Consider the following 101,766-nt stretch of genomic DNA (forward strand, 5'->3'; position numbering starts at 1 on the left):
CAAATAAAATTTAATTCATCAAAATTAGTTAGACATTGTGGAAATTGTGATTTTTTTACTCAAGAAAGAAATTTCATTTTATTGGGATAGTGAAAGAAATGAAAAATTAATTTCTCTGTTCATAATAGAGGTAGACATTTTTTTATGGTCTTAATTTTTAGAAAAAATGTTATTCTTTGTAACTACGTTTAAAAAATTTTGATATCGATTTTGGTTGCTCAGATATATATTTTAAATACTGTTCATTTTTTTCTTGCACATGATAAAACAAGCCCAAAAAAAAGTGCCAATACTTTTGACCGTACTTGCCTATCTTTATGTATTTTGGCGTGCTGAATCCGAATCTGAAGTCAATTTTGCCCAAACACCCTCAAAATTTTGATAAAATTTCAAAAAACCATGAAAACTGGAGTTTTTTGCAATAAATTGAAATTTCTTTCTCGAGTAAAAAACCATAACTTCCACAATTTCTAACTGTTTTTAATCAGTAAAAGCTTTATTAATTCAGCATAAATAGAACAATAAAACTGTTCATTAAAAAAAAATGTTTCCAAAACACAAAATGTAGCTTAAAACGGTCTCCAAACTCTAAAAAACAGGGATAAAATGTTGTTCTTTGAGATTCAGCCCATAAAATCTACACCCAATTTGGTGCTTGAGCACCATAAAAAAAGAACAAGTACTCCTCTGTTTAGAACTGTAAAAAAATGGCTAAGTAAAAAACCGTTGAAATCTGAAAACATTGAAAACCGGTTTTTTGACGATAACTTGAAATTTTGAGAGTCTACGAAAAATTTCATGTCCCGAAATATGATGTACTCAGTAATACCTACAACCTCTGCTAGGTCATTTAAAAAGTAATTGACATGATTTTTATTTTGTAATTGTATGCAATCTAAGGAATATTTTTGTTGTTTTGAATTTATTCAAACATTTAAAAATATTTAATTTTTAATAATTTGTTCAAGCCTTTTAAGTGGAGTTAACTGTTTTGAACTCCAAGTCGACGATATTGTTTGACGTAGTTTACTTAAAAAATGTTGTCGCCAGTAAAACGTGAAAATAATGAATTATTTTATGAAAATGAAATGCATTAGAATGACAATGACTGGTAGAAATATCCAAGTCATTTCTAATCAATTTAATTTACTTATTATACAGGGTTATTTGCATTTGATGTATTTAAAAGCTGAAGCATGAAAACGGTAATTTTTCCGTCCAAAATTCATAAAAATCATGTCTGATTTACAATATTGAGAATTCGAAACGTAGTAATTTACCCAATTTATTTGAATCACTACGTTTCATTTTTACATGTATATGTGGTGCCTAAAATAAACCATTTGAAAAAAAATGTGACATTTTCAAATGGGTAGATATTTCATAAAAAAAAAAGTGCGCATACACCACCGTGTACCACAGATTCTTCTTCCAAACATTAAACAAATAAAACAATGTATATGTTAATTTTAGAAGCGATTTGTTAACATCTCTTTTTTCAATACCTAATTTTGTAATTTTGTTGAGTTTTCTGTCCTTTAGACTGCAGCCACATAATGTCTCAACAACAAACAACTTAAACCAGTTTCAAAGCAATGTCCGGTGCCCAAAGAAATACAACCAATAACGTAAATAGTTAACTATATAAACTAACTTAAAACCATGCATTTTTTTTTTTTTTCTCTAAGGAAAACAACTGTAACAAAGAAAACTACAGGTTTTCAAACTTTAGCTCTCTTTTGAGACTTATTATAAGCTTAATAGAAAAATTTTATATTCAGAAGTCTTTCTGGTCAAAGCTAGATAGAATAGAAATATTTTAACTTGAATTCCTGAATGATCGTTTAACTAAGTTAACTAAATCATTAGTAGTTTTAATGTATCAGTTTTATCCTTAGTTTTATACTTAATTTCAGGATAGAAACCAACCTGTGGTCTTGGTACGTACTTATAATCATCTTTTGATACAAAAGTGAAAATTTCTTTAAATTAGTAGCCCCTAAATTACATACAAGAACATAAAGGCTTGACCACACCGGAGGGTATGCGGTATAGCGGTAACGATATTTGTACTAAAAAAATTCCACACCTGAGCGTTGATGTGTCAGTTTGGAATTTTTTTCATACAAGTACCCTCACCGCTTCCCGTACCGCTACCGCATACCCTCCAGTGTGGCCAAGCCTTAAATCGGTATTTTTAAATTATTCGAATTTTTATTGATCCTACTAAAATGATATATTGTTTTCAATCGTTGAGGTTTTACATCATCACGTTGCTTTTTTTGCAAAAACAAACATTTGTTCAACAATTATCACTTCCATGATTTTATTTTCTACTAAAACAGTTTTTGAGTACTTAAAATTCAAATATTTGAAACTTTCGTTTTAAGCAGAAGTTATCAATTATACAATTCCACGACGATAATTTTAGACATTAACGTATTTTTTTGCTGAGAATAACGAGTTCTTTTTCCATTTTTTTTTTTTGGTTGAACAGAAGACCAATAAAAAAAATAAAATATTACTAAACAAAACAATATTTACCACTTTTTACACCGACTTCAAATTTTACCTCACACACTTCGAGAGGTGAAAACTGATGGGTGAAATTGTTTAGAGCCATTTGCTCAAAAGAAACTTAAGAATATAAAGTTCTGTAAAAGTTTATGCAGAGGAAAAAGCAGAGGATATGAATGTTTGTTTAACTTAAATATTTAAGTTTCATTTCAGCAAATGCACCTTAATATTAAAGAACTGCTTACCCTCACTTTATGATTTAATTTTGTTTATGATATGAATGTAAAAATGGATGATAAACGTTTATTTTCATTTTAGTTAGGTCCTTGCTTGAGTATGGATTTTCAGTTTTTGTAGTTTCTTTTTTCACCGTTGTCAAAGGAATGTCGTCTGTCCTGTAGTATTTCGTCCACTCCTGGATCTACACGAGCTGTTTCACACTTTTTTTTAATGTAATGTAAATCATAAATAAAAAGGGAACAAATTTGTAAAATAAAATATTTATGTTTTATTTTCCCTTTAACTTGTTTTTCTTTTGTGTGGTGTATATATATATAATACCAATTATTTACTATTTTTTTGTTTGTATGTACATATGAGATTATGTTTTAATGAACTGTACTTAAGCCTAGCTTAAAAGAGTTTGTAATAATAATTTTTTGTTTTTTTTTTCATTCACCTAGATCCTTAAAAATTCAAGTTGTATCATAAAAAATATTTATATAGCTATCAATGAGTTTAAAAATAATATTTCGACATTTTGTTTCATTCACAGAGTTGTAGGATAAATGCCGCTGCTCGTGATGGAAGAGTCGTGGGTGGCTCCATTTTCTGATTCTTTTTCTAAACGCACTCGGTTATTTAAGGCCGAATTCGTTGCATTCATTTTTTGATGGGATAACGGAAACAGCTAATGACAATGTTCTGTCACATCGACAATAACAGATTTTTTCCAGCAAAACAAGAAGTAACCGACAGCGGCCCCAAGAACAACTGAAATGGCCAGCCAAACGTTGTAAGTCATAAAAACCAGCATAAGTAAAAATGATAAAGTGACTTGAATCACATGCAGGAGAGTTTGGTACAAATGGTTAATGGAGAGCATTGATGGCCTGGAATAAAAATAAAAATAATAGATTCGGTTTAAGGTAATATTTTTAAGAAGCTTTGTTTTTCGTAAATAAACATGCCACAAAATCAAACTGCTTTATATAGGGTTTTATAATTTAATTTTAAACTTATAAACGTATCAGTAAAAAGTTTTTATTATGTATGAAAACTCGTAGTTTTTACCTCAATGGTGAAGACTCGTTTCAATTTAGCTTGTTATATCTGAAATCAGCCTTATCGTAAAATAAAATTGCAACGATTCCAAACAATGGAAACATATTCCGGACAAAAAAATATTTTTGTGAGATGGTCATTATTTTATTTTTAAAAAGCTGGCTGCATGATCGAGTTAGAGCTGCTTTTTCTCTTTTTTTAGCAACGACGGTGAAACTAAACCAAACCGTTGAGTCACGGGGAAAGGTATCGACTTTAACGGATGCATAAGTCGAGCACTGCTCGAAAAACAACACCTGGAAACGTTAAATTAGAAAGTCCTGCCCCATCAAAAAATAGCTTCATTCGTGTATACCTACATATATAGCATCAAAATATTAACACTTTTGGAAATTGAAAAAAAAAACAAGTTAAAATTTTTAAATTTTATATGCAAACAAATCAACGATCATCAGTATAGGGGCAGAGAAGATGCACCGAATTAGAAAAATATTTAATTTATAACGGAATTCCGCAGCGTATATTTGTTTAACCCCGAACAGGTGATTTTATTTATTGGATTAAATAAATTTAAAGCTAAATGATAATTCTGATTTGTTTAATATATCATAATGTGACTAAATACACATCGCTTTAACTGAATAGGTGCAAATTTGTATTTTTTGCTGTTAACTGTTTATTAAAGCTGCTTGGAAAAGCAAAGAATATGGTAATTAGCGCGACTATTGTTTTTCTGGCATCTGGCATCAGTCGAAAAGATAAAAACATAGAAATTAAATAATAATAACAAAATTACGTGAAACCTAAAATCAATCTAATAAATAACTTTATTTATATAATTTGGTAATAGGTAATGCTTTTTTTATCAATACAAAACTTCACATATTCAGTGTAGCATTGAATCGAATGGTCTCTTATTTCAACATATAACATTTTTTTTAGGGATATTGTATGCTTGTTTTTCTTAATACTTATGTATTTTTATTAAGACGGTTGAATAAGGTACTTTTTTTTATATTTCGACAAGATTCAATATTGGAGTACTTTCAAAGCATGTCGCGAGAGTAAGGACGAATCGAAGTACAGTATTCAGTTATGATACCTAAGATGGAAAAAGCAAATGTTAAAGCCATTAGGGATATCAAAATTAATCAAAATAAAATGCACGACTGGGCCTCAAGAACTTGCTCTTAGAGTTCAATTTCCTTAAATTTTTAAGACTTTTTATATAGAAATTTGGAAAATGTAGGTACAAAAAAAATTAAAAAAATAAAATTCGTTTAAAAAAAAAATAAAACAAAATCTGAAATGAAATGAAATTGCCCTCCAAAACAAGTATGCAGTTTTGATTGATATATTAAGATGCATTTAAAAAAAAAAATTTCAAAATCGTTAGACCCGTTTTTTAAGGGTTGGGGTCGAAATTCTGTATGTTGCAAAATTCTGTATTCAAAATACTGTATGCCAAAATACTGTATTTCAAAATTCTGTACATCAAAATTCTGTATTTCAAAATTCTGTACAGAATTTTGAAATACAGATATATTTAAAAGAGGGTTTACTATGAATTTCTAAGAGATCAACTTAATAAAGAGGCAAGCTTCTAATGCTGATTAATCTAGGTACTTTATTAGGAGCTACGGAAAAAAGAGAGAGAAAACAAAACTACACTTATTTAAAAAAAACAATCTGAATTAAACCACGTTGCATACCTGAAACGGATTGAAAAAAAAAAATTAAATTTATTTGATTTTGAAATTTTTTTTTGTAAAATGTATTTTGTATGTTTAAGAAGAGTTTGATTTGTGTTCCTAGAATTGATTTACTTTTTTACTTTAATAATTATGTTTGTATAAAATTACAACTTTACTGTCAATAATTATATTTAAAGCTACTATTTCGTGTTTTTTTATCAAAGGAAATTTCTTTAAAAATACTGTATTGAAAATACAGTATTACAGTATTACAGTATTACTGTATTGAAAATACAGTATTTTGCCGTACAGAATTTTGCAAAACAGAATTTTGCAAGTCAGTATTTTGTTCATACAGTATTTTGACGTACAGAATTTTGTATTTACAGTATAATGACGTACAGAATTATGGTCTTACAGTATTTTGACCCTACAGAATTTTGTCGTACAGAATTTTGACAAGCAGAATTATGACCCGCTCCCGTTTTTTAAAAAAACTAATTTTATAATAAAATTTTTTTTTTAAATAAAATTAGTATGCCATTTTGTAGAAATCACTAATCAACATCTTCAAACAAAATTTCAAAAAATTCCATATCCCGTTTTCCAAAATTTGATTTTTCAAAACAAAAATTTCAAAATTTTTTTAAAAATCCATAAATTATTTTTTTTGAAATTTTGTTTTTGACTTATATTAAAATTATATAAATGCTTCTTCACAAAAAGTTTCGTTGAAATTGAATCAGCACTTTCGGAAATAATCAGATTTGAAAAAAGGTTCTATGGCAGGTACCTTAATAATGATTTAAAAAAAAAAAAAATATTAGAAGATAGGCCTTGTCTTAAAACTTACATTTGAATTTTTTTAAACAAAATCGTTGGAGCCGTTTTTGAGCAATTTCAATTTTACTAAAATCGGTATATGACAAGTACCGTTATTTTTGGTCCAAAATTAATTCCAAAAACCTCTTTGGAGAGTTGCCAAATAATGCTACATACCAAGTTTGACATCAATAGGTCCATCCGTTTAGGCTATAGCTTCGTTTACAGACTGGCAGACTTGCAGACTGACAGACGGACAAGACGGACAGACAGACGGACTTCCTGACTTCATGGAAAATGCTATCTCAACTTTTTTTTTGTACTAATGCATAACTTGATATATAGTACCTATATCGGAAGTAAAAATACTATATGTATTAAAGGAAGTTAATAAAAATTCGGCATTAATTGAATTTGCATTGCTTTTCTCAACATCTTACATAAAACAAAAAATGAATAATGGCAGACTTGCAGACTGACAGACGGACAGACAGAAGGACTTCCTGACTTCATGGAAAATGCTATCTCAACTTTTTTTTTTTACTAATGCATAACTTGATATAAAGTACCTATATCGGAAGTAAAAATACTATATGTAATAAAGGAAGTTAATAAAAATTCGGCATTAATTGAATTTGCATTGCTTTTCTCAACATCTTACATAAAACAAAAAATGAATAATGAACCTCTAAAAATTTAGTACCTTATCAGTTGCAGTGAAGTGTTGATTGTGTAAGCAAAACGTATTTGCAAATAAAGGTGTTTTTTTTTTTTTTTTTTTTTTGTTAAGTCAGCCTTGACTTTTAAAAATGAAGGTCACATTTCGGATGATTTAATTTAATTAATTAAAAGGTAGTACTTACGGTTTCTTGTGTATAACTTCTCCCACATAGCTGTAATGAAAAAAAAAAACGAAATCATGTATTAAGTATTCAGTAATAATTTAAAAAAACTTAAATCAAAAGTAGAAGGAATTTTTCTGAAAGTTAAATTAATTAACTTTGTTCAACTTGTCTAAAAACTAAATAAAATTTTGTGCTACGACTACTTCAAGAAGGGGAATTGACAATTCTCAACCGAGTCCGAACGGCTAAGGTGAGATTCACTTCTTGTTGTTCTTGTTGTAGGTGCCGCTAAAAAAATGCCTAGGTGATGGAGGTTGGATTTGAATCGAGAAATTCTAGCGTGACAGTCAAATGCACTTCCCATTGCTCCACGGGGTACTACAGCTCTATTACTAAATAATTCTTCAAGAATAAAGATCTAGTAACTTAGACTCTGAACAATTCATGGGAGCATGTAGTTTATAGTCCGCTTAAAATGAGGACTTTTTTTGTGACAGAGAGTTGTTTTGAGTTTTTATTCATTCATTCATAGCAAAAGGAATTGCAAAAACTGTGTCCCCTGAAAATGTGAAGCCTATGTTATGTTTTATGTTTTCATAAAAATTCTTCAGCACAAATTTTAATTATTTTCCACATCAATTGGGGAGAAGAGGGTATTGGCCGAAGACGGTGACTTAGGACTAACTACGTCATTCTGTCAACTTGTACATAAACCAAATCACATATATACATTTATGTGAAAGCAAGTAAGAATTAAAAAATAAGAGAAGAAGTCAAAATGCCTTTGCCATTTGGATTATCAGATATTTACTTTCAGCAGTCAACTATTACCTTAGCCGATACCATTTCTGATTTTCAAACTATAAGCAATGTATTTACATCGATATTTCATAATAACTTACTGTATTGTAGGTGCCGGACTTTGTTCTTCAGGTCCCTTTTCCGGCATTGAAACAGGTCGGTATTCAAGTAAATTATAGGTTTTCCAAAACAAATACTCTCTGTAGTACTTTAAACCTTCATATAAAGTTGCCATTATAAATATTGCAATCATAGAACCAATCAATCCAAAAACAGTTTCAATTTTCCACCCAGAGAAAAGTATGGTTTCATTACATCCAAAATGAAACTGCAGGTCATAAGAAAAATTAATGATTAGTGAGATATATTTAAATTTATTATTCATAAGTACATACAGCCATTGACATCATATGGTCCATAGCAACCCCAGCTACACCGCCATGATGATGATGTTGGTGCATAGAATGATCGCTAACATCGATATTTTCCGGACTACCCGTTGTTGACACTGGCAAATCATTTATTATGTCACCTTGAGTGGTAGCTGTATGGTGCATATGATCTATTACACATTGGATAGGGAAAATTTGCATGAATTATATTTAAAAAAATTTCCTTAAAATAATAGTTAATAAATGTTAAGAATGTTTTTAAGTTTTTGAACTTACCATGGTTACCAATACTGTGCTGGGAATGATCCATGTTGAAGCTTTGTAGCAGATCTTTTTTAGGAAAACCTGAAATACAATACCGAAGGAAAAATGTGTTAAATATAAATGTACCTACATTATGTTGTTAAATAATTTGTTTTGCAGATAAAAATTTATTTAATTAGCACTAAGCATATGAATGTACCACGTTAGAACTGTTTACTTTTCAATTTGAGTTGTAGTTGTTGTAGGTTTCCAAACCTAAGATACCAAAAAAATTGTTATACTAATGATAATGTGTAAAGAATAGCACAGGCAATAGAGAAAGGGACTTCCTGGATTATCTAAGAGATGCCTATGTTAGAAACTAAAACTTTGTGAAAAACTACAAAATACATTATGAGGTGAATCTACTCATTTAGCTGTTCTCAGAATCTACTCATTTTGGTGTTCTCAGGTCGAGAACAGCTAAAGGTACAGCTGCAAGCGTTTTTGGACCTAATATCAAACTCCCCGTACCAATGAACCAATCCCTCAAGTATTTTTGAGGCTGAAGTAAGCAGCATTGTAAAATGCGCAGGAGAACTCAAATTAAAACACCGAAACAAAAACATTTTCATTATGTCTGACAGTGAAGCTGCCCTAAAAACACTCAATTCTTACACAATCAACTATAGGATAGTATTTGAGTGCAATGATAACGCACTTGGTAATGCATATAAACAAAGTCACTCCCTATTGGGTACCTGGGCTCGTTGGTTTCCAGGGGAATGAGGAAGCGGGAACAATTTTTTTCTTTAATGGGACCGGAACCGGAAAAAAAATAAAAAAGACGAAGAGACCAGAAGAGCATCATACTGGGTAAAACTACCAAAACTGAGACACGGCTAAATGCATCTCGTGAACTACAACCAAGAGCGTTTCAAATCCTGTATCAGCTGGAATAGGAATTACCTCATGATAGATACAGGTTTTCTAATAGACCACTGCAAGCTAAGATTTCATCTTAGCATTTTGGCCTAATATACTGTACAACATGTAGGTTCTGCAATTACCACAAAGAAATATCAGACCACTCTGGGCAAATGCAATGCAGTAATACAACACGAAACATTCTAACACCTGGGCTGTCACCAGGCCCAAGAAGAAAAACTACACTCTATGAAAACACGCCAAATAATCAATTTTCTGAAAGGAACTAAGTTAGAGGAGGAGTTGTTATATGAAGAACCAACTCAGCTAGCTTTTAAAGGGGGCACAATGGATACTAAAGGTCGTAGTGGATCTTATACCCCAATTTATCAATCGATAAATCCTTATACCAAGAAGCTGGTTATTTTAAGTTTATATAATCAGTTTTTTTACAATATGCAATCAGAATATCTTACCGACTAAGAGAATATCGGGAAAGGAAGATACTACCTCGAATTCCCTCTAAATCAAATTTATCTCTAACTCGAGTTCAAAACTTTCAACAAATTTTGTGTTTGAAAAAAAAAAAAAATGATTTCTCTACCTGGAAATGCTTTCACTTGAACCAATTTTGACATTCCGTGATAATTTGACTCAGAGAGAGTCGACCGATTAAAAAAAAAACACCAATTGTGTTTGCATTGTCTCAAATAGCTTACATATTGTACCTATATCTCAATTAAAAATAGATCATTATTTTAGTGAGTTGCTATTGTTTGTTTTCTTATTTAAATAAACACGCGACGTAACCTTAGACTTCATTATTAACAGATTCAAATTCAGAAGAAATCAATTCTAAACAAAATACCACATTTGTTCGTCAATAAACAATAGAAACTAAAGATAACCTTGTATATACTTTTTGAAAGTCCTTTACTAGGCGGAGATCAGACAGACACGTATCTATTGGTTTCACTTATGTGATTCATTTGGGTTAGTTGTAAAGTTGGTTAACAATTCAAAACGAAACAATACCTGAATTTGAACGGTGGGCAAATCCAAACATGTAAATGAATAATTTGGTCCAAGGAATTGTTGCTTTCATTTGACCGCAATTCTTTAAATGCAACAACTGGGATTGTATTGGAATAGAAGGTGAATAACAAGGGTATAATTTCGTATTTCGTCTTATTAAGTTTGTAATCAACAAATCACATCCTCATTATATAACATTTTAAAACAAATAAACCACTTCACAAGAATTGATCGTGATTAACCTTGAGACAGAAACAGAGCTTATTTTGTTGTTGTCTATCTAAGCGCAACTATTGCGATCGTATTATACTTGCACTCAATCAAAAACAGACTTGAATGATCAAAAAATTTGCCTGTACCTACATAACAACTTGTAATTAGGTTATAATATTGGAAAAATTCCAGATAAAAGGAATGTACGAAGTTAAACACAAAAGTGAAAGGTTCAATTGTTTTGTTTTCTTGTATAGATCTCGATTACAATAGAAAGTAGAAAGTCAGATTGGATAAACCTTTAATAGATCATTAAATTGTCTTTAACTGAATCTGATTAGGAAATTTTCACCAGAAATCCCAATCAAAAAAGTACCTACACTTTTTCCGTGTTTTCTATTTTTTGTCTATTTTGTATAACCGTCCTTCGTTTTGTAAGCCCTTTAAGCCAACTCTATAAAATTATATTATTTAATCTTTTAACTCCATTACATAATTGCAAACAATTTTATTGAATTGCAATATAGATATGTGCAATAAAGACAAAACCCAAAAAAAACTAGTTTACAAAGAAATGCAAAAAAATAAATATTGAAGCAACTCCTCATTTCCGTATTCAATTGACCACGATAAAAAAATTAACTATAGGTCAAGTTTAAAAGTATTTGTTATTTAAATTTTAAAAATTATTATTCTACAATAGATCAAATTGATGTTGTAATAGAATTTGTTATGCTATCTTACTTTGATTAATTAAAATTTAAAAAAAAAGTTAAATTAAAGACCAGCAACTCTGTCAGTTCAATTGTAAAACTATTTTTTTCAATTCGTCCGCTGTCAAATGTCAGTTATGACAAATTAATTTTTACATGACAACATGTAAATTACTGAAAGATTAGACACTTTACTTTTGAGGAAATTGTTTTGGAATTTTTTTTTACTTTTACACAGACAGAAATTAGCACAGGGAACACTTTTTTTCACCAACGATTTGGGAAATTTACTGTTTTTAGTTGCAATAATAGATGTGTTCAAATCCATGTCTGGTGAAAGATGGGTAATTCCGTTTCTTTCATACATCCTCAAAGTAGACTTTGTTGGTGGTTGTGTTTTCCCCTAAACTACTGAGGTTTGGTTTGCAGGGAGGTGTTATTGTCTTTACTATTAGCCCTGTTCCATTGGAGGTGGTAGTTTACTAATAGTAGATGTTTTGGTTAATCTAGTACTATTATCTACTCATGCTCTTCTTCCCGAGTAGATACGATTTGTATAGAATTCGTTGAAAGTGCGTTACGTTACATTAATCTTGAAAGCAAGATTATTGCTCTTGATATTTCAAAGGCATTTGATAGAGTTTGGCATCAAGCTCTCTTATCGAAAATGCATGCATTCGGTATCGATGATTCTCTTCTTCATTGGATTAGAAATAACCTTTCGGGCCGTTCAATACAAGTCGTATTGGATGGTTTCAGGTCTGAAACCCACAAAATAAACGCTGGTGTGCCCCAGGGCTCCGTTTTGTCTCCGACTCTCTTTCTCATTTTCATTAATGATTTGCTCTCTGAAACTTCTAATATATTAAATTGTTTCGCAGATGATAGTACCCTCAGCTTTTCATATTCGTTTGAAGATTCACACCCATGTCCTTCGGATGTGGAACTTTAACTACAAAATATGATAAGCTCATTAAATTCTGATCTTGACAGCATTGTTCAATGGGCAATAAGAAATCGTGTAGAATTTAATGCATCAAAAACACAATGCTGCTTACTATCATTAAAACGGAACCTTCCACCCATGCCACTATCAATGAGTGGCACTTGCATAGAGGAAACTGAGAAACTTTCCATTCTCGGTATGAGTGTAACAAACCACCTTCTGTGGAACGAACACATATTCGATGTCGCCAACAACGCTGCGAAATGTTTAGGTTTTCTCCGAAGATGCAAGAAATTCTTCTCATCTTCTGATCTAGCTGTAATCTATAAAGCTTACATTCGACCAAAACTTGAATACAATTGTCACATCTGGGCAGTTGCTCCGATAACGTTTTTTGAGTTTCTTGGACAGAATACAAAAACGTGCTTTCAAAATGATAGATGATAGATCGATAACTGAGACAATTGCGTCCCTAGACTACCGACGTAATGTGTCATGTCTCTCCTTGTTTTATCGCTATTTCTATAAACAATGTTCAGATGAAATAGCTAGTTGCATTCCTCCCCTGAAAAAATTTAACCGTAATACTCGCGCTTCTACCGGACGTACCGTCAAATACAGAGATTCTTTCTTTAGCCGCACCACACGAATGTGGAATATATTACCCGCCTCTGTTTTTCCCTGCCATTTTGATGTCCAGAGCTTTAAAACTAATGTGCATCGGTTTCTCCTTTTAAATCCCTCCCTATTTTCCTGAAGCTCGCACTGTGTTTAACATATTAAGGGTATTTAACTCCCTTTAGTGCGCGTTAATTATAAAAAAAGGGGGTATTCACGATCTGGTGCAACAGGCATAGTAAAAATGTAAAATTTTATTTTTTTACAATAGATCGTGAACGCCCCTTTTCTTCCCAACTAACATTTCAGCTTCGGTTAAGGTATTACAAAAGCTACATTTCAGCTTCTTTTAAACTTTAGTAAGGTTGTTGGGCATGGAAAAAGGAGAACATTATACAAGTTTGACCCTCTATAAGGATCTTAAACGAAGCTTTACCGAAGCTCTACCGAGCCTTGAGATTTGACAGATAGCTTCGGAAGAGCTTGTATAGCTCTTTAATACATGTCTTATCGAAATTAAAAAAACAACTACAAAAACAAAAAAGAATTCTTTTTTAACTGGTTTTAAATCATGAATTTTATCTTTTGATCTGATATTATATATAACATTCCATTAGTTTTTAGTATATCTATTAATAATAATTTTAAAAGTATATCATTTTTTTACCACACCCAGGAATCGAACTTCGTATCTTCTTGGTCGTAGTCCACCACTCTACTCACTCGGCCATCCTTGTATATTCATTAATGAAATCAAAAACTTAATCAGTTCAAATAGCAAAAAAATGTCCATGCTAAATTATTCAATGTCAAAACCAAAAAGTGTCCGAGCTAGATTATTTAATATCAAAACCAAAAATCAAATACAAAACTTCGTAATTTCTGTAAAGCTTCTATAAACTCATTAAACAGGCTTATCCGAAAAACAAGCTTTCTTCGTTTAAGTTTCTTTAATAGTATTTAAACAACTTATTACAAGTTTTTAAACAAGTCAGAACTTCTATAAGCAGTTAAATTCTGAAGCAAGTTCAATACAAGCTGTATAAAAAGTAGATCCTGTGAGATTTCAATTTACAGAAGCTGTTGTGCTAGTTGGGTTATCTATAGTAAATATTGAAGCATGAATGAAATCCATGATGTTTTTTTTTTAACAGGGTTGTTCCTTAAAATTTTTTATAATTTAATTCTTTGTTTTGTTCGGTCTAGGGTATATCAAAAGTGCAAGACTGTTGTAAAATTTTAATCCGTATATTTTGCTGTTGTAGTGTTGTAAGATTTTACACTTTTGCACTTTTGCAATGATACAAGACCAGTTGCATCGGATCGTGAATACCCCTTTTGAAAATCGCTATAGTAAACTACTTGTAGTACTTTAGTCAGCTATTACATGAAGCCTCAAGAGGCTTGACTCTTTTTTCTAATTTTCTTTTGATAATCATTCTGTGAGGCGCGTACTATTACACGATGCCTCTTGAGTCAAAGACTCAAATTTGACATTTCTCTTTTAATTTAAGTATTGTTGTTGTTGTATTCCACCAAGAAGCATAAAGAAATGAAAGAGAATGTTGAAAAAAGGAAAAGTGGAAAAAGAAACGTCAAAAAAGAGTCTCAGAATTCCCACCCACGACTCTCTGGTCGGATAATTTTTTGTTTCATCTTTTTTCTCTTTTGCACTCATTACGTTTGAAAAGAGGCGCGCCTCTTGAGGCTTCATGTAATAGCTGACTTACCACCTCCCAAAGGAAAAGGGCTATTGTATGTACTTTAGTGCAGGGAAATTAATTTATTTGAGATCCATTTGGAGCTAGAAACTATAAAAATATTTGTTGCTATATATTTATATTAGGGGTATTCATGAAAAGGTGTAAACTTTTAATAAACCTGCTAAACGTAGTGAAGTGGTAAATGTGTCAAAATTTTACATGGGTTTGACCTGTTGTTTACCATATTTACCATTTTATCAGGTTTACCAAGAGTTTACACCGTTTCATGAATACCCCTGCTATTTCATGAATACCCCTAATAGCCTGTTTTCACTAGAGCTGAAATGAGATAATTTCGCAAACGAGGTCCGTTCAGATTTCAAATAGAATTTGACATTCGGAATGAGATAATTTGCGTAATTATCTCATTTCGGATCTAGGCTTTAATGCATACTGTGGGTGGAGTAAAGGCAGAACTATAATTCAGGCAAATGTGAACTCTGTCTTATGATTTTTGTTTGGAAAACAACATTAATGAATGCACCTAACGAGAAACTCCCTAAAATATCAATTGAACGCGCCCATTATCTATTTGTCAAAACGCACATGTTTTTATTACGGGCGAATGTTGAGCACAAAATAAATAAAAACTTTTACTGAAATTAATACCTAATTCCCATGGTATAAAAAATTCCTTCCTAAAATAAAATGGGAGCTGTTAAATTTGATAAAAACAAAATTGCTAAACTTCTTAAATCAGAAAATGATTATATTCTCGATGTGTTAACAAATTTCAATGTTCCTGATGTCGGAGAAGGTATGCCAATTAAGAAACTATCGAAAGTTGATACAAAAATTATAAATATTTCAGATGGAGATATGAACAATTATCTTCTTGATAGCAAAGGAAAAGGTGCAAAAACTCAAGCTAATTCCGCAAATTCTGTAACAGATCTTGAAGAACGATTAACTTCTATTAAAAACAAATTAAAGACCAAAAAGCGAAAAGTATCGGAAAAGAAAGCAAAAAAACAAGGCATGAAGAAATTAAACAAAAATAAAGAATTTAAAAAGGTATTACTTACCGCCAATAAAACAATAAAGAAGGAACAAGGAGGTGCCTCGGGAGGCTTGTCCGATTTAAAGGATGTGAAGAAAATGGTCAAACCTATTTTCAATGCTGAAGGCAAAATAGTTTTTTCTAAATTCGATTTTGCTGCACATCCTGGTTCTAAATCTAAGAAGAAGTCGAGTTCTGAAAAAGTGGTCAAGAATCCACAACAAGTACTCAGTACAATGAAAGATATGAAAACTAAATTAATGGAACTTGAAGATCAGGGTGATAAGGAAAAAGCTAAAGAAATGAAAACAGATTTGGCTTGGAAGAAGGCATTCGATAAAATTGAAGGCAAAAAGGTGAAGGATGACGAGCGGCTGTTGAATAAATCAATCAAACGGAAGCAAGATAAAAAGAAGAAATCAAAGGAACAATGGATAGAAAGGAAAAATAAAGTTGAACAAAAAATACAGAACAAACAGAAGAAACGGAATGAGAATATTAACAAGAAACTCAAGGAAAAGAAAAACAATAAACTTAAGAGAGCATCTAAGAAAGGGCGAGTCATACCGGGTTTTTAATTTTTTAAATAAAGACAAAAAAACATTTAATTTTTTAGATTTTTATTTAAATATTCCTTCTTACGTGACCTTTTTAGTAAAATGAATTATAGCCCACAAACCTTAGTATAATTGATTATTATTATTTAATCTAAAAATTTTGTCGTAGACAAGAATGTTCCCCTGAATATCGCTCATACTTTTTTTTTTATAGATTTGAAAAGGTCCAATCAATGATTAGAGTATGCAAGCAACTTTTAGTTGGTTTCTTCATATTTTGAAAGGGGACAGTACCTACAACGTTGTAATTAGTAGCGACTTATTACTTTACGTAAGAAAGAATGTACTCAGGCCAATTAAGTAAGTCCTCAGATTAGCTTAAAAAGGAGCAATCTGTTTTACTAGCAGCTCTTAACAAAAACTTCATAACTGAGTTTTTACTTCCGGGAGAGTTGTTGATCGGCGATTTTGGGCGACCCCTGGGGTCGAATTACGGCATACGTTCGTTAACGAATGGTTGCTATGTGTCCCTATCATTTTCTAATAATTAAATAGAGACAGAAATAGTCAATACGTTATCGTATGATCGTAATCGTGTGCTGTAATTCGACCCCCAGGACTGCAGCGGTGCTACAAAAAAGAATTGATAATATTGTTATAATTGCGAGTGAATTTTGACTTATTAAGTAGGTACTCCTTCTTAGAAACAAATACAAATAGTTCTGATACGTAAGATAAATTTTTCAATAGACAGTCCTTGACCGAAGTTCTATTTTGCAGAGCTGCTGCAGTCCTGCATTAATGAACTCGCCCTTCATCATTCACGGTAGATATTTTTTTGGCAACTTATATGGAAACAGTATTAAGTACCATTCTTAAAGTATTATCAATACTTCAGCGATATTGATAAAAAGAACCTTGAATTATCTGCTGTATTAAGGCTTTGAAACCAAAACAAAAAATTGCGATAATTGAAATCTAAAACCGTTTTTGCCGGTCTTATGATTTCCAAAATAATATTTTTCAAATTCATATTTCAATACAAACAATTTTTAATTTTTTTTAACGGACAAAAAAACTTGATTAAAAAAATGGTCCATTTTTATACAAATTCCGATATTGGAAAAATTTTTATGCAGGACGTTGCGAGGGTTCCTGTTAAAATCTGTTATACCTTCATTTTTGCAAAATTATGTAGGTATTTATGTTTTATGCAAAGTATGCTTAAGACCCGATTTTTCAATCTTCTAATAAACAGTCAGTTAACTATCTGATGAATAAAGATATTAAGCTCATAAACAATCAGATAAAAACATTGAATATTTAAATCAAGAAATATTACTCAGCTATTACAGAATAACAAAAAAAAATGCCAAACTCAAAAATATTCAAAATTTCTTTCAAAACAGCTAAAGATTTAATATAACGTATTTAATTCTGAATACAAATTTTCTGAGAAAAAAAGCAACTCTTTCGGTGGAAGTACATATGTAATTGTTTTTCTCTGGTTGTGCAATAAGCTTGGTAGTACAAACAGAGTACAACTCATTTGGATACCTGGTCACAGCGGTCACGTATGAAATGAAATAGCAGACACACTAGCCATAAAAGGCTCCGCATCTCCATTGGCTAATCGTTACTGGACGCATACGGAAGGTAACAGACAAGCCAAAAAATTTATACCAAACATCTCCCACGCCAGAACGAAACAACTCATCACACTCACCAGGAGTCAGATTCGCATAACCACAGGCTTCCTTACTGGACACTGCTCAGTAAAAAAACACCTCAAGACCATGGGCATTGCACAAGGCGATACCTGTGATACGAAGACGAAGAAACAGCAGAACACATACTGTGTCACTGTAATTGCTTGATCAATACACGTCGACGTCACCTCGGAGAGTATTATCTCGAAGCGGAAGCATCGCCGCTAGTTCACCCAAAAACACACAAAGTATTCTAAACTCAGGATTTCTACGTGAACTTTAAAAAAAGAGGAAATCACAATAGGCCCATCAGAGGTCGCAGTGATAAGGCGTACTATTCCCACCTCTCTCACCCTAATCTTAAACTTAATCTCCAATAAGCTAATCAATCGCAACAAATTCCTTCGGTCTTCGCTGAAAACTAGGTTTCGAAAACGGTTTTTTTTTTTACTTTGCAAACTATTCCGCTTGTATTGTTTAAAAAGTCAAAATTTAATCGATATAAATATAAGGCCGTGTGTGAATCGCGTTAAATAGTTAACACCGTGTAAAATTTTTGACACTATTGAGGTTAATAAAAAAATTTCAGCTGTATGGATTATTGTTTAAAATTTTTCCTGCCTTTTTTCTGCCATGAAACTCCTTTTTAATAAAAAAAAAAAAACAAAACCATCTGCAAAAAAAATTTAACTCAGATTTAACCAGGTCCCAGAGCCCAATAAATTTTTAACAGCTGAAAATTTTGTATTCACCTCAATAGTGTTGTTGGTTCTCCTTTGCTAAGAAGGCTTCGCTTAGCTGAATCTAGCCATTGGATCAAACATGTTTAACTTCTTCAGATGGTGGTAGCTGCTTGCAATAAAAAGTTAGATGAACTGCACGTTTTTCTACTAATTTTAGTATTGATGAATATCTAATTAGCTCCCAAACAATAAAATTTTAATATATTTAATAACAAAGAAAAGGTATAAAAATATAACTAAATATTTTATTTTTATATACAAACATTCCAACATTAAAAAAAATAGCCAAGGAACAGTACTCATTATTAGACTACTTTGACACCAAGTGCACAATTGCTCGAATAATCTTTTGGCCATTTTCATGATGCATCAAATTCAAACAAGGATCCTTAATTTTCTCTTCCAACAGCTTAAACAGCTCAATACGTAAGCATTGAATCATTTCGGCAATTTCATGATTTTGTGCTTTCAAGATTATCCAACCCTCTTCGAGCAATACCAAAAATTCCCCACTATGTAATTCAATACGTAAGTCACTGCCGGAAAATAGTACCAATGGAAACATTGGCACCATTGAACACTCCCTGATGAAGATTTTAGATGTTTTTACCTTTTCATGAAATACCAAAAATGGTGATTGGAAATTTCCCACGTCCGAATTAACTGAGCTCGGATGAATTGATACATAACCATCTAAGCAAGTTTTGAAACGGAGATCTCTTGAATTTGAAGTTTTGGGCATAGCTCCAGCTGCTGTTTGAATGAAAGTTTTTTCAGGCGTAAGTATTTTTACAATATTCGGGTATAGAGCCGCAGAAAGAAGTGAAATTAATAATCTATTATTTTCTCCATTGATGTTCAACGCATGACCTGTAATATATATAGGTTTGATGTTTATTAATTTTTTTTTTTTTTTTTTTGTAAAACTAAAAGAAAGGGTTACCAGTAAGGTCGAGAATAGTGTCTTCGGCGTTTTTTCGTCTCCGTGGCACATTGATCGGCACGAAACCGATAGATACAAGGAGCTCTAAGAACTGATACTTTAATTCAGCTATTGTCTGTAAGCAATTCATAGAGAGAAAGTTTTCTTCAACAAAGTTTCGACCAGCATGTCGACTTCTTGTTGATATTTCTAGCCATTTCTGAAATGATTTATAAATTGAAAGGGAATTTATATCAACATCCAAAACTTTTGGAAATATGTTACCTTATAAGCTTGTAAACAAGTCAAGTGATCACTATTACAAATAGCTAAACCTAGTTTTTTTTTGTTTGCCTCATTCCTCTTTTCAAAAGGTGACACAAATGGCGACTTGTGACTCAAACAAGCAGCTATAGTGAGCACACTATCCAAACACTGAAATATAACACCGAAAAGCATGAGTTTTCCAATTCTAACATCAACAGGCAGTGCCGACAAATGATGACCTAATGCAGTCAACATTTGATCTTCATCAAGTGCCCCAACATTCTGAAGACGTGTCACAGCCGATATTATATTTTCTTCAGTTGGTGGCTCTAAAGTTTGACCTATTCAATAAAATAAAAGAAGATATAAGATTTTACAAAATATTTCATAAAGAAAAAAATCTAAATTACCAAGAACATCTAAAACTTTAATGCCATCAAATTGAGGTAGAATTTTTGTTCGCAATACAAGTTGCTCCAGCGGTATTCGATGTATTTCAGGCACAGGTTGTTTCAGAAAATTATTCGCAAACCGATGACCGGTAAATAAATGTATGCACACCCCAGGCATTACACGTCCAGCGCGTCCTTTTCTCTGCATAGCATTTGCCCGAGACTCCCAAACCATATCTAATGATTCCATATTTCGATTCGAATCGAAACGTTTTTCCTTCATTGTTCCACAATCCACAACAAAAACACAATCATCAATTGTAACCGATGTCTCAGCAATATTTGTACTGAGAACAATTTTCCGCTTACCCAACGGTGCTGGACGGAACACTAAAGCTTGCTCTTCACTCGTAAGAGTTGAATGAAGGGGCACTAGCAAAAATTGGCCACTTCTGTTGTAAATATTCTTATTAGAAATAAAGTAAAAATTTACAGAATAAATTCTTACTTGGGGCCAAACATTGCATTCGTAGATAAAGCCTCATGTACAATTTGAATTTCTTGCAGTCCAGGAAGGAATATCAAAATCGCACCTTCTCTTGGCCAGTCGTGATCCCCTGAAACTATGAACTTCAAAACAGCTTCTATTAATTCTGGATTAATCTTCATAGGTTCAGAGAGATAAATCGTTTTGCATGTTTTTTTAGAGTAATCTGAAATAATTAATCAATTAATTGGATACTTTGTATATTTCAACAAAAATACAAACTTGAATATCGAGCATATATCGCGCTCAAGTTAAGATTTTCATCTTTAATATTCTTTGGTGGTGGTTCGGATAACGCCTGTACATCAAAATTCTCCAATTCTCGCATAATTTCGGCTTCTTCTTTCTTTTTTATTTTTCGACAGTATTGTGAGTCAAATTCCATTACATAATCACTTATTTCCAAAATATCCTCAAGAAACAATTGTTCAACATTAAAAGTTCTACCAGGAATAGATAGAACTGGAGCTCCACCAAAATAGTCCGAAAACAAGTTAGCATTCAAAGTGGCCGACATAAGAATCACCTTCAAGTCTTTTCGTTTTCTTAGAGATCGCTTGAGAATAAGAAGAAGAAAATCTGATTCTTCACTTCTCTCATGCACTTCGTCAACTATGACGTGGCTAACAGAGGAAAGGTGAGGATCTGAGGCGAGTCGTCTGAGTAAAATTCCAGTTGTACAAAAGAGTAACCGCGTCGCTGATGACATTTTGTTTTCCATTCGAATTTGATATCCCACTGACTGACCTACTCTTTCAGCTCTTTCATTTGCCACACGCTCAGCCACTCCTATTGCTGATAGACGTCTAGGTTGGGTGCAGACTATCTCCACGTGTGGTGGATTTTCACCACGTTCCAGTTTTGAAGACTCATACAACCAATTGTCCAGAATGAACTGAGGTACTTGTGTACTTTTACCACATCCAGTTTCCCCAGATATCACCAGAACTTGACTTGATGCAATTTCGGTTAGAATATCTGTCATCTTGGCAAAGGCTGGAAGATTCTTTCTGGCAGTCAACATTTTTTTGTATTTATCATTTGTTTGCTTCTCAATAAATTTACTAATCAACTCCTTGTCTTCGCGAAGAACTTGTTGTGCGGAATAATTAGATCCATCGGATTTACCAGTTTGACCTTTTTCATAGTGTGTTGGCAGTGGTTTTGAAGGACCTCGTAAGGTCTCATTTTCAACCTCGTTTTCAGTGGCAAATAGGGATTTTTCTGGATTGGGAAATGGTTTATGGTCGTCTTTTATACTTTGTGATATATTTTCATCCAAAAGCATTTCAGAAATGGTATAAACACATGGTATACCATCAGAAGTGATAGCTTTAGCCTCTTCGTATAATTTGCGGGATATTTTTAATAGAATTTGTCGAGGAATATCGTGAAGGGTTGTTTTCAAAAATATAAAAGGTGCTTCATTAGGATAGTTGCTGTTTTTAGGAAATCTAAATTCAAGAAAGAACCATTTTTCCTCAGAATCTGAAGAAGCATTTGTTCTTCCATCTTTCCCACTTGTGTCCCCGTCAAGTACATGGGAAAACCTGCATTTGGATTCAAACTTACAGTATCCTCTGGCAAAGTTTTTGCATTTCGGTTTGGCTTTATTTTCCTTACCCCGTAAAAGTTGAGCTTCATTTGCTTTTTTTAACTTTCTTTCTTCGGAGGGACTATGTACTAGGAGATGATTGATTTCAAACTTTAAATTCCAAATCTGATTCTTTTCTTTTTCTTGAAAGGCATTATCATAAATTGACTCTAGAACAAGTTTCTCATCTTCTAACGTCTCTAATAATAGTTCTCTAGACGTTTCTGAAGCGGAATCGTTTTCTTTACTATTCGCGATTCCCATGTATTTGGTATAAAGCAGAATTAAAGCTTCATCACTATTCCATTCACAATGTTCTAAAGCCTCAATACAATGTGACTCGGGAAAGCCGTAGTTTTCAAGTTTAACAATGGCAAATCTTTGCAATCGATCTAAAGGATCTTCAAGTTTGCCATTCTGTGCGGAAAAGTTAGAAATACTCTGTACCACTAAAGAGCCGCGGTCTTCCCAATAACTCTTTTTCATTTTTGATCCTCGATCTTTGTAATTCGAAGAATCATTTAATTTGAAGTCATCACCATAAATGGAACGTAGTGTTTCCATTATGAGTTTTTGTGAATCATCGCCAAGTCGTAGGACTTGTAATTCAGTCTTCATAACTGTTTTGGAAGGATGAGGTTCTTCCACTGTGTTCCTAAGGTAAAAATAATGATACAAATAGATACAATTATTGAGAGCGAGATGATTTCGGGAAAACCTTAAGAATCACATCAAACCATTTCAAGTTTGATGAAGTGGCTGATCAGTTTTTACACTGAATTCATCCCACGGTCAAATGGAATTTAAAACTTACGATGTCCTGACATCAGATATTGGCCGAAGGAAGCAATCTTCAATGAGTCTTTGCGATGAATCATCCATTGCAGTTTTTTGTGTGTTGTTTTTATAAAGCAAATAAATGAAAAGCAAGAAGATTTTTGCACAAAACCACCGAAAATAAAGAGAAGAATTGTTGTCAATTGTGAAATAAATTTTTATTGACAGTGCACTGAAAGTGACAGTTCACTTGTTGACTGTTGCAGAACGATAAACAATTCAAATAAAGATGGTTCACAATCGTTGCAGACATGCATGGTATACCATGGCAGACATGAACCATAACTAGGTTAAGAAAGATAAAGTACATTGAGGGAAATTTTATGGGTAGGCAACAAAAGCATTTTGTTGGTGAAATTGGTGATAAATATAATTTTTTTTGTTTAAAAGGGTTTTGGGAACATTTATCTACTGCTTAGCCCGTGTGTGAATTGCGTTAAATAGTTAAATCCGTGTTAAAAATTTGACACTATTGAGGAGAATAAAAAATTTTCAGCTGTTAAAAATTTATTGGGCTCTGGGACCTGGTTAAATTTGAGTTAATTTTTTATTGCAGATGGTTTCGTTTTGTTTTTTTTTTTATTTGGCCGTGTGTGAATTGCGTTAAATAGTTAACACCGTGTAAAATTTTTGACACTATTGGGGTGAATAAAAAATTTTCAGCTGTTAAAAATTTATTGGGCTCTGTTCAAGGTCCATGTATGTTAAAATAGCCAAATCCATCCTTGAGCCAAAGTTGAACCACAGCTAATCCACCAAAATTGGCTAGTTATAGCTTGTTTTCATTAGAGTCCAAAAATGAAAATTATATCACTTCGAATATCAAATCGTATAGGAAAAAACTTTAATTTGAAATTTGAACTGGCCTAATTTGAGAATTATCTCATTTGGGCTTTAGTGAAAACAGGCTATTCAATTTCTGAACCAAGCCTGAACTACGTTTTCACAAAACTGGTCCTGAAGGGCCAAAATTATAGAATCCGTCGCATCCGTTACATTGACAGCTCGATAAAATACACACGTTATTTCTTATGAGAACGCGATCCATAAAACGCATCTGTTGAGCCCGTCATTTATGGGTCGGGTTCTCATAAGAACGTGTGTATTTTACCGGGCTGTCAGTTGAAAACTCCGACGTAACGCACGCGACGGATTCTATGGGTTGGTATCTTGAATGTTTACAAAATTCTACTTTTTTTAGCGTGATCTGCGTACTAGAAGGACAAAAATAGAATTGTAAAATGCAAAGCGGATCGATTTCGCATGTCACTTTCTTTACCTTAACTAAAATTTTGGACATCTTGAAAACGCATTTCCACTTAACCAACACCTATTTTTGTACACAAAAAATTGTATCTTATTGCTCCGAACATAACAACTTCATTGAACACTACTTTTAACAAAAATTGACAGATAACACATAATTCCCTTCAAGCAAACAGGTCCGACCTCGGTCCGAATCCGCTCCGCCTGAGGCGGAGCTGAGTCCGACTTCGGATCAGAAACTGGTCCGAAGGCGGCTCAAATTAGTATGGAAATTATAATCACCGCGAAGTCGATTGCATATGTATTGGTGTGGTGAAAATCTCCATTCCGAGAAAACGGAGGCGAAGGCGGACCTGAGACGGAGCAGCGAAAACCTACCAGAAGGAGGAATAAAAACCAAAAAAAGAACAAGATTTATTTTTTTTTTCACTGAAACTGTTTTATTTTTTAATTTTATTTTGGCAAACGAAATTTTCACAATAAATACAATATAAAATACAATACATTTTATTCATTTTATTTCATTTGATGCTGCTGCTGTTGTTGGTGTTTTTTTTTTAGATACCTAATCGCATGTTTCACCTTCTGGATTTTTCTTCATCATTAGAGATTACATCTACAACACAAGCAGAAACAACACTTTAATCCAAACACTTTGACCGATATATACAACATACCTTTTTTGTTTTCCATATTGTTTATAAATTTAATATAATTGTTTATAGTTAATAATCTAACATTATACAAACAACGACAAGAGACACGACGCGACCAAACACTTCAACAAAAAATAACAAAATGACGCTTTGGCTCTTGTTGGCCTTGTCTTTCTTTTCCTTTTCTCATTTTCACCACGATTCTCGTTCGACTTTTGTGTTCACCCTTCAAGCAAACAGGTCCGACCTCGGTCCGAATCGGATCAGAAACTGGTCCGAAGGCGGCTCAAATTAGTATGGAAATTATAATCACCGCGAAGTCGATTGCATATGTATTGGTGTGGTGAAAATCTCCATTCCGAGAAAACGGAGCCGAAGGCGGACCTGAGCCGGAGCAGCGAAAACCTACCAGAAAGAGGAATAAGAAAGGGATGACATTTCGCATTTGCGACCAAAAAAAGAACAAGATTTATTTTTTTTTCACTGAAACTGTTTTATTTTTTATTTTATTTAGGCAAACGAAATTTTTACAATAAATACAATATAAAATACAATACATTTTTTTTTCATTTGATGCTGCTGCTGTTGTTGGTGTTTGGTGTTTTTTTAGATACCCAATCGCATGTTTCACCTTCTAGATTTTTCTTCATCATTAGAGATTACATCTACATAACAAGAAGAAATAACATTTTAACCCAAACACTTTGAGCGATATATACAACATACCTTTTTTTGTTTCCATATTGTTTATAATTTGATATTGTTTATAATTATACTAATATTATAATAACAACGACACGAGACACGACGCGACGCGACTATACACTTCAACGAAACATAACAAAATGACGCTTTTGCTCTTGTTGGCTATGTCTGTTTCACTTTTTTTTTCCATTTCTCACTTTCCACCACGATTCTCGTTCGACTTTGTGTTCATACACAAAAAGTTGCAAGTGTGTGAGTGCAACCCCGCTTTTCTCGGTCGGAGGTCGGACTGTCTTTTCTGGACTCCGTTTTCTTGCTTGAAGGGCATACACAAAAAGTTGCAAGTGTGTGAGTGCAACCCCGATTTTCGCGGTCTGAGGTCGGAGTTTCTTTGTTGAACTCAGTTTTCTTGCTTGAAGGGTTGTTGCGATCTCAAACATACGAACATGTCTATTTATTAATTTTTTGGCAAACATACAAATAAAAATGAATATACATATAAGAAAAATCATAAAACTATTTTTGTTTTGACAAAATAAAATAAAAATAAGCCGCATTTGAATTTCGCAACACATACAATTTATTTAATTTAATTAATTTTTCAAGTTACCTTCAATATGATTTCACTGCGTTGTATAGGTCCAAAAAGGACTATCCTCGACTACAAACGCTTCCAAATCCAACAATTATATGTACTCATCCACTTAGACTCCACAAATCAAGTCTCCACTGTATTCAGAAAACGTAAGTTCCGCCCAATCCAACCAGAGTTTAATGCTGCCCAAACTGTCCCCAAACAAGCCAGAGTTGTTATCTGTGGTGGGGGCATAACGGGAGCATCTGTTGCATATCATTTAGCCTTAAATGGCTGGGGACAAGAAACACTACTAATCGAACAAGCCGAAACTGGTGGCGGTAGCAAATGGAGCGATATCGGCTTAGCAGGAAGATTCGAACCTACATACAATGCATTAAAGTTAGCCGAGTATTCTATAGACTTGGTTAAAGACTTGACTGAGAAGGGTCACTCAACGGGATGGAAACAAGTTGGGTCATTGAGTTTGGCCAGGACATTCGATCGAATGACTTCCTATAACAGAATGAAATCTCAAGGTTCCGCTTGGGGAATTCCTTGTGAAATAGTTACTCCAGAACAATGTAAAGAATTATGTCCAATAATGGAAGTGGGAGATTTAGCTGGTGGATTATGGATATCAGCGGATGGAATCTGTGATCCACGTTTAGTATGCGACACTTTTATAAATGAAGCAAAGCGAATGGGTGCCACAGTCATTGAACACTGTGCTTTGAAAAAGGTCAGACAGGAGGAAAATAAAGTAATTCGTGTTGAAACCACCTCCGGCAACATAGACTGTGAAGTTTTTGTCAATTGCAGTGGATTCTGGGCCAGAGAAGTTGGTACTTTATCTTCACCAATTGTAAAAATTCCTCTTCAGCCGGTAGAACAACATTTTCTTCACACAAAACCCATTGAAGGACTCGATTCTAATACACCTTTTGTTAGGGATTGTGACGGTGGAGTCTACTTTCGGGAAAAAAATGGAGGTATTATAGCTGGAGGGTTTGAAGCCGAAGCCAAATGTGCTTATGAAGATGGTGGAGTTCCTTTGTCGCAAGATGAACGTGAACTCTTACCAAACTGGGATCACTTCCATCCTCTGCTGGATGAGCTTCTTTTACGTGTTCCTAATTTGAAAAATGCCAAACTTGAGCGTCTTTGCAATGCTCCGGAAGCTTTTTCTCCTGATTGTAATTGGATCCTAGGAGAATCGCCTGAAATTCAAAATTATTTCATCTCTGCTGGAATGAAGACAATGGGTGTGTCTGGTGCTGGTGGAATGGGAAAATCGCTGGCCGATTTAATTACAAAAGGATACACTGAATTAGATTTACATAAAGTAGATATCAAGAGGTTTTTGGGAGTTCATAGCAATAGGAAATTTTTAAGGGACCGAGCCAAGGAGGTACCTGGAAAGTACTTCAAGATTAACTATCCATATCATGAGTTTAAAACGGGGAGAAATCTTCGAATGTCGCCTATTTTCCCAGCACTTAGAGAAGCTGGTGCAGTTTTTGGGCAGTTAATGGGCTACGAGAGGCCGAATTACTTTGAACAAAAAAATAAGCTTGGTAAGTCTAAAAAAATCGTGAATCTTAATTTCTATAAACCATAAATTTTCATTCACCTCAGTTGAGATTATTTCACTTCGAAATATAGCCGTAATATAATCTTAAGAAAACAAATTTGCTTGTACTGAACACATTAAAAAAAGAAAGTAGGAAGATTGAGTAGGTACTTTCCCTTCTAAAATAAATTTCTTATACTATTTTTCTTCAACATTAAAAGAAATTTTTTAATTTTAATCTACCTTAAAAACCAAATTTTCGAAAGCCTCTTCAAAAATCTCTCCTAAAATCTGGCAGTTTTGAGAGACTGTAAATGTACATTTATTCACTTTTATTTTCAAACTTTTTTTTCAAAGGACTACGATTGGGCAAGTGTTTCCCTATCAACGAAAATGAATTATTGAAAATACACTACTCTTTTCAAATTCAATCAGGGACTAAAAATAGTCGAACAAATAATTTTTGTAACTAATGGCGACATCAATCCAAGACTTCCCGAAAACATTGAACTGAATAACTTCTGCAATTTTAAATCGGGTCTACTCGTTTCTGCTCAAGTAGAGAGTTCTTTCAGCTCATTTACTAAAACTTTAAAAAACTGTTGGAAGTTCAATACTTTCATAATTAAATATAACGCTCTTTTTATTTAATAAATGCGTTTTTTGCCTTTTATTTGATTTTAATTTGCCTTTTTTTAATTTCTTATGTCATAAAAATCATTTCCCTGATAAATAAGTTTTGTAAAAGATTTTATTTTATTTTTTTTCTAATTTTAGATGAACATGGTATTCCTCGTTTTCGCGTCGCACAAACGTGTACCTTTGGTAAACCACCATGGTTCGACTATGTTATGGCTGAATATAATGCTTGCAGAGAGAGAATCGGTCTGGCGGACTATAGTTCATTTACGAAATATGATATTAAATCAAAGGGACGAGAGGTGGTAGACCTTTTACAGTATTTGTGCTCTAACGATGTTGATGTGCCGATTGGATCTATAATTCATACGGGAATGCAAAATGATTGGGGAGGTTACGAGAATGATTGCTCATTAGTGAGAATCACTGAAAATCAGTAAGTTTTCGTTTTTTTTTGATAAACTTTTTGTATCACTTCGAATAACTCGGAATTTAGAGATCCACAAATGGTGTTGTCGAAAATCGAACTAAGAAACTACGTTTTCGTAAATAATGCTTTTGCTTGAAAATTTTATTTGCGTTTTCGAAAAGTTGACTTTTTTATTTTTCGTCTAAAAACATTTTGTGGTTGCATTTTTGATGGGAAATGACATTTTTGAAAGTTGTCATAGGAGGACAATCATAAATTCATAGGATTTTAGATTTTTCTCCTAAACTTTTAAAAGCTGTTGGATTCTCCTAAGAAACAAACATTGCAGTTGATGATAACGAAGGCAAGGTGATAAGTTCTCAGACTAAAAATGAAAGACAAAAAAAATTGATTTTTTTTTCGACATAATCTCTTTTGAACTCAACACACTTTCTCGAACAACAGAATTCCTTGCCGGATCGGAGAGTCTGAAAGGCTTTCAAAATATTCATATAAGGCCCTTATTGGTTTGTAGCGTTTTGTGGAGACTCTGAAGATGGGTTTTGAAATCAATTATTTTTTGGAAAAGTTTAGTATTCTGGAAAACTGTTCCAAAAATTTTGTTAAAAAAAATTTAAGTTTTAGTTTTTAAACAAGTTCTATCTCTCAGTAATTTTTTTTTTTCAAAATTATTATTAATTGCACCTTTTTTCCCAACTTCTCCCAAACGACTAATTAAATTTCAACGAAATTGTTTATATTAAAACTTTTTTTTTTTAAATATACATGTCTTGGAGGTCAATTTCAATTGAAAGCGATTTTTTATGTTTTTTATCATATTTATACATTTACCAAATTTAAGTTTTAAAAATTTTAGAATCTTAAATTCAAAAAGCAAATTCGTGCCTCCCAGTAGTGCAATTTATTTTTCATCATTTACTTTGAGATTTGAAATCTCGAAAACACTGTATCAAAGAGAAGAGTTCCAGATTAGAATACTGAAAACCTTGTGAAATTTTAAGCTTTAGGAACATTTATTTAATGTTACCGCAAGTATGACAGATCGAACTTCTTTTTAACATTGGGGTATCAGAAAATACAATTTTTCTATCAGTGTTTCCTTTGTTCCAAAAATGGGAACGAAAATGATTATGAAAAAGTTTGCCTCGAAATTTCTTGGTATCGGCAATCAATTTTACAGGGAAATTTAGCTGTAATTAAATACGATTTTTTTGTTTATCTGAAAATAATTTCCGACGGAGATTCACGATCGCAAAATAAATTCCGGGAAAAAACTATTCTGAAGAAGACAACATTTTGGAGATACACGATAGGGGTTATTATATTTTAGATATGTATCTTCAAAATTAGACCCTCCTATACCATTTAAAACAACACAAAATTAATATGTAATTTATTAAATTGGTGTTATAGTTTTATTTTGTGCCACCTTAAACATACATAACAATAAATATGTACGTTTATTTCTTGCATTTTTTTTTTTATTTTCTCTTAAAAATTTCAATACCTATCGATCTTTTTTTTAGTTTTATGATGATAGCACCAACTGTTCAACAAACTAGATCAATGGCCTGGATAAACAAACATATACTTCCGGGAGCAGGAGTAAATATATCTGATGTAACATCTATGTACACTGCAATTTGTGTGCTCGGACCTTACAGCAGAATATTGCTCTCTGAACTGACTGATACGGATCTTTCGCAAAAGAATTTCCCATTCTTTACATATAGGGCTAGTTTTATTTGATTTATTTTCCTATGATATCAGCTTCATTTTGTTGTTTTAGGAATTAGACGTGGGCTTAGCCAATGGTGTACGAGCTATGAACATAACTCACACAGGAGAATTAGGTTATGTTCTTTATATACCCAACGAATTCGCATTGCATGTGTATGGAAGACTTGTAGAAGCTGGCCAGAGGTATGGCATTCAGCATGCAGGTGAGTTTGGTAGTTGATTGTTCCTTAACATATTCAAAAATTGCTCCTTAGGCTATTATGCAACCCGAGCTTTAAGAATAGAGAAATTTTACGCTTTTTGGGGACAAGATTTGGACACATTTACAACTCCCTTGGAATGTGGTCGTAGTTGGCGTGTTAAATTCAATGTAAGACACACAATATGATAAACAAAACACAAGGTAATATATTTCGAGATATTCTTTCCAAACATAATATTTTGTTTTCCTTCTGAGTTAAAATTAATTTTCATTTCATCTAGTTGAGATGATCATAATTAGGCTTTCACTTTGCTTTATACACTTTCTACAAGTGCGCACCTTTTTTTAGATAAAATATTAAAACCATCTAATCTCGGAAGATATTTAATAACGTGAATTCACGAAATGTATTACCTTATATTTTTTGGCTTGCGTAGGGCATATTACACAAAATATTTTTTGTTTTGTTCTTTGAAAGCAGTAGTTGTATCACTAGTTTGAGCACTATAATACTCCTTCTGTAAATAAAATCAATAAGTACAATTTTAAGCTTAATGTACATAAGCTATCATTAGTAATTTTTTTTATTTTAAAAAGTAACAATGCATACTTTATTACAGAAACCTATTGACTTTATTGGCCGTAAGGCACTAGAAAAACAGCGAAAAGAAGGTGTACATCGTATGTACGTTCAACTTCTTCTAAACGATCATGATCACGAAGTTGATCTTTGGTGCTGGGGAGGAGAACCCATCTATCGTAACGGTGCCTACTGTGGTATGACCACTACAACTGGCTATGGATTTACTCTTAAGAAGCAAGTATGCCTTGGATTTGTCCGACATATAGATGAAAATGGACACGAAAAACCAGTCACGAATGATTATATCTTATCTGGTCACTATGAAGTCGAAATTGCTGGAATTCGATATGAAGCTAGGGTAAATCTACATTCTCCTAACTTACCAACAAAGTTCCCTGATCGGGAGCGAGAAGCTTATCAAGCGACTCGTGATAAACCAGATCAGACTGATTTGCTTTACTATGAAACAAAACCTTAGAATTATTTAATTCAAAGATAAATGTATTAAGTGTCCTTTGTCAAAAAGTTCAATTTTTCATTAATAAAAATTGATTTGTTGATAATTGTGTGGGTCTTAATAAAGAACTGTCGGCGATACGAAAGGATTCAACAATTTGGGAATCAGGGTGAATAAAATTCGTCATCAGAAATAGTTCCCTAAAATATTTTTTTTAAATCATTCATCACATTGACTCCCTCATTCTACCATTCAAAGTAAATTGAACTGTTTATGTTAAGACTGCTTGATATTGTGCATTGTAAAAGATTATATGATCGTCTACTTAAAAATCTGTCTGAACTATAAATCCGAGACGATACCCCGATAAATAAAGTGCAAATTTTCTTACGATACTTTTTTATGTATATTCGTTTAGAAGGTAGAAGTGTACTTGAATTAAGTTCGTCATTGTGCATTAAATAAAAAACACATTTAATTAAACTTTCGAAATCAAACATTTATAAAAGTGGGTATTCATATCTAAATCACATCAAAAAGATAATTTTAAAAATAATATTAATAACAAAACATGTCAATTAATGATTACATCATATTTTTTTGTTTAATAACTTTTAACTAACAAATTTCGTTCGGAAGCCTATTGTGTATATTTATGTATGTATGTAATTATGAAAATTTTTAGACATATCCAAAAATACAGCTGTTAAAATATTATTTCTTATAATTTAAATACTTAATACTAGTAAATTCAATGAGATTTTGTTTTATAAAATTGTTTTTTTTTTTTTTCTTTTTTTGTTCGTTTAATATTACACTTTAGTTGAAAATTGCTTGGCAGTGTGTTATCATTGCGGAGAGCATAAATATCTCTTCCGATAGATTGGTCATGTGCTGTGGTGTAGCTATCAATGTTGGTGCAAAAACCGTAGCAAGATTGTGTTCGTTCATTTTGTTAACAGCATAGTGTGATGCAACTCTGAAAGAAAATTGAAAACCATTCAAAAGTATGTATTAAAAATGGGTTCAGATGTGTTTATGTGTCAGATGTGTATATTAATTGAAATCTTAATAAGTGAGTCCAAATGATGTTGTGCATTTGTTTATTCCATGAGTCCCTTTTGAGTTCTTTTAGTTAAGATAAAACTTTTATGATAGTTAAGAGCCCCCATTACAAACTTCCTATTGGCTGATTTTTTTTTTTTTTTTGAAGACAATGGAGTTGCACAACAAACCTGTTATCGAACGTGCAAACTGTCCGATACTTAATCGTTGTAGATAGTGTGGGCACTTTCATACTGATTCAGACGGACAAACGTAGCGGCCGATAGAAAGTCTGCAGTGTACTGGGGCTCTAAAATTTCCACCAACACGATAAAAATGATTTGGAAGACCAAATGAGGTACCTAAGTTATGTCCGATCAAGTAGACGCCTCTACGAAAGCCAGACTTTAAGGGTTTGAATCCGTATCATTGCCATGAAAAAATAAAAACTTCCTTTTTTTGTGAACTAATAACGCGCTCACTATAATAGCTTCGAGTATGTGTCCGCATGCCTTAACTTTTTAGAGCTACTACTACACAAACGAGATCCGAATAAATACGGGAATAACTGAGTGTTTTCCAGTACTGAAAGGGAGCAGAACAAAATTATAGGGCCGTTGGTATTTCTATCCATCCGTATCTAGAAAATTCTCTTATGACTAAATAATATGCACTCTTTATCTGATTATTTTGGAGATGAAAAGCATCTGTTTGTAGATTTCAGATGCAATAAAAATGAGCCTAAGCTCCTATCTCACTTTTCAGTACATTTTCTTGATATCTATGTATCTCATTTTCTTGGGATACATTTCGGGAAATTGTACTGAAAAGTGAGATATAGCTAAATCCCATCCTTTTTGCATATGAGCCATTGTGTTTTTATTACATTTTAAGGGTATTCAAATTGGATTTGGTGAATCAGAATTTCGGTCATAGATAAATGGTAACTAGTTGATTAATGCCAAGAAATTTGTTTACGGAAATTGATACAAGAAAATGACCAAAAATATTGACCAATTTAAACAGAAAAGATGAGAAATTATGTTTTCTCCAAAAAATGTCAAACAGGAAATTGAAAGGGATGACTAAGTGTCCGCCACATTATTCATTATAAGAGCTAGAGTTTATTTTTGTATAGTAGAATTCAAACATGCATAACGTTGTTCCATTACCTATTCTCTAAACTGTACAGCATTCTAAATTATTTGATTGAAAATAATCTGATTGAAATGCCTTTTTACAACCACTGGTATCAGTCGCCAGTGCTGTTAAGTGTCTGTACTGCATACTTTTATGTGCGTTGTGCTATGTTAATAATAAATAATAATAATACCTTTTTAAATGCTCCGCCATGAACTTCAAACAATTAAAATGCGCTGGTGGAAGTTCCTTTATAGCATCTTTCATCATTTGGATTTGCTCCTTCAAATCCTTGTGCCGTGCAGATCTCATAAATGTAGGATATGATCGATATGTAATCAGTGGAACTGGCAATAATCGCAAATACAACTTTAATGTTCCAGCAATAACATTTATGTTTCCATAAGCCATTTCTGACATATCAGTTTTCTCCCCATCACGATCTAGAGCCAATTTGAGGGCTTCGATTTCATCTGCAAACCCTGATACCCTGTATATTCCTTCTTGCAACATTCCACGACACTCAACTTCTTCCACACATCTCCTTATAACAAACGGAATTGTGCAAACGTGAGCCGTAACCAAAGTTGTTAGATCTGTTCCAAAAACACCTCTTATTCTCTTCAGATCTGGAACACACTTGGCTGGAACAAGCTCAGAACATTTATTATGAGCTATAAACCCACAATCCTCGCATTTAACACCTTGAGCAGTAAACCCCCACAGAAAGTTCGCACAAAATTCACACCAATTGAGACCCTTAAAAGTGTGAACTTTAAATTTGTGATTTTTTTCATACACAACTGGCAATACATCAGCCTCAAAAGCAACTTTTTCCGATATGACTTCGGCCGATACTTTCTCTTTCATCGAATTTCTTATATCATTCGAAAGTGCTCTTAGTTTTCGACGATTCAGTGTCATGTAGGGACTATTGTTGTAGCAGTTTTTGGTCTGTTGCATCATACCTTGAATTATAGGGGCAGCATGCAATGCCATGTAAAAATTAACTAGTCCATCGGCTACCAAATCGTGTATTGTGTCATAGCTTTTGGAAGTCTCTTGCAGATAATGACCCTTTCCAGGTTTATTATAAACTTTATAGTGTTTGGTTTTGTTATTAAACCTCACACTTAGAGTATAATAGTCTTCTGCTTTGGGACTTTTTCGTATCAAATAAGTCCCATCGACACTATTCTCTAAAAGCTTTTCAACTTCCTGGTGTCCCATTAAACCATGGTACTCTTGCCCATAAAATGAGGGAGTGCCTTGAAGTTCACGATTTCTTAACAAAGGCTTTGGAGTAGGAGCTTCAAGTTGAATTTTGTAAACTAGAGGAAGTTAGTTGAGTAATGAATATTGATTTCTTTAAACAACTAATGGAAAACTTACGCTCTGGTTTCCAAACTTTGTTCTGGGAAGAACTAGTTTCTGAAAACTTTTGGTTTAGAGACATCTTGAACTGAGTATCATACCAGGAAAATTTATTTAATTATTTTGTCATTAAGATTGAAAGTAATTATTTCTGGGTTCTGGCCAATTTGCAAAATGCAGAACAACAAACCATAGAAATAAATTCATTCAGAAGAAGAACTTTACAACTCCCACCCCAACTAAAAATCTCATTTGTCTGTCATTCATATTCTTTTCATCAGAAAAAAAAACAAAAAGAAACTTTTCTTTTTTGTAAGAAGAAAGTGCAAAGGAGAAATTAAACTCACTTCTACACACAACAGATCACACGCTGCGACACCATGTCTACATGACTTAACGCGACATGTCATGCCACAAGACATGCTCTATACGGATAACAAATTGCTGTATTGCAGAATTTTTCGTTTACGATTTCGTGGTGCAAGTTTTGTATGGGAATTTTCGTTTCGCATCAGCAGCGTGCTAGGCTTTTTGAGCAGTAGATAAATGTTCCCAAAGGAATACAGCTTATGAGCTTGAAGGCAGTTTCAAGAACCAAAGTAAACACCTCACAAAATCAAATTCAGCTTACCTTCACTCAGGGAAAAAAAATAGTTAGGTATTTTGTAACTGAAGAACTGAGAAAAACGCATTTTAAAATTTTGTTCTCCATGTACCTGGCTACACGGTGATTTTTCAATCGCCTAAGCAGTGAGTTTGTAGGCAAGAGGGATGAGGAGTGAAGGGGGAAGATGCTCACGAAGGGAACTGAATTTTCTGAGGGCAGTACAGTTCCATTGCTAATTTTTTCCTCTTTTTGACGTTTGTTCCTAGAAAATGTAAAAGTGGAACGTGACTAGGCACAACAGTGTGTAGCCACCGCATGTGATTTTTCAGTCGATTGAAAAATCACTGTGTAGCCAGGCACTAATTATGTATCAACAAAATGAACATCAACAATAGGTGTGTTTTTTTGTTTATCTATATAGATTTTGTGCAAAAAAACGACATCGAGATGTTTGAAATCGAAACAATTTACGTGTTAAATACAACAAAAACTTTATCTGTATAGATTTTTCAAAAATCCAGATAATTATCCAGATTTTACTTTCTCCCGATAGAAAACAGTGCTGCCAAGGTACATTACAGGTATTAAATGTCAGATTCCATTGCATGACAGCTGCAGTTGACACATAATATGACAAAAAATATAATATTTAAAATTGAATTCAATTAGGAATAGCAAACAACACTAATCAATGTAAGTACAAGCATATTTTTTGAAAAAAAGATGAAAATTGTACCATACAATTTGTTTTGTTTTAATTTGATTAATAATTTTAGGATTCACGTTTTTTGCAAGAGTGCGATATCTTCCGCAAAATTAAAGAAAAAAACCTGAAACCAGATGGAAAGTAAAACAATTTATTCTTACAATGAGCTAGCATAATTTATCTTTTTTTCTAGGAATTATTTCACAAAAAAAGAATTCTGTGTATTGTGCGCTTGTGTCTTAATCGTGTCGGTACCTTCAACCCTCACAGCCAAATGTAGTGTAAAATGCTCTTGGAATGCCCGCTCGTTTGCGAAAACGTTTATTTTTTGACGATAAACATGGATAAATTAATGATAACAAAGCTCTTGTTGTTAATCATTTGCCTCAATAGAATGCCCACCACAAAAACAGTCTCATAACTTTTTAAAAATATACACGTCATGTATGTGCGCTGCGAAGAAAAGCCGAAAAATATTCCCCCAGGAAATACTTTTCATCCCAAACAGCAGACAGCAATAAGCAAGACAATCCTAACATCGCATTATGCAGCTCATTCAACACCCATATCTTTCAGCTCCCTAAAATTGCCCTCACTTTATGTAAATGATATCAGGACCAAGACCCGTTGATGAAAAGCCATCTTAGAAGAAGATCACTTCACTGCCTGTGCAAATGATGGTATCGACGTTTATAAACTTGGACCACATGTGCATGTAAAGTGTGGAAACAATGGCATCTTGAAAGTTGATGTGGAAGAAATATTTGAAAGAACGTTATAGTAAATGTTTCAGAGCATCATTTAGGTCCCCAATTTTGGTTGCGGGTAATTTTTTTTTATTGATTCTCCTTTTTTGGTTCGATATATTCCTTATTCCTTCTTCATCAGATGAACTCTGCCTGCATTGATGTCATCCTGTTTCTGTAGGACATGTCTTCTACAAAAGGCTCTAAAGACCCCATCGGGATCCCGAGAAAATGATATCTGCATGAATCTTCTTCGCAATTACTTTCCCCTCCTAAACAGCTATGCAGCGGAAGGAATTAAACCGAACTCAACCAACCCTACAACTGGACATCCGGGTCTGAACACCTCGAGGACAACCTAGACAGCAGACTTTTTAAATAAAGTTTATCCATGTATTATATTTGTTTATATTTTATAACTTTGTCATTATTTAACGTTAGGCCCTCTTTGTGCCAACAAAATTTTGTATCTATCAATGTATCTTAGAAATAAGTTATTTTAAGTCAATTGTAAATAGGAAGTTCAATAAATCAAAATTAAATTGCAATTAAACAAAAAACTTATTTGCAAGCTAGCATTCTTGGTCCAGCTGTGGGAGGCCTCACAAAGGCGGGATATTACTGAAATAAGAATCGTGGTTGATAAGTTTCAATTATTACAACAATTTTTATTTGTATAGTTTTGAATTCTCTTTTAATACGTTTTTCTTTAATTTAACCACATAAATTCACTGCCCAACACACAAAAATTTTCCCGACCGTTGTTTATCATGTCTTACTAAATGGAGGGTGCTGATTCCGAAAACAACATTTTTAGTTTTTTTCTAGCAGATCTAGTTTTTAAATTATTCATACATAAAAACCCATACTAATTTTTTTTTGTATATTTTTATTTTGTATTAAATATAGCTATGCATATACATATAACCACACAAAAAAAACACTAACCCATATACATCACATACAATTTGTACAGTAATGGAAGTTTTCTAAAGCAAATTCTGCTCATCGACGAAAGAATTTGTTGGAAGCATTGTTACGATAACTTGCGACCGATGCTGTGGGCACTTCGGTATCCTGATTTAAATTCCATATATCAAGGCGACCACTGCCGTCGACAGAAGTGAACAAGGCGGGATGAATTGGAGACCATGCAACATCCATAACATTATCTTAATTATCTTCAAATGAATATAATGGTTTAGTGTCCTACAAGTAAATACAAAAAATGTTATACATATTGGTCGTTATAGTAGATATTAAATTTCACCTTAAGACTACATAACTTAATTGTCCAATCATTGGACGATGTAGGGAACAAATCTTCAAAATCTGGTGTAGATTGATTTGGATGAGTTGATATTCCCGTCACTGGACCCAAATGCTTCTCATAGACTTCAGGCACACCCGAACGTATTCCATGTCGATAAGCTTGAGTAAAAACAATTTATTTATAAGCAAATGGAAAATCACAACAAACTTTTACCAGAATAAACGTTACCATTGTTAATCTCATTCGACGGAAAGGACATGCAACTGATAGCAATTGGCTTCGATTGCCGTTGCTGCAATTTCACTGTATCTTGCGGCATCGACAACATATCCAAACTCCATGAGCAAAGCTTGCCATCGGATGAGATGGATATCACATTGTGTGCATTCTGTGTGCCAACCATTTGCAAAACAATACACTGGATGCGTATGTGTAGTTGCACTTAGAGGTGTCCTCTGGATGGGTGTCCGCTTTTGCACTCGATTATCCCATAATACAATCTGATCGGAATACGTTCCACCGAGTATAAGATTTTGATTGAATTTAGCAAAGCATGTTGACATATGGACATATCTGACAATGGAATACATCTTCTGGTGTTTGTTTTTATATTTTGTGTTCCAGACCATTACAACACCATCTGGTTCATTGGGACTCTCCTATAAAAATTTATTTAGTGGGTTTTAGATAAAATCGTAGAAAAAAACACAAATGCAAACCTCATTATTGTGATATAAAGCAACAACCAGTTCAGGAAAATGTGTTGACTAATCCATTTAAGTCATGCATCGATTCTTAGACCATCGGTCTTCGTAGAAATCTCGATTCAATGACAACCTGGCACGTGTCCTCTCATCCTTTGACTCTTCATTATCACCACCTTCAATGTAGTCTGTGTAGATGTCGACATTCTCAGATATAGCCCTTTCGATGACACGTCTAGCGCGTAGAACAAACCTCTGAAAGTCCTCCGACAAGATGATCATCTGTTTTTGTTCTTCCGATAGTTCCTTAACTGAAAGCACAAATGTTAAATTGATGTAAAGACAGGAGAGAAAAAATTCACTTACTCTATTTTTCTCTTCATATTCTTTTTTGTGTTCAAGTGGTGTTATGGCTGATGCAACTTCCTTCACAGTGGGCAAACCATGTGGTAGACTTCCTGGTGGTAGTTTGGAATGGAAACCATGGTCGATGTGTGGCAGCGATCTGTCTTCGTCATCTTGGGCATCCTAGTTAAGCACTGTTATGGTATAAAACTAACACAGCTAGAGGAACATGACAATCGACAAAACAAAAACAATTCTACGATTTTTGTTTGTTTGTTTTTTTCTCTCATTTTGTTAAGAGATTTGTCTTATTAAATTTTAATTTTTTAAATAAAAAAGCAAAAGCAAACTTTTTGACAGACAGCTATCAAAGTTCATGTTCAGTGCTGCCAAACTTTTGCACGGATTTAAAAAAATCTCGATGTCGTTTTTTTGCACAAAATCTATATAGATAAACAAAAAAACACACCTAATATCCGCCTTTTTTTCCATTATAAGTACAAGTTTTTTTTTTATTGTTTTCCACAGTTCTTTTTTTACATGATTCAATTTTATTACATATATAATTTCTTTTCGTTTGTTAAGCCTTAACTACATTGGCTCAAAAAGTGAAAAAGTACAAAAGTGAAAATTTTCAAACGCATTTTTGTATAGTTTTTCGGGCAGGAAAATTAAAACAAATGATGCAGAAAGCTTATTTTTTGGCCTAAAAAACAATTTGCATGCTTTTTTTTACAAAACAATTGCGCTAGTAAGAAAAACAATATTTTCACTTTTGTACTTTTTCAAAAAGTGGTGTATGTAGTTAAGGCTTTAGTCTGCTTCTACACGAAGACGTAGGCGCACAAGATGAAAGGAGAAATCGATCTTTCTCTCTCCCTTGTTCTTATGTGCATCTTGTGCACAGCATAACCCCACAAACAATTTTGGTTCTATAAAGCTTTACAGATGCAATTGTTGCGTCTGTAAAGCATTATAGAAGCAAAATTGTTAGTAGGGAAGTCGTCTTAAGGCTTAACTACATACACCACTTTTTGAAAAATTATAAAAGTGAAAATATTTTTTTTCTGGCTAACGCAATTGTTTTGTGAAAAAGAGTATAAAAATTGTTTATTAGACCAAAAAATAAGCTTTCTGCATCATTTCTTTTAATTTTGAGGGCTGAAAAACTATACAAAAATGCGTTTGAAAATTTTCACTTTTGTACTTTTTCACTTTTTGAGCCAATGTAGTTAAGGCTTTATGCTGGATTTACATACGTCTGCATGCAGAAAAGTAAAGGGGGATAGATATAATACCTGAAATCCGTACGTATGAAGGAAAGGCATTGATGAAGACGAACATGTTCGTCTTCGCCATAATCTTCCTATAATCTTCATTTGTGAAGACCTCTGCATTTTCGTCTACTCTCTCTATCCAACATCTGTAGTTCTTAAATACTTTTTCTCCTTTTAATGCAGATCTGGAAATGCAGACGTATGTAAATCCAGCATTTTGTTGGGCTATTTTGTACTTCATTACGTTGGGAAATTTCCAAACCCCCCTTAACACTTTCTTGACATTTCATTAAATTTTAAACAACAGCCAACTTCACAATTTGCATGCGTGCCAACACAACAACACCAAACAATGGCGAAATTTCGCAATTTTTTTCAGTTTAGCATCGGCATTTGAGTTTTTCCGGAATCGAACACCAAACGAGTTCATTTGTTTAAAGTTTTGTGTGTGTTGCGGAGGCGAGGTGAAAATTATTTTTTCAATCAAACACATAATTGGAATTAAAATACTGACGCATCTTCCATTTCCCTTTAAAAAGAATATATCCAAATGTAAGTACATTTGTAATTATTAATTTTCTGCATTCGAGTTCAATAAATTTTCTCTTGTGTGGCATACATGTCGCGACGTAAAATGACATGCAATGTCAATTTGCCTACCTCACCGTGTCACCGCATTGCGAATCTCATTTCTCTGACGAAGGAGCCCATAAAAAAAACCACATGTGCTCCCCGTTTATCGCCGCAGAAGATACATCAAATCTATATTTTACATATATATATCCAAGAAAAACCTGTAAATTTTTAAGTAAAATTTTTAATTTCATAGACATACTCATTGAAATATCTATAAAAATTGGCATTGGGATTAGAATTTGAGGTTAGAAGTATTCGCTCTTTTAATGGGAGCTGCCTTATGGGATTGAGAATGTCAACGCTGCATCCGAAACGGGTGTTTGACTTTGGCTAGGATTACATAAAAATGGCGCCAAGTTAGCATCTCCTTGAGACAAGTTAAAAATGCATTCACCCACCGGTGAACCCTGTAAACTTATTGTAATTTTAAAGGTGTGTTATATTGCAGAAAAAAAAAACGAAAATCGGCATTTGGAACAAAGTCAAAATGTTTCCTTGGTCATTTATTTTTTGTTTTTTTTTTTTTTTTTTTTTTTGTATACTTTTGATAAAAAGTGGTCTTTTGTTTATCACACAAAGATAAATTTTTATGGATCTTCTTTTTTAAAAACAATATTCATGATTGGGATTTTGACAGAATTGAGTTTTATAAAAGGTTACAACGTTTTTACTGGATATTTTTTATAACCGCAATTAATTTTGCGTTTTATGCTGGCATCTACTTAACCATCAGATTGATTAAGTCATAATCTTTATTTATTGAAAAATTAAAACAATCTTCAATCTTTTCTGAAGTCTTAGTAGGTATGTAAAATAAAAAAAAATTAAATCCAAATATTTTCTTGACATATTTTTTTTTGTACCTACCTTTGTACTTTTGATAAAATATAATTCAGTAATTTATTATTACTCATGCACTATTCAGACATAGTTGAAGATGAATTTTTTTTGTAGTTGATTTGTCTTCTTTTCTTTTGAAAATCTCAAAAGTTTCGAAAGCAAGGGATGCTTTAAAATTTTTAATTTTATTTACCTATCAACTTAAATACAAAAACACATTTGTCTTTTCCTAGGAGTGTAACTTTGTAAGAAAAAACATCAGAAAATTAGTTTTAAAGCAAAAACAAAACAAACTAAATTTCGTTCAAGATTTCGTTAACGAAATTTTGTATGGAAGATTTCGTTTCGCTTCAGCTGCGTGCTAGGCTTTAAACAGGGATCAGAAATAAATGTTAACCTTTTGAAAGCACTTATTTGTTGCCATTTGTTGTCAATAAAGGTCATAAATTAGCCTTTATTTAAAAAAGAGAAAAATTTCGGTATTTGGATTTTTGTATGTTTCGGTCAACCAATGAGAGTTATCGCTGAGAAAAAAAAATATATCTCATCTGCAAATTTATCAGTAAGAATATCTACATCCGTCTCCTGAAATATTCAAAATTGCATTGGTTGTGCTTGTCGTCCCAGTAACTCAAATTACAGTGTTAAAGACATTTTCATCTTACTATTTTATTTTAAGCGAAAAGAGATATAATCTTGGATCAAAGATTTTTGAGAGTTTATTATCAGTTGAATTTAATACATAAACTAAGAAAAAACATTCTTTTCATGTTTTTTTTTTCAAAATAAAGGCATTTTTGACATATTCGATATTTTCTTTTGAATTAACCATTTTTGATTTATTTAAACGGTTAAAGATTGACCTTTTCTATTTATTTTTTTGTAAAAATCTCAACCATTGAGATTTTAACACGTTGACTGCCACCGAACAAAAAGGTGGAATGTTCTGACTGTGACCCACCGGTGGTTCACATGGCCTCCTGGGAAACTTTTGCGTGACCCACCGGTGGGTCACATGGCAGTCAACGTGTTAAAAATAAATCTCAAACCTTAACCGAAACCTATTTAAGGTAATGTGGTAACTATCAGAGAGAAACCAATTAAAAATAAAGGTTTACTGTTATTTCTGGTCTCTGGTTTTAAATGTCTTTAGCCCTATTCTGGGAAATGAGTTTGGGAAAAGTTCCATAATATCTTGTAGTTTCTGTTTTAATTTTGTTCCCTTTTCGTTAATAATAATAACAAAGTAAAAAACGAGCAACATTTCTGGAAGCATTTTGAATTTTTAAATCGGAACCCTTATCCCAAACACATTTCATGGAGAGTTTTCACTCGGTCAACGATGTTTGACTTTTAATATGTTGTAACTTGTCTTATTGCATTGCATGTGGGCCGGAAGCTTAGAAGTGCTATTTTCCTTATTTTCAAATAATTGGACAGTTATTGACTCAAGCCTGGTACGCTGCTCGCGCTAAATTTTAGCTGAGATAAAATTCCCATACAAGTTATCGATAATTTGTATGGGATCCATTTTAGCTCAGATAAAAATTTTCGATAATTTGTATGGGAGCTAAAATTTAGCTCGAGCTGCGTACCAGGCTTAAATGGTCATTGGATGATTTTGTCCAATTTTAAATTGAGAGATATTTTTTTTATTCGTTATTGAAAAATAATTTAGAAAGGAGTTTTGTATTTTTTTTTTAATTTCTTGAAAACAACAAAATATTTTCGCATCTGGTTTTCTGTTTTTGAATAAAAACTAATAAAGAATTGGGAAACCCATTTACATAAAATTACATTTTTTTTGTATTTTTTTTCCAAATTTTGAAATTGAAAATACATTTTTTAAGCACTATTCCTTTAAACAGCTTAATTTAAAAATAATATAGAGGAAAAATTTATTGGCTTAGCACGTCATGTAAATGAAATTTTTAATAATTTTTTTTTCCAAGCTAAACTTCTAAATAAAGTTTCATATTCTCCGTCATAAGAAAATTGTCTTCCTATGAGTCTACTAATTTTTGGTCTCTAAAGTTTTCCAACCATGTAAACAGACAATTTTTGAATGACAAAAAATTGGCGGCAGAAGTCAGCTGATTTTCTCCCAGTGATTTGTCTATTTTTTTGATAAAATAATCCTATCGTGTAAACATACAATTTTAATTTGGTAGAAAATAATTGACAATTGGCAGCTCATTGGTTGCTATCGGAACACTTTAAACAGTTCGGCCAATATTGGAAGATCTTCCAATCGTGTAAACTTAGCTTTAGTAAGTTTTAAAGACTATAAAATAACAATTAAAAAAAATTGAATAAATGAAATATCTTACATGTAATTATAATAAATCTTTTTCATTCTCCATTTGATATTCGGCCGAATGTGGTGAACTATTCGGCCGAATATTCGCGGCTCTCTACTTAAGAGAACTGACTGAAATACTACTATCAATAAATTGTTATGAGGTGATATTTTTGCTGGTACACATACACAAATTTTAGTTGACCTATGGCCGATTTCATAAACATTTAAAAGTCTTTTAAATTTTTAAATGACGTTTTTTGTATGGAACAAAAGTCATTTTAGGACTTAAAAGCCTGATAAATATTAAAGACAGAAAGGTACACTTCTTATACTCGTACAAAGTTTTATTTTCAACAATTAACGTTTTCGAGAATAGCAATTCTGAAGATGAGAATTGCTATTCTCGAAAACGTTAATTGTTGAAAATTAAACTTTGTACGAGTATAAGAAGTGTACCTTTCTGTCTTTAATATTGAAACTCATACAGTTCCTGAACCTATTTTATACGTGTAATTAATTTAAGCCTGATAAATATTTAAAAAGGCTTTATGAAATTGGTCATTAGTTTAGCTGTTGGTGGAAAAATATTCATGTACATAGGTACCCAATTCTAAAAAAAAAATAAATCCGAAAAAACCTAGTCAAAATAAAAGAACATTAACAAAACAACTTTAAAGACATTTTCTGAGTACAACAGTTATGTGCGTTCAAAGATTTATGTCAAATCCCTTTCAGAAAAAAAATTGATTTGAAAGCGATTTTTTTGGTCAGTAAATTATGCTCGGCACTTTGTTTACGACCCGTAAATTGCATCAAGAACGATTTTAATTCGATTTTTTTTTTGTTGAATTCGACATAAAATGTTCTATCTGTTTTGGCTATATCTTTCTCATCATCAAGAACAAAAGAAACATAGAAATGTCAAAATTAATCGGTGGAGTGGGGCCAATATGAACACCGTCTTGGTTTCAGAATAATTGAATACCATGAGTGAAAACGACATTAGCCCTGTTCCATTGGAGGTGGTAGTTTAATCTTGAGTAGAAATCTAGTAGAACAACTACACATTCCGATCTCCTCGAGTAGAAGATCATGATGTGTTGATTGTAGTACTAGATCTGCGCAAACTGTCGAGTTTTAGCTTAACTCAATTCAAAATAACTCATATCACCCAACTCAACTTGACACTCGAAGCAGAAGTCTAACTCAAATAAGATCGACTCAAATTCGGCTCGAGATGTATTGGTTAAGTTGTCTCGAGTTGAATTTAGCTAAGTTCTTTTATGTATACATTTATCAATTCTGTACCTATGAAAAGTAATATAACTTTTGCAGAACAAAGTTTTTGTTTATGATTTTGCTATTTTTTGAGTACCGATTTTTTTTGCGTCTTAAGCCTGGTACGCTGTTCGAGCTTAATTTTAGCCGAGATAAAATTCCCATACAAGTTATCTATAACTTGTATGGGATCGTTTTTAGCTCGGATAACATTTTTCGATGATTTGTATGGGAGCTAAAATTTAGCGCGAGCTGCGTACCAGGCTTTTCACTCAAAAAGTTGAACAGTACTCATGAATTTCAAGATCTAAAAATGAATAAAACTTATCTCACAATTATCAACAGTGTATAGAAGTTCCAAGGTTGTATCTTTTGAAATATTTTAAAGGGTTTGATTCGAAACAATTTATCAGTCAAATCAGAATAATTTGCTAGAAATTATTATGAAATCTTATGCGACGTAAGATCCCAATTAACTTTTTTAGGTTAGGCAGAAATGAAACTACCTCAAATCTGATATAAGAGTATACTGGAATGAAGACATGTTAGGCAATAATTTTTCGAAAAAAATTGGCTTGATATAATTAGTACATACATTTATAAAATGCAAAATAACCAAAATTAGATTTGTTCGCATTGAAAACTGCACCCATAAGATTCATATTTAAGATCCATCTCTTCATAATCTTTTCTTTTGACGTGCTATATCTCCGAACTATGTTCATATGTATTTCTGAAACACCCTACACTAATTGCAATTGTTTTTTTTATCGGGCCTTTAATTTTTTTCCAAAAATATTTCTTTGTCACACTTTACCTACTTCTTCTCTTACCGACAAATAACAAAATACAAACTCACATCAGGTAGGGAGATCAAAAACAAAAATATACACAACTGGAAAGAAAAGAACAGAGGGATATCGTCTTGTGCATAAGCAGATGGTAACCGCATTTTATGTATGTAATTCTTTCCTTTGGACGTGCTTCCATTTCTAAGCATCTGTTGGTTTCGCAAAGAAAACTATATACCTACATAAAAGGTACACACATGGATTCTCCTTCCAGCTTGCCCATATTAAACTTAAGAATATTTTCTTTTTTCCTACTTCCTACGGCATCAACGTTTTTGTTTGTATTATTTACCTGGAAGAAGCGCGCGAGAATTCGAATTCATTAGCAGTTAAACATTCTTGAAGTGAAGATCATCAAAACCTACGCGAGTGTAGTGAGCAAAATAATATTTTTCTTTTCGTTGTTTGTTTGTTTGTTGAATTTTCTGTGATTTAAGGTATTTTTTTGTTAGTAATTTTATGCTTAACAATTTAAATTGTTTAATTACTCACATATGAAATAAAAAACGTTGTTTTCGATAAAATGTGAAGCTTTATTTGTAAAGAATGGTTTGGATTAGTTGTTAGTGAGAATCATTTTGGTTAAACTGCCCATATCATTAATCGAACATGCTAAACTAAATATTTTATTAGATTAATTAATGAAACAATAAGCGCATTCTTTTGTGCCGGTTTAGTTTGTGAATAGTGCTTGTTTAGGAGATTTTGTGAAAAAGCACGTGGAGAGCAGGGTTCGGGTTTCCGAAAATTGTATTTCAAAGTATTGAAAAACAAATAAAAGGGAAACGAAATAAATATCATTTCCGAAGTACATAGTAATTTCACGATAATGAGAATATAAAAAAAAATGAATTATTATTTTGATGAAAAAAGTAAATAATGTTGTAAAAAAAAACTTAGATAGTTTTGCACATAATGAGTCGTTATAAAGTGTAAAAAAAAGTCGAATTATTTTATGAAAAACAAAACAATACGCAGGTCTGTTCTACACATTCCAACGCTTAATTTAACCATCTCAAGTAAAAGCCTAGTAAGCTGCTGATGCAAAATGAAATTTTAGTTGGCCTCCACCAGGAAAAATGGAAACAAAAATTTCACAAAGGCATTTAATATCAAAATGAACAACATAATCCAACAAAATTTAATTTTTCCGAACACAATTAATATTCCCGATTTAATAATAATTTGCTGTCATTTTTGTATGAGATTTTTTGTTTCACATCAGCAGCGTAGAAGGCTTAAAAGAGAACAGCACATTGATCCCACATTGATCGTCCCTGAAAAATCACAACTTTGCTTTTAGATTTTTTCGCTTTTCTAAAAAAAACAACAAAAAGTGTTTTATCCCCTTTTGAAAAGTAACTCATATGAGTGTATGCAGTGGCAGACAATTTTTTCATCGAGGCTTATCCTTTGTACTTGATTTTTCTACTCTTTCCAAAATTTTCAAATTAATAATGTCTTCCTTTTTCATTGTTGTATTCAACTAAACCCTATCTCTATTCAATTGAAATTCTTTAGATATTTCTAAAGTTGAAGGTAGTTAACCTTTTTGTTCTTTATTGTGCGTGTAGACAACATAGCTTTGCTGTCTACACATTCCTGAAATTTGGAACATCTGTAAGCTTCGTACAAAAATCAAGGAAGCAAAAAACATCAATTGAAAATTGTTTATTAAAACAAAAAGCAGAATGTATACTTCAATTCAAATTTTAAGTGCCTGAACGAGAACTGCATACTTCAGGCTTTTAAGAGTTGAATCGTAGCTGATGCCAAGATGATGCTGATGCGATTTAAGCAGAGAAAAGAATAGTTCATAATCAAAATCGACAAGACAGTCAAATATAGCCGTTGGCCTTTCCATGAGAAGTAAGTTAATAAACCTGTGGTTAATGCAATGAACTAATGCCAGAGATCTGAGTTGGTATCCCAGCCTCCATAGTCTAAAAAAACATTTTTTCCAGTGCTAATGCTTCTTGCGAGGAACTGACAAAGACTCCAAGACTATCATTGCCATGGAAAAGTACATCTCTGCTTAGCCGTTTGGAGTCGGTGGTAATTTGTATTATTCGATTAATAGCACGCTCCCAAGAATGGTTGAGAGTTGTTAGTCACTCCTTCGTGGGGTGCCACAAATTGTATTCTTATTTATTTGTAAAGTTAATTAAAATCAGAAATAATCTTGCATGCTTTCATGACATTTTACGAACTTTAATTTAGCCGAGAATTGATTGACAATTGCGTGCAGAAGAAATCAATCATAGATTTCTTGAGCAAATAATTAAGAACATCTCTCGCCTTCAATTCATATAGAACTTAATTTCCTGCAATCACTTCAAATGTAAGCCCAAATCTTTCTAGAGCTTGGGACGACTCTTTCTCCTATTATGGTTTTTAAATCCACTGTTTCAGTCTGCTTAGATCCTTCTACTGGGTTCTTTTTCTTCCAGGTCCGATTGCTTTTAAACTTGATTAAGAAAAAATTTTTTTCCAAAGATCTTAAATGCTAAGTGGTGTACTTCAATGATGAAGTTGGTCTTCCTGGGATCTTCGGGTTATTCCTATGTAATATGTTGTAAGACTAACTAATTGAATTAATTGGTTCATCTATATAGGAGTTAATTTTTCATTTGCATAGGTCCACGGAGAACCGCGTCTCATTTATAGCATAAAAATCCGTAGTAAAATTCGTTTTTTGCCAATCCCATTTCCACCATAATGTTAAAAAACCTCTTTGCTTGGAATGAATTTTTATTAAATAAGAGCCTTGAAACATAATTTAATAAAAAATACAATTAATAATATTTTGTCTTTTTTTAAACAGATAAGCACATATAAAGCCTAAAACAATGGCCCAAGAAGCAGATATTCCCACATTTAAATGCGTCCTAGTCGGTGATGGTGGTACTGGTAAAACTACATTCGTCAAACGTCACATGACCGGAGAATTCGAAAAGAAATACGTTGCTACACTCGGCGTAGAAGTGCATCCGCTCATATTTCATACTAATCGAGGAGCAATCCGCTTCAATGTATGGGACACTGCTGGTCAGGAGAAATTCGGCGGATTGCGCGATGGTTACTACATTCAAGGTCAATGTGCCATCATTATGTTTGATGTAACGTCGCGTGTCACATACAAAAACGTGCCCAACTGGCATCGAGATTTGGTCAGAGTTTGCGAAAACATCCCAATTGTACTTTGTGGCAACAAAGTCGATATTAAGGATCGTAAGGTCAAAGCCAAGAGTATTGTATTCCACAGAAAAAAGAACTTACAGGTAAGTTGTTATATTTGATGATTTTATGTTTCATATTCTAATGTTATTTTTAAATTAATTTTATAGTACTACGACATCTCAGCCAAGTCAAATTACAACTTCGAAAAGCCATTCCTTTGGCTAGCCCGCAAGCTGGTCGGTGATCCAAACCTAGAATTCGTGGCTATGCCAGCGTTGCTGCCACCAGAAGTTAAAATGGACAAAGATTGGCAGTTGCAGATCGAGCGTGATTTACAAGAAGCACAAGAGACTGCATTGCCCGAGGAGGATGAAGATTTGTAAAACCTTCTTATGTCCATCCCCGCCCAATTATTCAAACAAAAAGAAAAATTAAGAACTAAACATCGCAATTAGCATGAAATAATAAAAATCTTTTTTCATTTGTCTGGAACTGTCATGTTATATTATAAAATGTTAAGATATCAAAACCCAATAGTACTAATAAGGAAGCAAAATACTACACTACTACAAAGCAAAACTCTATCCTTTCCAGTTTATTATTATAAGCGGTAACATTTAAACCGAGCAGATTACGCTCCACACAGTTCCAATGAGAGGTGAGACGATAATAAAAGTAAAAAACATGAGTTAAACTATAAATTCCCACGTGAGCAAAAAGAGATAAGAAATAAACATTAAAAAATTAAATTAAGAAAAAATCTTATCTTATAAGTGCTACAAGAATATCCTTGTAGACTGTGTGTGCTGTTGTTGTATATGAAAGCTTCTTTTGTGCGATTTAAATTAGTAATATATATTATACCTAATTCTTTTATTATCATTTTTTTTATTGTTTTGTTCTCGCAATTTATTTTTTGTTATTAAATAATTAAACAAAAAATAAAGTTTCTTTTGGTAATAATAATAAAAGAATAATTTATCAATTGATATTATTTTTAAAAGTTCCAATTGTTACAATATTTTTGTTACAACCTTCAGAAGAATTGAAGCTTTTTGAATGAGAAGCTGGAAGTTTTAATTTAAATCATTAAATAGGATAAAATACCTGATTTGAAATATTTGTATTATGTGAAAATCATTATCGTTTAAAAATATTCCTTTAGAAGAATCTTAAAAAATTAATTGAAATATGAATGTTTTGTGTAACTTGGTTTTTTTTTTTATTTCTTTATACCACAATGGTTTAACCTAACAAAGCAAAAAGGAACAAGTTTGGTATGGAGAGCTTCACTTTTGAATGTTACCGTATACTTTGCATATTTAAGAATAGATATGCGTTTAGGAATTTGTCAATATTTTTAAAGAAATCCTCGGATACTGAGAGATTTCTAGTTTGACAATCACTGAAAAGGAATAAATGACAGTGAACTTTGGATTTGCACGTGGAATAAAATGATATTTTGCAGGCCAGAATAAGTGGAGAACCTGCATAGCTATAAGGCGGACATTGCAGCCTTTTAAAATTGAAATGTAGTAATTGTACTTAACATATCAATCAGAAAAAGTATAACAGTTTGGGAGTTCATGCATTTCTTCGTTTTTGAAACTGAATGAAATGAAATTGCATTAGTCATTTCGATTGAAATTGATGGCCATTTCAATTCGAATTTAATAGAGATTCAAAATGGTTTGTTTTATTCGAGGTATCCGTCGGAGAGGAAAATTTTCCGATTTCATACGAATCATGCTTCGGAGTGTGCTTCCGACAGGTAAAAACTCTCCGATTCGTATGAAATCAGACAAATTTACGCTCCGACGGATACCGTGCAGGGACCGATTTTATTTTGTTCAGTAATAAAAAATAAGTTCTTCTAATTTGCCATTTCAAAGTAAAAAACCATACGCATGAAAGCGGATAACGAAATATCGACCAATTTTTGAACAAATGCAGTTCACAGTTATTCCGCACCAAATTTCAAAATTTAACTGGACATTGCTCAAGGCCTATTACTTGTGAATGACAACAAAATTCTTCACAGGTGACGAAAGTATTGTGACGAGCTCCTAAATGAGCAATTTCCCAGGATATACTTTTCAACAGCCGAACCTAATTTAGAAGAAGTACCCGACCTTACAGTCGAAGAAGTTAGCGTGGCGATGAAAAACTCCAAGAAAGGAAAAGCGATTGGTCCAGACGAAATACCCTCTGAGATGGGAGACATTGGGTGTAAATGGCTCACGATTCTCATCTCCAAACTCATTAGCGGTGACCAAATGCCAAATCAGTGGAGAGATGTATGGGTGGATGTTCTGGAGGGAAGTGGGTACCGGATAAGCGCTAAAAAAAGACAGAATATCTCTGCTGTTCATTTTCTGACCCAGACGCAGTGGCGTACGTTGAGTCGTCGGGGCCCCGGGGCAAGACTAAATTTTGGGGCCGCTTTGATATGTGGGGTTTATTATATATTATATATATATTATTTATTAGGTTTATTTTAATGTTTTAAATTTTAATATGTTCGTAATGCACTTTGCTATACTTACTAAAAATTTCTATCACAAAAGTAGTAAATACTTGTTCTAGGGGCCCCCAAAATTAAATATTAAGAGACCCCTAAAATAAATTTTTTTAGCTCAGAATTGATAGTTCAAGAACTTGGGGCCTCTGTTCTGAAGTAATATGTAGGTACATGTACATATTTGATTTTCCATCATCAAACATAGGGCCCCCAAAATTAAATATTTAGCGGCCCCTAAAATAAAAATTTTTGAAGCTTAGAATTGATAGTTCTTGGGGCCTCTGTTCTGAAGTAATAAATACACACTTGATTTTCCATCATCAGAAATACAGCCCTATTCTGCTATTCGATTCACGTGAATCGAAGGATTCCCTTTTATTCTCATGTCAAATTGGCATTGAAAAACTTCTAACTTTCGATAGCAAATTGTTCCCCCCTGTTTAAGAAATTCTAAAGAAAAAAAATTGTGTTAATTTAATTTTAACCACCTTTTAAGCATTTATAATTTAAGACTTTCACGTGAATCGAATAGCAGAATAGGGCTGATAATTTATTTTGGGGCCCCTGAAAAATAAATTTTTTTTTATCTTAGAATTGATAGTTCTTGGGGCCTCTGTTCTGAAGTACACATTTGATTTTCCATCATCAAACATAGTTTATTTCTTTTGGGGCCCCTGAAAAATTATTTTTGCGACCTCAAAATTAAATGCTTAGAGGCCCCTAAAAAATAATATAATTTTTTTGGAGCCAAGAATTAATAGGTATTGGGGCCTCTGTTCTGATGTAATATTCGGAATGCTACCAATAACGTAATGTTTTTATTTTGGGCCCTGATGTATTTATGTTGGGCCCCTAAATTGATATTTACTTTTCCATTTGATTGTTTTGAACCACTGGAGTAATAGCTTTTGAGGATCCTCAAATAATATTTGGCACGTCCCTTCATATAAAATATTTTTGGATCTCCGAAGTCATATTTTTTGGGGCTCCTAAAGTTTAGTAATCCATCAACAAATGTAATTTAATTTAAGAAAAAAAAAATTTTTAATTTAATTTTTTTTACGTCCTGAAGTAAAAGCATTTGGGGCCCCTGCTGTTTTTTGCTTTTTTGGGGCCCTTAATGTATTATTTGTGGTTGCAAAGATTTTTGTAATAATATTTTTTGGGGCCCTTAGATAAAATTCTTTGGCGCCGGGTACAAAGGGGTTAAGTCAGAAAAGGTAGTTTTGAGAAAAATGAAATTAAAGTTTCAATTTTTGTTTGTAAATCTGAATATTATTATTTAGAAAAAGTAATGATGCAGAAACATCATCTATACGATCTTTTTTAATATCCATGTGCTGTTGACCAGAAAATGAACGTTCTTAAAAAAAAGGTGTTGACTTAACACTTTAAAGCCATTTAGTCATCAAAAATAAACTTGATACAAAGGAGTTAAGTCAAGAAAAATCTTTGTTTACATTGATAACAAAGTTTAATTTAAAAAGAAAGTTGGAAATATCAATGTGATTATTTATCAAATGTGAGAATTCTTTTTGAGCTAATATAATACTGTAGAAAAATGAATTTTCGTTTTCTGTCTTCCTCTTGACTTAACGCCTTAGGACCATCAACTTACGCCCTTAGTTCTTAGTAGCACAAAATTTTAAAATTTTTTGACTTAAACCATTTGTACCGAATAATTTCTAAAGGAAGGAGATACACTAGAGCTATGGCGATAGGACCAAACGAAAGAGAAAACAAAACTGACTAAAGTCCAATAAAAATCCGAAACCGATTTTTTTGACTTAATCCCTTTGTACCCGGCAGCAAAGAATTATAATTTTTCTTTTAAAAAAGCAGTTTATTTTTTTTGGGTTAGGTAACCTTTTTATCAGATCAATATATATTGCGTGGCTACCAATGCATTATACATTACACTGAATGACATAATTTGTCTCCCTTGTATCCGAAGTGATTCAAATACATTTCAATTTACTTCGTAACTCAATTTATGCTAACTGTTTCCTTCTCTGCATTGTCTCCAGTGGGGGCCCTGAGGTCGTCGGGGGCTCAGGGGCGTCGCCCCGCTTGCCCCAAGGGAGTGTACGCCCCTCCCCAGACGGCCCTATTCCGGACATTTACTTGAATGGAACAATAGTTCCCAAGTGCGAAAAGTTCAAATATCTCGGATCTATGATCAACAACCAAGCTTCTTGTGATGACGACAACAACCACCGAATAATTGTAGGGTGGATAAAGTGGCGTGAAAACTCTGCCATCTTCTGTGACCGAAAAATGCCCCCTAAACTGAAAGTAAAGCTCTATACTGCAGTTGTTCGCCCAGCACTTACAAACGGTTCACAATGTTGGACAATGTACAAAACGTATGAGAGTAAACTGACAGCAGCTGAGATGAAGATGCTTCGTATGACAGCAGGAGTCACAAAGCTTGATCGAATCAGAAGCAAGAAAATCCGAGGAAGTCTTCATGTCAAAAACACCGTCTTGGATAAAATACAGCATGACCGTTTAAGCTGGTAATGTCATGTACAAAGAAGAAACCCTGAGAACCCATTTCAAAAGGCGATCGCTTACGATGTTCCAACGCAATCGCGAAGAAGAGGCAGGCCTAAGAACTCATGGAGAAGACAAATGCAACAACAACTGCATTCAGTTGTCGGTTTTTGCGAAAAACCCTAAAAGCCTACATATATCAAAAACACAAGTTTTTCCATACATTTTTCATAAACCACAAGTTTTTGATTAAACTCGCCAAACTTGACATTTGTCAAAAAATTTTAAACGTCAAACAAAAACCTGTAAATTTGTGGTGTGAACGCTTTTCAGGTTTTTGAAAACTTTTTGCCATAAACCGCGTTTTTGGGTTGGTGTGAAAAGCCTATTAGAGGTGTAAAAAAAAATTATGTCAGATAAAATTCAATTGACATTTTAGAAGGGGAAAAAAAGAATGAGCTCAAAAAGCTATTTCCTTTTAAAAAAAAGTGGTAGAAAAAAGATTGATACTGGAATCGATAGATATTGTTAAATTATGTAAGTCACACATACAAACCAAAAATTTAAAAAATCTGCTATTCGAAATATGGACGTTTAAAAGTCAAAACCGTGAAATTCGATTCTTGAGAAATAATTCACCAAAAATCAACACAAAAGGTATTTGAAATAATGTTAATGTTATTAGGGAGCAAAAACAAAATAACTTGACACGTATCTGCCCAATTTTTTATTCGACTTAGTTTTTGGCTCCTGTGTATTTTAAGAAGAATTACCTACAGATTTTTACAATTCAATTCACCAAAACACTAATCTTAGACTATTATGTACTCTACACTTACCATATAAGTAGGGTGGCGTTGTCGAAAAAACTCAAAATATGTGTGTCAGAATGTCGCCAGGCAACCCATGTGCAAACTGATTCGTTAGACACTACCCTTAGGAAAATATATAGGTCGTTTCAAATCAAAAGTCCCATGGAAAATTGAGCAAAAATAAAAAAACTCAATTGCTTACTGGAAGGAAGCATTTATGAGGCAGCTGAACTTTTTCTAAAATTACGATAAAATAATGAAGAACAGTTCTTGATATCCCTATTTTAATTAATTGATCTGTCTGTGAGATTCACTGGGTTAGTTTCAGAATGCGGAGGCAAGTCCCCCGGGCTTGCATCACTCCATATTCGCGGGCAATACAAAAAAACATACAATTATTTAATAATTTATCATTTGAAGGCAGTTGGGATAACTTTGCCGAAGATATTGTTATAGGACTAGGTGAAGATGGACCAAAAATGTCCAGTTTATATGATAGCAATTCATAACTTAAAATTCTATTCACATCTTTTCATTTGTATAATTGGGCAGTAAATATTTTATTTTTATTTTTCAATTATTTTGGAGTCGTCACCATAGAAATCATTAATAAACAAATTCAGATTTGTCGTTTGTTTATTTTTTTCTCTAGCATTTCTTTCATTCAAACAAGCATGATTTGTTGTTATTTTTGAGTTGATTTGTCGCAATGAGCCAATAAAATTGAGTTTTTTGTTTATTTTTTCTCAATTTTATTGGAAGGGAGAAAATAAACTCTGAGTCAGGACTTTTGATTTGAAACGACCTATAGCTTTCAACTGGTATAACGACGTGGATAGGTCGTCCTATGACGGGATTTTCTCCTTTAATATATTGAAATACGAAAATAAGTACTTTTTGAAAATTAAAAATTCGACAGTTATTTTATTTTTTCTAACTTATAAAGTAAAAATTATTAAACAAATCTTTCATTCTGATTTTTGGTGAATTATTTCTCAAAAATTTGAGTGTCATGGCTTTAAAAGGACTATATGGGTATTCACGATCCGGTGTAGCAAAAAAGTGTAAAAATGCAAAATTTTGTTTTCTACTACTACAACTACAATAGAAAAATTTTGCACCATTGTATTTTATTTTTGCAATAGGGTTGGGGTATAGCAAAAGTGTAAAAGTGTAAAAAAAATTGTAGTCTGTATATTTGGTTGTTTTATTTTAAGAAAATGTTACACTTTTGCACTTTTACAACGATACAAGACCATTTGCATCGAATCGTGAATACCCCTTATATTTCGAGATTAACAAATTTTTTTTTTCGTATGTGTGGTTTTCATATATTTATAATATCTATCGATTTCAATTTTATTTCTATCACGTTTTGCTTAGAAAATATATTTTTGCCCTTTTTCTAAATTCACCTTTGTTTACCCTACTCAAACTTCAAATTTTAAAAAATCCTGAAAATTAAAATTTTCAAATTAAATTTCCTATGACATAATATTTTTTTTATAACTCTTTGGGTTGCCATATTGGCAGGGTCGCGTATTCAAAAATACACAAAAATAAGCTTTAAGGCTTGGCAGCACTATGCCTTGACAGGATATCGCTAGGCAACCCATGTGCAATTTATTTCCTTAGACGCTACCTTTCAGAAAACTCAACTGGTATAACGATCAGGGTAGGTCGTTCTATGCTATGACGGGATCTCTACTTACAGGGATGGCGAACCAATGGCACGCGTGCCATTGGTGGCACGCCATAAAATATTTCCGGCACGCCACCAATTAAGTAATTCAATTGCCATTTGAGCGACGTTCAACGATTTTCCCAGTAAAATTTTTCTTGAGATTGCAAAACTGTAAAAATCTCTTCTTCTCAGAAGAGATCCGTTCTGAAGAACGGATTGAACTTACATGAAAAACCAGACGAAGTAAAATTAACTGAACAGTTTTTTATCGGTTAGGTAATTAGGTTTTCACAAGTTAAAGAATTATCGGAAATGCTTCTATGGACCCTGATACGACATCCTTTGACAAACTTAACATGTCTAAATTTTACTGGTAGGAAATTGAAGAAATTAAAATGTAGCTGAACGAATTTGTCCGATATCTACTCAAAAATTAGTCGAAACTAGGGATGCAACATCGTTAAAAAAAACATCGATGTTTGAATACATCGATGGTTTATTTACAACATCGATGTTAAAAAAACATCGGTTCTATCTTCGATACAACGATGTTTTCCCAATGTATTTTTGTTGGACATAAATACGTTCTACTGTATCTAAAGAACAAAATATTTATGTCTTATCTGTTTAAAACCCAAAAACCTAAGTTGAATTCAATTTTTAGGTACCACAAAACAGACAAATTTATCAACAAAATGAAACATATTTGCTTAATACGATTTTCGTTTTTATTTAAATATAAATACCTACCATCAATTCTAATCAAATGGAATCAATTTTTTTAACGTTCAGAGCTCTGAACAGAACTCACAAGCATGTCAATAATGGTCGCCATAGGCGTACACACCATTGGGCCAAGCGGGGCGGTGCCCCGGCGCCCCAACTGACGCTAGGGCCCTGACTGGAGACAATGCAGAAAAGGAAACTTATTATAAATAAAGTAGAAAAAATATTACCTCAGGGACCTCAAAAAAGGCTACTAAAATAATCTAAGCGACCAACAAATAATACTTCTTTGGCCCCCAGAAAGGCATATCCTTTTTAAGGGGGAAATCCTTCCAGACGACACCATTTTCACTATTTTTTATGAAAAACTTAAAGCACTTATTGAAATTTGGAAAAAGACAAGATATTACTGACATTATCAAGAATTGAAAAAAAAATTTTTGAAATGAAAAAATAACAATATGGCGGCTCTGGAGCCTTTCAAAGTTGACGCCTCTAGTTTGCGCCGTGCAATGTACAGGTCCAGGAAATCATCTTAAATCAAAAAGGAAATTTTTTTCCGTTAGATGATATTAGTACGCATTGCATGAACCTAAATTTATTTTTTTTAAATGAAAAATAAAAATTAGAAATCAAAAAACGAAAAAAAACATGTTTTTTTTTACAAAGAAGTAGTTAAAAAAAATATTTACTGTACAAATTTTATTCAGGTTTTTAGGTTCATGTTGTGGCCAATGATTTAAGGAGTAATTTGCTTCAAATTTCAAGTCGATAGCTTCATTAGTTATTGAGTTACATTGCACGGCGCAAACTAGAGGCGTCAACTTTGAAAGGCTCCAGAGCCGCCATTTTGTTATTTTTTCATTTCAAAATTTTTTTTTTCAATTCTTGATAATGTCAGTAATATCTTGTCTTTTTCCAAATTTCAATAAGTGCTTTCAGTTTTTCATAAAAAAATAGTGAAAAAGGTGTCGTCTGGAGGGATTTCCCCCCTTAAAATAATGTCTATATCGAAATGGCCCCTTAAAATTAATATTGTCCCGGAGCCCCGACAACTCAACGTACGCCTCTGATTGGTCGCGTTCTGATTTCTGAACACACAGAAACAGTCTTTTGAATGAAAACATTTGAAGCTTTGAACACTAGACAAAAAAGATTGAGTTTGAGAGTTCAAGTTCTGTTATTATGCAAAAAAAGAAAAACGAGTAACAAAATGAACGATGTCGATGTTTTGCAGATTTAACGTCGATGTATCGGCGATGTATCGGCTTAAGAAACATCGATGTATACATCGATGTTTTTAACAAAAACATCGATGTTTTGCATAATTGCTCATATATTGACCAACAGGAGAGGAACATTTCTGCACGGTGGCTCATATATGATCCATTCACTTAATGCCACTTACAAATGACTAAAACTTGATAAATGTAAAAACAAATATATTAGTTATAATAATCACATTATATCCTTTATTGGCATATTTTTGTTAAAAGTTCTTACTCATTGTTTTATATTTTTTATTCAATTTTCAATTTTTCAAATATGCTACGTCCTGCCTATCACCAGTTTGGGCATTTTAGCGGATAATTATGCTCGCCCAAATCATTATAGATGGCGTTTTATAATGATATTTAGCGGCCTTATATTATGTCGTTTTCGATTGGAAACACTCAAGGATTCACTCATTCTGAAATCCAATAAAACAGTTTAAATCGCTTCCACTCAATTCATTTTTTTTTTGTGTTTGTGTGTTTTTCTTTGAAATTTCAAATGTCAAATATTCATATTAATTTATTTTTCTTTCAAAAAAAATCTTTAAAATTGTTCAAAAACGTTAATGCTCAAGAATTTAATGGTGAAGTTGGCTTCCAAAATATTTTAAGTAAATTTTAAAATTAATTAAAAAATTTATTTATTTATTTATTGTTGGACAATGTACAAAACGTATGAGAGTAAACTGACAGCAGCAGAGATGAAGATGCTTCGTATGACAGCAGGAGTAACAAAGCTTGATCGAATAAGAAGCAAGAAAATCCGAGGAAGTCTTCACGTCAAAAATACCGTCTTGGATAAAATACAGCATGACCGTTTAAGCTGGTACTGTCATGTACAAAGAAGAAACCCTGAGAACCCAGTTCAAAAGGCGATCGCATACGACGTTCCAACGCAATCGCGAAGAAGAGGCAGGCCTAAGAACTCATCGAGAAGATAAATGCAACGACAACTGCATTCAGTTGGCCTTAGACATGGAACAATTCAAAATCGAGAAGCCTGCCGACGTTTCCTGAGGTCAACCCGGCGAACCCCACATGCGGAGCCGTAGTGTGAAGCAGTAGAGTGGGAGAGTTGTGACCCCATCCGAGATCATGACTATCGTCGATAATGGAGAAGAAGAATTAAAAAATTTATTTCGGAAAACAATAATTTATTTCAAAAATAAAAAAAAAAACATTGATTGAGTGATTAATTTGACTTTCAAATATTCATGTGTTAGTGCTTTTTGAGTGAATTCCGATTTTAAATCGAGAAGAGAATTTCTCTTCTGAGAAGCGTTTTGGCTGTCATATTCGTGTGAATAAAACACTTTCAGAAGGCTTCTGAATGATTCCGGACGCTTCCGGAGATCCAATCGAAAACGACATTACTTAATTCGAAAAGTAAAAACAAAACTAGATTTTTTTTTAACTTTAAAGTACTAATATGCTTTTTATGGTTTGGCTCATATATGAGCCACTGTGCGGTAAAGGGTTAAAAAAAAACCCGTTGTGACTGAATTTTGAAGTGCAAATTTTTTATTTGAAAACTAATTTTCCATTTTTTTTTAAATTTTTTTTAATCGGTTTGGAAAATGTTATACATATTTGAAAGTCTTATAAAGAAATTTGTAAAAAAAATCAATTTTGTTTTATCATTTAAAAACACCTAGGTCCACTGGACCCACGACTTAAGATACGCCAGTAAATTTCACCACATCAGTTTATTTTTTAAATACAAATACAAATGGAATTCATGTGTTCGCATACACCCATTTGATTAAAAAGTTAAAACGCCAAGAACATATACATAAATGAAGAGAATCGCATTAGAATTAAAAGCCCTTTTTGTCGTTTGTCTATCGATAGACGACTTTTATCGGTATTCGATCATCGAAAATGGCTTTTGGTATTGTGAATCTCTATAGATAGACGACTTTTATGGAAAATCGATAATCGAAAATGAATTTTGATTTTGGTGTCGTGAAATTCTATTGTGAACGAAGTTTTTCGTTTTATCGTTTCGATCTTTTTCATTTACAATTTTGCTATCGACGAGTTCATAGTTCACAATAGCGAATATCTTTGTCGAAAAAGATACACAATAACAAAATAACTATTTATCTATTCCATCGACTTTTATCGCATCGAAAGTTGAACGACACTCGCGCAATAAGGGCCAAATTCAAAAGGAGAACGAAAAGAACTTTGGAGATATTCGTTTTCGGGGGCCCGCCAGTGCGTTACTTGATACAATCAAGTGCTGTCGATACAATCGATTATCGGCAGGATCTAATTTGATTCAATGGAATGGTTGAATGGAAAACGCTGGATTGCATCTAATTTCAACGAGGTACTTTTCTTAAAAATCGGTTGAGAATTGACAGAACATTTTTTTTGAACAATTCGAATAAAAAAATGCAAAGTATCACCTAATTAGGGGTTGAACGAAAATACACTATTACTGCTGTTCTGGGGTGGAATCGTCTAAGGTGATAGTTGATTGTCACCCTTTTGATTGTCACCCTACAAGTGCAGAGATTTCGATGAGTATTCGACTCACTAGGGGAAGACCGAGGTTCGATCCCTACGGTGCCCAATTTTTTTTTAATTTCTTAATAAATATTAAATATTTTATATTTGTTCCTCGCAAGAAACCATATTTTACTCAACGAACTAAAATTTTCGTATTATTTTTTAATATATTGAAGTTCGCCGTTGAGGATTGAAATACAAATAGAAAGTGAAAGTGACACATAAATAGCTGTCACCCACAATCCATAGCAAAAAGGTGATCGTCACTTTGATAATCACCTTACGTGGGGCAAAAGTACTTATTGTGATGATCAACAATCAACAATGACCTTAGCCGATTCCACCCCTGAATTCCGTATTTGAACGCATTTTGCGGATTCAAGGATATTCTGAAAAACCAACCGGATAGCATTTTACTACCGGAAAACAATTTTGCTCAAACAAAAATGTGAATAATTTTATTAGTTGCTAGTTTTTTAATAATAAACATTGAAATATAACAAAAAGGAAAGCATACGTCAACAGAAACAATTCGCCCTAGTAATTAACTTATGTATATCTAGATGGTAAATACAAATCAGCCGTTTTCAATCCCGTACGGTTTTTTTTTTCTTATCTGCATTCATGCAAACCAAACAAACACGGTCCAATCTCAAATATTAAAAAAAAACATTTATGTAAATACATTAGATTTAAAATATTTTTATTTTTAATGTAAATTTTTATAGTTTTATTAACATTTTATGCAACACGATGGAAATACGCCTTGAAATTGTCGTCTATTTGTGCATGTAATTTTCACTGAAGAACAGCTGCAATTGATTTGTAAAAGTGCTAACATCAACAAACTTACTATCTTTTAAAAGCAAAAATAACTTACTCTTCAACTTTGGTGGAGAAATCATCTAAACAAGTTGCTTTTTTAACGCACATTCCATTACCAGCATTATTAAAATCAATATATTCTTCACCTTTTTTCGATAATGGCATATAAGTTAGAAAAACCGTTTCACCTCCAGTGTTTTTATACGTACAAAGTGGTTGCTTAGCTGAAATTTATTGAAATGTTTGATCAATATTTGAAAAAAAAAACACTATTTAAATAAAATTCTGTTTTTTTTTGCATACCAGCGAAAGTAATATCAGCAAAAAAAATTATACTAACTAAGAACGCAAGAAAACTTAAGTGAGACTTCATATCTTTAAAATATAGGTACAGTCTGATGCAAAATTTAAATTGAACTAAACGAGTGTTTGGCTTTAAACTAGTCTTATATATTCCTACGTTCTCAAGCGTAGTTATGCGTTATCGGTTTGTTTATAGATATAATTTATGCACTACGGTGACCATTCTTTATTTTTAATTAATATTCTGATAAGTTTGAAACAATTACAATTTACTATTTTGTAACTTCGCCGTAACTACAGACTGTTAAAAAAATAGAGATATGAAGATCGTTGAAGGTCAAAATGCGTTTTTTTAAACATGTAGGTAGGTTCAAGTATCAATAAAAATATTTTAATTCTGGGTCACCTCAGAAGTTTAATTTTTTCCAAATCCATTTCAAACTTTTTTTTTGAAATGGATCAAGTGATTTTCGCAAAAGTCCACAGTTGATTATTATTTAATTTTTAAATATTTATGTTGGTGTCATTTGAAATGCAGGGCCCCTAAAACCGCGTATGGTAAAAAAAACTGCTCGAGGGTCTTGAGATCATAAATTCTATATGACGGATACGAAGGTACACTGAAAAATATTCTTGTAAAAATGTAAATGCAAGCATAATAAGTTAGAAATAAGAAATGTTAACGGATAGTTTTTCGAGATATGACTTAGTAATTGGGGTATATCTTGCCAGTATGAATTAAAGAAATGACACATGAATACTAAATGAATATTTTAGAATAATTTTTCTGGGTCACCTCAGAAGTTTAAGTGCAATGATTAAAAACATTTTTTTTAAATGGATTTTTTTAGGACAAAAAAAAAAAATTTTAAATCTTTTGAATCCTCGAAGTTTTAAATTTTGTATGTATAGGACAAAGATAACAAATGTTATGAAGATATAATAATTTTGGTAAAGACAAATTATTTCGTATGTTTCTGTTATTTTAAAATTTAACGTAAATAAAATTTCATATCGATATGGAATTTAGAAATAAAATATAATAATAATAATAATAATAATAATATAAAATTTACAAAAGTTGCTAAAATTTTATAACAATACAAACTTCAATAAAAAACAATATGAAAATACTCGAATAATAAACAAAGGAGAATGGGCATTTTGGACGTTGAGCGGCCATCAATAAAATTGGTATCAAATGAAAGAATTATAACCTAGGAAAATCTTTTACTATTGACGTTTCGCTGTATTGCGTTTAGAATGCAAGATAATGCAGTATTAATAGTATTAATGCATTGTTTAATGTATGAAGGACAAATTGATTCATATTTTAATTTCGAACATAAAATATGATGCTCTGTCAATTTCCCTGAGTCTGAAGACATTAATCTTGAAAATACGACCAATAACACTCATAATATAAGATTTTTAAGACAACCACTTCAAGATTTTGTTTGAAAGTTTTCAAACAATTCAAACTAACAAAAAATTAAACAACGAAACTCTCAAAATAGGCTTGAAATTGTTGTTTTAAAATGCTTATAGTCTAGTGATTGGATATTCAAGATAAAGGTCTTCAGACTCAGGGAAAATGACAGAGTATCATATTTTATGTCCACGTTCCATACAAACTTGCCCATTCTCCTTTCAGGAATGAAAATCTCTATTACTTATTCAACGAAAGTAATATGATCCTCATTCTATTAGTTATTGGGAATGGTCACCATTAGCATTTGTTTGGAAAGAAGCAATAACATAGATTTTTTTTGAAAAGTTTTTTGCTTTTCTTTAAGAAAAAAAAAGTTGTTATTCTGTACATTCATTATATTAATTAAGTAAACGTTCTCAACTATTTTTTTAATTGGGATGACATATTATGGACATGGATATCAACAACTTTGTAATTTAAAGAACAAAATTAAAGAAAGTTTTAGAAGCAACGCAACGTTACGCTTTGACTAACCATTTAAATTTTTCCTGTAGTATACTGTTGTCAGGTTTTTATTCTTCTTATTATTTTTAAAATTTTTGTTTACTGAATACTTATGTATCTACAGTACAAACCACTAATGAAGTGAAATTTGCTCATTACATCAACACTAGAAATACTTTTATAGGCAAATTTTTAAAGATTATTAAGTTAATTGCACAGATCAGTAAGGTAGTGATTAAATAACTTTATTTTCCATTTAAATTGACGTTAATTAAATGTATTCCCAAAATGATAATTTTACAGTCAATATTTATTTTCCTCATTTTTTCTTTTTAATTTCGTGATCAATTAATATTCATACAAAATTATCTAAGTTGATCGTTCATTTCATCGTTCTTTTAGGCACCCCATTGGCTTACGTTGAGGTGCTGGGGCCTCGGGGCAAGACTTAATTTTGGGGCCCCTTTGATATATGGGTCCCATTTGATATAGAAATTAAAAACAAAATAAAAAAGTACGTATAAGCCCAACTCTTTTTTATTTGGGTCCCTGATGTAGTATTCGTTTTTCGCTAAGATTATTCAAGATTTTTTGGAGCTCTAAGATTTTTCTTTCCTAGGTTTGTGTCTTAATTACAGGGCGTTTTGTATACTTAAAGTGGAATGATTAGAGAGAGCATGGTAATTGAAACAAAAAATTATATTTTTTTTCAAAAAGTGGATCCAAAGACAGTAGACTTCTTTTAAGAAATTAGAAAAAAATATATTATACTTTCATGATATTTTTTCGTTGATGTTTTTTTTACTGCTCCAGAACTGCAACTGAGTAACGGCTACTATACTTTTCTTATATATTTAACAGAATACCAAGGTTAAACATCTGTTTTAATCAGGAGTTTCAGTGACTTAAAATAAATAATTATAAAGCTTTCCTCTATCAGAAACAAAAAACACGTATACGCCACAGTGAACCAACATGGTACAGTTCTTAAAATACTAAACTATCACCCGTATTCTGCTATTCGATTCACGATTCACCACGTCAACATGGCTTTGAAAAAACGGTTAATTTCGAAAGCAAAACGTTGTTTCCGTCTGTTTTATTAATTTTAAAGAAAAAAAAAATTGTTTAAGTTTAATTTAAACGCCCATTTAAACGCTTCTTATTTTAGACTTTCAAGTGAATCGAATAGCAGAATCCGGCCGTATACTTGTGTTATCCTTATCATCTTATGCTATTTTGATTTATTAAATAATCGCATAATTTAGGTATATCTAAGATTTTCTTCTTAGTTCAATTGTAGGGCACAAAAAGAGTTTATAGGTTTCAATAATTTTATTCCAAAAGAATTTAAATCGCGTAGGAGCGATGATAGGCTATTGATTATGTAGTTTAGAAAGGAACTAAGACGTTCACGGGTTTTTATTGCAGGAATCGCTGAATGGGTTATAAAAGAAGATAAAACCGCGGAGTGCTATTAAATGAGAGGGTGGAAACTGAAGACAGGGATGCAAAAGCCCCCTTTTTGTTTTTTTTCAATATACCTCGTAAACCAAGCAAAATTTTGATATACCTATTGCACATAAAACTTTTTGTAGAGAATTAAATTTCCTATTGGAATAATGTTTTTTAAAAATTGAAAAAAAAATTTCCATACCAAAATAGTCGAAACAATCATAAAAAAATATCAAAAAAATCGTTTTCTTGAGTTTTTTTGCTTTTTTAGTTGTACATTTTTTTTTGGGTTGAGATAGACATAAACATTGCTCCAAAGAAAAAAAAAAGATTAAATTTCCTTCAAAATGCTGTACTCACTAAATTTTTTCATTGAAAATTGACCGAAGTATGGCCATTTCAATCTATCTTTTTTTCGCATTTTTAGTTTTACTTAAGTAAAACAGAAACATTTGAGGGGAAAGTACGATTACTTAAGCACCAAGAACTGATAATGAGATTTTGTAGAGGGGTTAAATACAATCATTGTTTACTATGGGAGGGAGGGTCAATGTCCCCCCGTTTTGGAGGGAGGGGCAATTTTCAAAAAAAAATACTTAAAATAAAAAAAAATTATTAAAAAACAACGGCAACACTTACAGTTTTGATTGATACTTTTTTCAAAAGCTAGAATTATAAACTTAATATTTATTTTAAAATGAAGTTATTTTAATCAATTCTTTTTGAAATACCCGATTTCAAAGTCAAAACTTGTGAAAAAAAAGACTATGGACTTCAATACGAAATTGATCGACAAAGTAAACTGCCTTAATTGATTTCTTATCAAATCATGAAAATCATAATGTTCCTTTGCCTTCTACTTTTTGAGAAAATTGAAAAATAGACAACATACTTTCTTTATCGGAATCACTCGTTTATTTCAAAAAGAATTGATTAAAATAACTTCATGTTAAAATTAATATTAAGTTTATAATTCTAGCTTTTGAAAAAAGTATCAAAACTGTAAGTGTTGCCGTTTTTTTTTTAATAATTTTTTTTTATTTGAATTATTTTTTTTTTGAAAATTGCCCCTCCCACCAAAACGGAGGGGTCATTGACCCCCCCTCCCATAGTAAACAATGATTGTATTTAACCCCTCAACAAAATCTCATCATCAGTTCTTGGTGCTTAAGTAATCGTACTTTCCCCTCAAATGTTTCTGTTTTACTTGAGTAAAACTAAAAATGCGAAAAAAAGATAGATTAAAATGGCCATACTTCGGTTAATTTTCAATGAAAAAATTTAGTGAGCACAGCATTTTGAAGGAAATTTAATCTTCTTTTTTTCTTTGGAGCAATGTTCATGTCTATCTCAACCCAAAAAAATGTACAACTAAAAAACACAAAAAAACTCAAAAAATCGATTTTTTTGATATTTTTGTATGACTGTTTCGACTATTGTGGTATGGAAATTTTTTTTTTCAATTTTTAAAAAACATTATTCCAATAGGAAATTTAATTCTCTACAAAAAGTCATATGTGCAATATATCAAAATTTTGCTTGGTTTAGGAGGTATATTGAAAAAACCAAAAAGAGGGCTTTTGCATCCCTGTCTTCAGTTTCCAACCTCTCATTTAATAGCACTCCGCGGCAGGGGCGGACTGGCCCACCGGGCATTCTGGATTTTTCCCGGTAGGCCCTCGGGCAAGAAAACATTTCTTAAAAGCACTTGAAATTCTATTTTTAAATTCACTCACGTCATGCTTCAAATCGGTTTCTGGCCTTTTTAGTCAGTATAAATCTATTGTGCCCCTTATGGATCTTTCGAGACCTATAGAATTATGTTTGTGAGCCCCCTATGTATGTTTCGAGGCCCACAGAATTATGTTTGCGGCATATAAGTCAACGTAGGCCTCCTATGGATCTTAATGGGCCTACCGAATTCTGTTTGTGGGCCCCCTATGGATTTTCAAAGGGCCCCCTATGGATTTTCAAAGGGCCCCATATGGATATTTCGAGGCCCACAAAATCATGTTTATGGCGTTTAAGTCAATGATGGCCTCCTATGGATTTTTAGGGGCCTACCGAATTCTGTTTGTGGGTCCCCTATGGATTTTCAGGGGGCACCATATGGATCTTTCGAGGCCCACAGAATTATCTTTGTGACCTTTAAGTCAATGAAGGCCACCTATGGATCTTAATGGGCCTACCGAATTCTGTTTGTGGGCCCCATATGGATCTTTCGAGGTCCACAGAATCATGTTTATGGCGTTTAAGTCAATGAAGGCCTCCTATGGATCTTTAGGGGCCTACCGAATTCTGTTTGTGGGCCCCCTATGGATTTTCAGGGGGCCATATATGGATCTTTCGAGGCCCACAGAATCATGTTTATGGCGTTTAAGTCAATGAAGGCCTCCTATGGATCTTTAGGGGCATACCGAATTCTGTTTGTGGGTCCCCTATGGATTTTCAGGGGGCCTCCTATGGATCTTAATGGGCCTACCGAATTCTAATTGTGGGCCCCCTATGGATTTTCAGGGGGCCCCATATGGATCTTGCGAGGCCCACAGAATCATGTTTACGGCGTTTAAGTCAATGAAGGCCTCCTATGGATCTTTAGGGGCCTACCGAATTCTGTTTGTGGGCCCCCTATGGATTTTCAGGGGGCCCCATATGGATCTTGCGAGGCCCACAGAATCATGTTTATGGCGTTTAAGTCAATGAAGGCCTCCTATGGATCTTTAGGGGCCTACCGAATTCTGTTTGTGGGCCCCCTATGGATTTTCAGGGGGCCCCATATAGATCTTGCGAGGCCCACAGAATCATGTTTATGGCGTTTAAGTCAATGAAGGCCTCCTATGGATCTTTAGGGGCCTACCGAATTCTGTTTGTGGGCCCCCTATGGATTTTCAGGGGGCCCCATATGGATCTTGCGAGGCCCACAGAATCATGTTTATGGCGTTTAAGTCAATGAAGGCCTCCTATGGATCTTTAGGGGCCTACCGAATTCTGTTTGTGGGCCCCATATGGATCTTTCGAGGCCCATGGAATTATCTTTATGGCCTTTAAGTCAATGAAGGCCTCCTATGGATCTTTGGAGGCCTACCGAATTCTGTTTGGGGGCCCTATATTAATTCTTTCGAGGCAAAAAACAAAAAAACAACAAAAACTTTATCTGCATAGATTTTTGAAAAATCCAGATAATTATCCAGATTTTACTCGATAAAAACAGTGGTGCCAAGGTGTTAAGCCTGAACTACATCAAAACACAAAGTCAAAAAAGTGCAAAAAAGTAAACACGATGTTTTTTTTTTCTTCCTCCTAGTAGCTTGTTTGTATATCTCTCTTTCATTTTAAAAAAAGTATTCGGTTCAAAAAGCTTGAACAAGACCAAGCTTTCGATTTTCCCAAAGTTTTAAAAACAAATACACTGAAACAATATTTTATATCCTTTCCGTAAGGTAGCTCTTCGATCACATAGTTCCTGTCATTTTCCGAAAAAAAAGCTCTTTTGACAAACGGGAAACCTACACTATCTCCAAAAAAAAATCTCAATCGGATAAAATCTCCAGAAAATTTTTGACCCCATGGACAAAATCTCCATGGGGAAAGGCATCCAATGGACAAAATCTCCAATAAATAATTTTTTCTCCCATTTTCTCCAAATCCCCAAAAATCTCTAATTAGCAAAAACATAAACGTAATAGAATGATAGAAAAACCCAAGACCTATGTCTTGCCATGTCGCCCTGTCGCCTTTTAGCCTTGTCGCCATGTCGCCCTGTCGCCTTGTCGCCTTGTCGCCATGTCGCCTTTTTATTTTATTTTATTTTAAAAGATTTTGAAATTGTGAAATCTTAAATTTTAATTTAACTTTTAACATGTAATTAAAAGTTTTGAAATTTTAAAAGCTTTAACATGACAAACAAAAGCACTGGATAAATTCACGAAAACTTTTAAAAACAAATGCTTTTATTTGAAAAAATAAATGATTTTTAGCATTTACATTTTCCAAACTTGGTCAATTAATTAAAAGTAGGTACAATTAATAAAAAGGACTATCACCGACTAATTTCTATAAGTCGGTTAATGTGGTTGCAGTCCTCGTGAAATGCCACATGTTCCGAAAAAATAGATAAAACGTCCTTAACAATTATTCCTGACAGACCAACCCCTTATATTTTAGAAAAAGGAGGTGCAATAAAGACGAGATCGTTAATAAAACATCAAGCTCTTCAAATGTCTCTGTTAAAAAATATTTCTAATATTTTTTATTTATATTAAGAACATACATACATTTTGAAAAAAAGAGCTTGTTTCTAATTATTTTTCGACCACTGTATATAAAAAAACAATTTCTGCATATCAACTTTTATTTTTAAATATTTCGAGTAAGTAAATAATTATGTAACTATTTTGTGGCCCTTTTCCTAAAAGTCCCGGAAGGCTCTTTGACTCCCAGTCCGCCCCTGCTCCGCGGTTTTGTCTTCTTTTATAACCCATTCAACGATTCCTGCAAAAAAAACCCGTGAACGTCTTAGTTCCTTATTACCCTGTTTTTTTTCGACATAATCAATAGCCTATTAGTTATATTAAGTACATAATTTTTCAGTAGGTAAGGAAAAAGTGGTGTAAGTTCCCAAAAATCGTTACGTTTAACGTTGAAGTAGATCTTTTTTTAGTATGTGTAAAGAACTCTTGGAGGTTTAACGGAAGAAGTTTGAATTTTTGACAAAAAAAAAATAATAATTTTTGGGGACTTTAAAATTCTTAGTACATATATGTACACTGTGGTGTATGCGTAACTTTAATTGGAAATTTTGAGGACTTTTGGAACGCTCAAAGCAAAATTTGTATTCTGAATATTTCTAGAACGTAGGGTAGACAGAGTATGATTTTAGGAACGCATAAAGAACTTAAGCTGGATAAACGAATGCAATTGTTTATCAAGTTTTATAAGTCTATCTCAAAGTTTGAGCGTGTAAGGCGATTTTTCATTCTATAAAAAAAAATTAATTTGCTTTAAAATTTTCTTGAAGGGTGGGCAAACACAGACCAAAGGTGGGCAAATGAATTAGATTAGTTTTGTTCGCAGTTTTGGTTTACTGAGTTTTACCTTGACTAATTGAAGGAAAATGTAAAACAAACAAATTTTACTTCTATATATTTTGAAATAAGTTTTTGCGATATAATTTTTAAGCTAAGAAAAACCAGGAAGGAATTTGTTAGAATCACCATGGTTTAAAAGTGTAAAAATGACAATTTTCACTCTAAAAAACACATTTTTTGATTTTTAAGAGGTTGGTAATTTGAAAAATATTTTTCTGTCATCATTTTTTAACTAAGCTTGTGCTAACGAAAAAAAAAGTTAGGCTATCCTGGGCTAACCTAGGGAAAACGAGCCCCGATTTTAAACTCACTATATTTTTACAAGAAAAAAAATCTGAATATTTATATATATACATATATGCAAAAAATGTGAAGATTAAGAAAATCTAAGTTGGGCTATCCTGGGCTAACGTTGGGCAAACAAACCATAGTGCAAAATCAACAGTTTTTCGCTGAACAAAAAAACATAATTTTTTGTGGATTTCGAGGTTATAACTTAAGAACTATGGTAGGGCTAACGAAGAAAAAATGTTGGTATATCCTGGGCTAACCTTGGGCAATCGAACCAGGAATTGCATTTGAAGGTGCCAACTTCTTATAACCCATTTTTTTTTTGGGAATTCAAGGGTATACAACTTTTTTTTATAATAGTTTTCTCAAATACAAAACCTACCCAGATTAAGAGCAATAATTCCAAACAAAATGATGGTTAAATTTGAACGGGTGCATATTTGGCAAGTAAAGTTTAGTTGCTATACTAATGTTCTTTCATATTTTGAGTCTATCAATTCCTTTGAATTTTTTCTCGTCAAAAGTCTTATTTGAAAAAGTTTGTGCGTTACTACTTTTTAAACTAAGAGTGGACTATTATATCGAAAAAAAATAAAATTAATAAAGCCCGTATATTTAAATATAGTTGCGAGTATTATGTGAATAAACTTATGAATCTTTAAAGATGAATATTAGGCTATTGATTATGTCGAAAAAAACAGGGTAATAAGGAACTAAGACGTTCACGGGTTTTTATTGCAGGAATCGTTCAATGGGTTATAAAAGAAGATAAAACCGCGGAGTGTTATTAAATGAGAGGGTGGAAACTGAAGATAGGGGTGCAAAAGCCCCCTTTTTGGTTTTTTCAATATATCTCGTAAACCAAGCAAAATTTTGATATATTGCACATAAAACTTTTTGTAGAGAATTAAATTTCCAATTGGAATAATGTTTTTTAAAAATTGAAAAAAAAAATTTCCATACCAAAATAGTCGAAACAATCATAAAAAAAATATCAAAAAAATCGATTTTTTGAGTTTTTTTGCTTTTTTAGTTGTACATTTTTTTTGGGTGGAGATAGACATAAACATTGCTCCAAAGAAAAAAAGAAGATTAAATTTCCTTCAAAATGCTGTACTCACTAAATTTTTTCATTGAAAATTGACCGAAGTATGGCCATTTTAATCTATCTTTTTTTTCGCATTTTTAGTTTTACTCAGTAAAACAGAAACATTTGAGGGGAAAGTATGATTACTTAAGCACCAAGAACTGATAATGAGATTTTGTAGAGGGGTTAAATACAATCATTGTTTACTATGGGAGGGAGGGTCAATAACCCCCCGTTTTGGAGGGAGGGACAATTTTCTAAAAAAAAATACTTAAAATTAAAAAAATTTATTAAAAAACAACGGCAACACTTACAGTTTTGATTGATACTTTTTTCAAAAGCTAGAATTATAAACTTAATATTAATTTTAAAATGAAGTTATTTTAATCAATTCTTTTTGAAATAATCAAGTGATTCCGATAAAGAAAGTATTTTGTCTATTTTTCAATTTTCTCAAAAAGTAGAAGGCATAAGAACATTATGATTTTCATAATTTGATAAGAAATCAATTAAGACAGTTTACTTTGTCGATCAATTTCGTATTGAGGTCCACAGTCTTTGTGAAAATTGTACTCAATGTATTTTTAAACTTTTTTTTCACAAGTTTTGACTTTGAAATCGGGTATTTCAAAAACGATTGATTAAAATAACTTCATTTTAAAATTAATATTAAGTTTATAATTCTAGCTTTTAAAAAAAGTATCAATCAAAACTGTAAGTGTTGCCGTTGTTTTTTAATATTTTTTTTTTATTTTAAGTATTTTTTTTAGAAAATTGCCCCTCCCGCCAAAACGGGGGGACATTGACCCCCCTCCCATAGTAAACAATAATTTTATTAAACCCCTCTACAAAATCTCATTATCAGTTCTTGGTGCTTAAGTAATCATACTTTCCCCTCAAATGTTTCTGTTTTACTGAGTAAAACTAAAAATGCGAAAAAAAGATAGATTCAAATGGCCATACTTCGGTCAATTTTCAATGAAAAAATTTAGTGAGTACAGCATTTTGAAGGAAATTTAATCTTCTTTTTTTCTTTGGAGCAATGTTTATGTCTATCTCAACCCAAAAAAAATGTACAACCAAAAAAGCAAAAAAACTCAAAAAATCGATTTTTGAAGTGAAAACTTCTTTAGTATCGTAGTGATTTGAAACAAGATGAAACGAAAACGCGACACGACTTCAACTTGTTATAACTTTTTTGTTTTAATAGATAAATGAATGAAATTTGTACTGTAGATAGGTAATTAAATAACTTATAATATTGTTCAATTAATTCAATTAATTTCATATTCAAAATTCGGGGATAACGGTAAAAAGATGTTCTTTTCCAACACACGTTATATCTTTTGATCTAGTGCACATACAAATTTGATTTAACTTTAATACGCATGCTGATAACATAACCTTTTATTTGATATATCACACATAATGTTACGTGCTCTACAAGTTACAAGTTGAACAAAATTTAAAAATACCTCAAAACACCTGTGGAGATCTGTTGGCGATGACCAGCTACCAGTGTAGGAAGTACCGTAATCTCAGTATGGAAATTCGACATGGTTGACTTTAAAAAATTCTAACTTCTCTTGTAGACATCTTTGAAATAAGATTTATGCATCATTATACAAGGTGAAACAATAAGCTTTCACATGGTATAAAATTTTTTATAGGTTGTCAAACAAAAAAATTGATTTAATAGCATGAGAACATAAAAATAAATGTTTTTTTGCTTTTTAGATGAAATTTCATCGAGTTTAAAAAGTTCTAGCTCTTTTTGTAGATGTCTCATAGACTTGATCGATATATATATTTTGAGCTAAGACAATAAGCTTTCAGATGGTGTAAAATTTGTTATAGGTTGTTAGGTAAAAAATGCATTTAATAGCGTGAGAAGATAAAAATACGTGTTTTTTCGCTTTTTTTTGATGGAAATTGATCGAGTTCAAAAAATTCTAGCTCTTTTTGTAGATGTCTCATAGACCTGATCGATATATATATTTTGAGCTAAGACAACAAGCTTTCAGATGATATAAAATTTATATATTTAGGTTGTCATATAAAAAAACATGGATTTGAAGGGATAGAATAAAAATAGGTAGATTTTTTCTATTTTATTTTTTTTTTTTTTGCAAGAAAAATGATTTTTTAAGGTTTCACTTCTACCACGTGTTAATTGCACACATGATTTTTTTTTTGATATTTTTTTTATGATTGTTTCGACTATTTTGGTATGGAAATTTTTTTTTTTCAATTTTTAAAAAACATTATTCCAATTGGAAATTTAATTCTCTACAAAAAGTTTAATGTGCAATATATCAAAATTTTGCTTGGTTTACGAGGTATATTGAAAAAACCAAAAAGGGGGCTTTTGCACCCCTATCTTCAGTTTCCACCCTCTCATTTAATAGCACTCCGCGGTTTTATCTTCTTTTATAACCCATTGAACGATTCCTGCAATAAAAACCCGTGAACGTCTTAGTTCCTTTCTAAACTACATAATCAATAGCCTATATAGTAACAATCTTTATTCGACTACTGTTTATATGTTTGTATGAATATTTAGTTCAGCTTTTGTTTACTTCTCCATGAACTACACTCTGAATTATATTGAGCCCGTTATAAGATTTTATAGCTTTTGTAATATTTTTTTTGATTACAATCTGTCAACAGTACTTGCATCTCAAACAGGAAACATATACACCCGCACTATGACGCGTGCCGGTACCCTGATTTAATTGGCATTGACGCTGAAATTTACACTCATCATGTGCATAACGAGAGAGGGCTCGGAGTCATAACGTAAGGTGATACTTAATTAATTTATACAAAATGTTCTCTGAGAACCATACCTATAAAAGTAATTACAATTTATTCAATGATTATCACTTCAAAACGAATTATTATATTGTTAAAGCCATAGCTTTCAGCTAGTTAAAAAAAGAAACTTTAATAACTTTACTTGTAAATTTTGAAAATAGTGATGTCGAAGCTTGTACTTTTGTTTGGATCTATTCTTTTGGTTGGAGTTTTTTATTTTGTTGAATCAAGCAGTAGTCAACGCTATATTGGCAATGCAGTCCATAAAGGTAAAATTATATAAATATTTCCTTAAGATAATCTTAGAATAATGAATATCGTTTAAGATTATCCGGGAATGTGTTTTTATAATGACACTCAAACACCCATTAAAATCGGACAAACTTTGAGGCCAACTTCTGAATGTGTTCAAATTTATTGCAGAGAGGATTTTGTTCTTTATTTATTATAGTAAGTTTTATATTGTAAAATAGTGAATAGTGGTTTAAAAAAATTATGTAACATTTCAGCTGTCCTCGTTACATGCTTGGTGATGGTTGTGAGGTGACGTTTGATGTAGGTGCAGAGTTTCCAAAATGTTGTGCTGATATTAAATGCCCGAAAAGATTCCCCGGAATCAAATAATCTTTAACTAACACTTTTACTGTGTGTATTGATGTAGAAGATTATGCTGTGATGTTTTATTTATTTATAAATGTGCAAAATTTTAATAAAAGAATCTTTCTAAACGGAACGGAATCCATTCTTATATGGTTTTCTGAGATTAGTCTATTACTTTCAAGCTAATAAAACAAAAACGAATTGAGTTATAAATCGATTTTTCGTCTCAAATAGTTGTTATTTTTACTTGCTCTATAGGGCAAGTATTGGTTTCGTGTAGAAAAAAAAAATCGAGGTTTTAATCAAAACCAACATTACGATGATGGAGAAGATAAAAAAAGTGGTTTTCGTCATGCCGTCCGTCGGTCTGTGCGTCTGTGCGTGTGTGCGTGTGTGCGTCCATCTGTACATCGAGCTAGGGCCTTGGAAACTTGGTACAGATGATTTTTACGTAATTCCCTAGACCCATTTTTTTTTATTTTTTTAATATCTCCATTTTAACGCATACCTCCCAAAAAACGTTTTTGAGGTATTGCAAATTTCTCGAAAACGGCTCTAACGATTTCGATCAAATTTGGTGTGCGGAATACTCTTATTGATTCCAACAAAACTGCGTTTTTATTTTTTCTCAAAAAATGCGGAGAACGGAAATATGGCGTTGCCGTTTTTCAAAAATTGACATATTTTTTAAGTTCATATGATTCATCAAAGCATTAGTTATTTTATTTAAAATGTACAGAGATCATCAAGTATAAAATGTTAAAAAAAATATTTTTAAAAACATTTTTGAAAAAAAAATTTTTTTTTAATTTAATTTTTAAACTTTTGATTTTTTTTTTTTTTTGATTTTTTTTTTTCTACAAAATCTTAAATTTCCAATAGATATTTAAGATAAAGATACTGTGAACTACAAGAGCAAGTACGTGCGACCCAGTCGTGCATTTTATTTCTAGGGTGATGGTGACAGTTTTAAAACAATTGTTCAGTTTGTTTTACTTGTTTTAATTTTTTAAATCGGCTAATAGCCATAAAACAAGAACTATTGGTATGGGCCAAAAACTCGTTTTATAACTCAATCCGTTGTGGTTTTAATAGCTTGTTATAGTCTCAGAAAACTATTTTGGAATGGACTTTGGGTTAGTGCTACAATAACTGTTAACCCTAAGAAATAATTATTTGTTATTTGGTTAATTATAATTAACCACCAGGATACTGCCCTGAAGCACACAACTTATACAGAAAAACGTCATGTTCTAACATGATGGTTTGAAAAAACTATAAGAAATCATGCACTTGAAGTTTTAAATGTAACGGTAAGTGTTTGAAATTAGATAACGTGTGCATTTTGTTTATGTAGGAAGCGGTATGCGAAAGGAAGAGTGGTCAAATGGTGACAGCAAGGCCGCCCGCCAGTATAACGTTTTTGAATATTGTAATTTTGATAAACAAAGGAAAAAATAATGAGAATTATTTTTATTTTAAACTTTTTTAATGTAATTTTGAGTTAATTTAAAATAAAATAGGACACTAAAAGCTGTTAATTATTTCATTAACTTAAAAAATAATACAAACTCAGTATTTTAGCGAGTTAGTAGGGAAAGGTGGTACAAGAGTGCGCACTTTAGACAAAACACCAAACAACACAATAACAAATAACAAATAACAATAACATAAACAAACAGAATTTAACTACTTTTTTTTTAAATTTATTTTTTAGTTTCATCAAAGCAACCAAAAAAATTTAAAATTAGTAACAAAAAAGTATTAATTCATTAGTTATAAGCAATAGAACACATTAGGTCATTTGCGCACTCTTATACATAAAATTGTGTAAGAGTGCGCGATTTAGTTTTGAAGAGAGCGCAGGGGTAAATTCGCACAAAAGCCGCAAAACTTTAAATAAACATTGCATTTTCGAGCCATAACTCTTTGCATGAGGAACACTCTATTTAGTCTTTGACTAATGGTTCCGAGAAATTTTCAGCACATCCTAGTTACTTCCATTGGCTAGTTTATCTCCCATGGATACAATCGAGCAAATTGACCATGAAGTGGAACAATTTATTGCTGATGTGCAACAGGCCGCTGAAGAAAGTACTCCAACATTTTCTAATAGAAGACAAAATGAAATAAAATATCCTTTAGAGATAAGAGAGTTGATAATAGAAAAAAGAAGAGCTCGAAGAAAATGGCAAAATACTAGATTTCCAGATGATAAAACAACGTTAAACCGTATAACCAACAATCTTAAAAAACAAATTTATAAATTCAAAAATGATTCACTCAGTACATTCCTAAAGAATTTAACGACTGATGCTTCAACCGATTTTTCGCTATGGAAAGCAGCCAAGCGCCTGAAAAGACCGCAGTTACTAAACTCGCCCTTGAAATCTCAAGATGGGAAATGGATCGGTAACCCAAAAGAAAAAGCTAACCCTTTCGCGGGGAATCTTGCGAATGTTTTTAAGCCATACCCAACAAACGCGGCTGAAAATAGCTTACAGTTTGTTGATAAGATAGATGAAAGTGAAATACCAATTGTAAGATTAAAAGAAATAAAAAGTATGTGTTTACATCAACTATCAAATAAAAAATCACCAGGTTACGATCTAATTACTGCCCAGGTTATGAAAGAAATGCCTTTGAAAGCCTTCATAAAACTCCAATATATAATAAATGCATGCCTTAAGCAACGGTATGTCCCACACCATACCCAAGCAAGGTAAGCCACCTACAGAAGTGACGTCTTACAGACCAATATCGCTTATAGCAATTATGGCAAAAGTTTTTGAAAAACTGCTTCTGAAGAGACTTAGCAAAATTTTAGAAGAAAGAAGGTTAATTCCAAATCATCAGTTTGGCTTTAGAAATAAACATTCCACGATAGACCAAGTTCATAGAATAACGGATGTAATAGAAAAAGCATTAGAAGAAAAACAAGTATGTTCAGCTATTTTCTTAGATGTTGCTCAAGCCTTTGACAAGGTTTGGCATGAGGGACTTGAGTACAAACTGCAAAGGGATCTTCCCAGACAGTACTATGAAATATTAAAATCGTACATCTCAGACCGATTGTTTAGAGTAAGGTACGATCAAGAATATTCAGAATTGAAGAAAATAGAAGCCGGTGTACCACAAGGAAGTGTCCTAGGTCCTACCCTGTATTTACTATACACAAGGGATATCCCAGTTGGTAATAACACCATAATGGCTACTTTTGCAGATGATACCGCAATTTTGGTACCCGACAAATGTGTCTCTAAGGCAGCAGTAAAACTACAAAATGCCGTCGACACAGTCAGAGATTGGACCGAAAAATGAATCAAAATCTTCACATATAAACTTTTCAAATAAAAAGATAAACAATATTCCAATATTCATTAATAATCAAGCTGTACCTTACGCCAATACGGCCAAATACCTTGGAATGACTTTGGATGCAAAGCTAAAGTGGAAAGAGCACATCAAAAAGAAAAGAGAAGAACTAAACTTGAAATATAGAAAAATGTACTGGTTACTTGGTAACAACTCTGATTTATCAACCCAAAACAAAATAATGCTGTATAATAAAGTACTAAAGCCTGTTTTGACCTATGGAATCCAATTATGGGGCTGTACAAAGAAAACAAATACCGAAATCATCCAAAAATTCCAAAACAAAGTCCTTCGTGGAATAGTTAATGCACCTTGGTACATAAGAAATAGCGATCTACATCGTGACTTACAAATAGAAACGGTTACAGAAGTTGTTAAAAAATACGATGTATCGCATAATCAGAGACTGCAAAGTCATACCAATTCTGAAATGGTGTCCGTCTTGAATACCAGAAACCATGTTCGGAGATTAAGAAGAACCAAGCCTCATGAGCTTATGGTCTAAAAAAACATGGGAAAGTATTAAAAGTTTAAACTTCCCCCAAAGTGATTTTACAAAGTTAAGAAAGAAAAATCTGATGTCGATCTCTCAAGATTGGTCCTGATAAAGAGGTGGTTTTAGTGGTTAAGAGCCCCACACTACTTAGTGTCGAATACTGCCAAGTGTCTTTTGAAGATTTCCTCCCGTCAAAAAAAAAAAAAAAAAAAACTTGTATTTGGTTTCTTTTTGTAGGAATTGTCTTTTCTAGCTGCTGCTTGCTAGTATATGGACAAATACCAGTTATTTTAAAGTCTTGGATAGCATTGGATCCATTTACTACTCTTTTAACCCGCGTACTCTTAGACATCATCATGGTGCGCACTCTTACACGTTCAGACATAATCAAAGAATGTATTTCACAATGCACTTTATGACCAATCTTACGTGTTCCTCAAATATATTCTTTTTGTCGACTGTTCAATATCCCGTACTCTGTTTTTTTTTATTTATTGTAGATTAGCTGAAAATTTAATTGGTTTTGTCAAGAAAAATCAGAAAAAAAGAGCTAAAAAACTAAAACTTGCCTAGCATAATAATAATAATCACATTTGCATAAATGCAGTCTGCCTTAAGAACCATATCTCTGATCTCTTTGCATATAAGCATCCAAATGAGCAAATTTTCATTCATGCTATTTAACAGCCTCTTAGCGTTTTTTTAATACACGGCTCTTATTTATTCGAGGTTTAATGATGCAAAGTTTTTTTGAACATTAAAAAAAACTTAATAACTGCGTTTCAATGTTTCTCAGAAACATTGATGAAATTATTCCAACATGAACATCAATTGTAATTCAGATGATCAGATCATTAAAGATGGATAAGCACAGCAAGTGCTGCTCCCAGAGTTCATTGTCAAAGTCAATGTTTGTATTTCGAAGAATTTATCCAATTAAATTTCAATAAGCAGATTTTTCGGCTTATGTCATACAAGACAAACATTTATCTGTCTTACTGCTTCTAATGGGATCGTCAATGTTCAATATGTAAACAAAAGTAATTAAAAAAATTATCCAAAACCAATGAATCATTGTGTGATTTTTTTTATAAACTACTTATGCACTAAAGGTCAATACTGGGTCGCATATATTTACTTCTAATAGTTAGTAACGTTCAAAGGCGTCAATGAGAACTACCTTATTGTGATTAAATTTATAAATAAAATGCACGACTGGGGTCGCACGTACTTGCTCTTGTAGTTCAAAGCACTTTTATCTTAGTCTACTTGTAGATTTTAAAAGCTGCCTCTAAATTAAAAAAAAAAAAATGATATTGGGGAAGAGCCGACATTTAGGGCAAAATTTTGTGAAATGAAAAAATTTTTTTTTTGTTATTTGACTTTTTTGAGAAAAAATAAAAATGCAGTTTTATTGCCACTGCTTTAAATATAACGTATACAAAGTTTAATCAAAATCGTTAGAGCCGTTTTCGAGAAATTTGCAATATCGTATTTTTTTGTATGGGAGGTATACGTTCTAAACGAGATAGAAAAAAACAAAAAAAAACCAACTTTCAGAATTCCATAAAAATCATCTGTACCAAATTTGAAGAAAATCCGTCCACCCGTTTAGGCTGTGGAAATGTGTACAGATGGACGCACAGACGCACAGACGCACAGACGCACAGACGCACAGACGCACGGACGGAATTGCGAGACCCACTTTTTCGGAATTCTCCATCATCGTAATGTTGGTTTTGATTAAAACCTCAATTTTTTTTTTCGACACGAAACCAATACTTGCCCTATAGAGCAAGTAAAAATAAAATAAAATATTTGATCAAAGAGCCAATCAAAATAATATATTTTTTCAAAATTAATTTTTCAAAATTAATTTTTCAAAAACTAATCATGTAAACAAATTGTTTTAACAATATTAAAGACAGAAAGGTAAACTTCTTATACTCATACAATATTGTATGGTGGTGCCTGCAGTGTGGTCCCATTTTAATTTCGTCCAGTTCTGGCATATGTAGATTCTCAATCTATGAGAAAAAAACATAAAACTCAGTTTCGATCCATGGAAGTCGGTTTTGTTTTTTTGATAAAAATGATTATTTCTAATCTTATAAATTTAGCAAATTTATCCAGTTTAACTACCTTATTGCTAGTGTCGTTCAACTTTCGATGCGATAAAAGTCGATCGAATCGACTGTGTATCTCTTTCGACAAAAATATTTTCTGTTGTGAACTATGAACTTGATTTGAGTTGATAACAAAATTGTTAACGAAAAAGATCGAACGATAAAACGAAGAAAAAAATTCGTTTACAGTGGAATTTCAAGACACCATAATTCATTTTCGATGATCGATTTTCGACAAAAGTCGTCTATCGATAGACAAACGACACTCGCAATAAGGGTCATAGTATTTTATTTTGAAGAGTATTTTTGAGACAAGGATAGCGAAGAAGCATTTGTCTTTTACATTCTCTGATTTTCGTATTCAATATTTTAAATACTTTGTACGGAAAACCAGAAAACAGTGACTGAAAATTAAATTTTTTCTAATTTTTCGGATAAATCATTTACCTAGTACGCTGCTGAAGCAAAACGAAAATTTTTCTAAGTCTCCAAAGTCAAAAAGTCAGGTTGCTAAACCTGGTAAAATGTTTTCGAATAAAGAACAACATATGAAAGATTTAAGAACCCAGATAAGTTTCAAAACTTTTAAGGACATGTTGAAAGTTGTGTTAAAGATCATACGATTTCAAAATCATTAAAAGAAAAAAATGAAAACAGCTCTCCCGATTTTGATTAAAAAAATATTTTTTTTTAGAAGTTATTAACAGACATTATTATAAAACCATATTATTGATCTCTGATTTCCTAAATGATTTCAAGAAAAACGCTCCCATAAAATTGTTTAGGAAATCTTGATATCAAAAAAGTGGGTCCGGCAATTCTGTCTGTTTGTTTGTTTGTTTGTTTCAAAAAATACATTTTTGGATTTTTAAAAAATATTTCAAAATTTTTTTTTGATAAATCGATTTTTTGAAAACGGGTTGGTGAATTTTATCGAAATTTTGTTTTTATGGGTTGAATAATAGCTGCGTTCCTTTGGAAATATTTATCTACTTTTTAGTACTTAAAGCTGCTTTGAACTACTTTTTCAGTATAGCAAAGTAGATCAAAGTAGTTTTAAGTACTAAAAAGTAGATAAATATTTCCAAAGGAACGCAGCTAATATTTTCTTAAAAATGGCATAGCAACTTTTTTGTCGAAAAAAGTTAAAAATTTTTATATATAAAAAATATTTTTTTTAAAAACGCCTCTAGCGATTTTAATTTTTTTTTTTTCTAAAAATTCCTTTTAATGCAAGAAATTTTGGCATACTTGGTTTTGTGAAAAAGATTATTTAAAACGGTATTTAATTAATTATAAAAAATCTTACACTATTTATGAAATTCCTTAAAAATACCTATATAAGATTTTTAATTTTCTCTTATTGTGTTCATTAAAAAGCTTTAACATTAGAGTTACTTTTACCATAAGAGCAAGTACGTGCGGCCCCAGTCGTGTATTTTATTTAGTTTTCATTGGACATGAGTAGATAAAAAATGCAGTTTAAATTTCGTTATCATTCTACTTTTTAAAACAAACTGGGACATAGTTCACCGTCACCTTATGACCACCTCCTATATATTATAAAATTAACTATAATGTACATTAATAAGAAGTTTGTAGTTCTAAAGTTGTACATGTTTTGTTTTTTTTTTTTTGATAATAATCCAGAAAAATAGTATGTGTATCTCAAACAGGAATGTCACCACATCCCCACTATACCAAATGCATAAACCCTGTGGCATTTATGGTGAGGTACATTCGTGTGTATAATAAGACACCTCGCGGGCTAATAGTAATAGCTGACACATACTATATTTCTATAAGTATGTTCTTTGAGATTCATATAAAGGCACTTACGATCTATTCAATTACCATCAGTTCAAGACGTCTGCAGGACAGTAGCTTTGATCATTTCTTTTAACGCAATATGGCTAAGATTCAATTTTATGTAAGAGTTATACTCTTGATTGGAACTTTTTATTTATTTGAATTCGGCAGCGGACAAGGACAACGTTACATTGGCAACGCAGTTCATAAAGGTATGTAAACAAATGTTATTATGTTTATAAAATAGAGGATTGTCAATTTAACAAATACTTTTAAAGATTATCCGGGAATGTGCTTTTATAATGACACTCAAACACCAATAGAAATCGGTTCAACTTTTAGACCAACATCTGAATGCGTAGAAATAAAATGTAGAGAGGACTTTACGCTCCAGTTATTATAGTAAGTTTTATAATGGTTTTGGAGAACTACCTTTTTCAAAATAATTTGTACAATTTCAGTTGCCCGTATTACAATATTGGCAAAGGTTGTAAGGTGACAATTAATAAAGGTGTAGAGTTCCCTGAATGTTGCGTTAAAATTACTTGTCCAAACAAGTTCCCATAATAAAGTCAAACGATTTAAAAAAAAACTTTCATAAAAGCTGTATTTATTTGGCATTGCTATCCGTATCCGCAGACCGCAGTTGCCGTTTTTATCAACTAAGCTGCGGATAAAATTTTGAAGAAGTGTATAAGATAAGTTTACGTTTCCCTTTCTCTTGGTGCATGCATATACATTTTTGTTCAGTGTTGATATTTGAGAAATCCGACTGTGGATAGCTTTGACAAAATAACACGCCTCATGTTTATTGATGTCGAAGTTATATAAATATATATGGTATTTTTTTTACTGAGAGATCCATTTCAGTTGGATTTCATCTTAAACACAATCTGAAATAAATTCATGAAAATTTCACAAATTGATCCCTATGATACTTTCAACTTGTTTTTTATTTGGACGATTTTTATACTTCCCAAATGAGTATCCAATTTTTTCTTTTTTAATTTTCGAAATTAGAATTTTACTACTTAGGGGAACAGTGGAGCAATGACGTTGTGCTCATCTTCAGTGGCGATTTTGAGCCACTTGTAACTGAATTGCGTTTTTGAAGTTATACTTTTTATGGGAGGGTGGGTATGAAAATTTACTTTTTGACAAGAATGTCAAAGGGCCCTTCAAGCAAGAAAACGGAGTTCAGAAAAGACAGTCCGACCTCCGACCGAGAAAAGCGGGGTTGCACTCACACACTTGCAACTTTTTGTGTATGAACACAAAGTCGAAGGAGAATCGTGGTGAAAAAGTGAGAAAAGGAAAACGAACGTAGGAAAGACAAAGACAACAAGACAAGGTATAATGCGTCATTTTGTTATTATTTGTCGTTTGTTGCAGTATCTCGTCGGTGGTCGGGTCGTGCGTCGTGCCTCGTTCTAAAACTAAATACATTGTTTTATTAATATGGAAAATTTTATTTCAAAAAAAGGTATGAATTGCTTAACGTGCTTCTGCGATTTTATAATTAATAATAATTTATCATTTTGTTGTTTTTTAAGGAGTTCAATAATGAGACGATAGCTGAGAATTTTCACCCTAACCTAAACTTCCCACAACGCACAACAGCTACAATATTCTTCAATGATGCAAATTCTCCAGCAGCTGTATCAACGAATACAATAAAATGAAATTTTGTGTTAAAAAAAAAAAAACAATAAGAAAAATTTAAGAAAAAGAAAATCGTGTTCTGTTTTGTTTGCAAATGCTTCCAAATGGCAAGCGCCATTTTTTTTCCATTTCAATGCCGGACGTCATTCATTCCGACTTCGGCTCCATTTTCTCGGAATGGAGATTTTCACCAACCCAATACATATGCAATCGACTTCGCAATGATTATAATTTCCATACTAATTTGAGCCGCCTTCAGACCTGTTTCTGAGCCGAAGTCGGACTCAGCTCCGCCTGAGGAGGAGCGGATGCGGACCGAGGTCGGACTTGTTTGCTTGAAGGGGGATTATGACGCGATCACCCTGGGTAGCAGGGCTGTCGTTTCACCTTTAGAGTAGGCAGTACTTTAGTATTTAAAAATGCAGTACGGCAAACATAAAACACACAACACGTTGCAAGTTTCATGTTTCATGTGGCAAGTTGCGTGTGGCAAGTTGCATGTGGCAGGGTTGCAAAAAGCTCACATATCAGCTCAGCTCACAGCTCAGCTCAAATTTTGAGCTAGCTCACTTTTGAGCTAGGTACCATAGCTCAGCTCATTTGAGCTGAGCTGAAAGTGTGCGCCCCCAACTTCCAACGCCTATATATCGGAATTTGAAGAAAATGAAAAAAATGTTTTGATGCCAAATTGGGTACAACTCTCATCCCTGTAGGCCCACGCGTTCTCAAACCGGAAGAACCTAAAAGTAAAAAAAAAATCGGCACGAATCTGAAAAAATAGGCATGTTGTGGCGGTTTAACATGGAAGGCGATTTTTTAAAAATCTGAAAATGTGCAAAGCGTAGGCCCATGACACAAGCTATCATTTGGCATCACTCCCAAAAATTGCTCTCAAGTGGTTTAGCTTCCAGGAGCGTTCAAAGATTCGGGGATTTTTCGAAAAAAAATTTTACCCCAACTTTCAAACGCTATTTTCTCTGAATTTAAAAAAAAAAATCGAAAAACCGGATTATACCACTTTCGTAGCTGAGAATATAAGCTTTCATATGGCACCAAGGGGATTGGTCTCAAGATCAAAGCGTTTCAACGCCTATATCGCGGAATTTTGAAGAAAATGAAAAAAAAATTTTTGATGCCAAAAGGTAGCGGGGACTCTAACCTACATTTGGGTACAACTCTCATACCTGTAGGTCCACGCGTTCTCAAACCGGAAGAACTTAAAAGTAAAAAAAAAATAGGCACGATTCTGAAAAAATAAGCATGATGTGGCGGTTTAACATGGAAGGCGATTTTTTAAAAACCTGAAAATGTGCAAAGCGTTGGCCCATGATACAAGCTATCATTTGGCATTACTCCCAAAAATTGTTCTCAAGCGGTTTAGCTTCCAGGAGCGTTCAAAGATTCGGGGATTTTTCGAAAAAAAAAAAATTACCCCAACTTTCAAACGCGAATTTCTCGGAATTTTGAAAAAAGTCGTAAAACCGGATTGTACCGGAATTTTTTTTATGATAAAAAAAGAAATATGTTACTAAAAAAATAGAAATATATTTACTATTAAAAAAACCAAGAAAAAAGATCACGAAAAATTATCTGTTTTATTTATAAAAATATCCATGTGTTAAAATAATTCCATTAATAACTAGAACCAAACATCTTAAGTTATGGTGTTTTATAAAAGTTTAAAATATCTTTATATTTCATTATACTTTCCAAAGTATCAAAAGTGAGCTAGATCAAAATTTGAGCTGAGCTGTGAGCTGAGCTCAGCTCACTTTTGAGCTTTGTAGCAACCCTGCAAGTTCCATATTGCTACTACTAGTGCTGAAGCACACACAATTCTCATAAAATTACCATATCGCACATTTTATGCGCAATTCATTTACTTTTGTTAACCATATACCGTACGTTCTGAACCGCTCAACATGAGTAGATTTCACAGAATAAATTGAAAACTACATGGACGCAAGGAGGATGAAAGAATTAATTTATTGTTCACTTGATAAAAATGTAAAAAAACGAAGTGTGGATTAATTAATTTAATAATAGAAATTATAAATATCAAATGAAATTTATTTACATATCGACGGTTAAACTTCCTAACCTCGTAAGTCGTTTTTTATTTTTTTTTTAGAAATCGAAAAAAAACCTCTTAAAACTATTTTTTAAAAATGAAAGAAATAAAAAAATAGTTGATTTGAGCTTAAAAAAAAAAAACAATTTTTTTATTTCTTTCATTTTTTAAATTGTTTTAAGAGGTTTTTTTCGATTTCAAAAAAAAAAAGTCTAAAACGACTCACGAGGTTATGAAGTTTAACCGTCGATATACTGAATGAGAAGTATAACTTCAGTCGCGTGTACATGTGTACACACAATCTTTTTTTTTTTAATAGCATATAAATGAGGAATTGTTTCAGGTTGCCAAATATGCTTTTAACTTAATTTTTAAATTTGGCGCTTACGCAGTATACCTATAATTTTTGTGAAGACATGGATTTTCGGAGAAGATTCAGATTAAAAAAAGAAACAATGGAGTATCTCCTGACCTAAAAACTGAAAGGTAAGATTGTATCTACTAGAGATTATAACTTCAAAACATGTGAGGTACTTATGTATTTCGATTCCAATTTTGTTTCGATAGAAGTCCAGAGTGTTCCTCCCCTATCACAATTATTAACAGCTCTATTGTCAGTTAACGACAAAGAAAAGTTCACAGCTGTATGTCCCTCTTTTTTTTTATTTATTCCATTATATAAAATAAAAAACTCTGTTTTAGCACACACGTTAAGTAAATTCAATACACATACATACCATAGCCGTATTTAGGGGGGGGGGGGGGGTTTGGGTGTTTAACCCCCCCCCGAAATTTTTTTTCAGAAAATCAAAAGATACCTATATTATAAACACTATACAAGTCTAATATGTGCAGCACTAAATGATTTGTTTTTGTATTTTAGTGATTTGATTTACCTATATGAAAATCTCCCTTAAAATCACTACCAATTTTGCATCGTTGCAGAAGCTGTCGATGAAGTTTGTATAAAGGAAAACAAAAATTGTTTGGTCCATTACAAAGAGTTTTTATCTCTTTGACCATTTCCTTAAGCACTATGTTAACACCTTAAAATGCTCTTTTAAGAACCCTTTAAATACCACAAGTACTTATGCAGGGTTTTTGGTGCCGAGACTAAACTATGCTTTTTCAAAGGGTTTCGGTGGCCGAACTCGAATCCAAAGACGGACTTATTCGATCACATCTCGTTTTTGAAATATTACCCTTAAATCTATTTAAATCTTTCAGACATCTTTTCTACTGTCCGAGATATCTTCAGTTGCTTATTACCCACTTTTGTTCTATGTTAACCTTAAATCCAGTATGTAAGCGGAAATAAATGTATCGATTTATTCAGAGACTGTAGTACCTACCAACGCTAGGAAATAACCTCGAAAACTGGTAAAAAGCGGGATTTTCGATTTTCTAACGGGAATATCTCAAAAACGCGATGTGATAAAATTTTTCTGAGTTCGGATTCGAGCTCAGCATATAAAAAACCTTTAGAAAAGTATATCTTGGTTTCTGTAACAAAAACCTTGTTGGCCATACTCAAAATAAAAAAAATGCAATTATACTTTTGCAATGGAAGAAAAACTTATTTTTATTTCTAAAAATTATAAGAGAAAGTAACGGGACATATTGTTCTTCTCAATATTCTTGTTTTTTGATCCCCTTTAACAAAAAAATAGTAGGGTGTGTTGCAATACTCGGTTTTATATAAATAGCATTTTTATATGGGGCGATTATAATTTTGCAAAGCACTGTATTTACAACATTTCGTTATTCTTTTGTTTCAAATTATAAAATTAAACAATTTCAGTTTATTGTTAAATTTCAAAAAGAAGTATAACACTGGTCAACAAAATTAAACTTCTTTTTTGTTACAGAAACCAGGTTATACTCTTCTATAGGTTTTTTGTGTGATGAGCTCGAAACCGAAGTCAGAAAAATTTGATCACATCACGTTTTTGAGATATTCCCGTTAGAAAATCGAAAATGCCGCTTTTTACCAGTTTTCAGGGTTAGTTTTTAGCGTTTACTTATTTTTTTTAAATTGAATTTGTAACAGTTTCTAAAAGAATTAAGTTTTGTCTCTCTAAATCCGTTTAAATCTTTTAAATATCTATTTTCTTCCTCGAGAAATCATAACTTGAAATCAAAGTGTTTGGGGCATCATTCTGTACCAATCGCTTTCAAATTTTGACACAATTCTTTTAGAAACTGTTACAAATTTAATTTAAACAAAAATAAGTAAACGCTAAAAAATAACTTTGAAAACTGGTAAAAATCGGCATTTTCGATTTTCTAACGGGAATATCTCAAAAACGTGATGTGATCGAATTTTTCTGACTTCGGTTTCGAGCTCAGCCTATAGAAAAGTATACCCTGGTTTCTGTGACAAAAACCTTGTTGACCAGTGTAATGAGCTCATGTCAAACAACTTGGATTATTTAAAATTTTGGTTTTTAAGTATTGCTAATTTCATTTAGAACTCAATAGATAGAATGTACCTGTCAATTTTCTGCTACAAAATTTCAGTGCAAGAAAAAGTCCATTTTTCAATTAAATTGTACGAAATAATTTTTTTTATAAAGCCTTAGAATGGTTAAAATTTGTTTCTTAAAAAAATTTTCTTGCTCGCTGACGCTCGCAATTTATATCAACCAACTTATCACTCTTTGTACCTACAAAACTAGAGATGCCACTGAATATTCGGCCATTTTTAAATTCCTTTACCGTAAGCAGGGCTTTTTTAAACTTTTAACTACGAATTCCTCTCCTAAAAAATACTTAAAAAGGATATTGGCAAATTTAGAAAATTTAGGATATTTGACTTAGCGGGATTTAGAATCGACTGCAGTTACATATAGTTGATACAAAGTATTGTGATTTCTAAAAAAAAATTTTGTTTGGTCTGAGCTAACCCCCCCCCCCCGAAATGAAATCCTAGCTACGGCTATGATACATACATATTCTTCATTTTGTTGATTGAGTAAATAGTCTTTTGACTAACTCTATGTTGACAAAAAAATGTGTTTGTTTCTTCTTATTTATTCTATTTTTCTAAGTATTTGAGACGTACTTTCAACGACATGAGGAACAATATTAACCTTGGCAATCTTAACAGTGAAACTCTTCATGCAAATACAATAGGTAGTTTTTTAACTCTAGGTATACATATAAGATGGTTTACCCAGTATCTATGAATATTTGCACAGCTTTTTTTTTTGGAAAAACTCTTAATATTGTTTGTTTATTATTGTTATTATTCGTGTACAGTCAAATTCTACGAAAAGAATGGAAAGCCGCAGAATGAATGCAAATAGACTAAAAGTTGTCCAAATATTTTTGTTTACCTTAAAAATCTAGAAAAATTTCATATCCGCAAGTTGCTATTTTCAAGATCCAACCTGGCGTTTCATTAATTCAAGGTGCTTTTTAAGGACAAATATAAAGAGACCAAAATCAAGACGAACGGCCTACTATAACTAAAGTAATTGTTCTTTTTACCATAATCTTCGTTTTATGCGGCTTTTTTTCAAAGCTATCAACTTTATCTCTTTATTTAAAGTTGGATCACTGTGGCGTATGTGTAACATTTTGAATATATGTATAAAAGATTAATATAAAGCTTCTTTAACTGACGCATCGAATAATATGGTATGGTATGTATGTTTAAAAATTTTAAACTAAGTATATTAATTTCAAAATGAACATCTGAGGTTCAAAAATCACAGTCAGAGTCACTGTATTTTTTTTTTTTAATTTCCTCTTTAACCTTTCTTTCATCATCATTCCTTGGTTTAATTTCCTTTGTATATCTGCAGTCTAATACATATATGTGCCCTTGATTATGAAAGTGGACTAAGTCACTTTTTGCATTGTTTAAAGAAAAACTTAAATAATAATTTTCTTATAACGATTTAATTATATTTCTTTTATGAAATCACTAGAGGAGCAATAAAGAAGTTTATTTACTGCAATTTCGCGTTCAAATAAACTTTACCCCTTAAATAATAATTATTTTTAGGCTAGATTTGATGCCATTTTTAGGAGTGACTTAGTCCACTTTCATAATTAAGGGCACATATGTATAGTATATGTATATGTAGGTACATAATATTCAATTTAAAAAGTAATATAATATCTACTTCTACATACATAGGTACATTAGACTTATTCAAAAAAAAATATTTTTTTTGTTCATAGTTATATCGAAAATATTGTTGGAAATAACGAAAAAAAAATACTGTAAAAGTTACAGCCTTAATATTAATATTAAGTACTGCCGCATCGCAAATTTCTATTTCCCATAAGATTTACATGGAAAAGATTGTGTTTTTGAGTTTGGAATCTTATAACTTTTTAATGGTTCATCAATAAGGCTGAAATAAATCATTTTCTGGTATAAAATTGAAAGTTCTACAGAAAAGCTCTTCATAATTTTTTTGATAAACCACCCCGTTTCCAAGTTATTCAACTTTTAAATGAATCGAGAAAAAAATATAAAACGAAAAAAAAAAGTACGTATACGCCTTGGTGACCAATTTAGTAGTATTTTCTAAATCTAAACATTTTCTAAATCTAAATATACTCAAAAAGAAAAGCAATAGCTAAAGCATATAAGCAAATAATAATAAACATTTTAAGACGATGAGGCACGCTGTCATGCAAATGGAATTCGAAATTCTTGGTTTGGAATTCTTAAGTGTAGCTTCGTTCTTGGCTTATCACCAGTTTCTCTAAATCGGTCTTTTCCTTTTGGACCACCAACCTAAGAAGACCTCTTTTCAGAAAGGGAAATTATCTTCTTTATGCATGCCAAGCAAGGTCCTTACAACAGTTACATGAACTCCGTCGTAGCACTTATTTTTTAATAACTCATTTTGAAGGCTATTTGCTTTTCTTCAAAATCAAAATGTTTCAATATTTAGTAAAGATAATAAAAACCTTGAACTGCAGGAGAAGGTATGTGCAATTAGGTCATGCATATTTATTTTAAGCTGTAAAAATATACCTTTTAAACTCCATTTAATTTGCGATTTCAAAATAGGGTAAAACTATACAATACGCCCCACTTTTATTGAATCTTCAATAAAACAAAAAAAAAAATAAAGGAAATTAATAGTTTTTTTGTTTAATATAAAAAGTATAGTCTTTTTTCTTACTTTTGGCATATTCATATGTACTAAAATATGTTAGCATATATTATATATAAATCGTTTAAAAAAAGTTCATGGGGGCGTTTTGTAACTCATTTGCTGGGTAAAACGCCCCACACCAGTGACAAAACGCCCCTAAGGAAAAAGTAGGTACAAATGTATTAAATTAGAAAAATTAAATTATTTGATTTTGGATTATAGAATTTTGCGATGCTTTGCGGTCGCAAATGTTTCAATCTGGTAAAAAAAACTCGTGCAACGCCATATGGCAAGATATGCCCTGAAAACTAAACTTCTTTAAAAACGGTCCTGTAATAATTTTCGTTTTTGACCATAATGGCCGCAGTGTCGTCATTTTGTAATTTAATGCAATTCTTAAGCATATACCTAGCAAATAAAAAAAATGTTGATGTGTATTTACTCCATAATTTAGTGGGGCGTATTACACTTACTGTACTGGGGCGTTTTGTAAATTTCGAAGTGCAATAAGCGCATGCAAAAATATAGCAATCCAAACTGATTTCAAGGAATTGCCAAAAAAGGACTAAGAAGCCCAATTTTTGAACTTTCTAAATATATAAATCAATTTGATATTGTCTTTATACTTTTTGAAAAAATTAAATTTTGTCTGCGCTGGCAATATGTTTTGGTGCCAAATTTTTGTTTTGCAGTTTTTTCTTTTCAGGGCACACAGAATACTACAACACAATTGACGAGCAACTTAAATTAGTTTGAACAGTTTTCGTTTTGTTTGCTTAGCAACACCTGTGTGCGTACGAGACTGGTGGGGCGTTTTGTAAACTACGGCGGCGTATTGTATAGTTTTACCCTATTGTTGTTTTTTTTATATGAGAAACAGATGTTATCCATATATATAGAAGCCAAACATTTAAACAATCTATTTGGTATGGCGTTTTTTAAAATAAATATTTGTATTTAATTTTTCTGGTTAGACTGATCGCAAAAAGTACTTAAAGTCGAACCGTTCTTTATACAACCTATTTCTTAAGGAACTTTCAAAGTGTGAAATACTCAAAATGAAATTAATTCTATCAATTTTTTTGACTATCTGTCTTTTTGCATCGGTATTTGGTGGTATGTATCTTATCCATATAATTATGGAAATCTAGATACCTTGAAACTCAAAAAATATATTTTTTCAGATGGATGTATTATGGATGGAACAAGTCTTGAGGTTGGTGAATCTTACACCCCTCCTGGAACGTGTGCTAGATTTAAGTGTCATGCAAATGGGGACGTAACTGGCTTAGCGTAAGTTTATAACAATATATGTAAGAATCTTTTATAAGAAAAGCTTTTCATATGTTTTGTATATAGTTGCCCAGTAATGTTTGCCGGGCCCGAATGCGATTATATCCCAGAAGATACTTCAAAGTCTTACCCAGATTGTTGTGCTTCTTTTGTGTGTCCATAATTGTGATGAATGAACGACGACGATACCTGGTGAAGCAAGTCTTTTCTTGAATTATTAAGATGAATTAAAATATTCCGAATAAATTAAAAATTTGGTTTAAAAACATAAGTATTTTTTTTTTTTTAATTTAAGAGCAGATTTAGTGGAAGTATCAAAGTAATGAACATCACAACAAAAACATTACTGTTAAAAAAGAGGCAAGTTCTCCTATATTAAAATTATGCTGGCACAAAAAGGACTGAGATATAAAAGTGTACCAAGTCCTAAAGTTTAGTTTAAAAAAAAATACCATATTTATTTTCTCATTATATGTATTAATTTTTTTATTTTAAAAGCTTACAAAAAAATTATGCGATTTAAAAGCCAAGTATTTCTTCTTAAGAACAAAACCATTTTTAAATTTTTACAATGCGCAAAAAGTTTAAAAATAAAAAGCAAAACAAAAACATGAATTTTTATCTTCTCACGTCATGTCATTAATTCCATTTTTTTCCCTAACAACCTTTACAAAATTTTATACCATCTGAAAGCTTATTGTCTTATTGCCCAAAACATATATCGATCAGGTCTATGAGACATCTACAAAAAGAGCTAGAATTTTTTGAACTCGATCAAAGTTTATAAAAAAAAAGAAAAAAAAACATTTATTTTTATGTCCTCACGCTATTTCATCAACTTTTTTTCAATGACAACCTATAAAAAAAATTATACCATGTGAAAGCTTATTGTTTCACAGTGGCGTACATTGAGTCGGCGGGGCCCCGGGGTAAGACTAAATTTTGGGGCCCCTTTGATATTTGGGGGCCCCTTAAAAAAAATTACGTATACGCCATACGTTTTTTTTTTGTATGGCTTATTTATTTTTAGGTTTATTTTAATGTTTTAATATGTTCGTAATGCACTTTGCTATAGTTAGTTAAAATGTCTCTCATAAAAGTAGTAAACACTTGTACTAGGGGCCTTCAAAATTAAATATTTAGAGACCCCTAAAATAAAAATTTTTTAGCTAAGAATTGATAGTTCTTGGGGCCTCTGTTCTGAAGTATTAAATAGGTACATATTTTATTTTCCATCATCAGACATATTTTTTTTTATTTTGGGGCCCCTGAAAAATTATTTTAAGAGCCTCAAAATTAAGTGCTTAGAGGCCCCTACAATATAATATAATTTTTTTGTAGCCAAGAATTAATAGGTATTGGGGCCTCTGTTCTGAAGTAATATTCGGAATGCCCCAATAACGTAATGTTTTTATTTTGGGCCCTAATTTATTTATATTGGGGCCCCTGAATTTATATTTAATTTTCCATTGGATTGTTTTGAAGCACTTTTGAGGATCCTCAAATAATATTTTTTTGCTTTTTTGGGGCCCCTAATGTATTATTTGTGGTGCCAAAGATTTTTCAAGTAATATTTTTTGGGGCCATAAGATAAAATTATAATTTTTCTTTTAAAAAAGCAGTTTATTTTTTTGGGGCCCCTGGGGTAACCTTTTTTAAAATCAATATACATATATTGTGTGGCTACCAATGCATTATACATTACACTGAATGACATAATTTGTCTCCCTGGTTACTTAGTAACTCAATTTATGCTAACAGTTTCCTTCTCTGCATTGTCTCCAGTGGGGGCCCTAGGGTCAGTCGGGGGCCCCGGGGCACCGCCCCGCTTGCCCCAAGGGAGTGTACGCCCCTGTTGTTTCACCTTTCATATCAAATTCCTGAGATGCTTACAAGAGGAGTAAGAGTTTTTTAAAGTCAACCATGTGGCTGTTCATGATCAACAGATCTCCACTGGTGTTTTGAGGTTTTTCGCAAGTTTTTTGATTTAACATTGTGTAGCTTGTAGTTAGTGTACCGTTATGTGTGATATACCAAATGAAAGGTAATTGTATCAGGATGCTCATAAAAGTCTAATCAAATTTCAATGATCAAAATTTATAACCTGTTGAATTTGAAATTACCGTTATCTCAAATTGTGGTGGCTGCCATGGTTCATCAATTTATAAGACGTTATCACGTCAAAAAGAAAAAATTGGCAGCCGCTGGGGATCAAACCGAACCTACAACTCTTGGGTCACTAGGTGCATGCTTTACCACTGTGCTATGTAACTGTTGGAAATTAATGTGATAAAATGCTACAAAAGCTGAAGTCCGACAAAAATAAAAAAGGAGTGTGTGTACACATGTACACGCGACTGAAGTTATACTTCTCATTCAGTATATGTATGTAAATGAATTTCATTTATTATTTTTAATTTCTATTATTAAGTAATTAATCCACACTTAGTTTTTTTACATTTTTATCAAGTGAACAATAAATTAATTCTTTCATCCTCCTTGCGTCCATGTAGTTTTCAATTTATTCTGTGAAATTTACTCATGTTGTGCGGCTCAGAACGTACGGTATATGGTTAACGAAAGTAAATGAATTGCGCATAAAATGTGCGATATAGTAATTTTATGAGAATTGTGTGTGCTTCAGCACTAGTAGTAGCAATATGGAACTTGTAGGGTTGCTACAAAGCGCAAATTTTGAGCTAGCTCACTTTTGAGCTATGTACCATAGCTCAGCTCATTTGAACTGAGCTGAAAGTGAGCTAGCTCATTTGAGCTGAGCTGAAAGTGAGCTGAGCTGATGGTTGAGCTGAGTTGTTGGGTGAGCTAAGGTAAAGTAAGCTGAGCTGAGCTGTGATGGGTGAGAGGATACATTGATTTTTATTTGGAAAGTATAATGAAATATGAAGATATTTTAAACTTTTATAAAACACCATAGCTTATGATGTTTGGTTCTAGTTATTAATGGAATTATTTTAACTCATGGATATTTTTATAAATAAAACAGATAATTTTTCGTGATCTTTTCTCTTGGTTTTTTTAATAGTAAATATATTTCTATTTTTTAGTAAAATATTTCTTTTTTTATCATAAAAAAAATTCCGGTACAATCCGGTTTTACGACTTTTTTCAAAATTCCGAGAAAATCGCGTTTGAAAGTTGGGGTAAATTTTTAATTTCGGTCGGTGAAAATCCCCGAATCTTTGAACGCTCCTGGTAGCTAAACCGCTTGAGAGCAATTTTTGGGAGTGATGCCAAATGATAGCTTGTGTCATAGGCCTACGCTTTGCACATTGTCAAATTTTTAAAAAATCGCCTTCCATGTTAAACCGCCACATCATGCCTTTTTTTCAGAATCGTGACTATTTTTTTTTACTTTTAAGTTCTCCCGGTTTGAGAACGCGTGGACCTACATGAATGGGAGTTGTACCCAAATGTAGGTTAGAGTCCCCGCTACCTTTTGGCATCAAAAATTTTATTTTCATTTTCTTCAAAATTCCGCGATATAGGCGTTGGAAGTTGGGGGCGCGAAAAAACTTCTGGGAGCTGAACGCTTTGATCTAGAGGCAAGGGAGTGGTGCCATATGAAAGTTTATATTCTCAGCTACCCGATAGTGGTATAATCCGGTTTTTCGATTTTTTTTTTTCAAAATTCCGAGAAAATCGCGTTTGAAAGTAAGGGTAAAATTTTTTTTAGAAAAATCCCCGAATCTTTAAACGCTCCTGGAAGCTAAACCGTTTGAGAGCAATTTTTGGGAGTGATGCCAAATGGTAGTTTGTGTCATGGGCCTACGCTTTGCACATTATCCGATTTTGAAAAAATCGCCTTCCATGTGTTTCAAGCGTAGGCATAATACATGATACGTAATAATAAATTTGTTTTTTTAAGAGTGAATAATTCAGTATTCGAATACTGAAAAATACATGTGTTATCTCTTTTGCTTTTAATTAATACGTTTTTATAAGTTTCACTTGTAATCGATATTCAAACTAACTTACTAACTAACTTACTAACTAACTAACTAACTAAGTTACTTAGCTACTTACTAACTATTAAATAAAATCTTAGCAATTAATTTTGACCCTCAGGTCAAAATTACCTACCCTGAGACAATTTGGTCTCAGGGTAAAAACATTTGAGGGTCAAAACACCCCAAATCAATCTTAGACTACTTCTAAGAGTCATATCGAAACTTTGAACAAATTTATGTAGTTTGAATGACTACGTTATAATATAGTCCGAAATCGGTTGGATTTACAGAAAAATGGATAAGACAATATTTGTAGATAATTTTATGATGAACAGATTTTCCATTGACATCTATTGACCTCCAAGCAACAGGTCACGAGATATATGCGAAAAACTGATTTTCGTGACCTTTTGACCTCTATAACTTCTAACGCGGACGCGATATCAATGTCGATTTTTCGCATCTTCATAACAACGCAGTAACGAAGGTCTATACCAAAATCGAGCCCAGTAGGAATTTTTCCGCAGATTGGGGTAAAAAATGCCTAAAATTACTGGGCTATAAATGCGTGAAATTCGCACCATGAAACTAATTTTGTTAATCTGCCTTTTTGCATCGGTATTTGATGGTACGTATCTTATGTAAATAATTATGTAAATTTATACATATACAGACTTATAACAAATATTTTTTTAGATGGATGTACTATGAATGGAAAAAGTGTAAAGTTTGGGCCTAAGGTACTCTCCTCTCGGAAAATGTATCTCATAAAAATGCCGGAAAAGTGGGGAATCGGGAATGGGATATCTTGAAGTAAGTTTGTAACAAAATAAGATTCTTTTTAGTAAGTGATTCAATGTGTTATATTAATATTTTAGTTGTCCACCTTACATCGACCAACCCGGGTGCAATTTTATCCCTTAAGATATTTCAAAGACTTACATAGCTTGTTGTGGGAGTTATAGTGTGTTAAAATTAGATAGAAGAAATTAAAAAAAAAGTTGTATGAACCTTGAAGTCCGAAGAAGCTAGTGGCAACACGCATTTCGTCTGCGGAAACAAAATAGTTCTAACTTCATAATATTTGAAGGTATAATTTTTGTCTCGAGGAATATTTTCAAGCTTTATGAAAAAAGGTTCATATAAATAGATTGACACAAACACACAATACATCAATGTTTGTGTGTTAAAAAAACTTGATATTTTTTTTTTAGTCAGTTAAACAGTCAGTTAGTACTTATTCCCCAGATAGAGAAAATCAATTTTTCAACAGTCAGATATAGATTATTCCTTGAAATAAAAAATAGACGAATACAAATTATTCTAAGGAATAATCTCAACAAAAATAGTGTGTCAGAGCTGTTTTGAAGAACATAAGAAAACAAAAACAATTATGTATTGAATCCTAAGCGGGCTTTAGGTCCTGAAGAAGAACATTAACACGTTTGAAAAGCTGACAGTAATTAAAAAATAAAAGCCTTCTTAGGATTCAATATATTGTTAAAAGGTCACGAAGATAGAAATAATTAAAAACCAATTATGATTAAAAATGATATTTAATTTTAAATATTTTTTAATTTGACATTTTTTTGTTATTCTGTATAATAGCTAACTGGGTGATTGAAAAATTCAAGTTTGTTATCTGATTGTTTATGAACCTAACATCTCTTTATTCGTCAGACAGTTAAAAAATGGAAATATCGGGTAGCTGATTAAGTTTTACTGTCAATAATTTTTAATTTACACAACTAGTTTTGACAACAACCAAACTCTGAAATTTTTATTTGTGAAGATGTTTCTAGATTTTCCCCAACTGTGACAAGACCCATATATTGAATAATCGAAACAAAATAGGGGCCGCCCAAGACTTTAGAGCTTATATGTGTATGAGCACTTATCACTGCGATTTAAGTAAGTGCTATTTTATATTGAATCTATTTTTATTTTAAGTTAATTTTTATTAAAATTACCCCACCTGAATGAACAGAGTTTTAATAATAATTATAACTGGTACTGTAAACACTGAAATTTATCAATACATCAGCCCGAATTCTGTTTACCCTTTTTTACTAACATGTGACACATTTTTATAATTTTATATTAATAATTTATTTGAAATCCACAGACGGTCCCTCTGCTAAATTTCCATTTTTTTTATAGTTTAAATTATCTTTTTAAACGACTATAAGTGTTTTTTACGGTAGTTGGATTGTCTTAGTATTGATTTCTTTGCACCAATCATTGAAAGATACAGCTTTGAGGATTAAGATTTAATTTTTTTTCTAAAGACTTTTGACTATAAATGAATATAAAGTAAATAATCATAAGTAAAGTAAATAATTCATAATCTTAAAAAAAATATTTGATGCAAAACAAAAATATCATTAATAATATTCAAGCAAAAATAATCCCCCATTGTTGTTTTTTGCAAAGTGTCTACTTCTTTAGGTCACTGAAAATACTTTCTTTCTCCGCAAGCTTATACGTTTCTTCCAGAGTTCATTGTCATTATCAGTCAATGTTGTGCACTTCAAAATATCTAAGTCTTATGTCATAAAGCACAAAAATAAACCTACCTTACTGCTTTTATGGGATTACCAATATTCAATATTTAAAAAAAAAAAATAAAAAAAAGATTAAATAAGTAAATAAAAACAGAGCCATCGAAAATCAATTAGGAGTACTGTTGCTTAAATTTTATTTTGTTATTATTTATTTAGTAAAGACCTAATCTGTGTCGCATTAAATCACTTCAAAATCTGATGATAGTGATTTCAACCAAAAAATTAATGTGAAATAATTCCTGTATATTTGAATAGAAAAATGAGAAAAAGTCACTTCACTTTTAATTTGTTCATTATTCAGAATTTGTAATTAAGTACAGACACAAAATACCAAAATAG

General features: G+C 32.3%; 10 protein-coding genes, 2 long non-coding RNA genes and 1 pseudogene across 19 annotated transcripts; 8 read left to right on the forward strand and 5 right to left on the reverse strand.

Annotated features, from left to right (window-relative positions):
- Positions 1–3,001: 3,001 nt before the first annotated feature.
- On the reverse strand, positions 3,002–11,641 carry LOC129910424 (high affinity copper uptake protein 1). 6 transcript variants are annotated; one of them, XM_055987806.1, is made up of 6 exons: positions 11,518–11,641; positions 8,632–8,700; positions 8,359–8,507; positions 8,065–8,291; positions 7,181–7,210; positions 3,002–3,629 (listed from the first exon to the last, which is right to left on the reverse strand). In XM_055987806.1, the coding sequence occupies exons 2-6, from the start codon at positions 8,663–8,665 to the stop codon at positions 3,428–3,430; spliced, it is 642 nt and encodes a 213-aa protein (XP_055843781.1). In that variant the 5' UTR covers positions 8,666–8,700; positions 11,518–11,641; the 3' UTR covers positions 3,002–3,427. The 6 variants fall into 6 exon arrangements, with proteins under 6 accessions (XP_055843781.1, XP_055843778.1, XP_055843782.1 ...); XM_055987803.1 differs by having other exon boundaries at positions 8,359–8,525; XM_055987807.1 differs by lacking the exon at positions 11,518–11,641 and adding an exon at positions 11,154–11,312.
- Positions 3,549–4,514, forward strand: LOC129910425 (uncharacterized). Its single transcript, XR_008771505.1, has 2 exons — positions 3,549–3,665; positions 4,004–4,514. It is a non-coding gene; the product is annotated as an uncharacterized LOC129910425 (long non-coding RNA).
- Positions 11,642–15,326: 3,685 nt separating the features above from the next.
- On the forward strand, positions 15,327–16,421 carry LOC129911931 (surfeit locus protein 6 homolog). Its single transcript, XM_055989952.1, has 2 exons — positions 15,327–15,570; positions 15,625–16,421. Exons 1-2 carry the CDS (start codon positions 15,462–15,464, stop codon positions 16,389–16,391), a joined length of 876 nt encoding a protein of 291 aa, XP_055845927.1. The 5' UTR covers positions 15,327–15,461; the 3' UTR covers positions 16,392–16,421.
- A 2,626-nt stretch (positions 16,422–19,047) lies between these two features.
- Positions 19,048–23,593, reverse strand: LOC129910221 (putative ATP-dependent RNA helicase DHX57). Its single transcript, XM_055987502.1, has 7 exons — positions 23,359–23,593; positions 21,173–23,199; positions 20,912–21,116; positions 20,422–20,855; positions 20,030–20,352; positions 19,766–19,964; positions 19,048–19,692 (listed from the first exon to the last, which is right to left on the reverse strand). Exons 1-7 carry the CDS (start codon positions 23,424–23,426, stop codon positions 19,133–19,135), a joined length of 3,816 nt encoding a protein of 1,271 aa, XP_055843477.1. The 5' UTR covers positions 23,427–23,593; the 3' UTR covers positions 19,048–19,132.
- A 2,860-nt stretch (positions 23,594–26,453) lies between these two features.
- LOC129909578 (pyruvate dehydrogenase phosphatase regulatory subunit, mitochondrial) lies at positions 26,454–32,312 on the forward strand. 2 transcript variants are annotated; one of them, XM_055986653.1, is made up of 6 exons: positions 26,454–28,159; positions 28,933–29,230; positions 30,751–30,958; positions 31,014–31,167; positions 31,219–31,367; positions 31,787–31,886. In XM_055986653.1, the coding sequence occupies exons 1-5, from the start codon at positions 26,626–26,628 to the stop codon at positions 31,350–31,352; spliced, it is 2,328 nt and encodes a 775-aa protein (XP_055842628.1). In that variant the 5' UTR covers positions 26,454–26,625; the 3' UTR covers positions 31,353–31,367; positions 31,787–31,886. The 2 variants fall into 2 exon arrangements, with proteins under 2 accessions (XP_055842628.1, XP_055842627.1); XM_055986652.1 differs by having other exon boundaries at positions 26,456–28,159; positions 31,219–31,334; positions 31,787–32,312.
- Positions 32,313–32,981: 669 nt separating this feature from the next.
- Positions 32,982–36,030, reverse strand: LOC129909579 (beta-chimaerin-like). Its single transcript, XM_055986654.1, has 3 exons — positions 35,783–36,030; positions 34,584–35,721; positions 32,982–33,185 (listed from the first exon to the last, which is right to left on the reverse strand). The coding sequence occupies exons 1-3, from the start codon at positions 35,844–35,846 to the stop codon at positions 33,026–33,028; spliced, it is 1,362 nt and encodes a 453-aa protein (XP_055842629.1). The 5' UTR covers positions 35,847–36,030; the 3' UTR covers positions 32,982–33,025.
- A 1,117-nt stretch (positions 36,031–37,147) lies between these two features.
- Positions 37,148–38,468, forward strand: LOC129910571 (uncharacterized). Its single transcript, XR_008771525.1, has 3 exons — positions 37,148–37,218; positions 37,271–37,902; positions 37,966–38,468. It is a non-coding gene; the product is annotated as an uncharacterized LOC129910571 (long non-coding RNA).
- Positions 38,469–38,701: 233 nt separating this feature from the next.
- On the reverse strand, positions 38,702–40,497 carry LOC129912016 (cytoplasmic dynein 1 intermediate chain-like; annotated as a pseudogene).
- Positions 40,498–41,795: 1,298 nt separating this feature from the next.
- LOC129909939 (GTP-binding nuclear protein Ran) lies at positions 41,796–51,001 on the forward strand. Of its 2 annotated transcripts, none has more exons than XM_055987112.1 (3): positions 41,796–41,974; positions 50,154–50,610; positions 50,677–51,001. In XM_055987112.1, the coding sequence occupies exons 2-3, from the start codon at positions 50,179–50,181 to the stop codon at positions 50,890–50,892; spliced, it is 648 nt and encodes a 215-aa protein (XP_055843087.1). In that variant the 5' UTR covers positions 41,796–41,974; positions 50,154–50,178; the 3' UTR covers positions 50,893–51,001. The 2 variants fall into 2 exon arrangements, with proteins under 2 accessions (XP_055843087.1, XP_055843089.1); XM_055987114.1 differs by lacking the exon at positions 41,796–41,974 and adding an exon at positions 47,656–47,766.
- Positions 51,002–63,219: 12,218 nt separating this feature from the next.
- LOC129912320 (uncharacterized) lies at positions 63,220–63,776 on the reverse strand. Its single transcript, XM_055990533.1, has 3 exons — positions 63,668–63,776; positions 63,420–63,588; positions 63,220–63,351 (listed from the first exon to the last, which is right to left on the reverse strand). Exons 1-3 carry the CDS (start codon positions 63,735–63,737, stop codon positions 63,273–63,275), a joined length of 318 nt encoding a protein of 105 aa, XP_055846508.1. The 5' UTR covers positions 63,738–63,776; the 3' UTR covers positions 63,220–63,272.
- A 12,477-nt stretch (positions 63,777–76,253) lies between these two features.
- Positions 76,254–77,664, forward strand: LOC129911084 (uncharacterized). The gene is made up of 4 exons (XM_055988748.1): positions 76,254–76,380; positions 76,502–76,609; positions 76,667–76,790; positions 76,850–77,664. The coding sequence occupies exons 1-4, from the start codon at positions 76,353–76,355 to the stop codon at positions 76,962–76,964; spliced, it is 375 nt and encodes a 124-aa protein (XP_055844723.1). The 5' UTR covers positions 76,254–76,352; the 3' UTR covers positions 76,965–77,664.
- A 7,116-nt stretch (positions 77,665–84,780) lies between these two features.
- On the forward strand, positions 84,781–85,794 carry LOC129912243 (uncharacterized). The gene is made up of 3 exons (XM_055990395.1): positions 84,781–84,958; positions 85,025–85,148; positions 85,208–85,794. Exons 1-3 carry the CDS (start codon positions 84,847–84,849, stop codon positions 85,311–85,313), a joined length of 342 nt encoding a protein of 113 aa, XP_055846370.1. The 5' UTR covers positions 84,781–84,846; the 3' UTR covers positions 85,314–85,794.
- An 8,801-nt stretch (positions 85,795–94,595) lies between these two features.
- On the forward strand, positions 94,596–95,138 carry LOC129908288 (U-scoloptoxin(16)-Cw1a-like). The gene is made up of 3 exons (XM_055984694.1): positions 94,596–94,718; positions 94,787–94,895; positions 94,962–95,138. The coding sequence occupies exons 1-3, from the start codon at positions 94,661–94,663 to the stop codon at positions 95,056–95,058; spliced, it is 264 nt and encodes an 87-aa protein (XP_055840669.1). The 5' UTR covers positions 94,596–94,660; the 3' UTR covers positions 95,059–95,138.
- The last annotated feature ends 6,628 nt before the right edge of the window (positions 95,139–101,766 follow it).

Source organism: Episyrphus balteatus, chromosome 2, assembly GCF_945859705.1.
Source record: "Episyrphus balteatus chromosome 2, idEpiBalt1.1, whole genome shotgun sequence".
In the NCBI taxonomy this organism is placed as follows: Eukaryota; Metazoa; Arthropoda; class Insecta; order Diptera; family Syrphidae; genus Episyrphus; species Episyrphus balteatus.

What these genes read in the sequence shown, in the direction of transcription:
- LOC129910424 (XM_055987801.1), bottom strand. Translation starts at nt 10,630, where the DNA reads ATGAAAGCAACAATTCCTTGGACCAAATTATTCATTTACATGTTTGGA. An exon ending in GCACAGTATTGGTAACCATG is followed by an intron (nt 8,526 to 8,631) that starts GTAAGTTCAAAA and finishes AATGTGTAATAG; the next exon opens with ATCATATGCACCATACAGCT. An exon ending in ACCATATGATGTCAATGGCT is followed by an intron (nt 8,292 to 8,358) that starts GTATGTACTTAT and finishes TATGACCTGCAG; the next exon opens with TTTCATTTTGGATGTAATGA.
- LOC129908288 (XM_055984694.1), top strand. Translation starts at nt 94,661, where the DNA reads ATGAAATTAATTCTATCAATTTTTTTGACTATCTGTCTTTTTGCATCG. An exon ending in TTTTGCATCGGTATTTGGTG is followed by an intron (nt 94,719 to 94,786) that starts GTATGTATCTTA and finishes ATATTTTTTCAG; the next exon opens with ATGGATGTATTATGGATGGA. An exon ending in GGGGACGTAACTGGCTTAGC is followed by an intron (nt 94,896 to 94,961) that starts GTAAGTTTATAA and finishes TTTTGTATATAG; the next exon opens with TTGCCCAGTAATGTTTGCCG.
- LOC129912243 (XM_055990395.1), top strand. Translation starts at nt 84,847, where the DNA reads ATGGCTAAGATTCAATTTTATGTAAGAGTTATACTCTTGATTGGAACT. An exon ending in TGGCAACGCAGTTCATAAAG is followed by an intron (nt 84,959 to 85,024) that starts GTATGTAAACAA and finishes ATACTTTTAAAG; the next exon opens with ATTATCCGGGAATGTGCTTT. An exon ending in TTTACGCTCCAGTTATTATA is followed by an intron (nt 85,149 to 85,207) that starts GTAAGTTTTATA and finishes GTACAATTTCAG; the next exon opens with TTGCCCGTATTACAATATTG.
- LOC129909578 (XM_055986652.1), top strand. Translation starts at nt 26,626, where the DNA reads ATGATTTCACTGCGTTGTATAGGTCCAAAAAGGACTATCCTCGACTAC. An exon ending in GTATGGCATTCAGCATGCAG is followed by an intron (nt 31,168 to 31,218) that starts GTGAGTTTGGTA and finishes ATTGCTCCTTAG; the next exon opens with GCTATTATGCAACCCGAGCT. An exon ending in GTTGGCGTGTTAAATTCAAT is followed by an intron (nt 31,335 to 31,786) that starts GTAAGACACACA and finishes ACTTTATTACAG; the next exon opens with AAACCTATTGACTTTATTGG.
- LOC129911084 (XM_055988748.1), top strand. Translation starts at nt 76,353, where the DNA reads ATGTTCTCTGAGAACCATACCTATAAAA. An exon ending in TGGCAATGCAGTCCATAAAG is followed by an intron (nt 76,610 to 76,666) that starts GTAAAATTATAT and finishes ATATCGTTTAAG; the next exon opens with ATTATCCGGGAATGTGTTTT. An exon ending in TTTGTTCTTTATTTATTATA is followed by an intron (nt 76,791 to 76,849) that starts GTAAGTTTTATA and finishes GTAACATTTCAG; the next exon opens with CTGTCCTCGTTACATGCTTG.
- LOC129909579 (XM_055986654.1), bottom strand. Translation starts at nt 35,846, where the DNA reads ATGTCTCTAAACCAAAAGTTTTCAGAAACTAGTTCTTCCCAGAACAAA. An exon ending in CAAAGTTTGGAAACCAGAGC is followed by an intron (nt 35,722 to 35,782) that starts GTAAGTTTTCCA and finishes AACTTCCTCTAG; the next exon opens with TTTACAAAATTCAACTTGAA. An exon ending in ATGGCGGAGCATTTAAAAAG is followed by an intron (nt 33,186 to 34,583) that starts GTATTATTATTA and finishes ATTTTCTTTCAG; the next exon opens with AGTTGCATCACACTATGCTG.
- LOC129912320 (XM_055990533.1), bottom strand. Translation starts at nt 63,737, where the DNA reads ATGAAGTCTCACTTAAGTTTTCTTGCGTTCTTAGTTAGTATAATTTTT. An exon ending in TGCTGATATTACTTTCGCTG is followed by an intron (nt 63,589 to 63,667) that starts GTATGCAAAAAA and finishes AATAAATTTCAG; the next exon opens with CTAAGCAACCACTTTGTACG. An exon ending in TTCTCCACCAAAGTTGAAGA is followed by an intron (nt 63,352 to 63,419) that starts GTAAGTTATTTT and finishes AATCAATTGCAG; the next exon opens with CTGTTCTTCAGTGAAAATTA.
- LOC129910221 (XM_055987502.1), bottom strand. Translation starts at nt 23,426, where the DNA reads ATGGATGATTCATCGCAAAGACTCATTGAAGATTGCTTCCTTCGGCCA. An exon ending in GATATATGCTCGATATTCAA is followed by an intron (nt 21,117 to 21,172) that starts GTTTGTATTTTT and finishes TAATTATTTCAG; the next exon opens with ATTACTCTAAAAAAACATGC. An exon ending in CTTGTTTACAAGCTTATAAG is followed by an intron (nt 19,965 to 20,029) that starts GTAACATATTTC and finishes AAATCATTTCAG; the next exon opens with AAATGGCTAGAAATATCAAC.
- LOC129909939 (XM_055987112.1), top strand. Translation starts at nt 50,179, where the DNA reads ATGGCCCAAGAAGCAGATATTCCCACATTTAAATGCGTCCTAGTCGGT. An exon ending in ACAGAAAAAAGAACTTACAG is followed by an intron (nt 50,611 to 50,676) that starts GTAAGTTGTTAT and finishes TTAATTTTATAG; the next exon opens with TACTACGACATCTCAGCCAA.
- LOC129911931 (XM_055989952.1), top strand. Translation starts at nt 15,462, where the DNA reads ATGGGAGCTGTTAAATTTGATAAAAACAAAATTGCTAAACTTCTTAAA. An exon ending in TGTTCCTGATGTCGGAGAAG is followed by an intron (nt 15,571 to 15,624) that starts GTATGCCAATTA and finishes TAAATATTTCAG; the next exon opens with ATGGAGATATGAACAATTAT.